At 42.8% G+C, this 144,179-nt stretch overlaps 1 protein-coding gene across 1 annotated transcript; it reads left to right on the top strand.

Annotated features, from left to right (window-relative positions):
- The first annotated feature begins 52,162 nt into the window (after nt 1-52,162).
- ASRGL1 (asparaginase and isoaspartyl peptidase 1) lies at nt 52,163-116,298 on the top strand. Its single transcript, XM_075202601.1, has 8 exons — nt 52,163-52,272; nt 87,041-87,120; nt 88,460-88,651; nt 97,014-97,156; nt 101,959-102,113; nt 103,571-103,689; nt 114,086-114,196; nt 115,911-116,298. Exons 3-8 carry the CDS (start codon nt 88,462-88,464, stop codon nt 116,123-116,125), a joined length of 933 nt encoding a protein of 310 aa, XP_075058702.1. The 5' UTR covers nt 52,163-52,272; nt 87,041-87,120; nt 88,460-88,461; the 3' UTR covers nt 116,126-116,298.
- The last annotated feature ends 27,881 nt before the right edge of the window (nt 116,299-144,179 follow it).

Below are 144,179 nucleotides of genomic sequence, written 5' to 3'. Positions count from 1 at the left end.
GGCCAGGTTTTAAGGGGGCTAGGGTCCATGTCAGATCATCTGATTTTGTACGCTAGGCAGAACTTCAACCCGGGGAGCCTGTTCTGATACTTTCTCTGGATGGATTTGGATGAAGCTTTCACATCCTGCTAACATTGGATCCCAGAAGACAAACGGGGTGATTGAGGTTCTGGTTGGACCTCCCATAAGTGTATGCTGGACAAATTTTGACATTGGGAGTCTGTTCTGCGCCTTCCACTGGATGGATTTGGTTTGTGTGTCTGTCTGGTTATGTATTCAGAAACTCCTGCACTGACTGGGATGAAACTGATGTGAAGTGGTCCAGTTGGATCCTGGACAGATTTTAGGGGGGTTAGGGTCTTGGTCAGACCGCCCATTGGTGTACACTGGGCAGAACTTTACTCGGGGAGACTGTTCTGCTTTCCACTGGATGGATTTGGATGAAAACTTCATAGACTGGTAACATTGGATCCCAGAAGACCTACTAGGGGGTTAAGGTCTCTGTGAGACATCCCATAGGTGTTTGCTGGCCAGAACTTTGACCCAGGGAGCCTGCTCTGGGCCTTCCACTGGATGGATTTGAATAACATTTAATTTAAGAACAATACTGGTAACAATACGATACTGGGCAGCAACCTAATGGGTGTGTTGAAAGAGCTTCTAAGATGCTAATTATTTTTAAAATGTTGACAGGTACATCCAACTCATTGTTAACTTAATAATTTGAAGATTTAACATGGGCAACAAATGAGTATATTCATAGCAAGCTTCTAAACAGTTTACATGTAGTGGATGCTGTAGCATCATTTGCTGTGAATAACTAATATTTTACTAATTATGTGGTGTTGAAAAACCAATCAGAGGGTATAGGTGCAAATCAGGTTGATGTCACATGCAAATAACCTGTCAAGCCATGAGGAGGGGAAGTTCCAGAGGCACCAGTACATGCTTCACGGTACAGGGGGAATAGAGTAGGAATGGGAAGGAGGGAAGAGTTGGACCACCAACAAAACACAAGCAAGAGTAAGGAGTGGCTGGGAATGCACAGACTCAGATTTTGAGGAGAATCAATTGAAACAAGGGTATGCGGGGGAGCAGAAGTGCCTTAAAATCTAAAATGAATTTCAAACTATCAAATTCCATTCACTTCTATTTTCCATAGTGCCACTTCTAAACTTCCACTTCGACCACTGTATTGCATTTTTATTACTAATATTATTATTATTATTATTAATATTATAATTTGATATTAAATAAGTATTCATTTTATGATGGAATTGGTCTGGCTTTCTGTTTCATATTTTCCACCTACTTGTAACTCTCTCGTGAATGATGACACTATGCTCTTCATTTTAGAATCTAGGGCCCCCTTGACTTAAATGCTCTGGGCCCCCCCAAAGCTTTAATGCAGCTCTGCCCATGTTAAGGTGCCTGAGAGACTGGCGCCATATCTGACTGGTGAAGCTCAGCGAGCTTATATAGATCTAGATGAGGAACGGGCCTCTGATTATCTGTGTCTAAAGTCTGAGATATTGGCTCGCATTGGAGTTTCCGGGTCAGGGCAAGCCCAGCACTATCACCAATAGCGCTATGATAAAGAAAAACCGGTCAGAGTGCAAGTGGCTGAGCTTTCTAAAATTTTAAAGAAATGGCTGCAGCCTGAGGAGAATTCGCCTTCTCGGATTATTGAAATTCTGGCGATAGATCACTGCATCCGGGGGCTGAACCGCGATTTGCAAAGGTGGGTTCTGCAATCAGACCCACAAACTTATAAAGAGCTTGCCACCGTGGTAGAAAGGTTTTGTGCGCTACAGCAAATGACTAAAGAACCTACATTTGTGCCAAAGCCGCTGCCACGCCAAAAGCCAGGTTTGACAATCCTTGCCACAGGGCCCAATGGAAAAATTGCTACGGACAGAGGGCCAGGTGAAAAGCTGTCTAATCTGAAGTGTTTTGAATGTGGTGAGCCAGGCCACTTTAAGGCAGAGTGTCCTAAACTACAGGAACCCATGGACTGTTCTGTAGCACATATTGGACCTGCATTTCCAAGCTGTTTTACTATGAGTCCCACATCAGGAAGTCCTTGTTTGTTCCGGGTGACTGTGCTAATCAACCAAAACCTTGTTCTGGCCTTGGTTGACTCGGGGAGTGAACTCTCATTGGTTTCCAGCTCTGCTTTACCCGAAACCATAACTTCTCGGTTGCCCAAAGTGAAAGTTCTTTGCGTACATGGCACAACAGAGGAGTATGAAAGAACAATACTACCAGTCACACTCAAAGACAAAACTGTTATGGTGGTAGCTGCCATAGCACCTAAACTCCCATATCCACTCATTTTGGTGCGAGACTTCCCACTGTTTAATGATGTCCTCGGTGAGCGGATCCGGCCGGACATGCCGGCAACTGATGCAACGGTTCGGAAGCCCGGTCTTAAGGGAACCACCTAAGAATTCACAACATCAGGACATCGATCTTTGGGAACTGCCAAACCGGAATGCCATCCTGGGAGTCACAGCAGGAGTTCCACAAAAGCATCCAATTGTGGGAAAACATGGACAGTCCAAACTAGCATTGGTCGGTGATGTCGCAGATGAGCCCACCCCGCCTGTCAGTGAGGATACGGACTGGTCCGCAATACCAATTTTGTTTCCTTTGCAGGACTTTGCTGGAGAACAACTTAATGATGCCACTTTGGAACATGCCTTTAAAAGTGTGACTGAGGTAAATGGGGTAGCGAAAGCCGCCCAGCCTGCAGAAGGTATACCATATTTTATTGTTAAAAATAATTTCCTGTATAGAGTTGCTAATGTACAAGGGGAAAAATTAGAACAATTAATGGTTCCTCAGGTCCATGTAACCCTAGTGTTAAAAGCAGCACATACACATGTCTGTGGGGGACACCTAGGGGAGGATAAAACACGGGAACGAGTTCTGCTTAGGTTTTACTGGCCCGGTGTACACATGGCAGTGAAAAAGTATTGCCTGTCCTGTCCCATTTGTCAGAGAACCTGTCCCAAACCCATGTACAGGGCACCTCTCATTCCAATACCAATAGTACAAGTTCCCTTTGAACGGATAGCTATGGACCTTGTGGGGCCCCTGGAAAAATCCGCACGTGGGCACCAATATATACTAGTGGTGCTTGACTATGCAACCAGGTATCCAGAGGCAATTCCCCTACGAAACATAAAGTCCAGCACCATAGCTAAAGAACTTGTGTTGATGTTTACACGCTTGGGAATACCCAAAGAAATTCTCACAGACCAGGGTACTCCATTCATGTCTAAACTGATGAACGACATGTGCCAGTTGCTAGGGGTTACGGGGCTTCACACCTCTGTATACCATCCACAAACAGATGGCTTGGTGGAACGCTTTAACCGCACATTAAAGCACATGCTCAGGAAAGCAGTGGCTCAAGAGGAAAAAGATTGGGACACTCTTATTCCCTATTTGATGTTTGCCATCCGTGAGGTACCTCAAGCTTCAACAGGGTTTAGTCTCTTTGAGTTATTGTTTGGGAGACAGCCCAGGGGTATCTTGGATATGTTAAAAGAAGGGTGGGAGCAGCAAGGTCCCAGGGAGCCAAATCTGGTACAATTTGTGTCTCAAATGTATGAGAGGCTAGGAAAGATAGGGCCCATTGTGCAGCAACATGTAAAAGAGGCTCAGGAACGACAGAGAAAAAGTTATGATAAAAGTGCTGTTGTTCGATCTTTCAAGCCTGGGGACAAGGTCCTAGTCGTGGTTCCTACCCAGGAAAGCAAACTTTTCGCCCATTGGCAGGGTCTATATGAAGTTCTAGAGGCTGTCGGTCCTGTCAATTACAGAGTCCACCAGTTAGGTAGGAGAAGGGAGGAGCAAATATATCATGTGAACCTCCTTTAACCCTGGCATGATGAGGAAACCTCTCCTCAGGTAGTGAGTACTGCCATTGAAAAGTCTTAAGTGCCAATAGAGCCAGCCTTGTCCATTCAGCAGAGACAACAGACTGAAGAAATGATTCACCGGAACAGGGATGTCTTCTCTTCCATTCCTGGGCACACTACCTTAATCGAACATGACATTGTCACTGCGCCAGGAGTCATTGTCAAGCAGAAGCCATATCATATTCCAGAAGCCAGATGGGTGGACGTGAGAAAGGAGGTCGAGAAGATGCTCCAGTTAGATGTAATTGAAGAGTCTACTAGTGAATGGAATAGTCCCATTGTGCTTGTCCCGAAACCCAATGGGACAATTAGGTTCTGCAATGACTTTAGGCGCCTTAACAGTATGTCGCAGTTTGATGCCTATCCGATGCCACGTGTGGATGAACTAGTGGAAAATCTTGCTGGTAGCAATTATTTAACAACCCTTGATCTAACAAAGGGTTATTGGCAAGTTCCCCTGACTTCCACGGCCAAGCCAAAGACTGCATTTTCCACCCCTGATGGTCTCTATCAATATAAAGTCCTACCCTTTGGGTTGCATGGGGCACCTGCCACCTTCCAAAGGGCTATGAATAAATTGCTACGACCTCACACAGCTTATGCAGCTGCTTACTTGGATGATATAGTGATTTATACCCCAGACTGGGGATCACGTTTAGCCAAAGTTGAGGCGGTCTTAGCTTTATTACGGTCCGCAGGGTTAACAGCTAACCCAGAGAAATGTGCCATAGCCATGCGAGAAGCCAAATATTTGGGGTACATTGTTGGTCGAGGGCATGTAAAACCCCAGCTAGACAAAGTGGAGGCAGTCAAAAATTGGACAAGACCAGAGAAAAAGTCACAGTTAAGAACCTTTTTAGGCTTAGTAGGTTACTACAGGCGGTTTGTAAGCCACTTCGCCACTAGAGCTGCTCCACTTACGGACATTTAAAAAAAAAGTTGTCCAGATAGATTAACCTGGTCCGACTCTGCAGAAACCGCCTGGTCTGATCTTCGGTTAGCTCTTTGTTCCTCTCCAGTTCTACAAGCACCGGATTTTACCCGGAGGTTCTTCCTCCAAACTGATGCTTCTGGTGTTGGCTTAGGTGCAGTCTTTTCACAGGAGAAGAATGGAGGAGAAAATCCTGTCCTGTACCTAAGTCGTAAGTTGCTTCCAAGGGAACAAAAATATGCCACTGTGGAGAAAGAATGTCTCGCCATAAAATGGGCTACAGAAGCTCTGCGCTATTATCTCCTAGGCAGAGAGTTCACCCTAATAACAGACCATGCACCATTAAGATGGATGCAGAACAACCGGGAGGTAAATGCCAAGGTAACCCGCTGGTTCTTGGCACTACAACCTTTCAAGTTCTCAGTAGAACATAGGCCTGGGATTCTACACAAAAATGCAGATGCGTTGTCACGAAAATATGCGCTCCTCGCGATGTCCGCGTCCCCCTACTTGGAGACGCTAGGGGGAGGGATATGTAACAAAAGGAGGCATTTAGCTGGCAATATGCAGAGGAAGCAGGGAAGTAGAGTAAAACATTGGCACAGTTATGTACCTAGGTGGAGATTAAACCAGGTAAAAACATATGTGTAGTTTAAAATTGGTTTACTTACATGATTTAAAAGCTGCTTCCTCTCAGCAAACAGACAGGGTGGGTCTGATAGTCTAAACAGAGCCAGGGATGGGCGTTTCCTTTTAAAGAGAAGGTGGGTGTGTCACCTGTCCATCAAGCTAGGCCTGTGGGAGGAGTGTCAGGTATAAAACCCTGCTTGTTTCATTGTTCAGGGAGATCAACGCTGGGCTAGCTGGCTGATCTGGACAGAGAACTGGACTATGTATAGTAAGCGTTAAGGGTTTCCATATTTGCTGTGCAAGTATACGGTGTCAAAACATTATTACCATCCTGACAATAAAGAACCATAAAAAGGAAGAAGTTGTACCGTGTGCTTCTGCAGTAGCGGGCTCTTGCCACAGGTGTTACAGCATCACCTTGCTGCAGGGTATTTCTACCAGTCTCCATCTCCTGCACATCGGTGCTTCTGTACTCTATCTACCTGCAAACCATTGCACTTCTTCGTGATCCTGATCCTAGGGGCCTCCAAGTTCACAGGACCACTGTGCCTCAACTACCTGCAGATTATACTCCTCATTATTACTCCTACCAGCAACCGTCTTACTCCTGTGACTTGGTTCTCCTTTCAGTCTTGTTTGTGACCCTCCTTGAGAACCGCGACCTGCGGTTAGGGAGGAAGTCCAAACTCCTTTGCGAGGGTCCCGAGTGAATACTTCCCTCTCCATTAGACTCTTTGCCTCTTGGAGGGTAGCATCAACTCAAGCAGACCATACTTTTTTTCCAGACCCTAAGTCACGGGCACTAGGAGTTGCTACCCGAGTTTCACCAGATGGAACTCTGCTAGAGAGGCAGGGATATGGCACGCATCTCAAAGCAGGCAGGTGAATGATTGGAGCGACACAACAGCAGGAGAGTAGAGATAGTCTGAGGAAGTCAACGACTTGGAGATGTAAACTGGAGACTGAAGATAATGTAGACACGAGGAGTTGACGTGGATAGGTGATGGTAAGTAGAGGAGGAGTCAGTGGTCTGCATACAGCAAGTTGTACCACTGTTGTGATGGGAAGAATAGTATTGGTGCAGGTAGGTAGCAGGGTAGTCGGTGGTCTGCGTGCAGCAAGTTGTACCACCGCTATGGTGAGAAGTCGGGTCCAGGTGTAGGTAGGTAATAGGAGAGTCAGTGGTCTGCGTATAGCAAGTTGTACCACCGCTGTCATAGGAGGACTTGTCCAGGTGCGGGTAGGTAGCAGGGAAGTCAGTGGTCTGCATGCAGCAAGTTGTACTACTGCTGTGTGAAGGAGTGAGGACTTGTCCAGGTGCAGGAGAGTGAAGTTGAAAGGCAAACTGTGGCTGTATGGGAACAGCGCGAGTAGAGCAATGTCTTGAGAGGCAGGGATGGAAGGCACAATGAATAGTCTGTATAGAGTAGATGCCTTGCAGTGAGGAGAGGCTGGTCACAGCAGATATGCACAATAACGGCAAGTAGTAGCGTGAGGAGATATCTTAGCTTGAGTGAAAGCTTGTCCTAAATGAAGCAATGCAGTAACACAGTCTATATGGGTACCTGTACCCTGTGCAGCAAACAACAATGGATGCAACTGGTATGTGAGCAAATAGGCCATAGTCAATAGTCAGTAGAGCATACCCAGTTGTGTAGATCCGGAATTAGCTGAGAAGTGAAGCGTTGTAGCGGTATGGGAACCGCTGCTGAGTTGAGCAGGGGAGCAGCGTGGAAGCTGTAACACGATCAGCAGATTGATAGCATTGGAGCGGTATGGGAACCGCTGCTGAGTGGAGCAGGGAGCAGCGTGGAAGCTGTGACACGATCAGCAGGGTGATAGCGTTGTAGCGGTATGGGAACCGCCGCTGAGTTGAGCAGGGAACAGCGTGGAAGTTGTGATATGAGTAAAGCTGGAAACAGTTTGGAAACTGTACATACGAGTAAAGCTGGAAGCAGTTTGGAAACTGCACACACCTATAGAAGTTCACGGGGAATGAGACTTCAAGATCAGGCTCCTACCTAGGGTTGCAGGTGCCTTAAATAGGGTGAGGTGATTGATCTGTCAATCACCTCAATGGACAGGTAAAGTTAATAGCGGGTTCTGTGCATGCGCAGATGGCAGGATAGCGGGCGGCCACGATTCCACACAGGTGTAGGTAGAAAAGATGGAGGACCTCGCACCAGTGTAGAAGCACTCACGGACCGGTGAGTGACAGTACCCCCCCTTTTAAAGGTGGGCACAGAACACTTGGAACCGGGTTTGCCCGGAAATTTTAGATAGAATTTTTTAAGCAGGGCTGGAACGTTGAGGTCATCAGCGAATCCAGGAGCGTTCCTCTGGACCAAAGCCCTTCCATTGAACGAGGAATCGGAGAGTTCCTCGCGAAATTTTAGCATCCAGGATCTGAGAGATCTCGAACTCCTCTTCTTGATGAATCTGTACTGGTTTAGGTACAGAAGGAGGAGCAGAAAAGCGATTGATAACAAGAGGTTTGAGCAGAGAGACATGGAAGGCATTGGAGATCCGGAGGTTTTTGGTAATAGTATCTTGAAGCATACTGGATTTATGACTTGAGTGATCTTGTATGGCCCGATGAAGCGTGGCGCAAACTTCATGGACGGAACCTTCGAGCGGATATTTTTAGTAGAAAGCCATACACGATTTCCAAGCTTGAGTGGTGGAATGGCTCGCCTCTTTTTATCTGCGAAGAATTTGTATCTGGCTGATGCTTTCCTCAGGGATGATCTAACCTGAGTCCAGATGGTTTTAAAGTTTTGACAGAGTCTCTCCACCGCAGGGACTTGGGTGGGAGGGAGGATAGGAAACTCTGGGAGAGACGGATGGTGACCGTAAACCACGAAAAAAGGAGTTTTTGTTGAAGACTCATGGTACATGTTATTGTGGGCAAACTCAGCCCACGGGAGTAATTCTACCCAATTATCTTGATTGGCTGAGGAAAAGATTCTTATGAAGGTCTCGAGATCTTGATTGACCCTTTCGGTCTGGCCGTTTGATTGGGGATGGTAAGACGATGATAGAGACAGTCGGATACCCAAGGTCTTGCAAAGGGCTCGCCAGAATCTGGAGACGAACTGCACCCCTCTATCGGACACAATCTCGGACGGACAGCCGTGAATCCGAAAGATTTCTTTAATAAAATGGTCAGCCAAGGTAGAAGAAGACGGTAATCCGGTTAGAGGGACGAAGTGAACCATCTTGGAGAATCTATCCACCACTACCCAGATGGTATTACATCTCTTGCTAAGAGGAAGTTCGGTGACAAAGTCCATGCTTATATGGGTCCAAGGTTTAGTAGGAATAGGTAGTGGTTGGAGCAATCCCGCTGGTGTTCTGCGGGAAGACTTAAATTGAGAGCAGATCTCGCAAGCGGCCACGAACTCTCTAACATCCTTTCTGATAGAAGGCCACCAATAACTCCGGGAAAGGATCTCAAAAGTCTTTCGTTCACCAGAATGTCCAGAGAAACGTGAAGAATGGTACCATGACAATATTCTCTTGCGTTGAGATGGCGGAACAAGAGTTCTCCCAAACGGTAGCACACTGGTGGATGAAGTGGCCAAAGTCACACATTTGGGATCCAGTATAGGGTGATCGGAAGAATCCAAGATGTCAGAAGGAGGAGCAAATGCCCGGGATAAAACATCTGCTTTCCTGTTCTTTGCAGCAGGTTTGAACGTTATAATGAGTTCGAAGCGAGAAAAGAAAAGTGACCACCTCGCCTGTCGAGGGTTTAGACATTGGGCTGTTTGTAAATAGAGGAGATTTTTGTGGTCGGTGAAGATGGTTACAGGATAATGAGCCCCCTCCAGTAGATATCTCCACTCCTCCAATGCGACTTTTATTGCCAACAGTTCTTTGTCACCGATGGTGTAGTTCTTCTCCGCGAGTAGAAGGCCCCGGGAGTAGAAGGCACAAGGATGGAACTTCTGTTGCTCAGATCTTTGGGAGAGAATAGCTCCTAGTCCGACATTGGAGGCGTCCACCTCGAGAAAGAAGGGAAGGTTTACGTCAGGCTGCCGAAGAACAGGAGCGGTAGAAAATGCTTTTTTAAGGCTTTGGAAATCTTGAATGGCCTCGGAGGACCAGTGTCTAGTATTGGCGCCCTTCTTGGTCAGGGCCACAATAGGAGAAGCAATAGATGAGAAATTCAAGATAAAACGTCTATAATAATTGGCAAAGCCTAGGAAGCGTTGTATAGCCCTGAGAGTTGTTGGCTGAGGCCAAAGTAGAACGGCATTAACTTTATCCGGATCCATCTCCAGACCTACTCCGGACACGATGTATCCCAAGAATGGAATTTGGGATAAGTCGAAGGAGCATTTCTCTAATTTGCAGAATAGTAGGTTCCTCCGTAGCCTGGAGAGAACCTCTGCCACATGTTGATGGTGGGAGGACAGATCTTGAGAGAAGATTAAAATGTCGTCCAGATAGACTACAACGCATACATATAATAGGTCCCGGAAGATCTCGTTCACGAATCCTTGAAAGACAGCAGGGGCATTACACAGTCCAAAAGGCATCACCAGATATTCGTAATGGCCATCCCTGGTATTAAACGCTGTCTTCCATTCGTCACCTGATTTGATCTGGATTAGGTTGTAAGCGCCACGGAGATCAAGTTTGATGAATATCCGGGCACCCTTGATACGGTCGAAGAGTTCGGTAATAAGTGGAATCGCGTACCGTTTTTTGACGGTAATGGCATTGAGCCCCCGATAGTCAATGCAAGGTCTTAAGGTCCCATCTTTCTTTTTAACGAAAAAAAAACCCGCTCCAGCGGGAGAGCTGGAAGGTCGGATGAATCCGCGATGTAGATTGTCCCTGATGTATTCAGACATAGCCTGAGTCTCTGGTAATGAGAGAGGATATACACGACCCCTAGGAGGGTTTTTGCCAGGTAGCAGGTCTATGGGACAATCCCATGCCCGATGAGGTGGCAGGCGTTCAGACCGAGCCTTATCGAACACGTCAGTGAACGGGGCGTACTGTGGAGGAAGGCCCGGAGGACCAGGTGTTAAGGAAGATTTATTGAACTTAAGTGGAACCACTCGGGTTAGACATCTGTGATGACAATCCGGGCCCCAGGATGTGACTTGGGGAGTATTCCAATCAATTTGTGGTGAGTGAAGCTGAAGCCATGGGAGACCAAGGACGATGGGACTGGTAGTAACCGGAAGGACCAGAAAAGAGATTTTCTCTTGGTGTAGAACTCCGACTTGGAGGATCAAAGGAGACGTACAGTGAGTGATAAGTCCACTGACAATATGAGAGCCGTCTAAAGCGGTGACAGCTATGGCGGTTTTTAATGGGGCCACTGGTAGGGACCACTGGTTCACTAGAGCACTGGAGATGAAGTTGCCGGCAGCGCCGGAGTCCAGAAGTGCTTGGGAACTAAAGGATTTGGAGGGAAAAAAAAATAGTCACATCAAACGCACACACTTTGAAATCCATAGAAGATGGAGAGGAGTCCAGGGACCCTAACCTTACCTCTCCAGAACAGGTTAGGGCCTGGCATTTCCCGACTTCTTGGGACATGAGTTCAAGCTGTGAGAAGGGTCAGCACAATAGATGCAGAGTCTATTTTTAATTCGTCGATCCCTCTCTTGAGATGTTAATTTTGAGCGGCCTACCTCCATGGGTTCCACTGGAGGAAGATGACGAACTTGAGGTGATGGAGTAGTGAACCCTTTAGAGGTGCTGGTTCTTTCAGACTCCCTCTCACGGAATCTCATGTCTACCCTATGACATAAGGAAATTAGGTCATCCACGGAGGATGGTAACTCTTGTGTGGTCAGTGCGTCTTTGATCTTGTCTGCTAGACCCTGCCAGAAGGCAGCTATCAGGGCCTCGGTGTTCCACTGCAGTTCAGAGGCAAGTATCCGAAACTGAATGACGTACTGGGCCACAGAGCGTGATCCTTGGCGAAGTCAGAGGATGCTAGAAGCCGCAGAAACAACGCGGCCAGGTTCGTCGAATCTTTTTCGAGAAATGGAGATGAACAGTGCACTATCCTCCAATAGGGGGTCATTTCTCTCCCACAGAGGGGAGGCCCACGCCAGAGCCTGTCCGGAAAACAGGGAAATGAGGTAGGTTATTTTGGCACGATGAGTGGCAAAATGGTGAGGTTGAAGCTCGAAATGGAGAGAGCATTGATTAAGGAAACCTCTACAAGTTTTTGGGTCTCTGTCATATTTTGAGGGAGTAGGCAGGTGTAGCGTGGAAGCAGTAGACACCAGGGATGGCACTGGGGAAGGAGAAGGCGCTGGAGGTTCAACAGTCGCTGAAACATTTTGTGGAGGAACTGCTCGGGTGGCCAGAGACTGGAAACACTGGAACAGATGTTGCTGCCGAACATCCTGTTGTTCTACCCGAGTGATCAGATGCTGCAGCATCTCCTTAGCTGTTGGTTCCAATCCTGGGTCTGTCATGGCCTGATCTTACTGTCACGGGCACTAGGAGTTGCTACCCGAGTTTCACCAGATGGAACTCTGCTAGAGAGGCGGGGATATGGCACGCACCTCAAAGCAGGCAGGTGAATGATTGGAGCGACACAACAGCAGGAGAGTAGAGATAGTCTGAGGAAGTCAACGACTTGGAGCTGTAAACTGGAGACTGAAGATAATGTAGACACGAGGAGTGGACGTGGATAGGTGATGGTAAGTAGAGGAGGAGTCAGTGGTCTGCGTACAGCAAGTTGTACCACTGTTGTGATGGGAAGAATAGTATTGGTGCAGGTAGGTAGCAGGGTAGTCGGTGGTCTGCATGCAGCAAGTTGTACCACTGCTATGGTGAGAAATCGGGTCCAGGTGTAGGTAGGTAATAGGAGAGTCAGTGGTCAGCGTATAGCAAGTTGTACCACCGATGTGATAGGAAGACTTGTCCAGGTGCGGGTAGGTAGCAGGGAAGTCAGTGGTCTGCGTGCAGCAAGTTGTACCACTGCTGTGTGAAGGAGTGAGGACTTGTCCAGGTGCAGGAGAGTGAGGTTGAAAGGCAAACTGTGGCTGTATGGGAACAGCGCGAGTAGAGCAATGTCTTGAGAGGCAGGAATGGAAGGCACAATGAATAGTCTGTATAGAGTAGATGCCTTGCAGTGAGGAGAGGCTGGTCACAGCAGATATGCACAATAACGCCAAGTAGTAGCGTGAGGAGATATTGTAGCTTGAGTGAAAGCTTGTCCTAAATGAAGCAATGCAGTAACACAGTCTATATGGGTACCTGTACCCTGTGCAGCAAACAACAATGGATACAACTGGTATGCGAGCAATAGTCAATAGTCAGTAGAGCATACCCAGTTGTGTAGATCCGGAATCAGCTGAGAAGTGAAGCGTTGTAGCGGTATGGGAACCGCCGCTGAGTTGAGCACAGGAGCAGCGTGGAAGCTGTAACACGATCAACAGAGTGATAGCGTTGGAGCGGTATGAGAACCACTGCTGAGTGGAGCAGGGAGCAGCGTGGAAGCTGTGATATGAGTAAAGCTGGAAACAGTTTGGAAACTGTACACACGAGTAAAGCTGGAAGCAGTTTGGAAACTGCACACACCTATAGAAGTTCACGGGGAATGAGACTTCAAGATCAGGCCCCTACCTAGGGTTGCAGGTGCCTTAAATAGGGTGAGGTGATTGATCTGTCAATCCCCTCAATGGACAGGTGAAGTTAATAGCGGGTCCTGCGCATGCGCAGATGGCAGGATAGCGGGCGGCCACGATTCCACACAGGTGTAGGTAGAAAAGATGGAGGACCTCGCACCAGTGTAGAAGCACTCACGGTCCGGTGAGTGACACCCTAGAGCGTGACACAGGGATTGGACTGCTGAGGACTGGAGTAAAGCCATTTTCTCTGGTGAATCCACTTTGAGATTGTTTGTGGAATCTGGAAAAATGCTTGTCCGTAGAAAGAAAGGTGAGAGCTACCATCAGTCCTGAGTCATGCCAACAGTAAAGCATCCTGAGACCATTCATGTTTGGGGTGGCTTCTCAGTCAAAGGAGTGGGCTCACTCACAATTATGCCAAAGAACACAGCCATGAATAAAGAATGGTACTAAAACATCCTCCAAAAGCAACTTCTCCCAATGTTCCAAGAACAGTTTGGTGATGAACAATGCATGATGGAGCACCTTGCCATAAGGAAAAAATTATAACTAAGTGGCTTGGGGATAAAAACATTGAAATTGGGTCCATGGCCAGGAAACTCCTCAGACCTTAATCCTATTGAGAATTTGTGGTCGATTGTCAAGAGGCAGGTGGACAAACAAAAGTCCACAAATTCTGACAAACTCCAAGCATTGATTAGGCAAGGCAATGGGCGGCCATCAGTCAGTATGTGGCCCAGAAGATGATTGACAGCATGCCAGGGTGAATTGCGGAGGTCTTCAAAGAAAAGGGTCAACACTGCAAATATTGACTCTTTGCATAATTTTAATGTAATTGTCAATAAAAGCCTTTGACACTTATGAAATGCTTGTAATTTTACTTCAGTATACCATAAGAACATTTGACAAAAAGATCTAAAATCACTGAAGCAGTAAAGTTTGTGAAAACCAATATTTGTGTCATTCTCAAAACTTTTGGCCATAACTGTATATAAAGGTGCAAGGCTGAAGGCCTTATTACTTATAATACATTAAATTTTGTAATGAACACTGAAGTAATGGATTAATTGAAGATATTAAATTAAAACAACAAAAACTTGTGATTTACACAGGTATTATTTTCAGGAGTATTAGCATCACTTGTTTATTATATTATAGCTTATTTGCATAACACCTAAACACTTTTTTGTTTTGTGATTTACAATCAAAATCAATCAAATCAACTAGAAACTTTCACTGTCCTTGTATTTATATAATTTCCTTACCATTTATCTCACCATTCTCCCCCCACACAGCCTCTCCTCCCACGCCACTGTCACTTTGTCATGTCAACCTGTTTTTCTCCACCTGCTAGTCGATGATTCACTCATTATATCATAAATTAGGCAGCGATTTGTTTATTTTTAATTTTCACAGATTTTGGAAGGGAGAAGCAGGAAGCCTTCTACTCCCACAGTATTTCACAGTGAAGCCTCAGACTAATATAACTGCATTGAAAAACTATTCATTCAAAAATGCAGCTATGAACAAGTGTACACTATCCAAAATACACCTGAAAAGGGAAAAAAAATCCTTGCCTATAGAAATAATACAATACTGTGTCTTGTTGGGTTACAAACAGATAATAAATATACTCCCCTGATATCTCATGTCACGCTGCACCTCCACCTGAGTCTTCTTACTCAGCTTGTGGGCCATAGAAGGAATTCCCACTTTAGAGGCTCCTTGAACCCCACACTAAGCTATGCTATAGCACTACTCTCTGACAAAGAGTTAAGTCATTGCAAAGATCTACATATTTATTGAACCCCAAAAAAAATTGAGAATTATACTCACCGTTAATTTCCTTTCCTTGAAATACTCCATGGCAGCCCTTACAATGGGTTAATACCCTGATCAGCTTAGTGTAGACAGGAAAAATTCACCCTACCTGAACTGCATATAAGACAGCTCCACCTCTGTGTCTTTTGTAACTTCCCAAGCCATCCTTAGAACATAACCATTAGCAGGGCCGGACTGGGACTAAAAATCAGCCCTGGCATTTAAAGTACACAGGCCCACCTCAGTTCCAGCAGGAAAGAAACTATGTGCCGAAAATGGTGTGACCATATTGTGTTGTGGGTGTGGCCAACATGGGGCACTGATACATACATTATAATAAAACATTACATTTATTACACCCTCCCAGCCACATCACGACATTATGACACCCCCAGCCTACTGTACTTATCTATGCTTCTGGTGCTGCTGATATCCATAAGGGTGGGAACTTTCTGCAGAGTGAGCAGGGAAGCTCTTAGTCTCACAAGACTATTAAAGTAATTTTATCGTTTTAAAATAAGCATTGCCCAATCAATTAAATGTGTGTCCAAAGCACAAAGTGATTTATTTTTTAACAGATGTAAATAGTCAACAATTCAATACATTATTATATCATGATAAAGTACAGTACAGCACAGCCAATACCAAAAGATAAGTACATACCAAATGAAATCGCTTGCGCACGCTGCGCACCCACCGGACCCGATGGACAATATTCTGTATAGAATATTGTGTCAGAATTGACTGAGGCCCCAGTGAGATGCAGCTAATATATATACAGTCAGTGTTTCATTGTGACCAAAAGAGATGACGTAGATTGTTTCTATAGGTCCAGACGTTGGGTGGGTCCAGGCCAGACAGGTAATAGGTTGATTCAATCTAAGGAATCCAAAGGTGGGGGTCTTCTCTCCAGGGGGTCTGCTCCTTTTCATAGCCAGTATCATACAAAGGTTTTACTCTCTAATATCAATAGCTAAAGTATGCAATGTGCGATCTCTTCGCCGACTGCACCGGACAGCTGCTGATGAATAGGGCTTCAATATGATATCAGGCATGACACCTTTCCTATTACCTAAACCTTTAATAACACTACAATGTACATATAATCAACATATATATATCTATCTATATATATATATATATATATATATATATATATATATAGACTAATAATAAACCGAATACTATCTGCTCCTGAATTACAGTGTAACAGAACCAATTTGAAATTATATAAATAACTAACTGTTGTAATGCGTGGCGTACGCTTCGCAATACGCACGGCAAACCAATATTAAACCAATATACTTTCGTTCATCCAATTATACGACTTTGACAAGACTAATAAATCTCTTGTGACTTAGAGCTCCTCAGCTTGCTCTGCAGGCTGTGTCCTGTCTTGGACTGGGAGCAACTATCAGATTCCTCTTGCTGACCAGAACTGGATTAAGGCTCGGGGGGCCCAGGGCACTTAAGACAGGGGGGCTCCTATGATGTAGTATGGCTATTAGACACATTTTCGACAAATACACTGGCAATACTGTGAGCACTACTGTTAGGTGCACGCAGTTCTGCCTTCACAAGCAGTACAGTGTGAAGCAGGACATATCTCCCAACTGTCTTTGAAGTCAGACCAAATCCTGACTAAGTGGTAGGAGAGACTGTCCTGGTCTCTCCTACCTGTCTTGTCACTTTCACCACTTTTGGCTGCTGGTGTCTTTAGATCAGTTGCTGCTTGTCCTGGAATGTTGGGGGCCCCATTTGGAAAAAAAATGAGTACATGAAATTTAGAAAACTCCAACCAGCCCTGGCGTTAAATCAATATAGCACCCACGTTTCAAAATTAGGCCTCCCTCCTGCCCCAACATTAAAATAATAGTATTCACATTTGATAAATACATCTATTTCCCTCCAGCTAGCCCTGACATTAAATTAATAGTATTCACATTTGATAAATACATCTATTTCCGTCCCTTCAAACAACCCCAGCAATAAATTAACACATACTATAGTCATAAACTGGCCCCCACACACATACTATAGTCATACACTGGCCCCCACCCACATACTATAGTCATACAATGTCCCCCACCCACATACTATAGTCATAAACTGTCCCACACACATACTATAGTTGTACACTGTCCCACATATACACACAATTGTCATATACTGGCCCACACACACATACTATATTTACACTGTCACACACACACACTATATTCATACACTGTCACACACACACAAACTATAGTTACACTGTCACACACACACACTATATTCATACACTGTCACACAAACTACTCCCCACCTCTCCCTCCTTAACTTGTTCAATCCAAGGCACGCTCTGCAGACTTTCTTCACACATGGGATGGCACCTATCACATGTTGCACGTCCCATGTGACTCTGATCGCCGGAGACCCATTCATAGGGGACAGAGGGGGGACAATAAAAAAGGTACTAAGTAACCTATTCTAAAGTACACAAAACACCCACTCTAAGTGCTTACCTTGGGGTGTCCTTCAGCTTTTTTGGGGCGGGCTCCTAGTCCACAGTGCACTGTATCCAGATAGCTGCTAGGTCCTGCAACATACATCCACCTCTAGCCAACAATGAGCCTCATATAATGGGCATCAGTTGCTTAAAAAGGTGTCTGCCCTAACATCATCAAAGTGTGTCCATTGCAGGGTAACGATTTCCACCTGTCTTCCTCCTGACAGGTGGTTTGGTAAACGGGGAAGCCAGCCCTTGTCTCCCCATCCCTCACCGGTTGTTCCGCTATTCAACTCTCCGGAATTTCCTCCCGGACTGCATCATAGCTCATTCCAGCCATGATACTCGCGGGGAGTCATTTACCTCAATCATTTATCCACCTCCGCAACTTTTCCTCAGTTTTCTGAAATTCAATCGCAGATCCACATTTCCTCAAAGCACTTTTATCAGTTTTTGCAACTTCGCCATTTCCACAGTATTACTAAAGATCGCCTGCTAGTCCGACCTCTTTCCAGCTTTGAAGCCCTCTGTCTACGCCAATCTTCAACTAAAGGTCTAATATAAACGCTTTAGAGCCCCCCATGAACTAACCTGGGAACGGGACCTTGGTGAAGAGCTACTGGAAGAGGAATGGTCTGAAATTTACGAGAACGCCGCCTCTTGTTCCATCTGTGTAAGAATTAAAGAGAACGTATATAAGGTGCTATATCGATGGTACTATGTGGCGTCGCGTCTTCGCAAAATCCTTCCTGATTCATCTGATCAGTGCTGGCAAGGGTGCTCCCATGAAGGCACATTTCTCCACACATGGTGGTCATGCCCAAAATTGACAGGCTTCTGGATCCAGATAAGAGGTCTGATTAATTCAATTCTCCAGGTGGATATTCCCCTGGAGCCCAAATTTTTTCTTCTTCCTATGGGGGCTCCCACGGCAACCCGACACCAGAATAAATTGATCAGGCATATTGTTTCGGCAGCTACCTGCCAAATAGCGGCAGACTGGCGCTCACAATCCCCTCCTTTCATGCAGTCCATAATCAACAGAATTTGGCAGATTGAACAGATGGAATACATGACCAGTATTATCCGGAATTCCTCTAGAGCCTTCTCCAAGGTTTGGGATCCATGGTTATCCTTCTTCCAGGCGTGCCCACCCTTTACTTAGCTCAGCTTTAAAACCTCATATCCCTCTTGGTTTTTTTCCCAACTAACAATGGATCTAATCACTTCTTCCCTTCTCTCCTCTTCTCTCTCATTTCTCTCTCCTTTCCTCCTCTATGTATTCTCTTTCTTTCTTCCACTTTCTATAAAAACCTTAGGTCATCTGTTACTACTAAAATTGTTTGATGGATTGACTTAGTGACTTCACATGTTTTATGCTGGTTGTTGATATTGTTACTTCCTGACTACTTTTGTTATCAGTATGCACTTTGTCATACGTTCTCTGTTGTTATCATGACCTTGCAAAATAAAACTTTTTTAAAAAAAAACAAAAAACAGGGAAGCCAGCGCTGCATAGTAATCTGTCCAGCGTACTGCGCATGTGCCCTCTACATGCGCGCACCCGTACTGCATCACTGTGCATACGCCCGCTCTGGGCACCATCGCCAATACTGCTGAAGACTCCCAAACAGCCAACGCTGAAGGGAACGGTCCGGTCAGGCACAGGCCCAGCTGAACCGCCACACAGCCAACCTCATGAGGAAAGCCATAACCTCCAGTAAGCCCTCTAGCACACAAAAAAAAAATGCTACTCTGCACTACCCTGTCCTACACACGCTGAGACAGGAAAGGAGGAGCTGTCTTATACACGGTTCAGGTGGAGCGAATTTTTCCTGTCTACACTAAGCTGATCAGGTTATTAACCCATTCTAAGGGCTGCCATGGAGTAGGGAAAGGAAAATAGTTACTGTAGCAAGTAAAGGGTAGTGTGAGTTACACTAAAGATAAAAGTATAGTGAATTTCATGAATTGAGCTAACTAATGTCAAACAATAACTAGAATACCAACTGACAATAGTAAACACTCAATGAATATATATGTCATAATAACACCAATAACTACATAGTAATTGAATAGGTGATAAACAATAACAAATACTATGATACTAAATACGCCTAAAATGCAATAAAAAAGATTTTGTTAATAAGTTAAGAATAACTAAGTAAAGAAATAATACAACAATTGATAGCCTCTAATTAGTCTATTAAAGTGCACTGGTTGATAGGCCAATATTGTGACTCAGGATACTAATGGGCTCTTATTGTACATTGGAGGCCCCACAGTGATATTGGAATGTATTCATTTTGAGCCTCAAAAAAGTATCCAAGCTTGCAATCGATTAAAGTAACTGTATCCCACTGAACTAAGAGGACCCTTCTGCTTTAAAACTGTGCTAGCCCTATATCTAGAGCTCCGAGACTCCAGTGCAGAAAAGCTGTCCAAACTGTTTCACCTTATTCTCCCGGTCTTTGTTTTCTATGCTTCAGTCTTTCATTCCTTGGGGGTTTGAAATTCTCCAGTACCTACTAATGACAGTTACATATAGCTCATTAACTTTGTCAGCTGTCACTTTTGTTGCTAATTTGACCCCTGTTAACATCAGTCACTGAGCCAGGGGCTACAACAAGCACAATGTAGCTGTATGAAAGTCCAAGACATAAGAGTATATTTACTAAACCGCGGTTTTGTAAAAGTGGAGATGTTGCCTATAATAACCAACCAGATTCTAGTTATTATTTATTTAATACATTCTACAAAATGACAGCTAGAATCTGATTGGTTGCTATAGGCAATATCTCCACTTTTTCAAACCCACAGTTTAGTAAGTATACCCCATAGCCTGTCTGTGGATCACTAGATAAACCCCATACACACAAACATGTAGGTCTATAGACACCATCTTGGCATGCTAGACAGGTAAGATTTTTTGAATAGTATCATCAAGTTGTAGAGATGGCAGTCATCATCAAATTGATCTCTACAAGATGATGATACTCTTTAAAAGTATCTAAATGCTGTACACATTAAACATAGTATGCTGAGTTCACATACCTTTAAATACGTGCAGCTCTGCATACACAAGTAAATGCATCTTTCTTTTGAATGCATCAGCATTTTTTACGTAAATTAGGTGTCAAGTACTAAATGGACTACAGAACAGAAATATGATTTCCTTTTGTGGAGTGATATTATTGAATTGAGTTAGTGGGGTGGAGAGGGTGCCTTTATAGGGGTGTTCCACGCTCCATGCTCCACCCTCTAACTAAAGCTTTGAAAACAGGAATCATCATTTAATGATGATTCCTATTTTCATAGGTTTGGCTTGTAATGGCAAAATCGAACCCATAGGTCCCTGGATGCAAGGGCATGTTGCCACTTGTAGTTCTACAAGTAGCAGTATGATCTGTAAACCATAGGTATGCTGGTACTTGCAGTTCTAAAGGGTTGAAATTAGTATACTGCAGAAACTTGCTGGCAAAACACTGCTACAACACTAAAAGAAGGCTGTTTTTCTGAAATGCTGGTAACTGAAAATGGCATATATAGATTAGCTCTGTGTAGCAAGATATTGTGATGAAATCTCTGCATCTCACTATTATTGAAACAAATTGATTCATAAGGCAACTTATAGTCCTGTGACCATAATGAGACTGTTAGGGTAATTTTACCTCTCCTTTGTCAAGTCCCTTCAGATATCAGTGAGATAAGATGCTGGTTAACCAGGAGATCAGTAATGAAGACACAAACATGCAATGTCAAGATAGAACTGAGCTGTGCTCATTTATTAGTGGGATACATATATACATGAAAAAGCCTTTGATCTGGTTATAGAAACACATGATATTTTCCTGAGTAAATATAAATCTTCTGACAAAGCTAGTTAGTTCTCTTCATGTCACTTTTATGGGTTCTTATCAACTTTCACTGGAGCCAGTACTCCCAATGTCATCATCCATTATCCCCTGTCCTAGGGGTCTTTGAGATAGTTCAAGGCTGGAGCTGGTGATTACGCTGAATGTATTTTTAAGGCAAATGCCAAGATTTTTAACTCCTTCACATATCATTACCATTATCGCTGAGGACCTAGAAATGCTTTCACAAGACATAATGCCACTGTAAAATAAAAGCACTGTCCGACTCTTGTATGGATTGTTTCTACTTTCTTACAGTGGTATTGGCACTGATTACATCAAATAAAACATATGACCATGCACTTTCCTTATTGAGAGACGTTATACTCATATACATAGTATGTCTGTCAGAAGCCCCCATTCCTTTGGTGGTACCACCAGAAGTTTGACTCCAACAAGTTAGGTGAAAAATTCCTCCTAGCATTCAGAGATATAGGATTTATCTGCCGATTTGAGCGTATCATACGCAAAATGTCTTGTCATGAACTGGACCATACACCAGTAAACTCAGACCTGTCATACACAAAGGACACTTACTACAGCCTATGTTATTGGGAGAAAACAGGGTGGGGAAGGGGCGTGCCAAACTCAAGCACACTCAGTCATGTCTGAATCAAGCTCTGCATCGCAAAGTTACTTGTTTTTCTGCCATATCTCTTGCTCTAGCTACAAGGCTAGCCTAAGTCCTGGTCATTAGTGATAAAAGTCTATTGTGCATACTATAACATGTTTTTGCCATTAGGAGAAAATGTAAAAATGTATTTCATGTTCAGTATACATTAAGAACATCCTAATAAATGTATTTCATGTAATAATAACACTTTTTTCACTGTTTTATAATTAATGCCTATGTTATTAACAGGTGACATTAATTCAATATTTTTCTTGAGTGCATCTTTTTGCAAATTTATAATCTACATAATTTTTGGATGTATCCTGCAGTGTCCTGTATAGTAGAGCACAGCAGACCTACACCCAAATTCAGCAACGCACATATCTTCAGATCCATTCTTTGTTGGAACCAGGAGTGTGCAGACCCGATTTGCGTGCATTTTAGAACAAGCACACGTTGAACTCACTATGCATGCCTTGATGAATCAAGCCCATAATGAGCCACCTAGACTCTGGAAGAGTCATCTTTCCAGGGGAGGTCTGGATTGTGAGAGTGGCAACAGCAACTCCACCTCTGTAGACACAATGTAAATATAGACTATATCAGTACAATTCCAATCAAGTGTTCAACAGTAAAGCCTGACTAGTGCAGATGTGACAGAGGCAAATTGATAAGATTACTATTGGCTCTATCCCACATGCAGCCAGAGTCGCTCCTTCATCTGTCACCTATCAGCATTGGCAGCCAGGGCAGGTCTTCCATTGAGTGGCACTCAACCCAAGCCCCAAGCACATGCAGCTACAGGAATCACAGAGCCATAGGGGCCGGGTGATGTCCACTTCAAAAATGGCAAGAACTGTATGCTGAACTAACTGCTTATTAAATAGGTCTGGTGTGGGACATTAGTTATAGAGAAGTGGGCAATATCAAGCCGCTTGTTCTCTGCTTATCCCATTGATGTTACGCCATTGCCATGACCAGGTGGCGTAAAGCCACTGAAAACGAGTGGATGGCAGCAGATTGTAACTGGGCAGTGTGAGCTCTGCTAAAACACCTCCAGATGTTCTTGTGAATCTAATTTTTAAGGACATTTTTACTCTGTAATAGCTTATTTATACAATTTATTTTTCTACCTAACTTGAACAACATTGTGCCATATGGCTGAAGTACTTTGGACTCTTAGGTGTTTATACATTAAAGCATAAAAATGTGAAATCCTCCAATTTTGGATTGGCCAACTCCAGCAGTTAAGAATGTGGTACCAATATATGTAATCACAGACCTCACACATAAAGATAAGAGGTTTCATTGTGCTGAACAGTCCTAAGATCCATTTGACAAAATTTCCCTATTTTGATCAATACAGATACAAAATACTACAATATCTCTGGATTGCTAAAATACTTTGCTCGCTGGACAATATTCTTTACCAAATTTAATTCTATATAATTTAGTGTCCTAAGAACGGTTAAGGTGACACACTTTCTAGCATGTTCTATCCGGAAAGAGTTTCCGGCGCCAATATCTACTCTGTATATATCTAGTATTGAACTTGCTAAAAGTTATTTATGTTCATGCTCCTTCATTCCTGCTGCAAATTTCCAGGAGTAGAAACCTTAAGAGACACAACTGGATTTTAATAATCAACGTTAAGATCTTTCTCCTGAAGAAGCATTGTTGGATATCTTTAAATCTATGAGTGGGCATGCATAACCTGCACTCGAAGTTGCCTGAAGAACCTTCCATAAGATGTCTCAGGACAGCAATAACTATGTCATATCTTGTGAAGTCCTATGCCCACTGTCAAAGAAAATCTCACCTTTTAAAACCTCAATTAATCCCTGCACAAAAGAAGAGCATCACCATTTTATGAACCTTGCTTAATTGTTTAATATCCTTTAATACCACTGTGTGAGCAGATGAAGGAGGAGAAAGAATGGGAGTAAGACTTAAATAAAGTCCCTTGGTTTGTGGCCTCAGTGAGGAGGGGCAAAGTCAGGACCTGAATGTCCCAATATTGAAGACTAATGAATATTAAATGGCTTTAGATCCTGTATGTCATGTTGGACTTAATTAGTGTCTGCAAAATATAATGAAATAAGACAGGTATGCATACGGGCTGAAATATGTTTTTTTCTGTGTTCTTTTTTTAGAGTAATTTACTTCGATTTGACGAACAATTCTGCATGAGCCCCAAAGTGTGTGAGTGATATATGCATAACATTATTTGCAATATATTAATAAATATATGGTGTAGTAATATTCAGTGCTTGAGTCTAACTAATGTAGTATAATATAATATTGATATGTCTGGAATGGTATATCATATATTTATTGATGACTCACAAACATATACAGGGATTCCTTGAATTAAATAAGTATTAAAATTCACGAAAGATATATATATAATATTCATAAAAAATAAGACATAAACAGATAAGCATAAAATAGCAACAAAAGAAAGTCATTGGTGCCAATGATCATTGGTAGCCTCTAAAATCAAGGAGATCCACTCCTATCATGTAAAAGTCTCTACATCAGTGGAAAAAATGTTAAGCTTGTGAAGATGCTTGATAACAGTGTGAAGCATATGCCGAAATACTTGCAATTTGTCCTTTTCTTAAGATATGATGTACAGTGGATTGTCCCGATGATCATGTATCAAACGTTGCACAGCTGCTGTGTTTGGTAGAACTTGTGTGTTGCAGTCCGGCATGCGTTCCACCGTGGAACGCACGCAGCTACTTCCGGTGGTGGGCAGGGTGCCCGACGCGTTTCGTCACAAACATGTAACTTTTTGAAGGCTTGTATAAGGAATAAAGGGAGTGGACTCTCCCGTTTTCTAGCAGCTGAGTTCTAACACAATTACACTTATCCTAGCTGTGCGCACCCAATTTTCTATCTCTCTCTATTAATAAATATAGTTATACAGACATAAAATAGGTATATTATCATAGATCTATGTTGGAAGCCTGACGGAACAGGCGAATATCTTTATAGACACTCACCTAAGAAAACATGCAACTGCTTTACCCTCGTATACTGAGGATACAAGACATTCTCAAGATGTTAGATGGAATCACTTTTGATAATGACATGTGGATGATAACATGTGACGTTGTATCCCTTTATACGAGCATAGGACATGTAATAGAAATTGAGTCTGTCGAATTCTTTTTACAAACAGAGATAAAGTGTTCAATTCCTTTTTGGTGGAATTATTAGAATTTATTTTGAATAAGATTTTTGCACACAAATTCTACTTGCAAATTCGGGGAACAGCTATGGGGGCAACTTGTGTCCTGACTTTTGCAAACCTCTATTTGGGTAAGTGGGAAAGAGAGACAGTTTTTAGGGAGAACTTACAAATATATACTGACCAAGTTTTAACTTGGATCAGATATATTGAAGATACACTAATTCTCTGGAAGGGAGATGAGAATGGTTTCAGGCAATTTGTGGATATTTTATATGACAATGAGAACAATCTTAAATTGACATATACAGTGAGTCAAGAACAAAACTTCCATTTCCCACCAGTTATAAAAACATCTGGAAAGGGGAATTTTTAAGAACAAAATGGAACTGTCCGAATAACCAGGAATTTGAGATTGGGGTTAAAAAACAGCCACAGATTAATTGAGAGAGGCTCCTACCCTCCCCTTAGATTGTACGCTCCTTTGAGCAGGGCCTCCTCTCCTCCTGTTCTCCACCACCTTAACTCTGCTCTCCGGCTCCTTGTCTCTTCCATGAGGCCCTTCTACCCCCTCTCTCTACCCCCGGGGCCTCACCTTTTATCCTGCTGTACTTTGAGCTTCCGAGTTACTGTGCTTTTTGTTAACTGTTCCGTGCTGTCTCATCCTGTACCGTGTTTCTGTCTGTCCGTGTACGGCGCTACGGATACCTAGTGGCGCCCTATAAATAAATACTAATAATACAGTAGGAGAGCCATTAAATGGCTTTTAAAGAAGTACAGCAAAAGGATCAAATTGACCTGATTTATTCCAAGAAAAGGAGAGACGACACCAATATGATAAGATTTGTAGGGAACTTTTGTAATGAATTGAGGGAAGTTTAATTAATTTTACAGGAAAACTGGCCAGTCCTATTATTAGACGAGGTATTGAAGAAAAATCCAGATGAATGGGTAAATCTGAGTTGGAGACAAGCAAGAAATTTGAAAGATAGATTGGTGAGAGCCTATTATATTCAAAGGAAAACTGAGGATATAGCTAAAGGCTCCCACAAGTGTGGAAGCTGTAAGGCCTGTTATTATATTAAAAAAATGGTGGAATACCCAAATAAATATGAAGTTATACATCATATTGCCAATTCTGTGCGTATCTGATAGATCCAAAATTGTTCTAAAACTCGTTGTTTAAGGGCTTTACTATTGTTGCCAACATAAATTTTGTTGCAAGGACATTTCAGAGCGTATCACAGTTGATATTCAACTGTGATACGCTCTGAAATGTCCTTGCAACAAAATTTATGTTGGCAACAATAGTAAAGCCCTTAAACAACGAGTTTTAGAACAATTTTGGATCTATCAGATACGCACAGAAGGAAAAGGATTGTTTTAAACAACTGACATCTGTGGTGAGACATTTTCTGATGAAGCATAGAGGTGACCCCTGAAATTTGGAAGCTTTTGGTATAGAAAGGGTAAAACTTGGAATTAGAGGAGGTGACATGGATAGGGCACTCCTTCAAAAAGAAAGCAAATGGATTTTTTTACTGGACTCTCTCCATCCCTCATGTCTTAAATAAGATAACAACTATGCTAATTTCTTGATCTAATAACAAGAGATAAATGTTGTGAAAGTAACAACATAAGTAATATAGAGCTCAATTAATACAAGTGCAACCTCTTTAACTTATTGGTCTAAGCACTAAAGGAAGTTACATATGTAACCCTTATATTTTTTGTTTTGCTCATGTTTCATCCTCATTTGATCTGATGAGAATTGTAGAATTGGATACTTACCTTCAACCCAACTTTTTACTATGCTATGTCCCTACTACACTCACAATGTAACTTTTGACATCATGGAGTAAATGTATCAACATGCAATTTTGCAAATCCAGCGATTTTCTCGGGAGAGTTGAAACTTGCTGATGTATGAACCTGAGATATCATGTAGAATCGCCAGAGTTGTGTTTCTGTCAAAATTGCTATTTCCAAAATCGATAGAGATCAAAGTCTCGATTGTATGCCACTCGAGCTATACAAGACTCAAATGTATAAAGCTGCAATTAAGCAAACTGTCCCGAGTTTGCTTTAAAAATCGCCAGATACAACACGCTGCATCGTAGCAGCGTGATTAGTAAACACATCACTGTTACACTGTATGACTATACAGCCGGAGGTGCGGCAGCTGTCAAATGTTTAAAAATAAAATAAAAGTTAAGAAAAAAAACGTGGGGTCCCCCCGTCCGGCCACTATTACCCTAGTGCTACCAGCCTACTGCTGGTTACGTGAAAATCGGGGAAAAAATTGGCTATTTCCAAAATCGATAGAGATCAAAGTCTCAACTGTTTGCCACTCTAGCTATACAATAAGGTTATTCAGAGGTGTAACCATAACATTTTGTGGGTTAAGTGTGCCAAAAGTAAACACTTAGGGGTATAGCTACTAAACTGCAGGTTTGAAAAATGAAGATGTTGTCAATAGCAACCAATCAGAATCTTGCTGTCATTTTGTAGAACTTACTAAATAAATAACATGAATCTTATTGGTTGCTATAGGAAACATCTCTACTTTCTTAAATCCGCAGTTTAATAAATATACCACTTAGAGTAGGGTACAAATAGAATATAATACAAGAGTAATATTAAAATAGAATAACAATTAAAAACAAATGACAGTAAAGGGACAACGGCATATGATAGTAAAACAATAACAAAACACATGCACAGACAATAATGCAATGATAACAATACAAATACAATATAATGGTAGCAACATGTCTGATTTGGGCAGTACGGTGGCTAAGTGGTTAGCACTTCTGCCTCATAGCACTGGGGTCATGAGTTCAATTCCCGACCATGGCCTTATCTGTGTGGAGTTTGTATGTTCTCCCTGTGTTTGCGTGGGTTTCCTCCGGGTGCTCTGGTTTCCTCCCACACTCCAAAAATATACTAGTAGGTTAATTGGCTGCTATTAAATTGACTCTAGTCTCTCTCTCCATGTCTGTCTGTGTGTGTGTTAGGAAATGTAGACTGTAAGCTCCAAAGGGGCAGGGACTGATGTGAGTTCTCTGTACAGCGCTGAGGAATTAGTGGCGCTATATAAATAAATGGTGATGGTGGTGATGATGATATGAGGATAGCTCCTGTAACAGAAGGCAGAATGTTCAATGTGTGGAGTAATGAGTGGTTCAACACACCAGAAGAATACAGTGTTCCTCTCCAGATGGGGTAGATGTAGTGAAAAGGGGCGGAGTCGTCCCTTAAACAATAGCCACTACTAAATGTATGTCACGTTAGGAGAGGGCATTGTAATCCCAGCAGTGTAGCGCACTGTAACTCTTTCTGAGAATGGCTGTTACAAATAGTTCTGGGTGTGGTGCAGTGCTACCATCAGAAACTTTGGGGCCCTGTACTAATTAATATGGCAGGGCACCTCCCCATACATATCCCATCCCATAACAATGAATGTTCCGTTCCCCCCTCACCATTCCATCACAGTAAATACTCTGCCCCTCACCGTCCTATCAGGGCCGCCGAGAAGGTGGGGGGTAACTAATTACCCTGGCCTGGGTCTGCCAGTGGGCCCGGCCCGGGCCGTCACTACTGACTTTTTTTTGTTTGTTTAACTTAAAATGTTTTTTCTTCTTCTGTTCTTTATTATTTGTTGGCGGGTGGGCTCCGCCCCCTTCATTGGTGGGGGGAGCAGGCTATTTAAAAAGAAGACAAAAAAATCATACATTACATGATCTCGGTGGTGGCGTCCCTCTTCCGTTCACACTGAATGTCGAGCGCGACGTCATCAAGTCACACCCGACATTCAGTGAGGCAGTGAGGAGCGGTGCAGAGAGGACCCAGCACGCAAGAAATAAGAAAGACAGAAGATGAAAGAAGCCAATACAAAGGTAAGTAAAGAAAGTGAGGAAAGCAGAAAGGCACCAGATGATAAAAAAAGGGGGGGGGGGAGAGAAAAAAAAGGCACAGAGTGATGGAAGGAGGAAAGGAGGGAGGGGAGCTGCACGGCACAGTGATAGAAGGAAAGGTGGGGGGGCAGCATGGCACAATGATGGAAGGAGAGGTGTAGAGGGGCAGCATGGCATAGTGAGGGAAGGAGAGGTGGGGGGAGTTGCATGGCACAGTGACGGAAGGAGAGGTGGGGGGAGCAGTAAGGCACAATAATGGAAGGAGAGGTGGTGGGCAGCATGGCACAGTGATGGAAGGAGAGATAGGGGGAGCAGCATGGCACAGTAATGGAAAAAGAGGTGAAGGGGAGCAGCATGGCACAGTGATGGAAGGAGAGATGGGGGAGTAGCATGCCACAGTGATGGAAGGAGAGGGGGGAGCAGCATGGCACAGTGATGGAAGAAGGGGGGGGCAGCAAGGCACAGTGATGAAGGAGAGGAAGAGAGCAGCATGGCACAGTGATGAGGGAGAGGGGGAGCAGCATGGCACAGTGAGGAAGGAGAGGGGGAGCAGCATGGCACAGTGATTGAAGGAGAGGGGGGAGCAGCATGGCACAGTGAGGAAGGAGAGGGGGGAGCAGCATGGCACAGTGATTAAGGAGAGGGGGGAGCAGCATGGCACATTGATTGAAGGAGAAGGGGAAGCAGCATGGCACAGTGATGAAGGAGAAGGTGGGGCAGCATGGCACAGTGATGGAAGGAGAGGTGGGGGGTGAGCAGCATGGCATAGTGATGGAAGGAGAGGTGGGGGGGCAGCATGGCATAGTGAGGGAAGGAGAGGTGGGGGGAGTTGCATGGCACAGTGATGGAAGGAGAGGTGGGGGGAGCAGTATGGCACAATAATGGAAGGAGAAGCGGTGGGCAGCATGGCACAGTGATGGAAGGAGAGGTGGGAGGAGCAGCATGGCACAGTGATGGAAGGAGAGTTGGGGGGAGCAGCATGGCACAGTGATGGAAGAAGAGGTGGGGGAGAGCAGCATGGCACAGTAATGGAAGGAGAGATGGAGGGAGTAGCATGCCACAGTGATGGAAGGAGAGGGGGGAGCAGCTTGGCACAGTGATGGAAGGAGGGGGGGGCAGCATGGCACAGTGATGGAAGGAGGGGGGGGGCAGCATGGCACAGTGATGAAGGAGAGGGGGGGAGAAGCATGGCACAGTGATGGAAGGAGAGGGGGGAGCAGCATGGCATAGTTAGGGAAGGAGAGGTGGGGGGAGCAGCATGGCACAGTGATGGAAGGAGAGGTGAGGGGGAGCAGCATGGCACAGTGATGGAAGGAGAGATGGGGGGAGTAGCATGCCACAGTGATGGAAGGAGAGGGGGGACCAGCATGGCACAGTGATGGAAGGAGGGGGGGCAGCATGGCACAGTGATGAAGGAGAGGGGGGGAGCAGCATGGCACAGTGATGGAAGGAGAGGGGGAGCAGCATGGCACAGTGATGGAGAGGGGGGAGCAGCATGGCACAGTGATTGAAGGAGAGGGGGGGAGCAGCATGGCACAGTGAGGAAGGAGAGGGGGAGAAGCATGGCACAGTGATGAAGGAGAGGGGGGAGCAGCATGGCACATTGATTGAAGGAGAAGGGGAAGCAGCATGGCACAGTGATGAAGGAGAAGGTGGGGCAGCATGGCACAGTGATGGAAGGAGAGGTGGGGGGTGAACAGCATGGCATAGTGATGGAAGGAGAGGTGGGGGAGAGCACCATGGCACATTGATGGAAGGAGAGGTGGGGGGAGCAAGCATGTCACACTGATGATAGCAGAGGTGGGGGAAAGGGGGGAGCAGCATGGCACAGTGTTGAAGGAGAGGGGGAGCAGCATGGCACAATAATGAAGGAGAGGGGGGTAGCATGGCACAGAGTGTTGAAGGGGGGGCAGCATGGAACAGAGTGATGAAGGGCGGCCAAGTGAAGGGGGAAAAGCAGCATGGAGGGCGCAGTTTGATCATAAGGAGGCACAGCGTGGTTGTGATGAAGGGGTACAGTGTGGTCATAACGAGGCACAGCATGGTGATGATGAAGGAGCACAGTAATGTGTGTGTGATGGCACAGGGGGCTTGTGGTAGTGTGTGTGAGTGTGTGATGGCACAGGGGGCTTGTGGAGGGTGTGTGTGATGGCACAGAGGGCTTGTGGTAGTTTGTGTTGTGTGATGGCACAGATGACTTGTGGTAGTGTGTGTGTGATGGCACAGGGGGCTTGTGGTAGTGTGTGTGTGTATGATGGCACAGGGGGCTTGTGGCAATATAGTGTGTGTGAAGTAGGTGGTGTCTAATTAATGGGTACTATTTTGTTTGTGGGGTGACGGTGGGGCAATTTAATACTGGGGACTATAAATTTAAGATGGGGTGGTTTGGCGGCTATTGAATGTGGGGATGAGTTTGGGGAGAATGAGGTCTCTTTATTAAATGTGACTATGAATTATTTAATGCCAGTGATTGCAGGAAATAGGTATATTTATGAAGTGTAAATACAATTAATTTACTGCTGGGGCTGTTTGGAGGGAGGGAAATAGGTTTATTTATTAAATGGGAATACTATTATTTTAATGTTGGGGCTAGAGGAAGGCCTAATTATTACTTGTGGGTGCTAATAATTTAACGTCAGAACTGGTTTGAATTTTCTAAATGTACCCATTTTTTTTCCAAATAGAGCCCCCAACATTGCAGGATCCAGAGAAGCCGCAACTAAAGAAACCAACAGCCACAGGTGGTGAAAGTGAGAAGAACAGGTAGGAGAGAGCAGGAGAGTCTGTGAAATGTTGTGATTCTAGTGGGACAATCCCAATTTTTGGTTTTGTACAATGTAAGGGGCAGGCCAAGACTGTGAACTCTTTATGTACACACTGCATTGTTTATATACTACACTATGGTACTTGATGTCCTGAAAAGACTGCTGGGACATATGTCATGCTCCGGCAAACGGGCACTGCACCCTTGTGCCAATGGTGTACACAACCATGCAGGTTTTGTTTCTGTAGGAGGGTGGCCTAGTGCTTTTAACCTGCTAGCCACACCCCCAATTGTATGATCACTCCTACTTTTGCCCATAAAAATTTGACATGCTGAACTATGAGGGGGCCCTTGGCAACCCTGCATCCCATCGCAGTAAATACTCCAGCTCTCATCATCCCTTCACAGTAAATGCCCCTCCACCTCACCATCCCATAATAATGAATGTTCTGCTTACCCCCCCCTCCCCTTCTATAATAAGAAATGCCTAATTAACTTACCTGGCTATAGAAGAAATGCTTTCCCTATTACCCTGGGTTGATATCTTGCTTTCTCTCTCTCCTCCTGAATAGGACCTGGATTCTAGTTGCTTCTTCTACAGTATCCCTGGCAGGCTATTCTTTGACCATTGCAAACTCCTCTATAGTATTTGCATCCCCCTCTGATTGTCTTGCAATCAGCTTCAATAGTCTTGCAGTTTTGTCTGACAGACTGACATCTTTCTTCATATTCTTGTAACCTTGTTAGTGTTGAAACTTGGTCTGTTGCTATGGGAGCTTACACTAGAGGCTAGCTACAGTGTGTGGTGTCCTTCTCATTTCCAACTGTCTCTTATGGGTAAATATATCAAGCTGCACGTTTCGGCAGGTTTTAAAAGTGGAGATGTTGCCTATAGCAACCAATCAGATTCTAGCTATCATTTGTTTAGTACATTTTACAAATGATAGCTAGAATCTGGTTGCTATAGGCAACATCACCCCCATTTCAAACCCCCCAGGAACGCACAGCTGCATACATTTATCCCCAAGTCTCTTTTCCCTCCCTCCTGACTCTCACATTTACAGTAATCACGCAGGGTCTAATGCTGAGTTGGATGTAACTCCGTAGAGTAAAATTCACATATTACTACTCAGCATAGCCTCAAAACAAGCCACATGCATATGCTCATAGGCTGGTTGGCTCGCATTTGGCTTGCGTCTACTTGCAACTGGAGAGGAGGGAAGGGGCAGCCTATAATACAGTAAAGGCATGTGCATGTAATTGCAGACCCTCATGGACACATATATGCTTGTTAGTAGCTGTATAATTGCGGGTGCCTGAAGGCTGGTACAATGCAGATGAAGTTTGCCAGCACGAGCTACCTGCTTATGATTGGTTGATTGCAAATTCACCTCAAAAGCTACTTTCTTCATTAAACATGCATATATCATATGATTTTGTGCATATATTTCAAAAGTATTTTTTTTTTTTGCTACTTATCCAAGAAGAAATATTATATCTGCTGTATTATAAAACGTTTATCGCCTAAATGGAATTAAGGCAGTTTATTTAAACCCTTCCATCAAAATACTATTTAAAAATGACTTCCAGTACTATTCACATTTTAAATTGCCCTAGAGAACACGGTTTGCAGGTCTCTTATGTTTCCATTAGCTTGGGCATATTTGTCTCCAATTCTATTGGAAAGTGGAGGACTGTCCCTGTTTGTTGGCTTCTGTCCTGTAATGAAAGAGGACACGAGCTTTAATGAGGTATTTAAACTTGAAATCAGGAGCAACTGGCAGGGATTTCATATTTGGACTGGAGGGTGGGACGCTTGTTGCTAGGTGGCCATCTCTCCCTTGAACAAATGAGGTTTGCATATCATAGCTTTCTACAAATCCTGTTTTGTTCTACAGCAGGCTTGCCACCAAGCAACAATTGGTGGGAGAATAGTGCTCACCTGGTTGTTGCCATTAAAAATTCTAGGTATGTAGGCCTCAAAAAGTTCTGGAGAAAGCACCCTGAGGCTGAGTTTATGGTAACTGTTCCTTGCATTGAGATCGGTTGTATCTTTGATCAGGTCAAAGTTGACTAGTACTGTGTCCATGCTACCAGTGTTATTTCTGCCTCTCAGAATGATGCAATTTGCATCCAGGATCAGCGATATGTATGAATGCGAGATGTGAATCTCTGGCTACTAATGCCAATATGCAGGTTAGCTCTCTAATATTATCAACAGAGGATCTATATGACAAGTGTGTATCAAGTTACAAGATTACAATCATGAAATACTAGCACAAAGAAAGAATGATACACTCACAAACTATGTATAAGAAAAAGATTTAATAATTAATATGACAATCAAAATACTTAGCTTCAATAGGTTGTTAGACACACACGTAATTCCCCGGAATTACAGCATGGAGACCCCACATTCAACAAGCAGGTTGAATCATGCATCCTAGAATACTTTGATGGAGGAGATCTGGCACAGTCTTCCTGACTCACCAGCGAGGTCTAAATAAGGTCTGAACTATGCCATCCTATATAATCCTTTTCCTTACACTAAAGTAAATGCTGATGCAATATGGGCAGTTGATGACAGTATTATTCTGAGTAAAACAGCTAAGTTTGCAAACTGAGCATATTGCTTAACAACAAACATTACAACATATACTTAAGAATACACAAATACTCTGTCTGTTGTAAAACAAAAAAAAAAAATAACCATTGTCTGAGCTGGATTGAAGGACATAGTCCACTGTAATAGGTTTAGGGAAATCATGGCCATAAAACACAAGTAAATAATGTGCTGAAACATCAAAGAGACACATAGAAATCAATGATAGACTCCATCTTGTTTCATAATAAAAGTAAATACCATACTGCTACATTCCACCCCATGGCTCTTTAAGACAGATACTAATATATTTAAGCATAATTGGATACTGAATAGCATACTGGATGTGTGATATCACCAGGGCTGCCAAGAGGAATTCAGGGCCCGGGTACAACAAATTCATGGGGCCCCCCTCATAGCCGAGTAAGCCGCAATTTTTTTTTTGCTGTGTAGTAATACATTCAGGGGCGTGGCAATGCGCCGTTGGGGCGTAGCTAGCCTAACAGCGGTGCAAAAATTTTCGGAGGTGTGGTCATGCATTTGGGGGCGTGGCAAATGCGCCATTGGGGCGTGGCTAGCATCAAAATCGCTAGACTCTCGATTTGCCGGAGCGTCACATATGTTCAAGCACTCCTGACTTTCAGGACATCTACCACCACAGTGTAGTATACAAAGAATGCAGTGTGTACACAAACAGTTCAGTCTTGGCCTACACCTTACATTGGGCACAACATTCACCAAAAATTGCCATTGTCCCTACTAGAATCACAACATTTCACACACTGTGCTGCTCTCTCTTACCTGTTCTTCTCACTTTCTCCACCTGTGGCTTCTGGTTTCTTTAGTTGTGGCTTGTCCGGATCCAGGAATGTTGAAGGACCTATTTTGAAAAAAAAATGGCTACATTTAGAAAATTACAGCCAGCCCCAACGTTAAATCAATAGCACTCACGATTAATAATTAGGCCTTCCTCCAGCCCCAACATTAAAATAATACTATTCACATTTAACAAATAAACCTATTTCCCTTCCTGCAAACAGCCCCAGCAGTACCTATTTCTTGCAACCATCACTGCCATTAAATAATTCATAGTCACATTTAATAAATAGACCTCATTCTCCCTAAACTCACCCCAACATTCAATAGCCCCCAAACCTTTTTTCCTCCTCTGTTCCTCTTTCCCACTTTTTTTCCTCCTCTGTTCCTCTTTTCCACTTTTTTTCCTCCTCTGTTCCTCTTTCCCACTATTTTTTCCTCCACTGTTCCTCTTTCCCACTTTTTTTTCTCCTCTGTTCCTCTCTCCCACTTTTTTTTTCCTCCACTGTTCCTCTTTCCCACCTTTTTTTCTCCTCTGTTCCTCTCTCCTTTTTTTTCTCCTCTGTTCCTCTTTCCCACTTTTTTTTTTATTTATCTGTGGCTCTCTGCTTTTTTCCTCCTCTGTTTCTCTCTCCCCTTTCTTTATAGTACTGTCCCTCTCTGTTTTCCTCCCCTTGCCTCTCCGTTTCTTTACTTACCTTTTGTCAACTTCTTTCCTTTCGTTCCTTTCTTTTCTTCTCTTTTGTCTCCTCTTCTTCTGTCTTCTTTCTTCATGCTGGCTGCGGCGCTCCTCACTGACTGACGGACGTGACTTGATGACGTCACGCCCGGCAGTCAGTGTGAATGGAGAAGAGGAGAGGAGGGACACGACGCCGCGCGATCACGTGAGTATCGGGTTTTTTTCTGTTTTTTTTTCTTCCAGCTCCCCCCACCAACGAATACCGCGGGGAAAAAAAAAAATCGCAAACAATTTTTAAAAAATAAGATAAATTTTTTTTTAAATTAACGGAGAGAGCCCGGCCCGGGCCCCCTGGCATGGCCGGGCCCGGGTAAAATGTACCCGCTCCCCCCCCCCCTCTCGGCGGCCTTGAATATCACAATGGGGGGGTTAATTAAACACAATATTTTACTATATCATCTTCATCATCCTGTTATTGCTAATCAAAATAATTCTACACTTCTATAGTAGGTATGTCACCTATACCCATTACCAGGGCCGGACTGGGACTAAAAATGTAGCCCTGGCATTTAAAGCACACAGGCCCACGTGTTGTGAGCTCCATGCACTATATTGTTGCACACTGATGCTGGCGCAGTGTGCGTTGCTGGTGCAGTACAACATGATGTAGTATGAGTGTATGTGTGGGGGGTATTTATTTCTCCTAATGACCCTCAACATTACATTGTTAGCACCCACATTACATCAATAAATACCATGACAATACATTATTGGTACCCAAATTACAGTAATAAATAACCCCCCACACACACTCCTGCTACATCGATACCCACCCACATTACAGCAACCAGCATTCCCCCCGCCACACACACATTAAAGCAACCAGCATCACCCCCCACATTACAGCAACCGGCATCACCCCCCACATTACAGCAATACCCTCTCCTACTTATTAGCAATACTAAGCACCAAACACACTAGAACATTGCCACCAGCTAGCCTCCCCATACTACAGCAATACCACCAATTATACAGGCGCCACTGTAGGAAACCAATGTTTTGCTTTTTTCAAATCTCCCAGAAAATAGCAACAAAAGGGTACTTACACACATATAGGTAACAGGTACCCTGTTCCCTCAATTAAATAGTAATGACAGAATTTTCATGAATCACTCCACATGAAATAAAACTCTAACAAATTTATCAGAAAAAAACATAACTATTGAATTATCATTTGAACCCACGCGGCCGCATTAAAAGTATTTCCATCTACAGAAAAATGTCAGAGAAAAATATTTTTTTATACTACAGTAACTGGTTATGCGTCTTTTCTATTCATTTTAAATAACACAGTATATAAATTAAGGGGGATAGAGGAGGTGGGTGAGAGATAATTGGATGTGATCCATCAGTTTGATTAGATAGGAAACATTTAGATTATTTACCTGGAGACATCTACCCCCTTGACTCACAGGCAGGGCTGACAAGAGGAATTTTGGGACCCAGTACGGCAACTTCTTTGGGCCCCCGTCATATTCAACAATGAGAGACTTGCCTTTGGCAGAAGTTCATATTATGCCACACCGTAGTGCCCCCAGTTCATATTATGCCACACTGTAGTGCCCCCAGGTCATATTATGCCACATAATATCACCCTCAATTCATATTTGGCCATGCAGTAGTGCCCACAAATCATATACCATACAGTATTATGCCACAATAGTTCCCCCAAATAACATTATGCCATACAGTAGTGCCCCCAAATAACATTATGCCATACAGTAGTGCCCAGACAAAAAACTCATTCACAAATAAAAATTGGTACAGCATATCAGATACTAGAGTGTGAGTCCCAGGAGCAGCTTAATACACCATTTACAATGCAAACAAAAATAGATATATTGACACAATCACAGATAAAATTTATGACAAGCAGTGTTTTTTCCTCTTAATTAAAAGTCTCTGTACAGATAAATATGCAAGAAAATTACAGCGCAATAATGAGCAATGCATAGTGTTTTAAACATCATTGGATACACAGTAGTGTCCCCAGTTCAACAAAGGATGGTTAAAAACACATTGCACATGAGAAAATATATGAACTTACCTGATTATGGCATCCTGTGTTCTGTTCTCCTACTGGGCGCGCTGGGCAATGAGGGATCTGCAGCTGTCAGCTCACACAGCCAGTCAGGAGCAGAGATCGGGGGCAGTGGTCAAAGTGGAAATTTAGAAGTGGGGGTATGGAAAATATAAGTGAATGGAGTATGAAGGCTTGATTTTTTTTATTTTCTTTTAACACTTGTCCCCTCTGTGTATTCCCATTCTTCATTACTACTTGTGTTTTATGATGGCTGCTCGCCTGACATTTCCATTCTTAAGATGTCTCTCCCTTTACACTTTCTTTTACCTATGCCCCTGCACCATCTTCTCCTTTGTCCCTCTCACTTTACTCCCTGCACTCCCTTTCCCCCTGGCTCTCACCCCTCTTCCTGCACCCCCTTCCCCCCTGGCTCTCTCACCCCTATTACTGTACCCCCTTCCCTCCTGGCTCTCTCACCCCTCTTCCAGCACCACCTCTCCCCTGGCTCTTTCTCACCCCTCTTCCAGCACCCACTGCCCCCCTGCCTCTCTCTCACCCCTCTTCCAGCACCCACTGCCCCCCTGGCTCTCTCACCCCTCTTCCAGCACCCCCTGGCTCTCTCACCCCTCTTCCAACACTCCCTTCCCGCTGGCTCTCTCACCCCTATTCCAGCATCCCCTTCAGCCCTGGCTCTCACTCTCTTCCAGCACCCCCTTCCTCCCTGGTTCTCACTCTCTTCCAGCACCCCCTTCTCCCTGGTTCTCACCCTCTTCCAGCGCCCCCTTCCTCCATGGTTCTCATCCTCTTCCAGCACCCCCTTCCTCCCTGGTTCTCACCCTCTTCCAGTACCCCCTTCCTCCATGGTTCTCATCCTCTTCCAGCACCCCCTTCTTTCATGGTTCTCACCCTCTTCCAGCACCCCCTTCCTTCATGGTTCTAACCCTCTTCCAGCACCCCCTTCCTTCATGGTTCTCACCCTCTTCCAGCACCCCCTTCCTTCATGGTTCTCACCCTCTTCAAGCACCCCCTTCCTACATGGTTCTCACCCTCTTCCAGCACCCCCTTCCTCCATGGTTCTCACCCTCTTCCAGCACCCCCTTCCTCCATGGTTCTCACCCTCTTCCAGCACCCCCTTCCTCCATGGTTCTCACCCTCTTCCAGCACCCCCTTCCTCCATGGTTCTCACCCTCTTCCAGCCCCCCCTTCCTCCCTGGTTCTCACCCTCTTCCAGCACCCCCTTCCTTCATGGTTCTCACCCTCTTCCAGCACCCCCTTCCACCATGGTTCTCACCCTCTTCCAGCACCCCCTTCCTCCATGGTTCTCACCCTCTTCCAGCACCCCCTTCCTCCATGGTTCTCACCCTCTTCCAGCACCCCCTTCCTCCATGGTTCTCACCCTCTTCCAGCACCCCCTTCCTCCATGGTTCTCACCCTCTTCCAGCACCCCCTTCCTCCATGGTTCTCACCCTCCTCCAGCACCCCCTTCCTCCATGGTTCTCACCCTCTTCCAGCACCCGCTCCCCCCCTGGCTCTCCCACACTGGTGAAAACCCTGCCCCCCCCCCCCCGCGCGCGAGAATCGTGGTGACCCCCGTGCAAAAATCAGCACACCCCTCAAAAAAATCACGACATTACGCGACTCCCGCGCGAATATCCGCGCACTCCCCCCTCCCCAAAAAAATTGCGGCCTCCCCCTCACTGCGATCCCCTCCCTAGTCAGAAAAAAAAATAAAAACTGTAGAAACTGTGTCCACATTGCAGGGCACACTGCAAGATAAGGAGGAGGGAGCAGAGGAGTCCTCGTCCGTCGCGCAGCAGAGGTGCAGGAATCCAAGAAGTGTCGGCCGGCCCATCTAGCCATCAGCCCTTCTGGCATTTGCCAGAAGTGCCAGATGGCCAGTCTGGCCCTGCCCATTACCATGCATTTATGTGCCTTGTGTTTTAGCTGTTGGAAGTAAATCTGAGAAAAAGGTCAGCTATCAACACTTTATTCCACCCCTTGAGTGTGTGTGGGTAAGTTTAACAAACATTCATTCAATCAAACTGGCAGTTTGTGGGTAGTAATAAAAATGTAAGACCCAGTGCACTCCATTTTCATGTGCTCGATTCACTTTCTGTCCTTTAAAATGGATGCCATTATCTGTTTGAATGTTATAGGCATCCCTTTATGTAAAACAATTACTAGTTATTTCAGGGTAGTCTCTTGACTTGCATTAAACTGATTGAGACAGCATAGTTTCTGAGTAAGTATGCACTGCAGTCACACAATAGAAAACTCTTCTTCCACCGATGAAGTCACATTGCTTGCTGGAATATAGCTTCAGCTCCTCTGTGGCCTGTGGTCTGATGTCTCTTGTACACAGCATCCTAGCACTATCAGTGCTTCCTCATCTGGTGTAACTTGCACACTGTGTTCTATAGTCCGTTCATTTACTTACTCATTATGTGCATTAACTTGTCTCACACATATCTTCTTCCACTTACTAGTTCTCTGTAAGTGGGTTTATTATTAATTGTCCTGTAGTCATATTTCCAGGAGAACATTCAAACAGTCAGTCCTTTATACAAAGCCTAGCTTTCAATGTTAAGAATTAGAGGGCCTGCAATCTCTTTAGTGACTTAAACAACAGCCATAAAGTCAGCAAACTGGCTGGATTCTCCCTCCTCTTGTCTGATGTATGATGGTCTGGGACGTTGGTTGCATAGCTGTAGCAGAACACACTTGTCCTTTAGCTGTTAGTGTGTCAGAACCATCAGTAAGCCAACACTGCTTTCTTCCATACGACGATAAGTCCTCCCACAATGGTGCTTCACTCACAAGGGACTAAGCAGCACTACTATCTCAGGTAACATGGATTTAAATTTAACACGTCCTGAAAGTAGCTGTGACACTGTGTGGGGGTTTTGTCCTTCCACGTGTCCCTTTCTTGTTAGCACCACTTCTCTTCCTGTAAAGTCTCTTTTTGTGCCATTCTGGCACGTGCAGCTAGAAATTCCTGTCTGGTCCACTCAGCAGTTGACAGGTCAGTTCTTACATTCACTGGTTGCACTTTGGTTGTGTCCTCCATTTGCTTTTTGATCACTGGCTGAGATGGCGGAGGGATATACACTGGGGTCCATATTTCATTACCACCCACAACAGGCTTTTTTGCTGAAACAAAGACAGTTTTTCATCAAAGAGTAAAGTTTCCTGATCTGAATGTATCTTTTGCTCTCTGTTATCAGATAGCTCACTAACTGATATGTCTGCAGTGAATACGTGTCCCTTTCCATTGCCATTTGTGCTAGTACCTTGCATGCCAGTGTGTTATGTTCCCCCAACCCTTCTACTTGTATAGTTGGTAAACAGTGAGTATTGTTTGCAATAGACATATTGCCATGAAAAATACTTTTGTCAGTTTCAGTATCTAATACAGTAGTGACATGCTGAGGGCGGGTTTGTCCATGCCAAATAGAAAAAACAATATCATGGGGGCGTGGGTCTCCAGCTATAAAGGCATGGACTATGGCTGGAGACCTGCCTGTTTCCCATGCAATAGGTTCTGGTACCTCCCATGTCTTACCATATGAATTGGGTTGGATCATGGGAGGAATAGAAGGTGTTATCACTTCCTCAGCAACACTTAGTACCACCTTCTTTGGTAGGGTTGCTTGTCCCTTCTGTTTCTGCCTCATTTGTTTCCACATCTCAATAGTTGGTGACCCATCTAATTTTTCTTTGGAAGTATCACCTTTTGACAATTGAAAATACACTCCTTTTGGTGTCATTTGTATCTTTAGTTTATCAACATGATTGCAAAATGTCCCATTTTGCTCATAATGTTCCAATTCAATTATTTGGTTGAACAATGTTAAAACCTCATGTATTTGTGCTGTAGGACACAGATCATTGAGCATAGTAAACAAAGGTGCTTTGTAATGAGGTGGTGCATATTTCTGCAATTTACTTTTTGTAGTGGAATCAAATGGCATCATATCAGGACCTTTCCAGTTTAACAGATTGTGTTCATTATTTGCATCTGTTAAGTCCTTTAGCCTCAATGCTGCCACAACCCCATATTCTCTCACACTTTGTATACTATCACCCACTCCATGGAGTTATGTCCATGAGTTCAGTGGGATTGGAGTAAACTTTAGCAATACACAGTCGCACTATGTCCAGCAAAGTACAATTCCTTTGTATTTTGCTCATTTTTGTTACGTGTAAACATACCCTAGGATCTGTGGTAATGTTTTCTAAACCAATTGCTTCTTGTGCTGACAACACAACTTTATCACCTCCTAAATCCCAGATATGTAATAACCATGCCAACAAATTTTCTCGTTTGTGTTTGAATTTTGTCAACAGGTTGCTCAACTCTCCTGATTTGTAATTTTGTTTCTTTTATCATTTGATGTGACAGTGATTGTGCATGTCTAGTGCTCTTTGAATTGGCATCACAACCTGATAATTAGGGGTGTGCACCGGCCACTTTTCCTGTTTTGGGTTTTGGGTTCTGATTTTTTTTTTAAAAAGCATAAAAAGTGCTAAAATTCAGATTTCTGGATTTGTTTCACACCTACGCTATTATTAACCTCAATAACATTCATTTCCACTAATTTCCAGTCTATTCTGAACACCTCACGCCTCACAATATTGTTTTTAGGCCAAAAGGTTGCACAGCTGGATGACTAAGCTAAGTGACACAAGTGGGTGGCACAAACACGTGGCCCATCTAGGAGTGGCACTGCAGTGGCAGACAGGATGGCAGTTTGAAAAACTAGGCCCCAAAGAGCACATAATGCCAAAAAAAGAGGTGCAAGATGGAATTGTCCTTGGGCCCTCCCACCTACCCTTGTGTTGGTGGAATAGGACATGCGCACTTTAACAAACCAATCATTTCAGCAACAGGGCCTACAAAACTGTGGCTGAAATGATTGGTTCGTTTGGACCCCCACAAAACGAGCTGGCAAAGAAAAAAAAGAGGTGCACGATGGAATTCTCCTTGGGCCCTCCCACACACCCTTATGTTGCGGAAAAAGGACATGCACACTTTAACAAACCAATCATTTCAGCAACAGGGCATACCAAACTACTGTGGCTGAAATGATTGGTTTGTTTGGGACCCCACACAAAAAAAGCAATTCATCTCTCCCTGTACAGACTAAACGGGCTCTACTGAGGCAAGATGTCGTCCTCATCCTCATCCTCTGATTCCTCGCCCCCTTCAGTGTGTACTTCCTCATCCTCACACATTATCAATTCGTCCCCGCTGGACTCCACAATCACAGGTCACTCTGTAGTCTCTGGAGGCCATTGCTGGTCTTGATTGAAGAATTGATAATTAATTTTTATGAACATCATCTTCTCAACATTTTGCGGAAGCAACCTCCTTCGCCGCTCACTGACCAGGTTCCCCGCTGAACTAAAAACTCTTTCGGAGTACCCACTGGAGGGGGGACAACTCAGGTAAAATAGAGCCAGTTTGTACAGGGGCTTCCAAACTGCCTTTTTTTCCTGCCAATAAAAATAAGGACTGTCTGACATGTCTACTTGGATGGTGTCAGCAAAGTAATCCTCCACCATTTTTTCAATGGTGACAGCATCCAATGCAGCGACAGTAGACATGTCTGCAAAGGTTGACAGGTCCTTCAGTCCGGACCAGATGTTCTCAGCATCCCCGCCAGCGGGTTGTTTATGAAATCTCAGCTATTTCCTCGCAGCCACAGGTGTGGAAGAAAATGAAGGAGGAGCTGTTGGCATGTCACGGTCCTCTTCAGAGGACAATCTACTGACCAGCAGGTCTTTGCACCGCTGTAGACTTGTGTCCGCCGGAAACAGAGACACAACATACGCTTTAAACCGAGGATCGAGCACGGTGGCCAGAATGTATTCCTCTGACTTTAAAAGAGTGACCACCCTCGGATCCTGGCAAAGCGTACGAAGGGCTTCATCCACAAGAGCTACATACTTTGTGGAATCACAATGGTTTACCAGCTCCTCCCTCATTTTCTCCAGCTGCTTCTGCAACAGCCTGATCAGGGGAATCACCTGACTCAAGCTGGCAGTGTCGGAACTGACTTCAGTCTACACTGCGCTTGACTCAGGCGCATCCCCACTCCTTTGCCTATGTCGTAGGTGGCTGTGTAGGCTTGAATGGCCTTTTGCTGCTCCTCCAACCTCTGCAGCATATAGAGGGTGGAGTTCCAGCGCGTCACAACCTCTTGTTTGAGGTGATGGCAGGGCAGGTTCAGGCTTTTCTCATGTTGCTCGAGTCTGCGGTAGGCAGTGGCAGAATGCCGAAAGTGTCCAGCAATTTTGCGGGCCACTGCAAGCATATCCTGCACACCCCTGTCACTTTTCAGGTAATGCTGCACCACCAAATTTATTGTGTGGGCAAAACATGGCACGTGCTGGAAATTGCCCATATGTAATGCCCGCACAATGTTACTGGCGTTGTCCGACACCACAAATCCCCAGGAGAGTGTAAGTGGAGTTAGCCACTGCGAGATAATTTCCCTCAGTTTCTCTAAGAGGTTGTCAGCGTTGTGCCTCTTACTGAAACCGGTGATACACAACGATGCCTGCCTTGGAACGAGCAGGCGTTTCGGAGATGCTGCTAATGATGATGCTGCTGCTGCTGTGGAAGGAGATGCATCTACCCAGTTATATATTGCAGTAGAAATTCCTTTATACTGCAGGAACAGTGAACGTCGTTATATATTGCAGTAGAAATTCCTTTATACTGCAGGAACAGTGAACGTAGTTATATATTGCAGTAGAAATTCCTTTATACTGCAGGAACAGTGAACGTAGTTATATATTGCAGTAGAAATTCTTTTATGCTGCAGGAACAGTGAACGTAGTTATATATTGCAGTAGAAATTCCTTTATACTGCAGGAACAGTGAACATAGTTATATATTGCAGTACTAATTCTTTTATACTGCAGGAACAGTGAACGTAGTTATATATTGCAGTAGAAATTCCTTTATACTGCAGGAACAGTGAACGTAGTTATATATTGCAGTACTAATTCTTTTAAACTGCAGGAACAGTGAACGTTTATATATAGCAGTACCAATGGACTTAGCAGGACAGAGCATAGGACACAGCACCACTGTACTCAGCAGGACAGAGCACAGGACACAGCACCACTGGACTCAGCAGGACAGAGCACAGGACAAAGCACCACTGGACACAACAGGACAGAGCACAGGACAAAGCACCACTGGACTCAGCAGCACAGAGCACAGGAATGACCGGGACAGAGGACACCACTAACAAAACACAACCTCCCGCTTCCATGATCAATGCCCGAGTGAAGATGGCGGTGGCAAGCGGGAAATTTAAAGAATCCGAGTATCGCAAGATCCGACGGCGGGATTATGAGTCATAGCCTCGTTTTGAGTTTTGCTAATCGCCGGGAATACCTGAACAGTGCTCGGATCCGCACTGTTCGGGGCCGTTCTGAATCATGCATCCTAGAATACTTTCATGGAGGAGATCTGGCACAGCCTTCCTGACTCACCAGCGAGGTAAGGGAAAAAGATTGGTTGATAAATACTACCAACCGACCAAAGTAGTATATGAGGCACTCCTGTCCACAAAGAAATTATTGAGCAAATCAGCTTTATGACAATTTCTTGAATAACGATAAAATCAACTTTTATTGATAATTATTTAAAATGACGACAAATATCCAGAATATCATCAGAATAGGCGAATTTAAAAATATAGAGGTGCAAAAGGTGGAAATGAAGTGTTAAAGAAATAAAATAGAAAATGACCTATAGGTGGAGCCGGTCACAATTGCTGGTTAATCTCCTTTTGAGGAATATAAAATTCTTATGGTGGGTGCAATCACCGTTCTATTGATCAAAGGAGAATATTAGTTCCCCACATTACTATGTATTGCGTTACCATTTACAGTGTATGCATGAGTATCACATAGGAAACCATAAATGCCTCCTTCATTATATTGGGAAACGAAACAGGAGAATCAAACTGTCTTTCCTGTTATTCAACATAGAGGTTTGGATAGAACACGGTCTCATCCCCCAGTTATTCCAATGTAATTCGGGATATAAGTGTATATATTTTGAGAGTTTCGGAATAAAGAGAAGAATATTTTGATGGTAAATGTTTCTTTATTGTTTGTATATATCTCTTGTCACAGGAGTGGTATTTGAACAGTATGCAGTTTCAAATTATTACATCCACCGATCTTAGCAGCGGAGTGAATGATCACCCAAAATGTTATTTTCTATGGTACGAGGGAAATACTCCTGTTAAATGATTACAATAAAGAGATTTATTGCCCTAGTGTCTCATTGGGGTCAAAATATCACTATATAAAAGGTCCAAAGTAGTGCAATGACCCATTAGGTCCCTAACATATGATGCGGTCCTATTTCCTCTATAGATTGCCCACCGTGGTGTATAGCCACTATTGTACTATACAGAACTACTCGTGGGATTAACTTAATTGACCGATATAAACCTATAACCCTGATTCCAAACCCTATAACAGATATAACATGGTAATGTGAAACTACTAAATAATGCTTTTATGGTAACAGCAAAGGACTCGATCTCGGAGCACAATGATAAGGAGTCCCACTGACCGGCTCCCTAGTTCCGGGTCTGTGACGTCATGCGTCAGCGAGGTCTCAAGAAGGCTTGAACTATGCCATCTTAGATAATGTGCAAACATCACAGACTTAGTATCTGTTCATAAAGAGACACATAGAAATCAATGATAGACTCCATCTTGTTTCATAATAAAAGGAAAATGCCATACTGCTACACAAGTGACTGCATACCTTGGCTTTATAGTGCTAAATGGTTTGAGTGTAGCACAAGGAACAGTGTTGCTCCATAGCAACTTAATTTCCTGACCTTGTAAGGAGGAAAAACTCCTAAATGAACTTTTACTAAGAATATTACTAGATAAATTGGTGATGCACTTCTTCTCCCTCTATGAATGTTCCTTCCACCTCTTATGTTTTTGGTTCTCCCTCCTTACTCATAAAGCAATATAAAATATTTTTAAAGGATGTCACAACTACACACACACAAATATGCAGTAACATTGGAATTTATTTTGATATATATGTCACAATTTGTCAGCTTAAAAAAAAAAAAAAGTAAAGCACCCCCCACACGTATTTTGAAGATGGTATATTTTCTTTTTTTACCATAGATGTAGAAGGGTACCAGAAATGTATATTCTGAAAAGCTTTTAAAAGGATAGATCAGTACAATGTAATGTGTCAGTGATGGCAAAACACACCTAGGTATATATTTATTAAACTGCAGGTTTGAAAAAAATGGTTATGTTGCCTGTTGTGAACATAGAAAGCTTGCAGTTGTTTATAAGGGATAAATCATAACTGCAGTGTAAATAGGTTATATCAAATGAATCCATTGATAAGTTTAAAGTGTAAAATGTGAAGTCAGAGAGTCTGATGTAAATATATTTGATGGCTTTGGACATCCCAGTGTGAGAAGATAGAAGTGTCACCTGGGGGCAACTTCAAAGAGCTCCCGGGGTGACATATAGCCTAGTTTTGGACACTTGAATAGACTGTGTGGGGCCGATCACAGCTGGAGAGCCTTGTAGGCAGCATGTGAAAGCCTATACAGGTATATGGAAATATGACCATCAAAGGAAAATGTTGTCATAGTTTATATTTTGGGAAATCTGGGTGTCACTCCATACCAAGGAGCAAAAAATAACCCCAGGGTTGTGAATGACAGGTACGGGTGGTATCCGTGAACAGCTAAAATCACATATTTTTGGAAAAAGTATGTCACATTGTCATAATTCCATCATGTTTGGTATTTAAATTTGCGGGACATTATGACCGGTTTATTGAAGGGGGAGTTATTTCTCTGGGATATACCTGTGAAGAATTGCCCACAGGTCAAGACTTTGGGAATATTTGTGAGCAAAGTATAGTGACACTCAGGAGACATCCCTGCCCCCTATTAGCATTAAACACTGCCCCTGTGAAGACCATCCCATTTGATTTTGTTAAAAACCTGTGTTTTGAAAGGACAAAGGGTCAGCTTCTTGGGGAATCAATCTAATTGAAGGACTGTCCATATTTTCTGCCTGCCCCAGACATACAGATTATAAGTAAGTTATGCTCTGTACGTTTATATCTTTTATTTTAAACTGTTTTGCTTGTTATGTCAATTAATTGTTTATTCCTTATTTTTCCTTATATCTGCATGCCCTGTATTTTTGTATATTAAATCTATAATTTAATAAGTTGCGTCCTTGATACTCTAACGAATCCATTAGCCTATTAGAAGAGATTGCTCGACCAAGTTAACCATTGGAATGCCAGTGTGTGATTTGTTGATACATTTGATTAACAAGCTGTGTGTGCTTGCATTTACATTTGTGGAACAGTCTGGAGGTGTGAGGAATTATCCCTTTGTGTGCTGGTGCGGGTCTTGCAAGTCTGTGAATAGCTAGAAGCCTGCGTGCCAGTGTGGGACAGTGGATTGGGGTCCTATTGCCCGTATTCAATAGGTGGTGGCAAGCCTGAAGTGTCTGGGGGTGTGAGAGCGCTGTGTTTGGGGGGCCATTCCATAGGTCTATAACCTGTGTGACCTCATACAGCGAACACCCCAAGGTCACGGCAGCTGGAAGAGTGTTCGTGACATTGCCTATAGCAACCAGATTCTAGCTATCATTTTATAGAATGTACTAAATTAAATGATAGCTAGAATCTGGTTGCTATAGGCAACATCCAGGCGCGGGCTGGCATATATCAGCCTGGGGGCGCACAGGCGGGCGCATCACATGACATGCGACACGGCTGCATCGCGTGTCATGTGATGCGGCCGCCTGTGCGCTGACGCGGCCAAATCCTGTTGCATGAGATGCCGGCCGGCACAGCGTTGCAACAGCGGGGCCTGGAGGACCGATGCCCCCCTGCCACCCGGGCCAGCCCGCCCCTGGCAACATTTCCACTTTTTCAAACCCACAGTTTAGTAAATATACCCCCTAGTCAAAAGGAGCATTTCTACAACAATATAGGATACAGATTAATGTGCAGAAAATAAAAGTTAATAATGGGAGAGTTCTAACAACTCAAAATAACAAGTATTATATAAAAGATTTTGAACATAAACATACATTTGTTTAATATGCACTGTAATTACATATTACTTTTATAAAATATACTTATGCCTCATTCCAAATAAACCAAAGCATTTGTGCAACTGCAGTAATCTCCATGCAGGTTAGAGACTCACATATATGGCATTCCTATGCAATGCAGACAACTAGACAGGTATGTTTTAAGTGACATTTTATATGCTTGTGATAATTACATTAAATAATTATAGTAAGACATCTTTCTTCTTTGTTTGCAATTGTTGCATTTTCCATAATTACTATAAAACAATATATTTAATCTAATATACCAATAAAAACAAAAACACATACCATAAGAAATGTGCTTGGGTACAGTAAAACAAGATTACTAGCAAAACCATTGCAGCACAGCTCAAGAACACTACACATCAACACCTGTTTTAAACACCAACTTTAGCTTTTAACAGTGATTAACAGTTGTTTTAAACAAGTAGGTGTATGTATTACTATAGAGGTCAACAAATGTTGTGATAGTCAGACTAATATGCCACCTTCTACAGCACTTAATGCCCTTCCCAGTTTCAAACTTCTCCTGTCAAGTACTGTTAAAAGCAGCAGGCACTTCCAGAAAGGGTTGGTTCAGAATCCCTTTAAGTACAGCAATTTAAACATGATTGGGATATACCCAAGGATAGCTTTACAAAGAACGAATAGAATCAAATAGGGCAGACTAGATGAGCCAAGGGGTTCTTAGCTGCCACCAAATGCTATATTTCTATGTTTACCATAAAAAAGGGTTAAGCAGAGCAGTACTTTCTAATTGTCATTCAATAAGCTTATGTTTCACTTTGCTAGAGTAGACAATTGCCTTATAGGTTCTATTTAACAACATGAATAAAAAATATAAAAAAATCTTACATGCAAACCGTAAACAAACAACACAAAAAAACTTTAAACTGGGGCGATCCTATTTAAGAAGGCATAAAAAGAACTGGACGATTGTAGTCATCGGGCCCTTCACAATTACGATAGGCAATGCCAACACCATTCTTAAAGCAGGGTCAATGATCCATTTAGAACAGAAACCCCAATATTTATAGAATTGTGAAAGACATTATCACATTTACATACTAACAGAGGTATATCATTTACAGATGATGCATCATAAAAGCCTAGTAAATTGGCATCAAAGTCCAGCTGCATTTTTAGTGTATTGATGGAACATGCTCCCAGTAAAAGGGTGGTATTTGATAGATATGAAAGACAATTTCCTTCACACTTTAAATAGAATTGTGAGATGCTATTACTGACTCCTACACTCCAGTTAGTGGATTTGGAGACATCAAATAGGCAGTAGACCTTGCTAGAAAATGTGTTTTTGGTAATGGAGCAAATAAGTATAGAAAGATTACAATTACAGTTCATTGTGTTGTACATTTGATAGCTATAGCCAGTATTCAGTTGTTTGACAGTTACTGTTTTGAAACAGCTTGAAACCACCATGTTGTAGTTACAATGTTTGTATGAAGGTTGGTCAAATTTTACAACAATTTTCTTCGGTTCCTTGATGTTGGCATCAAAAACAGGCAGATTTGGATTTTTTCTAGTTTCCCTTTTTCCTCCTGACCATATAAGCTGCCGAGTCTGTGCAGAGAGAATACTTTGCACTTGTTTCAGAATACGGCTTAGATTGGCTATATAACCAGCAGTTTCATCTTCTATATTTTTGGTCATTTTCGGATCAGCATTCAAGTCTAGAACCTGCAGTGTGTTGATTTGTAGGTTTTGTTGTTTGGCCTTAGTATGTGCTCTAAGGTAATCCTTAACAAAAAGCAGGTCATCCGCTTGTTTATGTAGAGTGTTTAATTCTTCTAGAATTTGTATAACATTTCCTTTGGTATCCTCCATCTGCTTTGCTACAGCAGTCATTTGTGATGCAGTCTGCTCTTGATTTATAATGACTGTTTTTATAATCTCATCAAATAGGGTTCTTACTGTTGAAATTATTTTATCTGATTGATCTTTTAGGGATTTAGAAAGTTTAGCTGTATTGTTCTTTACCTTTTTTAAGCCACTGTATAGACTCTCTATGTCACCGCAAATAGTAGACACACTATTCGCCAGTCTTTCAGTTGTTTGAGACAAAGTAGGCATTTTCTTCTCATGAGCTTGCTTTAATGTCATGATACTGTGACCTTTGTGAGAGCCAGCAATATAACAAGTCACGCAGATGCAACCATCATCCTTTTCACAATAGTACTCCAGGAGTTTGTCGTGTTCGGGGCATTTTCTTTCCTCAATAGACTCAGTAGGTTCCACTAGTATGTGGTTTTTCTTGTTGTGTCTATCAAGGTGCTGCTGGCACAGGGAAACTTCACAATTCAGACATGTTTTCACTGCCTTGTTGGGAACACCCAAGCAATAGCTACATTGAATGCCACAGTCCTCAGAGCTCTTTTCCTGAATAGAGTTATAGTTTGCTACAATGTTGCAGAGCTGCAGATTCTTTAGCAGACTGGGGAAGTCCTGATACTGTCCCATACACATGGGGCACGTGTAAACCCCCAAGTGCTGCTTCTGGTAGCTGAGCGTCTCGGTGATGCACTGTCTGCAGAAGCAGTGTCCGCAGCCCAGGGAGACAGGGTCCCGGTAGGTGCCTAGGCACACAGGACATGTTAACTCCGCACTCAGCATACTCTCAGCCTTGTCTCCTCTGAGCATTTTGCTGCGTAAAGAAGCTCTTACACGGCGGGACTTTATGGAACCGACAGACACTGGAAAACCAAGACACGTATGAAGTGACTCAGGTCAATAAGTTTCGTTTTATATGTGTCCCAGTCCCTCCCTGGTATAGGTTTCGTTTTCTCTGTGTCCCTCCCTGGTATAGCAGTCATTTCCTTAATGCCAGTCACATAAGCCTGGTCTCTCTGCAAATGGCCACCGCCTTGGAAGTAGTGGCGCTCTATTTGGAGACAGATTACCTTATTAATATGGTAAGAGAGAGACGCTGTCGTAGCCTAAGCCTACCTCCACCGTCCTCACTTTACCCTCCAACCAGGCGTGGCTGCCGCTGGCTGGAGGGAGGGACAAGCTGCAGCGGTCACATGACACTGGAAGCTGAGACAAAAGCAGGTGTTCATAGGAAAGACTGCCCAGGGCTCCGGTGCAACCTGCGCACAGTAAGTCATTGGTTGTGTGTGTTAGAACCGAGGGGATGTGTAACCGCTACTTGTAGGTGGGAGATTAGTTTCCATGTTTGTTATTATCTTTTATGATGCTAATATTTTTCTCATTTGTGCGATACTGGTTCATGCTCATGCTAGTTTATGAAAGAAGTGAAACAGATGGGATGCGCTAAACGGATGATGACAAAAAAAGGATCATCAGGATGATTGGGGTATGGGTGAAAACGGGAACTGACAGAATACTGGAGAATAGATTTGGGGGGAAAAAAAATATTTCGTAGTTAAAATACAAAATCAAAAATAAAGTTCTGCCATCTTGTGGCATAAAGGTAAATAAAGACAATCATCTGTGATTAGGTAAAAGCCGGAACTGCCGGAATGAGTCACCTTCCTACAGCACCCTTTGCTGCTTGGTTTCTACTGTAAAGCTTGCTGTATTTTACCTTCATATATATTGCATTCTGTTCTGCTACACAGATATGTTCACTATAATGTGTGTAGTGCTTATAGGTATAGATCACTGGTTCCCAACTTCAGTCCTCAAGTACCCCTAACAGTGCATGTTTTCTATGTCTCTTTGCTGGAGTACAGGTGTATTTATTTCTAACTGACACATTTTGAAACATCCACAGGTGGTACTAAATTATTTCACTTGTGACCTGGAAAATCTGCACTGTTAGGGGACCCGAGGACTGGAGTTGGGAAACACTGGTAAAGATATATAACTCCTAAGTGTGGCACAACTGTTCCACATATTATAGATATAGGTGTGTGTGTGTGAGGGAATTTAGAATGTAAGCTCCAATGGGGCAGGGACTGATGTGAGTGAGTTCTCTGTACAGTGCTGTGGAATTAGTGGCGCTAATATAAATGATGATGAGATATAGATGGATAGATATGGGTGTGTGTCACGAACGCCCATCCTGTCTCAGATACAGTAATCTGAACAGCTGGCTGTGACTGGCGTTACTTTAGTCACTTCGCAATGAATACACCTTTTCTGCCACCATGAAGGATTTATTATGGTGTCCTTACGTTCTCCAGAACCACTTATTAATGTTTTACACTTAAATCATATGCACCTGTAGCATGAACCTCCTTGGGCTTTGTAAATTCATAAAGAATCACAGAGAATACTCTAGATTAAATTTATTCAATCTGAAAAATGGTTCCAAGGCTTAGTTACAAAAATTAATAACAAGACATACAATATATTTGCAGAAATGAGTTTCAGAAAATAAAATTGGAAATAAAATCAGAGTCACTATTTACTAGTTAAGACTTGGGGCTAGATTTACTAAGCTACGGGTTTGAAAAAGTGGGGATGTTGCCTATAGCAACCAATCAGATTCTAGCTGTCATTTTGTAGAAAGTACTAAATGAAAGCTAGAATCTGATTGGTTGCTATAGGCAACATCCCCACTTTTTCAAACCCGCAGCTTAGTAAATATACCCCTTGGTGTGTGTGAGGGAACACAATTGAGGAATATGGGCCATTTCAATCTTGATAGACCCCCTCATGAAAATGCACATGTTGTTGTCTAAGAACATTTTAAACGTTTTCTCCACATAACTCTCACCCCCCGCCTTTGGAGTTTAGCTGTCATTAAGGACAGATTGATCTCCCAAATGTCACAGGGCTTTCGAAAGTGAGATAGGGATGTCCTGAGCTCTGGAATGTTCACAGGACTCGATTTCCCACCTTTGCTCATTCTGCTTGGCTAGATGGTTTACAACTTTAGGGCTTAATGACACTTGCATAAGTTCAAACTCATGTCATCTAGCAAAGCACACGTTGAGATTACATTACAAGATTACATACAATATACATTGTCATACATGAATTCATCAGAAAATAACAGTCATTAGATATAGTACATAATCGTCACAATATATATAATCGTAGCTATATGACGTTATTATCCATTCTGGCTATAGGAAGGAATTTCTGAGTACCTTATCCATCCATCCCGGGTGCAGGCATGGGGGGGTTCTGTGCTACTTAACCAAACGTTTCTTGCAGAGGAATGGATCTGTGAGTTTCTTAGCCATCCATTCCGGTTGCCGGAATGGGGCTCTGAGGACCTTACCCTTCCATTCTGGGTGCTGGAATGGATATCTGAGTACCCTAACCATCCATTCCGACACCTGGAATGGGGTTCAGAGTACCCTAACCATAATGGATGTCCGAGTACCTTAACCATGCATTCTGGGTGCTGGAATGGTGTGACTACATTAAGCATCTATTCCGGCTTTCGGAATAGAGGTCTGAGTACCTTAGATATCCTTTCTAGGTGCCAGAATGGTGGTCTGTGTACATTAAGTATTAATCCCAGCTTCTGGAATAGAGGTCTGAGTAATTTACACATCCTTTATGGATGCCGAAATGGAGGTCTGAGCTACTTAACCATCCTTTACATGGGCCGGAACGGGGCCCGACTGCCTTCAATTCTGGAAGCTGCAATGGGAGTCGGAGTACCTTAATCTTTTATTCTGCGTGCAGGAATAGGGTTTTGTGTATATTAACCATCCATTAAATATGACATTTGACAAAGTAATTTCAATTAGACTGCTGGGGGAATATACTTTTCTAACAAATGACCAATATCAGAAATATATCATTTTTACTTAGTACTAGCTGGAGGGATAAGGATATTACAGGGTTAACACAATATAAACACAGAAATAAAGTGCAAAGATCATTACATAGATACGTGCAATGACTAAATGCTTAGCAGACAAAGAGACTATGCGTTTTTTGAAGATTAAACGGACCATGCACACTTGTACACAAAAAAGCGTATCTTGTGCTTTAAAAAAATGTACGCAACCTTGACATACATTCATCCTGATTCATTTTCAGAGATCCATCCTGCTCTATATAGTACACCAATTGCCTATGTTTTCCTAAAATGCGATTAAAGTGTATTTTACTTAACTGGCGTAGCATGTGCTTTTAGTGTATCCTACGCAACGGCCCATAAGACCGTTAAAGAAAGATCGTCCCCCTCCAGAAAGCATAAACAGTCCGAATGCTGTTTAGGGTGGCGCTGGCAAAATCTGTGGGTGTAAACCCCCCCCTGAAATTACTAGACCCAGCACTATGCTTTACCAGCCTCAGCTGGTGGCACTTTATCAGGGCTCTCCACACCATAATGCCAACCAGCCCTAAGCCGATCAGCAAGGGTTGGATTACCTGGGGTAATAAGTTTAATCAAGTAGTAAAAAAAACTTTTTGCATGTGGTGCACTACAGGTCCAGCATGCCCAGGCTTTTTTAAGTGATATAGCATGCTGGCTTATAGCTAAGAGTTAAGGCCACAGAAAATCCACCAATTATAAACGGACTGGCAGAGACGCTGTGCCTTCAGCAGTGACGGGTCTCTGTATGGAGATGTTTGCGTAGTCTGTGCATGCAGGGTTGTTGTTTTTTTTTTTTGTTTTTTTTTTTACCTGCATGTGAATTATAGGTTAAACAAGAAGGTCCTCTTGGATCTATGGGTTTAGAGTGAAGATGCCAGTATGTAGGGCTGTCATCAGAAACATGTGCCCCTTATCCCTCATCACAGTAAAGGTTCCCCTTCCCCCCCCCAATCACAGTAAATGCCCCCCCAATCACAGTAAATGGGCCCCTCCCCCCCTAATCACAGTAAATGGCCCACTCCCCCCCCAATCACAGTTAATGTCCCCCTCTCCCCACCCCAGGCACAGTTAATGTCCCCTCTTCTATCCACCTCAATGAATACCTAATAAACTTACCTTCTCCTCCGCGATGCTGCAGCTCCCGGTCACTGATACACTGGGAGCGCGGCACACAGAGATGACGTCACCGCGCCACTCTCCCAGCCTATCAGAGCCTGGAAGGCGGTGCTGCAGCGTCACGGAAACAAGGGGCAGCACAGTCAGTTAGACTGAGGGGCCCGAGCAGTCCAGGGAGCCCGGACAGACGGAGAGGTCTATCCGGGCCCTTAACAGCAATACTGGCCGTACCCCCTTGATGGCGGCCCTGCCAGGATGGATCTAGGTGAGTAATAAAGAAGGGTAAGAAGGGTTTTGTACAGGTGTTTATTTAAAATGAAAAAAATTTTCTCTTGTGCTTTATTATTTACACTTTTCTTTGGTGAACTACAAGTCGCAGAGGGGCTCTGAGTACCTTAGCATTCATTCTTTAAAGCCTAAGGGGTATATTTACTAAACTATGGGTTTGAAAAAGTGGAGATGTTGCCTATAGCAACCAATCAGATTCTAGTTGTCATTTTGTAGAATGTACTAAATAAATGATAGCTAGAATCTGATTGGTTGCTATAGGCAACATCTCCACTTTTTCAAACCCATAGTTTAGAAAATATACCCCTTAGCCTTTTTGCATTCAGCGCTACATGACACCTGTCGCGAACACGCTCCCAGCTGCCGTGACTTTAGGGTGTTCGCTATATGAGGTCACACACGATTTCAGCCTGCAGTTTCTCTCTACATATCACACGGGTTTATAGACCTACGGAATCGCCACCAAACACAGCGCTCTCACACCCCCAGACACTTCAGGCTTGCCACCACCTATTGAATACGGGCAATAGGACCCCAATATACTGTCCCACACTGGCACACAGGCTTCTAGCTATCCACAGACTAGCAAGACCCACACCAGTAAGCACAGGGTTAACTCTTCACACCTCCCGACTGTTACTCGAATGTAAATGCAAGCACACACAGCTTGTTAATCAAATGTATCAACAAATCACACACTGGCATTCCAAGGGTTAACTTGGTCGAGCTTTCTCTTCTAACAGGCTAATAGATTTGTTAGAGTATCAAGGACGCAACATATTTAATATACAAAAATACATGGCATACAGATAAAAAATTAATAACAATTAATAGATTGACATAACAAGCAAAACAGTTTAAAACAAAAGGGGTTACATTCAGAATAGCACTTACTTGAGTTGCATAATCTGTGCCATGGGGAATTGGTTAGGAAGATGGACAGCTTATCAATGTGGCTTGATTTCCCCAAAAAGTATGACCCTTTTCTGTGTCGACTCAGCATTTTAAAGACCTGTCCCTGCCCCCAGGGGTTGTGGCCTGCGACACCTTTTCCAAACACCATTTGCATGTTGCCTGATTTACTAACCAATTCTACTAAGTGATCTAACTTTCCTGTAAAGCGTCATTCTGTCCATCTTTTGATACCAAACATTATGAGAATGGGACATACCTTTTCCAAAGATATGTGATTTTAGCTGTTCCCGGATACCCCCCCCCCTGTCCCGTCCCTGTCAATCACAGCCCTTATGTGATTTCTGCTCCTCAGTATAAGTGGCACCCAGATTTCCCAAAATATGAACTATTAAACATTTTCCTTTGAAGCTCATATTTCCATATACCTGCATAGGCTTTCACAAGCTGCCTACAAGGATCTCCAGCTGTGATCGGCCCCACCAAGTCTATTCAATTGTCCAATACTAACAGCAAGAGATCTTTCAAGATGCTACAGGTGACATGGTTATCTTCTCACACTGGGATGTGCAAAGCCAGCAAATTCATTTACATCAGACTCTCTGTCTTTACACTTTACACTTTAACAGCTCAATTGATCCTTGGATTCATTTGAGACAACCTATTTACACTGCAGTTATGATTTATCCCTTATAAATACTTGCAAGCTCTCTATCTTCACGACATCCACCTTAATTTATAAAAACTGCAGTCTTTTGGTCTGCTAAGCATTATATTGTTGCACATATCTATGTAATGATTTTTGTATTTGATTTCTGTGTTTATGTTTTGGTAACCCTGTAATATCTGCATGCCAGCTAGTACTAGGTAAAAGTGATGTATTTCTGATATTGGTTATTAAGTAGTAGACCCAGCCAATCAGAGCCTGGCTCTGATAATCCTCAGCCCCCTACCTATTAATAAGCCCGCAGGTGAATTATGTTGAGTGCATGCACCCGGCTTCTCACCGTCGGGACGCAGCGCTGAAGCGTCCATCCGTTGCCCCGGATGAATAGCCGGGTCATGGGCGGAAGTGACGTCCCGGTCGCCATAGCGACGTCCGGGACGCAGGTAGGAGGGTCGCGGCGGCTGGGCACCGCCGCGGCTCGTAACAGTACCCCCCCTTGAGGAGGGGTCGAGGGACCCCGACATCCAGGTTTCTTTGGAAATTTTTTGAAGAAATCCTTCAACTGTTTAGGCGCACATAGTCGTCTTCGCGGAACCCAGGATCGTTCCTCTAATCCACGTTTTTTCCATTGTACTAAGAAGTGTACCTGCCCCTGCACTCTTCTGGAGTCAAGAACTTTCTGGACCACAAATTTTTGTGGTGTGGTCCTATTTCCCACAGAAAGCCCTATCGGCTGGGATTGACTTTGGTATAGTACTGGTTTAAGTAATGAACAATGAAACGTGTTCGGAATCTTTAGTGAGCCAGGAATCTTCAACCTAAAAGCTACCGGATTAATCTGCTTGGTGATCATGAACGGACCAATAAATTTAGGCCCTAGTTTTTTACAAGGCTGTCTGAGCCTAACATTCCGAGTTGAAAGCCACACTTTCTGGCCCACTTTAAATGAACAGGTGGTACGATGGCGGTCTGAATTTTTTTTAGCAGACAATGAGGATTTTCTCAAGGAGGACTGAACTTTCCTCCAAATTACTCTCAGATCAGCAGTTGTGGAACGAATCTCCGGGATACCAGCAGATTTGAGAGAATATAGTGAGTTAGACCTGGGATGGAAACCGAAGTTACAGAAGAACGGGGAAGTTTGAGTAGATGAGTGAGATGAGTTATTGTATGCAAACTCTGCCCAGGGCAGCAAAGAGGACCAGTTGTCATGGAACTCTGAAGTGTAACATCGGAGGAACTGTTCCAGTGACTGGTTAACCCTTTCAGTCTGCCCATTTGATAAACTGATCTTGATTCCAAGGAGAGTACAAAAGGATTTCCAGAATTGGGCTATGAACTAAGAACCCCGATCGGAGACGATGTCAGTAGGAAGTCCATGGAGCCGGAAAATATGTTGAACGAATAAGACGGCCAAATCCCGAGCAGTAGGCAGTTTGGTTAGTGGAACGAAATGTGACATCTTGCTGAACCGGTCTACCACGACCCAAATGGTAGTGTATCCTGCAGAAGGTGGTAGATCAACTATAAAGTCCATGGACAAGTGCGTCCATGGTTTTGCAGGAATGGCCAAAGGAACTAACTGACCTACTGGACGGGTCCTGGAGACTTTGTTTCTGGCACAAACCTCACATGACAGAACGTGACTCTTAACGTCAGCAGATAAAGATGGCCACCATACAGTACGGGAAAGGATTTCTATTGTCTTAAAGACTCCCGGATGTCCGGCAGTTTGACTATCGTGTGCTTCAGCAAGAACTGCCCTCCTCAGATGAACTGGGACAAACAAACATCCTGCTGGAGTATTATCAGGGGCTAATCTCTGAAACCTCTGTAAGGTACAGCTCAGGTCTTGGGTTAACCCAGCATGAATCATAGACACAGGGACAATAGGTTCTGGGCTAGTGACCGGAGCATGATGTGCCAGGAAACTTCTGGACAGAGCGTCCGCTTGAATATTTTTAGAACCAGGACGATAGGTGATAATAAAGTTGAACCGGGTGAAGAACAGCGACCAACGAGCCTGTCGGGGGTTCAGAAGTTTGGCTGACTGTATAGATTGCAGATTCTTAGGATCCGTTATAACGGAGATCTGGTGTGCAGCGCCTTCCAACCAGTGTCGCCATTCTTCAAAGGCCCATTTAATTGCCAGCAATTCTCGGTTTCCCACGTCATAGTTGGTTTCTGCTGAGGAAAACTGACGGGAAAAAAAGGCACATGGATGTAACGGTGGGTCTGAGGATCTTTTTGTGACAAGATGGCCCCAGCACCGACGTCAGAGGCATCTACCTCAAGAATAAACGGTACCTTAGGATCTGGATGTCTGAGGACCTGAGCAGACACAAAAGCTTTCTTCAGGGTTTCGAATGCAGTTCTCGCCTGTTGTGACCAAACAGCTGGATCACCTCCTTTACGGGTCAAGGTAACGATGGGAGCCACGATATCCGCAAAACCGCCAATAAACCTCTTGTAGTAATTGGCGAATCCCAGGAATCTCTGGACCGCTTTGAGGTTGTTCGGTTGTACCCAGTCTAGGATTGCTTGGACCTTGGTTGGGTCCATAGAGAATACTTCCGAGGAGATAATATAACCAAGAAAGGATACCTTCAGAACCTCAAACTCACATTTTTCGAGTTTAGCATAGAGGTGATGTTTTCTCAACTTTTGTAACACTTGTCTGACATGACCCTGGTGTACTGACGAGTCCGAATATATGAGGATGTCGTCCAAGTAAACCACAACGAAATGTCCCAGGAACTCACGTAGTACTTCGTTAATTAGATCCTGAAACACTGCAGGGGCGTTACTCAGACCATACGGCATGACCAAATATTCATAATGGCCGGAGAGCGTATTGAATGCCGTCTTCCACTCATCACCTGCTCTAATACGTATGAGGTTATATGCACCCCGGAGATCAATTTTGGTGAAGACTGTTGCACCTCTTAGTTGATCGAACAATACAGAGATGAGAGGAAGTGGATAGGTGTTTTTAACTGTGATGAGGTTCAATCCTCTGTAGTCAATACAGGGTCTTAGCCCTCCGTCTTTTTTAGATGCAAAAAAACAACCAGCTACTACTGGAGATTTGGACGGCCTGATGAAGCCCTTTTCCAAATTCTCCTCAATATACTCCTGCATGGACTTGGTCTCGGGAGCTGAGAGGGAATACAGGCGTCCCTTAGGCAACTTGGAACCAGGTATGAGCTCGATAGCGCAGTCGAAGTCACGGTGAGGAGGTAAGGTATCCGCCACTCTTTTAGAAAACACGTCCCAGAAGTCGTGGTATTGTGAGGGAAGTTGCTCCGGAATAGACTGGACCAACCGCAGCGGTAGTGACAAACAGGACTGTTCACAATAAGAACTCCAGTGGATAATTTCTCCTTTTATCCAATCCACTACAGGGTTATGCCGGGAAAGCCATGGGTGACCCAGGATCAAGGGCACCGATGAGCAATCAATAATCAATAAGGAAAAAGGTTATTGATTCTGAATGGAGGGCTCCGATATTCAACTGTAGTGGCGGGATCTCCCAGGAAATCTTGCCACCAGGTAATGGAGCTCCATCTAAACCACAAACCGTAACAGCAGACTTGAGTCTTACCATTGGAATTTCAGCAGCGCGGGCGAACCCGATGTCAAGGAAGTTGCCCGCAGCTCCACTGTCAATGTAGGCTGCCAGGTCCATGGAACGGGTATTGAACGTGAGCTGTGCAGGGATCAATACGGCATTTTTCGGGGAGACAATTTGTAGACCTAGGTGAACTTTCCCCTTGTTCCCTAGGCATGCTCGTTTCCTGGCTTATTTGGGCAGGAACGGGAGAAATGGCCTCTTGTGCCACAATATAAACATAGGCCTTGTGATCGTCTCCTGTCTCTTTCCTCAGGGGAAAGGCGATATGCTCCTAATTGCATCGGTTCCTCACCAACCGTGGAAACAGGAACAAAGACGGTTGGAGGTGATGATGTCTCCTTTTCAGTTCTCCGCTCTTTATACCTCCTGTCAATTTTAATGGAGAGGTGCATCAGATCCTCCAGAGAGATAGGAGATGGGTATTGCACCAGCGAATCTTTGATCTGCTCCGGTAGGCCGAGACGGAACTGACTACGTAAGGCGGGATCGTTCCATCCACTATCAGATGACCATCTACGGAATTCAGCGCAGTATTCTTCTGCCGACCGCCGGCCTTGTTTCAAGACCCGTAGATGAGCTTCCGCGGAGGCAACTCTATCCGGGTCATCATATAGTAGACCCAATGCCTCAAAGAAAGAGTCTACGGACTGCATGGCAGGACTGGTCTGTGGCAAAGAGAAGGCCCAGGACTGGGGGTCACCTTGTAGGAGGGAAATGATGATCCCGACTCTTTGCTGCTCTGAACCGGAGGAACGGGGTCTCAACCGGAAATAGAGTTTGCAACTTTCCCTGAAATTCCGGAACAGAGATCTATTTCCAGAAAAGCGATCCGGCAAATTCATCTTCGGTTCACAGGAGGAACTGGGAGTGGGTGGAGAAGTTTTTGCGGCTTCTTCTTGAACAGACAGACGCTCAGCCAATCCCTGGATCATCTGATACAAGGACTCAACATGGGCTGCTAAGGCCTGTGCTGGAGACGGTGTGGATCCGCTTCCATCCATCGCAACCTCGTCTTAGTATGGCCGGTTATAATGTTAGGAACCCCTCCAGCCGGCACAACACAATCCGGAATCTACTCTGCCAGTCAGGTGTTCACTGGAGCCCCTGATGGTGGGGACAGACTGGGCTGCAGACTGACAGAGGGTCGTGAAGTGTGTACCGGCTGGGGAGAACCCAGGCAAGCGGAGTGAGGTCCACGCAGAGGTCAAGGGCCGGCAGCATACAACAGTATCGGTAAACAAGCTGAGGTCAGGGGTCACAGGCAGATAGCAGAAACGGTAAACAAGCCGAAGATCAGGGTCACAGGAAACACAAGCGAAGTCCAATTCAAAGCCAGGGGTCATACACGGGAAATCAGGAAATCAGTATCAGGATACAGGAACAATCAGGTAAGCAGACTGGAGCACAGAAGCTATAACCGGCAATGAGGTAGCAGACCTCATTGCCTTAAGTAGTAGACCCAGCCAATCAGAGCCTGGCTCTGATAATCCTCAGCCCCCTACCTATTAATTAGCCCACAGGTGAATTATGTTGAGCGCATGCGCCCGGCTTCTCACTGCCGGGACGCAGCGCTGAAGCGTACATCCGTTGCCCTGGCAACGGCCGGGTCATGGGCGGAAGTGACGTCCCGGTCGCCATAGCGACGGCCGGGACGCAGGTAGGAGGGTCGCGGCGGCTGGGCACCGCCGCAGCTCGTAACACCTCCCAGCACTAATTGAAATGACTTTGCTTCATATGTCAGACAGAATGGATGGTTAATATACATAAAACCCTATTCCAGCACCTGGAATGGATGGCTAAGATACACGGACATCCAATCCGGCATCCGGAATGAATGGCTAAGGTGCTCGGAGCCCCATTCTGGCACCCGGAATGGATGGTTAAGGTACTCTGAACCCCATTTCAGCAGCCAGAATGGATGGTTAGGGTTTTCTGAACCCCCATTTCGGCTGCCAGAATGGATGAATAATGTTCTCGGAGCCTCATTCCGGAACTTGAAATAATTGTCTAAAATACTTCAAGCCCAATTCTGGCAGCCATAATGGATGGCTAAGTTATAAAGCTATGATATAATAAAGTGGTTATTTTACACCGCACCAGGTAGACCATTAATACTCCTATATAATATATAGTGGATAAATTTCATATCACCTATGTTGGAGGGTGCACTCACACACTGTATTGGAATCAATGTTAAGGTCAAAGTAAGAAGGAAGAGGTGTGTCTGTACATAGAGGCACTCAAATGGTCACAATTTAAAACTTAATTTTATTGATATATATTAAAAATTCTCATTTTATTAAGTCCAGAAAGGACCTATAGCGAAAATGTTAAAAATAGGAAAATAGGTTTATTGACTGAAGAAATTACAGTTAAAAGGGTAGTAACGAAAATACTACCTGGCCGCGTCGCTGCTAAGATAACTCATTATATATCCTTATTGTTTATAAGTGTATGTGGAAATATCGCTGATATTAACATATCTGACCATATATAAAAGAGTCAATAATATGAGTCATGCAAAAGTCCCCCAATATATACAAGGAGAAAAAATCCCTTTATAGTTTTAGGGATTTTATATTTGCTATATAGTCCTTTTTATTTCCCCAACTTCGTCTTAATTAAGTTATCGTGTATCAAAGGGAATATGCTGACTCGTAATTTACATAGTCATATACACATAGGACTTGTAACATCATAACACGATCATATTTTGAAGGTCACACAATAAAACTCTAAACGAGACCATAATTCAATTGGCTCATTAAGTTTGCTACTGATGTGTATATTAAGCCAATATAATAAGGCTGAGGTTTTCCTAAATAGCAGGACCTTAGATCGAGTCAGAGATAGATTAGCTTATACCCTGTGTTTAATAATATAGAAACTGAAATAGTATACAAGAGCTAAAGTTAATATGAGAGATTCCCTGCTACGTGCAGTGTTTTTGAACAGGAAGGAGTTGTATCACTGAGTTTCACTCTGTTCTAGGTATAAGTATAGACCTCAAAGTCTGAGACCTTATCTGGTATAAAGCGAATAATTCAATCATGGAATCTAGCCATAAATAGAGTACTGTGCTATCTGCCTATGTGTGTATGGATAAATATTAATCAATTTAATTAAACTGGTCAGAGAAGCAGCGAGCGCGGCGTCCGCCGACGTGCGTTTCGCTATTAGGCTTTTTCAAGGCACAATGTGTGCATAGTGTTTTTCATAGCACAATAAGCTATGAAAAACACTATGCACATAGTAGCTTTGACAGCACCAAGGACCTGTATATATCAAGATGGCTAATTAGGTGTGGCAGTAAATAATGTTCATAGGAAGTTGTCCTGGAGAAGTAAAAAGCTTTCAGAGTACAGCTTCACGGGTTAGTAGGAGTGCAAAGAGTAATTTCAGGGCCCCTACGGTCTAAAGACTTGATGTAGCCAGTATATATTTTTCTCACCATTCTAGTGCATTTGTCTTGCTAGAAGTGTTCTTTTTTTTTTCCACTAAGGACTATAGCCACTAACGGGTCTCTGCTTTGTAAATGGCAAATGCTAAATAGGAACTAACTTGACGCAGTTCGTGCCTAGGTCAACACATTCTTGAAAAGGACAGCCATTAAAAAGTCTCAATAGTTAAATAAATATAGTCCAGTCGTCACAGTGTATTCATTAAATATTTGATGTGTAATAGCATATGGCTTATTAATTAAATTATAGGTTTCTACTTTAAAATAAATTTCATTATAGACGTTAGCTAATGTGTATGATATATCATTTATGCTCATGGATCTCTCTCTTGTTAAAAAGTGGAGCAGTATAAAAAACGTGCACTATTTTAGACAACATATTTGTTCAGCTTGAATACTTAATTAACTTTAAATCCCTAATAAGACGTATATAAAAAAAAAAATTATATATTTTTTTTGTGATAGTCACAGGATTAGTGTTGAGTAGCAGAAGTATTTGTCCCAGGCTTTCTACCTTGTGTACATTGTACATTAATAAAACACCAGGGAGATTCTTTGTGTCTGGGAAAAGCTTCCCAAAGTGTGTCTCCCAGCTGTAGCAAATATATGGTAAAGGTCCCTGGTGTTATGGACGGAGAGAGAGGGTGGGCTCCATCCATTAGCCTATAGACCGGGTCTTCCAGGTTGCCAGTGATCCTGCTGGCAATTGGGACTTACACCTGAGTGGTGCCTGTAAAAGGCTACAGCTCTGCTCAGTCACTCTCTCAGACCTGGGTAGGAGGTTGGTTGCCTCCTGAGAGAGACTCTGCTCATGGTGAGCAAAAATCTTTGTTTGGTATGTGTCTGGGACACAAGGTCTCACGCTTGAGAAAGGGTGTTGCTGAATGTATAATGTCGAACAGGCAAGGCTTTTATTTATGTTTTGAATATGCTTAATAAAACTGGCTGAGGTCAGTTGTACCGAAAACCCCGGACTTATGTGACTTTATTGCTGTTGTTCGCTGCCATCTACCCCAGGACATGGCCACTATTCCCCTCAGGCGGTCACAAATATACACATACACACACACACACACACACACACACACAAAATCTCTCCAAATACTCAGAAAACCGTATCATATATAAATTTAATTTAGCAAAGATGACATGTGATATATAAAACAGGAGACATTACATTCACTATTGCTGATCAAATATATTTTACCATACTGTCACCTGAGTAGTAAAAGTTCTTAAATGAGCAATTACTAGAAAATAACAACCTTCCTTTTAAACATAAATCAGAGCAATATGACCAGAGATAATTGGTGCTAAATGGAATAGGAGGATAATACCATAGTAAAAAGCATTTGTAAAGGGTCAAACTGGATGACTGCAAGCTTGTAAAGTTGAAACCTAATACAACTAGTAAACCAGATTGTAAGCGATATGTTTCTTTGTTCGGATTAACCATTGTCACACACCACCACAGTAGTCTTGGCTCAAACACCAGGCAGATATCGTCATGTAAGGTTTGCCCAAGTATGTTTCGCCTACATCCTGGCACGGCTTGCAGACTGGGACACATGAAGACTGGCGACACGGGTTGTCTGATCTGGCCAAGTAGGGGGTGGCTGGGGTCAAGAATTTTTGAAAAACCTTCAATACTTCAGTGTCCCCAATATATACTTTATACTTTTCCAAAATAAAGCAAATATTTATAGAACTATACCTCCAAGAGAATATAAACAGTTTGAAAAGACAATTAAATATAATGTTCTAAGTATACTAGTAAATATTTAAGTTAACATTTATACCAATAAGTAACAAAGTGTCAGACATGTATTTATTCAAATTAAATTTAATCTAATTATTTAATCCTAAAATTAAAAATATGTTTGTGTATTGCAGTATTATGATATATCTGAAATGTTAGAAAATAGCAAGTGATCATAAAAGTACTACCAGTATTGTTAAAACACTTGGTAAGTGGTAGTGTCTTAAGATTTTATTTTACATATAATTTATTTTTTTCCCTATAATATGCTTTTTCCAAACAAAAACAAAAAAAAATCAATAATGGTGTAGTCGAATGTAATCTATTGGCCAAAGTTTAGTTCAGTTATTACATTACATATTACAAGGCCCCCAGGCTGCTGAGTACTAAGAGCATGAATCCAATATGATTGTTTTGTGCAAACTCTACATAATCCATTCAAGTCCTGCCTATTGTATATCCAATTGGATGGAACACTACGATTAATATTTTTATTTAATACATTTAGTCAGTGCTATACAAGGTGCATTTTGCTGGTTGCGTGTGGTGAACCTGATTTATTGATGACCACAGGTGCATTGTGGCATGCAAATTACAAATCTTGTACTACAATTAATAAATTGATTTGCATTTTTTTGTTTAGTAATATAAGGTTCAAAGTGTGTCTTCATATTTTTTGTTAAAAGAGCAGGTGATACATTGTTATGCATCACATTTTATAGCAGCCCAGTATCTGGGTTTGGATACGGTATCACGATACTGGAAACGCCAACAGATAATACACTGACCAAAAAATACCAATCATTACATGTCCTACAATAAGTAAATCTCGACTGACCTAAAAAATGACAAGTAATGCAGCCGACAGTGTTGTGGGACATTCCGAAAGGGAAGGAATCACGATACGCCATTTACACGTCACTTCAAATGGCGACTGTCCTATTAGCGCTTTTAAAGCGGCAATGCCTTGTGTAGCCTTACCGTAATCCTGACCCTAACATGTAGTTTAATTTAGATAAGAAGCGGGACTCGACATGTCCTTTTAGAAGCGCTAATAGAACAGTCGCCATTTGAAGTGACATGTAAATGGCGTGTTGTGATTTCTTGCCTTCGGTAGGTCCCACAACACTGTCGGCTACGTTACTTGTCATTTTTAAGGTCAGTCGGGATTTATTTATTGTCGGCCATATAATGATCGGTATTTTTTTGATCGGTGTACTAACTGTCGACATGTCCAGTATCGGTAAAATGACTAACACCGTAATATCTGTGGTGGTAACCAAGAAGTTTTAAGTACATTTCTCTTATTTGTATTAGAACTCTTTATTTATTTATTTATTTATTTATTACAAAAAAAACTAGTGGCCAAATAGTTTTGTAGGCTTCTTGCTTTCTTAAATCTAATCGAAGGATGAGATATTAAACTAAATTTGAGTAAGAATGTGATCATTTTGATTAACTGTTTTTGATTTGATGAGATGAACTGTTGTATCCCGAAATTAATGACATAGATTTTCCTATACTTAATTTCTTAGTCATTGTTGAGGCTAGACCAAAAAGTTCTATCTGCTTCAATTGAGTCTGCTAGTGCTTTATGAAGAACTTTCTCAGGGTATTCCTTTGATTTAAAGACCTTTTAAAAAAACTGTTGATTGTTCTTTGAATTTTGTCATTATCAGACCAATTTCTCTGGATCTTTCTTAACTGCCATTAGGTATATTCTTTAACAAACTCTTATAATTATGGCTTTTATAATGCAGGAAGTTGCTTGTATTTCTTTACAATATGTGGAAGTTGCTTGTATTTCTTTACAATATGTGGAACTGTATATTATATTATCCACCACTTTGAGGGTGATGTCCAGGAAATTAATACAAAAGCAGTGAAAAGTGGTTGTGAAGGTAATATTTAAAGGAATTCTGATTTAAACAAATAATAAAGTTAGTGATAGAGTGTGGGTCCCTATTACAAATTAAAAAATAGATTATCTATGTAGCATCCATAGAGGACCAAGTATGCTGTTCCAACTCACCATTCAGAATAAGTTGGTTTTCAACTAGACCCATGTATAGGTTGGTGATACTTCATCTGAATGCGTACCCCCAACTGTAAAGTTTGGTGAAGGAAGAATAAGTGTCTGGGGCTTGTTTTTCATGGTTGGGTGGACTTCTTCATTCCAGTGAAGGGAAATCTTAAAAAAATGGTTTCCTGAGTTTGGTATTGAAGAACTTGACTGGCCTGCATAGAGCCTATTAAAGTAGTTTTATCATTTTTCCAATAAGCCTTGTCTAAGCGATTTGTGTTTCCAAAGCACAAATTGATTTATTTAGCAGATGCAAAATTTAGCAGTTTAAAACATAAATAAAATACAGTACAGCCAATACCAAAGATAGATACATACCGCGCTCGCTGCGCTCCACTGGTACCAGCTGCAGTACTTTACTCCAGAATACTGTGGTCAGAGAATGACTGAAGCCAGTGCCAACAATGCTATATTATATACACTCAGTGTTACAGAGAAAACAATAGAAAAGATGTGGCTTGCTTCTATTGGTCCAGGTTTCAGGAAGGTCCAGTGTGCTGCAGGTCATAGACCAGTTCAAACCAAAATATCCAAAGGTGGGGGTCATCTCTCCAGTGGATGTGCTCCGACTTTCCCGCCAAGAATCCAGTTTCAACTAGTCTATTAGCATTTTACAGTCTGTATAACTTTAAACATTTATTCCCTAATATCGCTAACTAGAGTATGCATTGTGCGATCTCTTTGGGGAATGAACCAAACAACTGCTAATGATTAGGGGATTAAAATGATACTAAACATAACATAGTTCCTGCAACCTGATCCTCAAATATCACTAAAGTATACATATAATTATAAAATATATATATAACTATAACCTAAATACTATCTGCTCATAAATTGCTGTGGAAAGGAACCAATATAACTATGAAATATATAAATAACTAAATGTGAGTGTGTGCGTGCGTATTTTACCGTGTGATCACGCCATGCCATGTGTTACGTGGCATACTGATCGCAATCGCACGGCAAAACAATATTAACTAATATACTGTCGTTCATCCAATGATACGACTTAGACAGTTCCACCCTTTGATAGTATAATTAATAAACTATCACCTTAAAGATTTTATATGCAGGATCTCAGTATCACGTTTGATTGCTTTGTAATGTAAGTCTACGCTGTCTGTAGATCCCAGACAGGTTACCATAAGAGAGAGAGTCTTAATCCTAGAAACATTTTTTTTTCTTTTACTATAGACCGTATACCTCTGGAGCTTGGAGATAAACTTTTGTATGCCCTTCAAGGGTGCAATAAGACATGTAAGGCATTATATGGAACGGTACAGGATACGATAGTACATGTATCAACAATATAGAATATTCTACTACAGTTCATGTCTAACAGGTTCATCCGTCCAATGCATGTCTTTAAGCTCAGACAACATTTAAATAGTACATGTTCATCAATAACCTCCTCCTATGTCTATCAACAATGTCATATATGATCTCCTTAATATATGCTCTAATAATGTCATCCGTTCTTTTCATCAACACTTGTGGGGCGGGCTATTGTCTGTTAATTTTTCCCAGTCTCCCAATACTGAAGTTTCTTTGTACGTGAAACAGTGATCGGCTTGCCAAATATTGGGAGACTCCAGACTAAGGGACCTAGCTGTCGTACATTTCCCCTAGTGACCTCCCACCCATAATTTGGGTACCTCAGGAATATTTAGTGGAAAGAGAAGTAGTCCTGCTCAATATAGTTTCTGAGGCATGTGAGAGCACATCCAGCACTTAGTTTGGTCTAAAACCCTACCCACTAAAGAATGATAATCATTTTCAAGGATGCCTTCTCAAATCCGAATATTACTGGATTGGCATCGCTGGATGTACCGCTCTTCAACTATGGCGTCAACACACTTACAGACGTAATACTACTCTGACAATAGCCCCTCGGACTTTCTCTAAGCTCCAAATTTTCCTTTACCCCTGAATTGAATAGAGTAATTGGCTGGAACAATTGTGCTACCAACTTCTCCTTCATCCCCAATTTCTCAATATCACTACCTGAACCAGCCTCTGTCAACTGTTTACCATTAAAAGAATTGACTGTCCTGAAAAAGGATGAGATGAGAGAAACACAGAACAGGAAAAACTACCACTTCATGCTGGACAACTGTCTTAGTCTTTGGCTCAGGTGTTGCTAACTGCATTCGGGGCCTCTCAGAACAGATTCATGAGTGTAGTTGGAACCTTCTCTGGGTGTTGGCTCCTCTGCAGTGGGTGGAATGGATACCAGTGTGTCTCTGCTACCCTTGAGGTCGTGATGCTGGTAGCCTACACTTGGTACCTGTCTGTCAAATAACCTAGGAAATTACTGTTCCACAACTTACTCTCCCGGTCCAACATCCTGACAGTGTAACACCTCAGGAGACAGTGTTTTGAACGTTCTTGGTTGCTGTCTCACTTTTTACCTTTCCTCTCAAGGTCTAGACTAGTCTCTCAGTTACAAACACATCACAAGAAAAGTCAAAAACATTTCAAAAGACAACAGGTTAGGAGGCAGCTTTAGGAGTGATCTTGATAGTGGGGTGGACTAGTGGCCAAAGCTACCAGCCACTTCATTCAATTTTCAACACTCATTCCATTCAATTAGTTTTAGCTAGTACCGTTACTTTATTTTCACACTGGTTTGTGGCTAATAAAAAAAGTATGTAATTTGTTATCACTGCTTATACATTTATTATCAATAACCTGAATACCCCTATCACCTTTTATAACTCTAGGGCTATCACATTAAATAACAAAAGCTTTGAGTATGACACAGTAATATATTAGAAAAATTTCAATACACCTTTACCCAGATATATTTCGTCGGTACACCCGTGTATACTTGAGGATCCTGCAAGGTGGTAATTGGATGACGTGGATTTGTTTCACCTGGAGAAATTCTTCAGGTAACACAAATAATCATACATTAACTAATATGTGTGTGTGTACACAGTTTAAAACAATACAACGAAAAACAAAATGAAACAGATTTGTCAGCTGTCACATAAAACCCTGCTGTCTATTTGACAGCTATGTTCGCCCTGGTGGGACAGCCATGTACAGTCGTGTGTGTAAGTGTGGACTTTACTAGCAGCTACTTTAGTTGGTAACTGTGTCACTATATCAAATCCTCTATGTAATGTAATACTGATGTGCTGGCATTGTTATAACAGTTTTTTAGTCACCTAAACTTCGCCCTCTAGACTAGTAAAAATGCTGAAGACCAATGTATACCAATCGATTTTCCCCTCTGCCAACTCACATGCCATCTTCAATCCCACACGTTCAGCTACTTGGGTAAGGGAGAAGGGCAAAGGGGTCTATCTTTATAACACCTTCTTCAAATATAACAGTATCCAGTGCATGTCTGTCTAACAGTGAAAAAAAACTATAAAACATGAACATTTTACATTTTCTAGGGTTTCACATTATGTCATGTCTTGTGGCAAAAATCCTACTCCAATGTTCTACACAGAGATGCATATATGTATGTCTAACCTCCAGCAATCTCCTGTCTCTACCTGTTGTGCATATATATAAAGACACACTTTGCACAGGAGACAAAAAAGGCAGATATGCAATCTATAAAACATGAATCATATTCCCACAGCAAAACCTTTCTGCTTAAAATCAGCAGTTTCTATACACATAAAACAAACCCCTAGCTGCTTCTGTGACTTGTGTCAATCTAGTGTGTGTATCCCTGAGTCCGTCTGATGTCACAAACATTTAGCTCCATGAATGAGATGGTGTCTACGTCTTTTTGTATCTCTATACAAGAGAAGAGATATAGTAACAGGGATGAAAAGACTGAAGAATAGGAGAGCAACGAATAATAAGACCTACAAGGTTTTGAATACACGGATTTGAAAACAAACAAAAAGGCAGAAAGGGAGATTTTACAGTAAACATGACAGTTGGTTTGGACACTATGGGAAAATGGCTGTATTTATTCCACTAATCCCCTTAGCTATTCGCTAAACTATGACCCCCTCCCCATACTTAACTAGGGGGTCTTACGTCAACCGTGCAATCCAATGTCGTCCATCATTAGCTCATATGGAACTCTGTATCACCATAACTATATACCTTTGTGACAAACTTCCTAGCTTATAATAGAGAAGTGAAAAGTTAACTCTTGGTGACTCATACTTAGTATCTCATGTGTGTTTCTATCTGAAATACATAAAACGACATTTAGAGCAAAGTATGTACCGTATTTTTCGCTCCATAAGACGCACCTGACTATAAGACGCACCTAGTTTTTAGAGGAGGAAAACAGGAAAAAAAGTATTCTGAACCAAATAGTGTAATAAAATATTTAATAAACTGTAACAGAATAACATTTGAACCATGTAAAGTGAACAGCAGTCAACAGTGGCATTAAGAACCATTATCACTGTCATTAACAAATGGAGAGATTTAAAGGTTTAAGTACTATAGTTTTATGGAAACCCCAAGAACTCATCATCGCTAGAGTCAGAATTTAGGAAGCTCATTTGCTCACAATCACTGACATCACTTTCTTCGCTGTCTTCATATAAGATACCGTCTTCGCTTCCATCTAAGGCATTGCTAATGCCACATTTTTTGAATGACTGTACAATGATCTCCTCCTTCACTGAGTCCCATGATGTTTTCACCCATTCACAAACTTGAGTGATGGTGGGCCTCTTCATTCGTCCAGTAGATGTCAGATCATGATTACCAGCAGCCATCCATTTGTTCCACTCTTCTCTCATTAAGACCTTAAATGGCTTGTTGATGGAAACATCAAGAGGTTGCAACTGGCTGGTAAGACCTCCGGGAATTACAGCTAGATGAGTCTTCACTTCTTTGAAGCACTTTTTCGTTGGTTCGCTAATATGTGCTCTAAACTGGTCAAGCACTAATAAGGCAGGTTTTTTCAGAAGTCCTCCAGGACGTTTGGACCACACCTTTTCAACCCATATTCTCATTCTCTTTTCATCCATTCATCCTTTCTCATGTACATGTACAACAACTCCTCGCGGAATCACTTCTTTTGGAAATGTTTTCCTTTTGAAAATCAACATGGCTGGCAATTTGGTTCTATCGGCACAGCAGGACAACACACATGTGTAATGGGTCTTCTCATGCCCTGAAGTTTTCACAGTGATGGTTTTGGCACCCCTCAGATCTACAGTCCTATTAGATGGCACATCAAAGGTTAGTGGGACTTCATCCATATTCCCAATCTGGCCAATTTCAAAGCCATTTTTCTTTCTAGCATCAATAACAAATTTATGAAAGGACAGAATTTTAGATTCATATTCTTTTGGCATTTTTTGCGCAATTCTAGTTTTGGTCCGCATAGCAAGACCATATCGCTTCATAAATCTGTAGCACCATGATGGTGATCCTGTAAAATCCTGAATGCCTTTCTCTATAGAAATGCGTTTCGCTTCAAATATGATAATTTTTGTCGAGACGCAGAAGCCATTATTCCGGTGACGTATGATCCATTCTTTCAGGTCCACCTCCAACTGTGGCCACTTTGCAGCATGCCCACGGAAAGTGTGCTTACTTTTATCTACTTTTTGCAGCTGATCTTCCTGTTTCCTCCACTCTCTAATCATTTTTTCAGTTGGAGGAGGCCCAAAATGTCTCTCCGCTGCTCTGTTTCCATGCTCCTTAGCATATTTTACTACCTCTAGTTTAAAAGGAATTTTATATGCTAGCCTTTTCTGCTTTATCATCCTTGCACTGGTAGAATGAAGTACTGTAGTATTTTTCTGCAAGACATGAAGGAACTGTCAGCATCATTTCTACAATGTTTACCATTGAGCACTAACCATTTGCGTTGTCACTTTCCGCTGGCCTGCGCATTATCGCTGACCAATAACCTGCACTAACCTGCACTGAGCATTGTCTTACGGTAAATCAATGACAACAACAATCAGCCATATTAAAATTATCATTTTAGACAAATACACAGGCAATACTGTGTGCATACAAAAGTGGAAGCTGCTCAAATCAATTTATAGGCCATAACAGGTGCTTGAAAGGGTGGGGTTATCCTGCAAGTAACATACACACAACATTTTTTCCCCCAGCACACTGCTATAGCCAGCAACAGATCTGCCATTTCTACTGTAGATAAAAATGCAAAAGTGTTTGTTGCACACATTTGCAAATGTATGTTTAAGCCATCCGCCACGCCAAGGTGCTTCTGCATTACTGTTAGGTGCACACAGTTCTGCCTTCACAAGCAGTACACAGTGAAGCGGGACATACCTCCCAACTGTCCTGAGCTAAACAGTCACCTAAATTCAGGACTGTTCCACCAGATTCAGGACAGTTGGCAGACTGTCCTGCTTTCTCCTACCTGTTCTTGTCAGTGTCAACACTTGTGTCTGCTGGTTTCTTTTGCTCATTTGCCGCCTTTAGCAACCACACTGTAGCCTCCAGGACTCCCAGCCTCCTATAACTTACCTTATTCCTTCCGCGCGATGTCTTCAGCACTTCTCACATGGGACGGCACCTGTCATGTGGTGCATGTCCCATGTGATAGCTGGGCTCCCACTGATGGGCGGGGGGACAGATGGATCAGGAGGATCCTCAGAACAACCACTGGCACTTTCTCTCCGGACATCTGCATCAGCCCGCTACACACGCTGGACCCGCTCCACACACTGGACCCGCTAGACCCGCTCCACACGCTGGACCCGCTCCACACGCTGGACCCGCTACACCTGCTACACCCGCTGGACCCGCTACACCTGCTACTCCCGCTGGACCTGCTACTTCCGCTGGACCCGCTACAGCCGCTGGACCCGCTACACCTGCTACACCCGCTGGACCCGCTACACCTGTTACACCAAACTGTAAGTTTGCCTGCTCTCCTTTGCTCCATAAGACGCACACACTTTTTCCCCCACTTTTTTTGGGGGAAAAAGTGCGTCTTATGGAGCGAATAATACGGTATATACATTTTTGAATAATAACTCTCAGCCAAACAAATTATCATGAGCCACTGCAGCCTAAAACAAAGTGTTCCAATTATCCATTGTTAATTAGTCTTTCAAGAGAATTTTTTTTTTCACTTCTCCATCCCACCCTATAATCACTAAGTCTATATTTCTTTTGTTTACCCTTAGCTGTGAGAAAGAAAAGACAAGATAGTTATTTTTAAACAACGAAGGAAACAAATATTTTCATTCCTTACCATCGGCCAGCAATCAGGAAAACAAACACAAGGCAGCATAAAACAAACAAGCACTAACAACAAAATATACTCTTAAATCAGTTTCTTTCTAAACCTGCACACTGATACTTACCATAGTTTAACATTTACCCTGCCTGGTTGTAGGACTACAGGTATGACCTGACTTCTTGAGTTGGCTATAGTTCTCCCTCAAAGTATTTGTTGCTATGAGGTGTGCAGGCAACGGTTGTGAAACCTCTGAGACTTGTGTATGCCTTCTTTGTGGGTGTCTATGTGATCCCCTCTTAGGTGGCCCAAGTCTCTTTGCTTCCACTCTTGTCATTTTACAGTCCCTTGCTTGGTGTCCTGTTTTATTGCATCTAAAACACTTCCTCAACTCATGTTGTTTCTGTTCCTTAAACCAAGTGTTGTTATACTGTGGTCGTGTGTGCCGTCCCTCTAGTGCTTGGATACTCGCCATCATTACCCTATCACTTAGTGTCTCTTTTTTATTTATTTATTTTCCTATCGTGTCCTATAGCTGACTCCCTGAGAACATTTACAGTGATTCCTTTCCAGTGTGGTAATGAAGTTTGCACCCTGCTTTTCAAATTTTCCCTGAGGCCATCCATTAAGACTGAAACAGCAACCTCTCTGTAGTGTACATTATATTTTATGTCTGATACCCCAGTGTATTTGGCCATCGCTATCAGAGCCCTGGAAAAATAGTCTACTGCATTTTCACTATCCTGTTGTTTGATAGTGAAATTTTTACTCCAGTCCACTACCACAGGAAAGTATAAGGCCAACTGAGAAATTATGCGGTTAATAATTTCATGGTTATCGCCCTCTATTGAGGATCTATCCTCCTCCAACATACAATCCTTAATAAACTTTTGTATATCAGTATTGAGATGAAGACATGCCTTCAACAATACTCGCCAATCGTTATTAGTTGGCTCGTACACATTACCATAATATCTAATAAACTTCTGACACTTGGCCAAATCTTTTCTAGGATCAGGGAAATCAGACATGATTGAAAACATTTCAGACCTAGTCCATGGATCATGCTTTGCTACATGTTTTAAAGGAACTTCACTATCTTTGTCCGCCTTCCCATTGGGAACTGCTGTTGTGCGAACAGGATGTAAGCCTACCAAATCACTATATTCTGAACTAGTTGCTGGAATTCCTGTTGCAGTATAATGGATGTCTCCCCCTTTGTTAACCTTTACATTATTCTCGCCACTTTCAGCCACTGCCCCTGCTGGTGGGACCGTTTTTTTTCCCTGTCCGTGTGGTGCCGCTTTCACATTACCAGCATGGGCAATGGCTGAACTGACGGTGAGTACATTTCCTTGTTCTGAAAATTACTCTTAACATGACTTACAAGTTACTGGTTACAGTTTTTACATTTTTGGAATCGGCTGTACTTACCGCCCTGACCGCATTTGTCGGAGGCGCGCTTGCGCTCAGTTATCCACGCTTTGCAAAGCACACTTCCGGAAAGCTTATTTCCGGTACGCATACTTCCGGTACGCATGTACCCTGCCACGTGTTGTTACCTTCCTGTTTCCACAGTTTTAAACAGTCCCTAGATTCAATTCTTGATTTTGTTAATTCAATCAACCGTACTTTATCACTAACATTATTCACCACCTCTGAATCGAAATTACCTATTGTTGGGAAAGGTCTAACACAATCCTTGGTCATCTTGACCCATGTGTCGCAATACGCCGTTGCGTATGCACCATATTTCTTACACATAAGAAATCTTGCTGAACCAATAGTCCCTTCCATAGGCAGTACATCGACCATCTCTAACGTATGCTTAGAACCCATGTCGAACAATATCAAGCCCCAGGAATACCGCAATATCCTATCTATCCAGCCACTACTTTCAACACTCTGCCACCCACAATCTACCACTAGAGATCTTTAACGGGTGTGGACGTATTTGCTCAAGCCGCGTCCACTCGCTTCCTCTCGTACTAAACGGGGACTTCCTAACACAGAAATATCACCGTGAACCACAGGAATACCGCAATACCCTGTCTCTTTCACACATCTGTTGAGTTTATTATCACTGGTAGCACTCAATTGAATTTATCAACAAGCCTTGCCAATATAAGTCCTCCCCGCTGCTCTCCCAAGTCACAATCACGGCCTTACCATGCGGTTCGATCGCACCGCTTAAAGATATTAGTTATCAGTAAACACTGCGATTACTATTGGGCGTGCGTGCGAAAATCTCCCTTGTTTTTGCTCTTGGAATACCTGCCCCGTATACCGTCCTTCAGTTGGGCAACCTGCCTCGTCAGACAGCAACTGAGACCATTCAACAATAAAACAGTGTATTTACGTCACAACATCACATAACATACACCTTTTCTGCGCAGAAAACTTCTCAACAATAGTAATATCGTTTCAGAGGCTTTAACAAGTCATTATACTATACATATACCAAACTATACAAACGACTGTTTAAACACGTGGCAACATCACCGGAAGTACACATACTCAATGCAGGAAGTACATATATGTTATGCAATGCAATACCTTTTAAAATGACAATAAAAAGAAACAGTTTTCTTTCTTGTCCCTAGATTCAAGTTTAAAACATAAATAAAATACAGTACAGCCAATAGCAAAGTTATATACATACCGCGCTCGCTGCGCTCCACTGGTACCAGCTACAGTACTTCACTCCAGAATACTGTGGTCAGAGAATGACTGAAGCCAGTGCCAGCAAAGCTATATTATATACACTCAGTGTTACAGAGAAAACAATAGAAAAGATGTGGCTTGCTTCTATTGGTCCAGGTTTCAGGAAGGTCCAGTGTGCTGCAGGTCATAGACCAGTTCAAACCAAAATATCCAAAGGTAGGGGTCATCTCTCCAGTGGATGTGCTCCGACTTTCCCGCCAAGAATCCAGTTTCAACTAGTCTATTAGCATTTTACAGTCTGTATCCCTTTAAACATTTATTCCCTAACATCGCTAACTAGAGTATGCATTGTGCGATCTCTTTGGGGAATGAACCAAACAACTGCTGATGAATAGGGGATTAAAATGATACTAAACATGACATAGTTCCTGCAACCTGGACCTCAAATATTACTAAAGTATACATATAATCATATAAAATAAATATATATATATATATATATAACCTAAATACCATCTGCTCATAAATCGCTGTGGAAAGGAACCAATATAAATATGAAATATATAAATAACTAAATGTGAGAGTGCGAGTGTGTGCGTGCGTATTTCACTGTGTGATCACACCATGCCACGTGTTACGTGGCATACTGATCGCAATCGCACGGTAAAACAATATTAACTAATATACTTTCGTTCATCCAATTATACGACTTCGTCAAGCCCTCAACCTCATAGAACACCTTTTGTTATGAATTGGAATAATGACTGCGGTCCAGGCCTTATTGCTCAATATCCGTGCCCAACCTCCCTAATACTGTTGTGGTGTAATGGAGGCGAATCTTCGCAGCCATGTTTCAAAATCTAGTGGAAAGCCTTCCCAGAAGAGTGAAGGCTGTGTTCAAGCAAAGGGGAACCAACTCCATGTTAATGCCCATGGTTTTGGAATTAGATGTTTAACAAGCACATATGGATGTGATGTTCTGGTGTCCATACTTTTGGCCATGTGGTATATTTGAAAAAAATGTAAACATTGCATCAACTGTTGTTTTACTTGCAACCTTTTTGCTTGTTTTTTTTTAACTCTTTATTTGTTACAAGAGGAAACCTCATGGGAAATAGCAAACAACAAATAAAAACAGACTGGTTTAAGACAACAAGATGTCTACTCCTATTTTACATTTTTATAGTAGAAGGGATGGATATGAAAGAAACAGGGAACGGGGTGGGTTAAGGAGGGAACGGGGGGGGGGAGTGGTTGGGAAGTTCTGGCATGTATATCGCCATACCGATCTACAAAGGAGATTATAAGCAACATATCTAGAGATTAACGACCTATGAAATGAATAAAAAATAAAAATGTAGGCGATAAGATATTTGGATCTCTTACCCATGGCGCACGACGACCAACATGGAGGATCCGGAGATGGCCCAGAGTCTAAGTAACATTAGATGGTGAGAGAACCAAAGGGAGTAAACAGCTACGGCTTTCATGAAAATACCACAAGGCCTAAACCTTGTCCAAGTTGTTAGATTTATGGTGAATGTAGCTTGTTATACTCTCCATGCTTGCAATATGCCAGATGTAGTTCCATAAGGCCTGCATAGAGGGAGGGTTAGGATCTTTCAAGTGTTTAGCTATTAGAGATTTGGCAGCAGCCAGTATGTGGGAGATCAGCTTGTTGGAAGGGGCGCTCTCATCAGGGAATGGGCGAGAGAGAGGGTACAACCAGGGATCCTTAGAGATCTGTTGTTCAGATATGGAGTTAATAAGTGCAAGGACCATGTTCCAATAAGGGATTATACGGGGACAGGTCCACCATATATGTAGCATCTTGCCTCTCTGGTCACATTCCCACCAGCTCGGACTAGCAGTGGGAAACATTATAGACAACCTATCAGGGGTATAATACCACCATAGTACAGTGTGTATGCAGTTTCTTTAATAAGTGTGGATATTGAGCTCTAGGCAATCCCCTCTCTGACCTCCTCCCAACAAGACTCATGCAGAGGGGGTCCCAGATCTCCCATTCCCGTTTGTGGAACCATGGAGCTTCAAAGGTTATATCTATTAGCCAATTATAAATCCTCGACCCCATCCCTTTGATGAGTGGGAAATGCAAACACATGTACTCAAAGGGAGTGAGGGGCCTAAGAGTGTCAGAGGCGGGCAAGGACATAGCGAAATGCCAGACTTGGAAGTACTGAAAGAAAAGCAGGCAAAACAATTCAAACTTATAATGAAGATCCGAGATAGAGGCCCAAGTTCCATTAACAACCAGGTCCGAGACCACACATCTCTGCACATTTCCAGAGTTTAAATTGCTGTGACTGGCCACCTGGGGCGAAATGCGGGTTGCATTAGAGGGGAGTTAGAGGGGAACTAAGGGAGGATAATTTGTGCTTGAGCTGGCACGAGTCCCATGAGGACAAACAGAATTTGAGCAATTGGAGTAAAGAGACCCCCTGTGGCCTGCCCAGTCTGTAGAGGCCCCATAGGGATGACAAGGAAGGGACTCCCATAAAGTGGGATTTCAAGTCTGGTATGGGACATAAGTAAAAACACCCTGGGTCAGATGGGCTGCCAAGTAATAGTGTTTAACATCTGGAAAGCCTCTTTCTCCCCGAACCCTAGGCTGTTTAAGTACTGCTACTGAGATTCTAGGGGGCTTGCCATGCCAGACAAATTTGAAGAAAGAAAATATAAGTCCCGAAACACAAGATCCGGGACCTTCACCGGTAGAGTCTGGAAGAGGTAGAGAAGTTTAGGAATTGGGTTCATATTATCAGCAATGATCCTCCCCAGCCACGATATAATATAGCTCCTCCATACTTCTAGGTCTTTTTTGATTTAAAATAAAAGGGGAGGAAAATTCTCTTGATATAATCGGTCATAGGAAGAGGTGATATAAACCCCAAGATACTTGATCTTGTTTGCCTGCCAGCGTAAAGCAAACTTAGCCTGTAGGGTGGCACGGAGGGGAGGGGGAGCGTGCAGGAGCATGGCCTTAGATTTAGCAAAATTAATTTTATAGCCTGAGAGAAGACCATACTCATCAATGAGCCTGTATAGGGCGGATAAAGAGTCTCGGGGGTTTGTGAGAGAAAGAAGTATATCGTCTGCAAAAAGGGAGACTTTGAATTCCTGGGGTTCCACCTCCACACCCGTTATCAAAGCTGATTGCCTAATCATTGCTGCCAAGGGCTTTATAACCAATGCAAAAATTAAAGGAGATAGGGGGCATCCTTGTCTCGTCCCATTGGAAAGGGAGATAGGATCAGAAAGTGAGCCATTACCCAATACCCTAATTGTGGGAGAGTTATAAAGAGCAGATAGTCCCGTCAGGAATTCAGCCGAGAAGCCATACGTTTTCACAGCATGAAAAATGAAGTCCCACGAAATCCGATCAAATGCCTTCTCGGCATCCAAAGAGAGCAACAAGGCTGGGATTCGCCTCTGGTTAATTGTTTGAATTATATCTATTGCGCGACGGGTATTATCTCTGGCTTGGCGACCTGGGATAAATCCCACCTGATCATAATGGATCAGACCCGGAAGGACTATTCAAACAGGTGACTAATAATTTTGCATAGATCTTAACATCTACATTAAGGAGGGAGATAGGGCGGTAGATTGCACAGTCACTAGAGTCCTTCCCCTCTTTATGTATAATGTATAATATATAATTATATTTATGTATAATTTATGTATAATATGATGTACGTGCTTCCAACATCGATTTAGGGAATGCAGCTCCTTGCAAGATAGCATTGAACAGCGTGCAGGGCTGGGGGACTGGGCTCTGTGAGAATTTTTTAGAATAGGCTGCGGTGAAGCCATCTGGGCCCGGGGCCTTATATGCCTTTTGTGCTTTAATAACGGCCAGTATTTCCTCTGACAAGATTTCTTCATTTCATTGTTGGGCCGAATAGTAGGAGAGAGTGGGGAGGTTCACTTGTTTTAGAAAAGTCTTTATGGTTTCAGCTGGAGAGGTACTTCCAGGGTTCGAGCTATCTAAATTATATATGGCAAAATAAAACTTCTGAAACTCTGGTCCTATTTGATCAGGGCTGTGTATGGGGGAGCCTGAAGCTGATTTCAGGGTCATAACATTATTTTGGGAAGTTTAAGCCCTGAAACGGGTGGCCAAGATCCTGTCTGCTTTGTCTCTCTTCTTGTAAAACGTTTGCTTCATCTGTTTCAGGGCCGCAGCTGTGGATTCTGAGAGGAGGATATTCAAATCAGAGTGTACTTTTAGAAGTTAGAAGTTTGTTCAAAGTAGCTTCATCTGGGGAGAGTTTATGTTGTCGCTCCAGGGTCTGAAGTTGGATAGCTAATGACGTGCTCTTAAAAATTGTTAATTTCCTATGGCGTGAAGCCATGCTAATCAAATGACCCTGTATTACCGCCTTATGGGCTTCCCAGAGGGTCGCGGGGAGCATGTCTGGAAGTGTCCGCAAATCAAGGGTGAGTTGTGGGTCATGCAGGATGGTGTTGTTGAGGTGCCACGTAGCGGGGCGGGGGCAGAAGACTATATCAGCGAGGTCAGCAGATATGAGGGAGTGGTCAGACCAGACCATTGGGTGTATGCGAGCTGGCCGACGTTTTAGGGACAGATTGTGGCTAAAGAGGATCATATCTATTCGCAAATAAGATCCGTGAACCGAAGAATAGAACGTATAGTCTCGGGAGGAGGGTTCTCTAATTCTCCAGGAGTCAAAGAGAAGATGGTGAGAGAGGAGGGATGCCAAGGCTTTGGATTTACGGGACTCCGAGCTGCCGGCAGGGGCAGTCACGATAGAAGATCTATCAACAGTGTTATCTATTACAGCATTAAAGTCCCCAACCATAATTACTTCTCCCTGGCGGACCTGGGAGAGCAGGGAGTCTAAGGAAGCAAAAAAATTAGCATTTGTTTTGGTTCGGGGCGTACAAATTAACTAAAGTACACAAGGTATTGTTGAGTTTTCCCACTAGGGTCAGAAAGCGGTCGTCCGGATTGGAGTGGGACGTCAACATCTCAAATGTTACATGAGAAGCAAAAAGAGTTGCTATGCCGTTTTTTCTGTCTAGGATCGCAAGCATGGAAAGTAAAGGAATATAGTCTGGACCTCAATTCTGGGTGGGAGTGACGAATAAAGTGTGTTTCCTGAAGAAAAACTTCTGCCTTGTGTTGTTTAAGTGTGAGGTAGAGTGTTGTGCGTTTTTGTGGGCTGTTCAAACCTTTTGACGTTCAGGGAGAAAATCCTAAAAGTCATCACTTAGGAAAAGAATGGGCCACCTCACGTCCCCAGCGAGAGTCAGACGAGCTAGGAAAGAACAAACCAGATACATTGCAGTAGTAAGTACAAATAAAAAAAAAATGCCTGAGGGTAGGAAAAAAGGAAAGGGAGGGACAAGGAAAAAAAGGGGTGGTAGGGAAGTGGACTGGACCAGTGTGTGTGAGCACATCTGGACCATGATGCCAGCCAGGAAAAATAGGGGGATGTGTGTGCCAGGGAAAGGCCGGGCAAGGGCAGTTACCCTATTACGGGGATGTGGTCAGGGATACAGATAAAAGTCCTGTGGTCCCAACTGGAAGAGGTGGACGGCCACACTATCCCCACGCCAGGGTCAGAGAAGCTAAAAAAAAAGAGGTATGTGGAGGGGGAATGTTGTGAGGGGTAAGAAATAACTGTTATTTTGGTCTGGAAATCCAGTAAAACAGCAAAGAATAGGGCAGAACTTCAAATTCTAGAACAGTAAAAAAAAACAACAACAAATAACAGCAAAAATACAGAGAATCGGTGAGAAACAAAATAAAACCAACAATCTGTTTTTAGGGTACAGCACTCCTTCAAATCTACATGAGAAGGACTGAAAACCCATGGTCCGTCGTGTAGAGAGAAGGGACAGTGAACAAGATGACTTCTAGTGAGAAAAACACAATAAGGACGTATCAAGGCGGTGGAACAGAGGCCGGAGGCTTGGCGGTTCTTGTCACTATCGTCCACTCAGTAGTTGGGAGCTTCCTTGGTGGGGAGGGTGAGACCAGGGAGTCAGGATCTGAGCCTTGTGTCGCAGGGTTAGTGAGGGAGGATAGCGCAGGAAGTCCTAATGTCTCAAGAAGATGGACAGCGTCCGCCATTGTCCGGACCGAGTGGAGCTTGTTATTGTGCCAGAGGAGGATACGAAACGGAAATGCCCATCGGTATTGGGTGTTATCTCTGAGGATCGCTGTCACTGGTTTTAATGCACGCCTCTTGAGGAGGGTGATCAGGACAATGTCCTGATAGATTTGCAGGGAAGCATTATCGAATGAGATTGCGTCAGATTTCCGAGATTCCCGCAAGATCACCTCCTTAGTAGTGTAATAATGACATCTAAGGATGACATCCCGAGGCTGAGAAAGTTCCTGAGGGCGTAGAGCTCTATGTGCTCTGTCCAGGAGAAGATGGTCTTCTGGGGTAGCAGGAGTTATATGCGCAAAGAGTCTTTTCAGGTATTTTGGCCAAGGAGAGGTTGGTCTACTTTCTCAGGGATGCCTCTGATGCACAAATTATTGCGCCAAGCCCTGTTTTCCTCGTCTTCTTGCTGTTCCTGCAGGCGAGCCATATCCTGTTGGAGGCGGTGAACATCTGCCGCTGTGTCTCGATGGGAGGTGACGACTTTGTCCATTTTGGTTTCTAGGTGATCCATCCTATCCCCGATGTCATGCATCTCAGCTTTAAGAGAGCCTATCGCTTTTTGGACTTCAGCTTAGGACCCTGGCCCGCGGGCCATGCAGGACATCACAGTTTAGTCCATATTGCGGGTCACGTCAGATCAGAACTGCGCTTCGCTCCATAGAAATCCGGAATAAAAGCAGTAGAGAGGATGCTGTCAAATATATGGATTATATGGCTGTAGCAGTGATCAGAAGGTGTCATATCACAAATCGGCCACTAGATGGCAGCAGAGCCACAGTTAGAAATTCAGTCGGCTATCAGATAGGTACAAGCATACTTGCCAACTCTCGGGTCAGTCTCCCGGGCGAGCTGGCATTTCTCCCGCATCCTGGATTTCACCGAGAATCGCGTAATTTGACGCGATTCTCTGTGATTCACGCCATTTTGGAGGGAGGGGGCGAGGCGAGGCCAATCGCCTCATTTTGGCCCCTCCCCCCACAACGTGAATTACGGTTTTGCAGGGGGCGGGACCAAAATGAAGCGATTGGCCCCGCCCTGCCCCCTCCCACCCTCCAGTCGTGCCCCCTCTCCCGGGAGTTGGCATGTATGGGTACAAGTGTGTTCATCATCATCATCATCATCATCATCATCATCATCATTATCATCACCATTTATTTATATATACACACAAATATATATACCATTTGTATTCAGTCTGGGTTATCACAAGAAGCACTCACGTCAGCGAGATGTCGATGAACACAGGTAAGCCAGAGGAGATTTCTTAGTGAAGCTCAACCCCTCAGGTTACGCAGGAATCTACAGCCTCTCCCCCGCAGATGAACAGAGGCAGGAGAAGGGGGTCCCCTTCAAGGGCTGCAATCTACTACCTTTTTACTTGTTTGTAACTTTTTTAATAAAGAAAGTTTGCTTAAAAAATGAAATAGTTTTCAATAGAAGATTATATAATGATGAGTTTTTGGCGGTTCCCTGCACTTCCTCACATACCACTTTAGGTTTTTGCTCTCTCTTCCTATGTTTGTGCTATTTGTGTTTCTCAGTATAACATCAATGTGCACTTCTTCTTTACATGAAATAAAACATTTGGATTGAATGACAGAATTGTAAACTTTTATAATCTTTCTGGGCTCTGGTATAGTGCTTACTAAGAATGCAGTTTTACCTTATGATCTGAAGGCAATGCATGTTTTAATACAGGTAAGTAGAATAGCTCAGTGCATATATACAAGGGCATTTATGAAACAGAGTGGTGGTTCCTTAGTGCAAAGCCTCTTTTGACCCTCAATTTGCACAAGACTGCCTACATTTTCATGGTGGAGCATATGTCTGAAAAGCTAGATGACTGCATTTGCTCAGTCAGAGTACATTGCTAAGTACAGAGTAGGCACATTGGTGCACCTAATTATATGGAGCAATTCAGAAGCGAGACTTTTTTTTTGCAGAGAGTTTTTTTAAGTGGGGGGGGGGGGGGGGAATGGAGAGAGCACGCTTTTAACAGTGTTCCATTTCTATTTCATAACATGACTTGCATTTTGCACCAGATTAGAGCAGATGGTCTTCGTGTTTAATCTTGTATTTTATATGGGACCCCTTTTTTGCCTCTACAATGCATTCTCTAGGTACACTCAGAGCAATGTATTACATAGCTTCACACATACAAAAGTAGGATGATACCCAAATTTTCTATATTTTCTTTTCTATCCTCTACAGATCTCTCGCCATCTGTGTTGGTCCTCCTTACTAAGACTATTTCTGCCCTTTCATCTTGGATGTCCTCTCGCCAACTCAAGGTCAGTCTTTCAAAAATAGTGCTGGTGGTATTCCCAGTCAACAAAAGTTACCTACCTGACATTTCTATTTCTGTTGACATGACAATAAATCCTACCCCACAAACTTGCTGCCAAGTTGTGATACTTCATTCAAAACTATCCTTTGTTCCCCACATTCAAAATATATATAAATCCTGCTACATCCATCAAAAAAATATTTCCAGAATACGCACTTATCTCACTCAAGACACTGCAAACATGTCCCGCATTGACTATTGCAATACTATTGTTACTGGTCTTCCCCTGAATCAGACGCTCACCTCTACAATCTCTTTTTTTCTTTCAAATCATTTTTCCTCTTCTAATCTGATTTTGATATTTAAAATAACTATAATGGCACATCCTCTCTTGTTTTTTGTTGTTTTTTTTAATAAATCTTCCTAGAGGAGGAAAAGCAGCTGTTGTGAAGGAAGTGGCATGAGAAATGGGGCAGATCTAGAAAATTGCTATACCCCGGGCGATTTAGGGGGGGGGGGGGTTAGGCCCCGCCCCCGCCCCCTTTTTGCCATCAAAGGCTGCCGGCGGCTGCACAGTATGTGCAGGGCCGCTCGGCAGTGACAGTGTGCTGCCTGGCTGCTATGATTGTATGATTGTGTTTAAAACACAATCTTAGCAGCCGGTCAGCACACTGTCACTGCCAAACGGACCTGCACATACTGTGCAGCCGTTGGCAGCAAGTCCCTGCTAGGGGGGGCCCCCCTGGATCCGCCACTGCATGAGAACAAGACAGCCCAGCAGATTTATCGGTGCTGGTACACAAGATACTTCGTATGTTATTAATGTTGATAATTGTATATGAAGCGCTTAATATGTTGCGCATTAATAGATTAGTTACACAGATTTCAATCAATAGACATTTGCCTAAGTTTTTTTCAGTTTTTGCCTAAGGGAGCATTGATCCCTATGGAATCCGCTCGTTGTTGTTAGTTCACAAATAAGCCGGCAATGTAAAATAGTCTGTGCCATGTTAACACCGTACAGGGGAAACGCTCCTCCTCTAGCTCGTGAGAGCCAATCAGCTCAGAAGAGGATGATACAAGTCATTGCATTAGGAGGTGTTTTTCCTTCACTGTAATGGCAGGGAATCAGCACTTATGAATGCTGTGAAAGCAAAGTATTCAAGTGTTGGCATGACCCATCCAAGGATTAATAAGATGACATACCCTGCACCACTGGTGAATTATTATTAAATCAGCCATTTTGCCTATGACTACACTTTCCTGTCCTACATAAGTGTTAAGGTGATAGTAACTTAAACTGTACAGTGATTCTAAATATATATTCTACATTGTGCCTCTAGTAATGATGAAACCAGTTATTGTTGTCCATGGTGGTGCTGGAGTGATTCGGAAGGAAAAAGAAAGCGGCTATCTCTCTGGAGTTAAAAGAGCTGCTTTACGAGGTTATGATATCCTGAAACAAGGAGGCAATGCAGTGACTGCTGTAGAAGAAGCTGTGGTTGTGTTCGAAAATGATCCACATTTCAATGCAGGTGAATGTTTGCTCCTAAATTAATGATTAATGGAAGAAAATTTGATTCTTTATTTTGGTTAATAAATGAAGGGTCATATCTCTAATAACTGGGGCATAACTCTAGTACATGTAAGTAGATCCTGTCCCATTAATACAGGGAGCTGTAAATAAAATGCAGAAGTCCAGAAACTCCCACTTGTGTGAGAACATGTTCATGAAAAGTCTTTTAGCTATACGTGAAATGATATTTGTTTACCTTGCACAGTAGCTTATCTCAAACTGTCATATCAATTTTTCACTTTATTTTTTAGTATCATTCTCCATAGCCTAGTCAATGTTTATTCTAATACAACCCTCTCACCCCTCGTTAACCTACATTAACTTTCATGTTAGTTATCTATAGCTGTTGGTTGTCATGTCTCGAATCTAAAGCAGTTGAGGCGTGCGAGCAGATTGAAATTTCCAGGGGTGAGGTTCTAGACCCGACAAACTCGTTATACGAGTCTTGCGAGTAAATGTATCAAGATGAGATTTTTCCGGCGGGTTTGAAAAGTGGAGATGTTGCCTATAGCAACCAATCAGATTCTAGCTATCATTTTGTAGAATGTACTAAATAAATGATAGCTAGAATCTGATTGGTTTTTCAAACCTGCTGGAATGCTCTCAGCTTGATAAATTTGCCCATTGGAGTGGTATGATAACAGGCAAAACATGTGGCTGCTATTTGTCCTCTGCAGAATTTCATCAGAACATGAATTTCATCAGCCTTTCATTATTGCTGTCATCACTTTCGAATGTACTTAATCTGCAACAATATTGAGGTAGGTGATATGTGTCAAATTAAAATCCACATGAATGCGAGGAGCCAAGATTTTTCTTACCATGCCTGTCACTGTGTGCGGTACATAGGTGGGTTAATGCACCTCCTCACTTTCATATTACGCTGCCCTGTCTAGCTCTTTGGTATGGGCATTAGTGGGCATTAGTCTCTGCATGCAGGTTTCACAACAATGTCTGTGGGGACACAGGTGGTGTTGCTTGATGGTGTGGTGCAATAGTTGTTACAGTAAGTTTGGATGCCAGACATGGACGGGCTGGCCCAGGGGGCAGAGGGGCATCGGTCCCCCGGGCGGGCCGCTCAGTTTCAGAGCTGTTAGGGCCAGCGGGAAGGCCGGCTGCCCGCCCCTGGGATGCAAAATCACCTGATTTTGACCTGTGGCCGCATCTCATGACATGGGATGCGGCCGCGTCAGCGCACAGGCGACCGCATCGCGTGTCATGTGATGCGGACGCCTGTGCGCCCCCCGGGCTGAAATATGCCAGCCCCCGCCTGATGCCAGATCATCTCTTCAAAACTAACTCCTCATTTACAGTCCTTCACTCCAGAACATTTGTAATCAGTTGCAATAATAAAGTAAATATGTTCAGCTCCAGCCTCCTCCAGCACAGTACTTAAACAGTTAACATCGATATATTACTAAAACAGTCACATTTAAAATGGTGCCTAAATACACATACATTCTTTGTCAGCAGTGTCTCAGGGGTGACTATTCACATGTTTTGGCTCTGACACTTACTTGTTAGTTGTCAGGCGCCGCTCGGCGGCCGCCCGCCCGTCCGCATAGCGCATTTGGTTGCCTAGCAACCAGACGCGTCACTTCTCCTTCCGCCCGGTCGGCCAGCTACAGACCTGAAAGCGTTCCTGTTGCTATTACCAATACTGTGAAGGATGCTCCGCCCACAAGACGATCTTTTGTGGAACCACAATTACGACTCAAGGTATTGCGTTGGGCCCATTCGTCCTGTATCGCGGGTCACGCTGGCATAAAGAAGACCACATTCCTTCTCTGTCGTCGTTTCTGGTGGCCTACCATACGTGCTGATATACGGGACTTTATTGCAGCATGTACCTGTCACGAGCCGCGGCGGTACTCACAGCCGCCGCGGCTCGCTTCCTGTCGGTCCCAACGTCCCGGCCGTCACCATGACGACCGGGACGTCATTTCCTTCCAACTCCCGACCGTTGCCAAGGCAACGGTCGGACGCTTCCTCAGTGCCGTGTCCTGGCAGCCAGGCGCGCATGCGCTCTAGGGACAATCAGGCAGATTTAGCCTGTGGCTGAATTAGCAGGCATTAGCCTGCAGGTGTGGATTTCAGGGCTAAGCCCTGATTGGTCTTGCTAGGTGCTGGCAATTAGCCTACAAGTGTGGCCTTGTCTAGGGGCAGGTTCTGATTGGTTGTGGGTTGTATTTAAGGCAATGAGGTCTGCTGCCTCATTGCCGGTTATAGCTTCTGTGCTCCAGTCTGCTGACCTGCTTGTTCCAGTTCCTGTTCCTGTATCTACGTTTTGACTTCCCGTGTATGACCCTTGGCTTCGTATTTGACTTCGCTTGTGTTTCCTGTGACCCTGATCCTTGGCTCGTTTACCCGTTCTGCTACTTTGCCGGTGACCTCTGACCTCAGCTTGTTCATTGTTACTGTTACCTGCTGCCGACCTTTTGACCTCTGCGTGGACCTGACTCTTCTTGCCTGGGTTCTCCCCAGCCGGTACACACTTCACGACCCTCTGTCAGTCTGCAGCCCAGTCTGTCCCCACCATCAGGGGCTCCAGTGAACACCTGACTGGCAGAGTAGACTCCGGGTTGTGTTGTGCCGGCTGGAGGGGTTCCTAACAGTACCATTTGTGCCCAACACAAAACTTCCAGGAAGGTCCCTGCTGGGTTGCTCCAACCCCTGCCTACACCTGATGCTCCCTGGGAGAGTATAGCCATGGATTTTATTACTGACCTTCCCTGCAGTTCTGGATTTAATACCATCTGGGTTGTCATTGACCGATTTTCTAAAATGGTGCACTTCATTCCTCTTTCAGGTCTACCTTCGGCCAGTCACTTAGCCGACACATTTATCAAGGAGATCTTCAGACTTCATGGTTGCCCTAAGGAAATTATCTCTGACAGGGGAGTGCAATTCATCTCCCGGTTCTGGAGGGCCTTCTGTAAAAAACTGGGTACGGAGTTAAAATTCTCATCGGGATATCACCCCCAGACCAATGGCCAGACCGAGCGGATCAACCAGGATTTAGAGACTTTTCTTCGTTGCTTTACCTCTGATAATCAAAGCAGATGGTCACAATTCCTTCCCTGGGCAGAATTCTCACACAATCACCATGTCCATGAATCTACCTGGTTTTCTCCATTCTTTATTGTGACCGGGATGCATCCTATTATCCCAGATCCGTTTCCAAATTCTTCCTCCTCAGTTCCGGCGGTGGACTCACTCTATCGAGAATTCTCTCTCATTTGGGCCACAACCAAAGCAGCTCTGAAAAAAGCATCACAGCACCATAAGACCTTTGCAGATCGCCACCGAAGAGCTACTCCTCTATTGAAGGTAGGGGATCAAGTATGGCTTTCCACTAAAGATTTAAAACTCAAAGTACCATCTATGAAAATGGCTCCACGTTTTATTGGTCCTTACATCATCTCACAAGTTATTAATCCTGTGTGTGTAAAGCTACCTGCTTCTTTACGATGTCATAATACTTTTCATGTGTCCCTACTCCGGCCATTGGTGCTTAACAGGTTCTTTGTACCTCCATCTCGACCTCCTCCAGTTCAAACCTCCTCTGGAACAGAGTTTGAGATCAGCCGGATTCTGGATGTCCGCATTCGCTATGGGCGACAACAGTTCCTTGTGCACTGGAAGGGATTTGGTCCGGAAGAAAGATCGTGGGTGGATAAACCGGACCTTCATGCTCCTCAGTTACTCAAGAGATTCCTCCAAACAAGGGGAGAAGGAGGAGGGCATACTGTCAGGCGCCGCTCGGCGGCCGCCCGCCCGTCCGCATAGCGCATCTGGTTGCTAGGCGTCACTTCCCCTTCCGCCCCGCCGGCCAGCTACAGATCTGAAAGCGTTCCCGTTGCTAGACAACGGGACGCTGCATGAAGATAGCGCTACGGCGCTAAAGGATGACAAGCGCTACGGCGCTGGAGCTATGACAGCACTATTAGTGCTGAGGGCATTGGCTAGCAGCACTATTTAAGCCTCTCTGACCCCACCTCCTGTGCCAGAGTTTCAGGTCCTTTCCTGTCCTCCAGCGTTCCAGTGTTCCTGTGATTATCTGTTTCCTGACCTTTTCCTTCCTCCAGTTTATTGCCTTTTGCCTGTGACCTTTGTGACCCGGATTGCCTTAACTACCCTTTTGGATCTCCCTTTTGTACCTCGCTGTCAGAACGTTATCGACCCGGCTTGACTCACTACCCCTTCGGATTCTCCTTGTGTACCTGCATTGCCCGCACCGTTGCCGAACCGGCCTGTCTGACATTCCTCTCGTACTTCGCTATCTGACTCGTGGAAGGACCGCGACCTGCGTGTTTCCTGCAGCTAAGTCCATACCTCCTTGCGGAAGTCCCTGGTGAACACCAGGGGCACGTTAGACTCCGCACCTTTCTCCGAGTAGTGCCAACGATAGCAGGTATGCTATACTAGTCGTGACATTAGTGTTCTCAGCCCTGCTCATCCCTTCTCTGGGGCAACACATTGGGCTATAACACATTGGGCCTGATTCATTTAGGAAAGTAAGGCAAAAAAAGCAGTAAATTTGCTCCTAGACAGACCATGTTACAATGTAAGGGGTGCAAATTAGTTTATTATTTTGCATACAAGTTAAATACTGTCTGTTTTTTCATGTAGCACATAAATAATAACTTTGTTTTTTACACTGAAATTTAAAGTTGATCTAGGACATACCTTTCCCCATCTATAGATCGGTCCCCAAATTTTAAACTTACCTCCCCCATTCAATGCAACATTGTTTTGCCAAGTTGCAAAGTTACCTCCCCCCTCCTTTTTTTGTTTACTTTCCTTAATGAATAGGGCCAATTGTCTCTGCCCCTCCTGGAATTCTCACACTTACTCAAATTTGCGCAGGCACTGACAGCCTCTCTGTCCAGTGCACCCTCAGACTTGATTGGTGACACTCTCACTAGTGTCCTCTTGCAGCCTTTTCACTCACTGCTTGTGCTATAATACCCTCTCTGGTGTCCTCTCTGCCGCTCTCTGGGTCACATTAAATATTGGTTTACTTTATCTAGCAGCAACCCTCTCCATAGGGTATGTTTAAATACTCTACCCTCTCTAGAAACGGGGTGGACTTATTCATGTCCGAATGCAGCTTGCAGATAAAAGAAAGAGCACAAAACTCCAACATTTTTCCACCTGTGTTCAAGTTTAAGCGAATCTCAAAATTCTTTTCGATTTGAATTTGGGGCTCTGCGTAAACGTTACGTGCTGAATGTTAACAGTATATGCACAAGCATATGTGCAATATAAGGTTACATCAGAACACATAAACTGATATTATAAAATAAAAGAACAAATCTTAACAGTATAATCATTATAAAAAATATAGTTGGTATAAAAAAAGGACACCCCCCCCCCCATGAAATGCATTAATCAAGATGTTCCCTATGCGTAAAGCATTTTTATGGTCTATCTTAATTGCATACACATGTTCTGTGCTACCTAGTGTACTTTTCCAAATTAAAGACTATGCTGTGACAGTTAATCACTATCAGTTGGCACTTACACCTGCCTTGTAGATGGTGCAAATGATATGGTTGTCCGCCCTTTCCCTTCCCCTTAAAGTTGTAGGCAGCTGTGTCATTTGCGTTCAGATATGAATTGCATGCAATGGCGTGTAAGGTCAGTTTCAGCGCATGCGCAGAGCTATTTCATACAAGATATGGCGAGCAAACGTTCTTATATTCGAACGTGAAACAGGCTTGGGGACTCTGACAGATCCTCAATGCTGCCACTATTGTTTGGCTCCTCACTGGTTTAGCAGCTAACCTTCTTTTTATTTGGGGGTAAATGTATCAAGCTGCAAGTTTCTGGCAGGTTTGAAAAGTGGAGAGGTTGCTTATAGCAACCAATAAGATTCCAGCTATCCTTTTATTTAGTACATTATTCAAAATGATAGCTATAATCTAGTAGTGGTAGGCAACATTTCCGTTTTTCAGACCCATCGGAAACTCGCCGCTTCATATATTTACCCCTGGGTATCATCATCCTCCACCTCCTCCCTCTTCTCCCTTCTTGTGACTCTGAATTTCTGGACTCCTTCCCTAGTTTATATCTTGTTTATATGCAGCCAACGTTTAAGGTAATTTCTCAAATCTGTTCCATTTCACTCCTATATTCTGTCACAATAGATCTCGTGGCAGCAGGCCTTGGTCCCACTCCCATATTTTCCTAGGGATCCTCCTCCCCGCTGTCCTGGGTCCCTGGCTGTCACTATCTCGCCACACACTGTGTTGGTCTTCTTGAACAAATGAAACAAACAAGCTTTTATACATGATGCTCCTCCCCCAGCCTTAGCTTGATGGACAGGTGACACACCCACCTTCTCTTTAAAAGAAAACACCCATCACTGGCTCTGTTTGCACAACCAGACACGTCCTGTCTGTTTGCTGAGAGGAAAGATTTCAGACCATGTAAGTTTAACCAAATTTAAACTATTGCTTTTCATACATAAGTATGTGTGCACAAATGTTTTACTCTACTTCCCTGCTTTCTCTGCATATTTGCATATTGCCAGCTAAATGCTTCCTTTTGATACTATATATATATATATATATATGTATGTATGTATGTATGTATGTGTATATGTATGTTCTTTAATAGACACGTTATGCTGTCCTGTTTCTGACAAGCTGAAATTGATAGTGCATCCATTGGGTGGCCTGTGTACTGTGATGTTTTGTACAGTACATTGCTGTCAATCTTTGGTCCCTGAAAGTCTCTGCCACCAAGCCTGTGTGTGTCATGCCTTGAAACATTATTACATTGGGGTGGTGGCACTGCATTATAATAAAATAAATACTGTAAAACCATGCAGCATGCTCCATCCTCAAACCTTTATCCATCACCAGTGATAGATAGTTTGGTCTTCCTCTGCTTAAGTGAACACAATTCTTGGGCTGGTCATCGCAAGGCTGGTGCCCCTATGGACAGAGAACTGCTCCTACTCATGCATGAGAAGCACTGGGATTCTTCACTCCTCCCTTTATGTTGAACGGAGTTTCAAGCTTCCATTATAGCAGCCAAGGACTTCCAAAAGCTGTAGGTAATCGCTCTATATAGGGTTTTATATTTATGACTGCTGTTTATATTCTAACAGTGCCAGATGATTATCTAGTTATATTACTAATGTGCAGTGCCAGTATATGGTTTGCTGTTTCTTTTGGATGTTAAATCATTATTTTGTTAATTGTTTTTATTTTATATTTTTTTTATTTACATCACATTTGTTTCTAACAAAAAGGAATAAAAAGGGAAACCGAATAAGCGCTGCTCCTCTTTTAAATCTTTTTTTTTTTCTCACTTGTTAGAAGGTTTAGCACACCTTTTATGAGCAGCGGCTACTCAGTGTTTTCAGTTATCTGATTCGGTTTTATAAGCACCTAAATACATTCTTCTGCATTATGTTATAAGCTGTACTGAGCTCACAACACAGAAAGGACACCTGGACAGTGCATTTTTATATGAGCACCACCTGCCATTTAAAATCCATATCACATGCCTAATGCAGAATGCTCACTCATGATACCTTTTCTTGATATATTTTTTTTTTTTTCTGATGTGGTGGTGGGGATTACATTCTATACCACAGAATCACAGTTTGTCAGGCTGAACGTATACAAAAGAGAACACGTCTATATGCGGGAAAAAGTGTGAAATGTAAAAGTGCATATCTTCCATGATTTTCCTACATTTTATAATTATAGCAATCCCAAATATAAATTGTATGTTCTCAAGGTCTGAGACAGTTGTAGGGTGCATTAGAAAAGTTATATATTAATTTCAGAAGGTTTTTTTTTTTTTTTTTATTCCACTGATACTGTTCCACGACTGCACAACAGTACAAAACACTTGCACAAGCCCTCATACAGGATGTTACTGTTCCAGTATATGTCTGTGTATTGTGCAGGATATTCACATGTTTCAGTGTGGTGCAGAATGGTGGTTTTATTTTTTAATTTTTTTCCAGTAAAGAATTACATATTATGAAACTGCAATAAGCATTTATAGGACAACGGCTTTCAAAACAAATACTTGTAGTAAAACGAAGCTCATTAACCCCAGATTACTATTTATGTGTTTTATTGTTTGTTTAGTTTTAGGTTTGTGGGTTTTTTTTGTTTTTTTTAACATTTACGTAATTCCTTTTATGTGTACCTATGAAATTTGATGTCAAACATGTTTTGTTTATACCGTGCTCTAGATTTTTAGATTAGTGATAATGGATATGATTTTCTTTCACTAAAACATATTCCAGAATTCAGGCTTTTGTGTACTATCCTTACAATTTGTTTCCCTAGGCTATGGCTCTGTTTTGAATGAAGATGGAGAAGTTGAGATGGATGCTATTATCATGGATGGCAGGGATTTAACCTCAGGAGCTGTCTCTGCAGTCAAATGTATTGCTAACCCAATAAAACTAGCCCGTCTTGTAATGGAAAAGGTATTTCAATTACAATATATAAGGGATGTATTATTATATCTTTCAGCCTTTTAGAAATTGTTGATGTTTACTGAAATATAACATTATAGTGCAGAACTTGTATTAATATATGTATAAACTCCTGTAAACAATATCTGTGTAAATAGTGACTGCTGATGTCGTTGCTTATAATTGGTGATTTCTGATGTCATCACATTAGTTGTCCTTAGGAAAAGTTTTGGGTATTATAAGGAATAATGCACCTCCTACTGTAAATTATTTAGGACAAGTTGCCTCTGATTTCTGTGACCTGTATAAAAGTACTCGTCCTACAGCCCTGTGTTTATTATGGTCACAAAACTCCTCAATGACTTCTAATATCAATATAATTTACAGTAGGAAGTGTACGATTCCTCATATATTCTTGTAATTTATGTATTTGTGATACATAGTTATTTTATAAATGTTTGGCTACGTGGTTAGCACTTCTGCCTTACAGCACTGGGGTCATGAGTTCAATTCCCGACCATGGCCTTATATGTAAGGAGTTTGTATGTTCTCCCCGTGTTTGCGTGGGTTTCCTCCGGGTGCTCCGGTTTCCTCCCACACTCTTAAAATCATACTGGTAGGTTAATTGGCTGCTCACAAATTGACACTAGTCTGTGTGTCTGTCTGACTCTTTGTGTACGTGTTTTAGGGAATTTAGACTCTAAGCCACAATGGGGCAGGGACTGATGTGAGTGAGTTCTCTGTACATCGCTGCGGAATTAGTGGCGCTATATAAATAAATGGTAATAATAGTAATAATATCTCTGCTTCAGTTTTCATTCAAAAGCCATTATTTTAGGTATGTCAAGCATTCTACTGTCTTGGTGATGATTTGGTTAATAGTGTGATTTTATTTTTCGGAACACCTTGTCTCAACAGAGGAAGAAAAACCAAGGTATTAATGACATCTAACAGTTTAACAAATGTCTTTGAAATTACATTTTATATTCAGTAAGAGAGTGCTTTGGGAAATTAATTTGCAGAAATATTGTTTGAAGCCAGATTGGCCCTCAGCAGGTTGTGACTTTAGGACTAATCAGTGGTTGAGTTATATGGACTGTGACCATCTCAGAATTCGATGAAGATCTCCACAGTTATCAAGGTTGGAAGACCGTTATCAGGAGCACTTACACAAGCCATTTTATTGACTGATATTGGTGGAAGGGTGACATTGATCTCCTTTCCTTTGTTCCCTCCCATATGTGCATAACATAACATGAAACTTTTATGTCTCCTAAGGTTAAGTCCTGTAAGTTCTGATTTCACTTGTGTTACCTTCACCAACAGACATCTTTTTGAAAGGGCTTTTTTAACAAATGTTTGTCTATGAGGGTCAGTACAGTCCAATATTTAACTCCTTTGCGAATATGAGAACAAAACATGTTTAAGAACCTTCACAAACTGGTCTATAGAAGGCAGAAATTAAAGAGGAATGGGAAAGGTCAACCAAAGTTTGGGCTTTAATCTTTCATTTATTTAAGTGTTAGTTATGTAGTAAACATTTTATTTGATATATAAGTAAATCTGTGGCACCTTTTTTTGCCAGTCTGTTCACCAGCTACCTTAGAGATAAATTTATATTTTCTCATTCCTTATTCTCAAAAATTGCTACCTGTGCATGATGTTTTATCAATAGATTTTGTTGATGATGCTAACCAGTTTTAACCCTAAATCCAATGCAGATGGCACTTTATTGTAGAAACAGACAGAAACTTTCTTCTTAGATATGAAAGTTATATTCTCCAAAATTTATTGAATCATTACCAATTTTACCAATACCACAGTGTCACAGTGCTGGCTGCTCCCAGGAGAGAACCACTTGTTTGGGGTAGTTATCAGAGACACACTACGTTCGGCCAAGTTGCTTAGTCCTGAGAGAAGTGGTAGTTAGGTACAAGCTGAAGTCAAAGGATTGTAAAAAGTAGAACTGTGATGGACAAAGTCGAGTTAGAAGAATTTTAGAAGGTAGAACCATGATGTACAGTCCAACAAAACAAGTCTTCTTCAAAGCACCAGCACAGAAATCCAAAGCAAAACTTTGCTCCTGTAAAAGTTTGGTAGAACTGAGGGACTTATAAAAGCTACAAACAGGTGAGGTAAATTCTTCTGATTGAATTGACCTTTTCACTGAAGGGCTGATTGCAGAGTAGGAAAAGCTGTGCAGCTGTCCTCTGGAGCTAGTGTTGTGAATCCTCACATGTTCTACTTGGAGAAAATCTGAAGAATGTTGAAGATTGAAGTAATGAAGAGTGATGATATCCTTCTCATGTTTTATCTGGTGCCCTAGTAAAAACACAAAGATGATACTGGTCCAACTTTTGATTCTGATTTTATTGTTTAATCTCTGACTTAAAAAGGCTGTTTGCAAATTTTGGTCTACTATTAAATCTGATAAATTATTTGGTGCCCATACAAAAGGCAAACCTATCTGCATGCTCACAAATGGATTTAATAAACATTAAAAATTGATACAGGCTGATCATGTAGCAAAATATCACACTCAACCTTTTAATTTTTCCTCTAAGACAGGCTGTTACAAATGTTTTAATTGCATATCTTGTAACAGAATTGATCAACATTTTTTAGGAAACAAATTTTTATGCAATAATATTTGATGTGCAGTTCAGATTTTTGTGTTTTTCCTTAAGTGCCCCATGCTGAACTTTGTTAGTGAGACTACAAGGCATTTTAGTGACTATAAATCAGGCATTTCTTTGCACCCCTAACTTAATGGAGGGTTAAAAGAAAAATTAGAGATGATCTGAGTCCTGTTGCTTTGCACTATTTAGATGAAGGTCATCCTGCTAATCTGCAAAGAGGTGAGGTAATTGAACATATTCTGTAATCACCCCAAGGAGAAGATAGATTTAAACGTCTTGTACAGGGGTTCTTGAAATATTACTTTGCAAACTATACATTTCTCCCTTAAACGTTTTCTAGATAAACGATAAAACTATTTCTTTTAATCAATAATAGATTTTGTTCCTTAAATGATTTCTAGATGAAATCAATTTATACTGAGTCTATGAATATTCATACAATTTACCATTAACTGTTTAGCATGCTATGATTGGTGTCTGAAATGGGGGGGGGGGGGGGAATACAAGTAGTGAACAAATGTAAAGCTAATATAAAGTCACTTTAGCCACATGCTGCCAGTATACCTGGTATGCTTCATTGCAGCGAGTCTACCAGTCTCTGGAATTGGGTAGGAGGAATGCAGAACCACTTCTACAAGAACATCACTCAACTGAGGCACTATCTTGTGTAGTTTGAAAATATGACAAAATATGCTCAACATGGAGTGAAGCTAATCATTTTGTATCATTAAGTAGCTGTTGGCTGCTATGGGGATGACTGTACCAAAACCATGCAAGGAAAATGCACCCCACAACATTACAGAACCACCATTACCTTTCATTGTTGAAAATAAGCTTTGGTGTTGTAGAGGTTCTTTTTTAGGTTGGTGCAAAATGTGCCCTTGCCCATTTTTCGAGAAGGATGATTAATCGGACCACTGCTCTGTAGTCTATTGCTTGTGCTTTTTGCTCCACAGAACTAGCAGACTTGCATTGGCAGGTGTTTTCATCAACCATTTTTAGTTAAATTGGTTACTTTTTGAAACTAGCAGTCATTTTTTTCCCTTGGAGCTCCATGCTGAATGGCCCTAGACACTCATAATTGTAAAACAATAGCAAGTTGAGCTGTCTCGGTCACTATAGCTCCTACCAATCATCCTCATCCTCATATTTTTTTTTATTATTATTTCTTTTACAAAATATCTGTTTTTGTTTATGAATTATGAATTAATTATAATTAAATTATTAAAACATTTTTGTATACTATGTAGCATGTCTTAATATCTAGGTGGTGCAATGGCATCTCATAATGACACACTTCCAGAGCATGCCATTAATTTGATTGGATCATGAGCCAAGGGGCTGAATCGTGGGATTAGTATGTACTTTCTATTATGTTTTGTCTTTTAATTTGTTGGTCTGATCTTGTTATATTCTGGTCCTGATAAAGCTGTGGTCACCACCGTAAAGCAACATTAAGGGGGGGAATTCAATTGGCAAAAAGTAACGCGGCCTGCGCACTATTACTGTTATTACGGTAGTTTAGATGCGGCGATAATAGGTCAACGGTAATAGGTTTTACGTGGCGGTATTTTGGGGCAAATTGAATTCCCTCCTGTGTGTGTGTAAAAAGAAGACTGGTGTGTGGACTGAATATCTAACATTGTTTATTTATATGAGCAACCTGTTTTCTCACTTCAGGTGTCAATATAATGCATACACCTATAGTGCATCTAGATTACTATTTCAGTATTCTCTCTCTCTCTCATATTCACAGCAACAGGCCCTTCTGCAATGCTATACATGCATTTGGTGACATCTAGTGGACATTTTCTATGTCTTGTGTATAGGGCTATCAGTTTCACAACAATATTTTCTAGAATTCAGATGTCAGAAATAATGGTGATGGATATAGTATGATCTTTCTGTAGTATTTGCCACATGTGACGGGTGTATCTATTTTCCAGTTAAAAAATATGAAGTCTTATTATGTTTGCCCATTTTTTATGAATCTGTCTACAAAATCAACCTATGATTACATTATGTGCAATCATATGTTGTATCTAAGAATTGTGTTCTATTTAACTGTGCTTCAGCATCGTTCCCTATAACTGGGTGATGTTACTGATATCAGGGGACATATTGTAACCACATTTGTGCCCTTTGGTTTACTTTGCCTCTAATTTATTTATCCAGACAGATCACATACTTTTAACGTGTAAAGGAGCCTCTTTATTTGCAAAGGCACAAGGCATTCCAGAAGTTCCTGGTGAACAACTTATCACCGAGTTCTCCAGAGAAAGATGGAAGAAAAATCTGAAGTCTGCTTCAAATCCAGTTGCATGTCAATTGTAAGATTGTTTTGTTTTATGTTTCAAATAAACCAAATCCATGATGATCATAATAGCGGTGTTTAATCAGGAAGTCAGATAGAAGTGTCTTACTGAACATGGCTACATTTCATTTAAAGTCACTGCAACATCCCAAATTACTGACTAGGATCAATAACTAAATTGTCCTTTAACTAGCAGTGCATGCTGTGGCAGACATTTTATTTATTTAACTATTTCATCGCCAACAAAAATGGGTGACGAGTAAATTATTCCCATTAAAGTAGAAATGTATTTGCTCTTTGTATAGATAGCGTTAGGTCAGTGACTTCTCACAATTGCAGACATCAATTATTATGTATTACCATTTAAGATACAGCTAGCTAACTTTTACATGGGATGCTTTTATTTTTTTTTTAAATGTTTAATTACAATATGTATTTTTTTTTTCTTTTAGTGAGCATTTGTATGTGAATGTCATGTGGCTTGTCAAATAACTTGGGTACCTCCTTCATGCATAATAATCTAAATAGTTATTTTAGTACAGTCCTTATGCCTCTCACAAGATATAGATGAGCAATTACATCATGGTGGTGTGATATTATTCTAGACACAACTAAGTGGTGAAAAGTATAAAGCTGGAATACTTTATGTATGACTATCTGTACCTTTTTCTATGTCTACTATTAAAATCTTTTGAGTATTTTTTTGCACCCATTTTTGTGAATATGGGATTCCAGCTTGGAGTAGCATCCCAACAGATTATTTTTGGATACATGCATGCAGCTCTAATAAATAAATATAGTGCGTGTGTAAGTATGTATGTGTGTATGTGTATATATATATATATATATATATATATATATATATTATGTATACATACACACACGCACGCACGCATACATACACTCTTTTTGGCACATTTATCAAGAATGTTACCATTTCATCAAATTTTCCATCCTGAATGAGAGTAGGAAATCTAGTATTTGATAACTATTATATTTTATATGCATACTGTGCAATATAAGTGAAATACAAGAAAAATATTTTTGTATGTGAATGTTCTAAAGTGCCAGGTCACATTTGATCAGTGTTTTGTTCTTGTTTTTTGTAACCCTTAAATCATCCATTCTGTGGTTGCATACTGTGTGGATGATTTTGAGTTGACCCCAAATCCAAGACCAGGGTGCAAAATGTGTGCCTGGGGGAAAAACATGAGCTGTGTAGTGTAACAATTGAGGTGGCCCTGTATACATAAAAATACACTCTTGCAAAAAAACACACCCTTTGCAAATGTTTTTTGTTTTGCAAATCTTCCTAGATGTGTGAGTTGCCCACTCCAGCTGGCTGCTTGCACATATAGATTTTTACGCAATATAATTTTACCAGTTTTCTATTGTCTGACGTTAGGAGGCACATGTAAAAAAAATGTAAATATTAAAAAAAATTAAAAACCTGAATTTTTTCTTTATTTGCAGTGGTTTGGGAACAGTTGGGGCTGTTGCTGTTGACACTCAAGGAAATGTGGCTTCAGCAACATCTACCGGTGGAATCATTAATAAAATGGCTGGACGTGTTGGCGATACAGCGTGTATAGGTGAGCGCAAACTTTCAAGCTAACAGTGTGCATTTCTTGAAAGAATGGACAGAATAGAAAGAACAAAGGGAACAAAAGGCTATTCAAGCCAAAATAATATATTACATGGTAAGGGGAAGGGGGGGGATATTACCATAAACGTTTTGTGGAATCCTCATCCTGTCATCCAGAAAGCAGCATGCAAGTTAGAAAAAAATGGAAATGTTTGTATCTATTGTGGCAAGAGCCCGCTACTGCTGAAGCACACACGAACAACTTCTTCCTCTTTATGTAGTTTTATTGTCAGGATGGTAAATGTTTTGACACCGTACAGATTTCATAGCAATTCTGGAGACCCTAAATGCTAGCTAAACATAGACCAGCTCTCTCAAGACCAGCCAGCTTCCCCAGCGTTGGTCTCCCTGAACAAACGACAAAAGCAAGCTTTTATACATGATACTCCTCCCCCAGCCTTAGCTTGATGGGCAGGTGACACACCCACCAAACTCCCATCAGTGGTTCTGTTTACACTAACAGACACACCCTGTCTGTTTGCTGAGAGGAGGAACATTTCAAACCATGTAAGTTAACCAAACTTTAAACTATTGTTTGTCTTTATCATCAATCTAGCTGCATTACTGCACAAATGTTTTACTCTACTTCCATGCTTTCTCTGCATATTGCCAGCTAAATGCCTCCCTTTGTTACATATCCCAGAGTCCAAGTAGGGGGACGCGGACTTCGCGAGGAGCGCATATTTTCGTGACAACGCATCTGCATTTTTATGTAGAATCCCAGGTCTATGTTCTACTGAGAACTTGAAAGGTTGTAGTGTCAAGAACCAGCGGGTTACCTTGGCATTTACCTCCCGGTTGTTTTGCATCCATCTCAATGGTGCATGATCTGTTATTAAGGTGAACTCTGCCTAGGAGATAATAACGCAGAGCTTCTGTAGCCCATTTTATGGCAAGACATTCTTTCTCCACAGTGGCATATTTTTGTTCCCTTGGAAGCAACTTACGACTTAAGTACAGGACAGGATTTTGTACTCCATTCTTCTCCTGTGACAAGACGGCACCTAAGCTAACACCAGAAGCATCAGTTTGGAGGAAGAACCTCCAGGTAAAATCCGGTGCTTGTAGAACTGGAGAGGAACAAAGAGCTAACCGAAGATCAGACCAGGCGGTGTCACGACTTGCATTCTGCAGCTACTGTCTGAAGTGACTTTATTGGATTTGTTATGTATTCTACTTGTAGTACCACTGCCCACCAAAGGGGCCACTGTGCTACTTTGATTATTTTCCTTGATCACTGGGAGTTGTATCACCTGCATGAGGCCTATACAAACCTGCCTGCTTCAAACAGTCTGGGCTAGATCATCAGGTCACTCCTGTGAGCATTTCCATGTGCTTTGTTCCTGTGAGCATTTCCATGTGGTTTGTTCCTGTCTGTATTACCAAGTTGTCAGCTCCTGTCTGTATTACCAAGTTGTCAGCTCCACTCTGCATTACCAAGTTGTCAGCTCCTGTCTGCATTACCAAGTTGTCAGCTCCTGTCTGTATTACCAAGTTGTCAGCTCCTGTCTGCATTACCAAAATGTCAACTCCTGTCTGCATTACCAAGTTGTCAGCTCCTGTCAGCATTACCAAGTTGTCAGCTCCAGTCTGCATTACCAAGTTGTCAGCTCCTGTCAGCATTACCAAGTTGTCAGCTCCAGTCTGCATTACCAAGTTGTCAGCTCCAGTCTGCATTACCAAGTTGTCAGCTCCTGTCTGCATTACCAAGTTGTCAGCTCCTGTCTGCATTACCAGGTTGTCAGCTCCTGTCTGCATTACCAGGTTGTCAGCTCCTGTCTGCATTACCAGGTTGTCATCTCCTGTCTGCATTACCAGGTTGTCAGCTCCTGTCTGCATTACCAGGTTGTCAGGTCCTGTCCGCATTACCAGGTTGTCAGCTCCTGTCTGCATTACCAGGTTGTCAGCTCCGGTCTGCATTACCAAGTTGTCAGCTCCTGTCTGCATTACCAAGTTGTCAGCTCCTGTCTGCATTACCAAGTTCTGTGAGTTCAGGTCTCTCATCAGGACTGGACTCCCTTTGTGAGACTTACCCGTGGTTGCAGTGCACCGCTATTCCAAGATCTGCTATTGTTGCTCTCTCTAAACCTGCTGCGCTGAATACCATCTAACGGATCTGTTAAGTCTTCTATATTGTTGTTCCCATTGAACTGTTGCTCTGTCTTTTCATTTCTGTATATCTGTGCCACAATCCGTGGTGGACTGTTATTTGTGTTTCTTAATAAAGTCACTTTAACCACTTCCGCTCTCTCCGTGGTCATACCTGAGAAATCGTGTCAGGCGGTTTCTGCAGATTCAGACCAGGTTAACCTATCTGGACAACTTTTTTTTAACATGTCCGTTAGTGGAGAAGCTCTAGTGGCGAAGTGGCTTACAAACCGCCTGTAGTAACCTACTAAGCCTAGAAAGGTTCTTAACTGCAATTTTTTTTTTCTGGTCTTGCCCAATTTTTGACTGCCTCCTCTTTGTCTAGCTGGGGTTTTACATGCCCTTGACCAACAATGTACCCCAAATATTTGGCTTCTCTCATGGCTATGGCACATTTCTCTGGGTTAGCTGTTAATCCTGCTGATCTTAATAAAGCTAAGACCGCCTCAACTTTGGCTAAATGTGATCCCCAGTCTGGGGTATAAATCCCTATATCGTGCAAGTTAGCGGCTGCATAAGCTGTGTGAGGTCGTAGCAATTTATTCATGGTCCTTTGGAAGGTGGCAGGTGCCCCATGCAACCCAAAGGGTAGGACTTTATATTGATAGAGACCAGCAGGGGTGGAAAATGCAGTCTTTGGCTTGGCCGTGGAAGTCAGGGGAACTTGCCAAAAACCCTTTGATAGATCAAGGGTTGTCAAATAGTTGCTACCAGCAATATTTTCTACCAGTTCATCCACACGTGGCATCGGATAGGCATCAAACTGCGACATACTGTTTAGGCGCCTAAAGTCATTACAGAACCTAACTGTCCCATTGGGTTTCGGGACGAGCACAATGGGACTATTCCACTCACTAGTGGGCTCTTCAATCACGTCTAACTGGAGCATCTTCTCAATCTCCTTTCTCACGTCCACCCGTCTGGCTTCTGGAATATGATACAGCTTCTGCTTTACAATGACTCCTGGCGCAGTGACAGTGTCGTGTTCGATTAAGGTCGTGCGCCCAGGGATGGAACAGAAGACATTCCTGTTCCGGCGAATCATTTCTTCAGTCTGTTGTCTCTGCTTAATGGACAAAGTTGGCTCTATGGGCACTTCAGACTTTTCAATGGCAGTACTCACTACCTGAGGAGAGGTTTCCTCATCATGCCAAGGTTTAAGGAGGTTGACATGATATATTTGCTCCTCCCTTCTCCTACCTAACTGGCAGACTCTGTAATTGACAGGACCGACAGCCTCTAGAACTTCATATGGACCCTGACAATGGGTGAAAAGCTTGCTTTCCTGGGTAGGAACCAGGACTAGGATCTTGTCCCCAGGCTTGAAAGATCAAACAACAGCACTTTTGTCATAACTTTTCTTCTGTCATTCCCGAGCCTCTTTTACATGTTGCTGCACAATGGGCCCTATCTTTCCTAGCCTCTCATACATTTGGGACACAAATTGTACCAGATTTGGCTCCCTGGGACCTTGCTGCTCCCACCCTTCTTTTAACATATCCAAAATAGCCCTAGGCTGTCTCCCAAACAATAACTCAAAGGGACTAAACCCTGTTGAAGCTTGAGGTACCTCACGGATGGCAAACATCAAATAGGGAATAAGAGTGTCTCAATCTTTTTTCTCTTGAGCCACTGCTTTCCTGAGCATGTGCTTTAATGTGCGGTTAAAGTGTTCCACCAAGCCGTCTATTTGTGGATGGTACACGGAGGTGTGAAGCGTCGTACCCCCTAGCAACTGACACATGTCCTTCATCAGTTTGGACATGAATGGAGTACCCTGGTCTGTGAGAATTTCTTTGGGTATTCCCAAGCGTGTAAACATCAATACAAGTTCTCTAGCTATGGTGCTGGACTTTATGTTTCATAGGGGAATTGCTTCTGGATACCTGGTTGCATAGTCAAGCACCACTAGTATATATTGGTGCCCCCGTGCCGATTTTTACAGTGGCCCCACAAGGTCCATGACTATCCGTTCAAAGGGAACTTGTAGTATTGGAATGAGAGGTGCCCTGTACATGGGTTTGGGACAGGTTCTCTGACAAATGGGACAGGACCGGCAATACTTTTTCACTGCCATGTGAACACCGGGCCAGTAAAACCTAAGCAGAACTCGTTCCTGTGTTTTATCCTCCCCTAGGTGTCCCCCACAGACATGTGTATGTGCTGCTTTTAATACTAGGGGTACATGGACCTGAGGAACCATTAATTGTTCTACTTTTTCACCCTGTACAATAGCAACTCTATACAGAAAATTATTTTTGACAATAAAATACGGTATACCTTCTGTAGGCTGGGCGGCTCTCGCTACCCCATTTACCTCAGTCACACTTTTAAAGGCATGTTCCAAAGTGGCATCATTAAGTTGGTCCTGATCAAAGTCCTGCAGAGGAAACAAAATTGGTATTGCGGACCAGTCTGTATCCTCACTGACAGGAAGGGTGGGCTCATCTGCGACATCACCGACCAATGCTAGTTTGGACTGTCCATGTTTCCCCGCAGGTGGATGCTTTTGTGGAACTCCTGCTGTGACTCCCAGGATGGCATTCCGGTTTGGCGGTTCCCAAAGATCGATGTCCAGATGTTGTGGATTCTTAGGCGGTTCCTTGAAAACCGGGGTTCCGACCGTTGCATCAGTTGCCGGCATGTCCTGCCGGATCTGCTCACCGAAGACCTCATTAAACAGTGGGAAGTCTCGCCCCAAAATGAGTGGATATGGGAGTTTAGGTGCTATGGCAGCTACCACCATAACAGTTTTGTCTTTGAGTGTGACTGGTAGTATTGTTCTTTCATACTCCTCTTTCCTGCCATGTACGCAAAGAACCTTCACCTTGAGCAACCGAGAAGTTATGGTTTCGGGTAAGGCAGAGCTGGAAACCAATGAAAGTTCACTCCCCGAGTCAACCAAGGCCAGAACAAGGTTTTGATTGATTAGCACAGTCACCCGGAACAAACAAGGACTTCCTGATGTGGGACTTATTGTAAAACAGCTTGGAAAAGCAGGCCCAATATGTGCCACGGTACAGTCCATGGGTTCCTGTAGTTTAGGACACTCTGCCTTAAAGTGGCTTGGCTCACCACATTCGAAAAACTTCAGATTAGACACCTTTGCACCTGGCCCTCTGTCCGTAGCAGTTTTGCCATTGGGCCCTGTAGCAAGGATTGTCAAACCTGGCTTTTGGCGTGGCAGAGGCTTTGGCACGAATGCAGGTTCTTTAGCCATTTGCTGTAGCGCACAAAACCTTTCTACCACGGTGGCAATCTCTTCATAAGTTTGTGGGTCTGATTGCAGCACCCACCTTTGCAAAATGCGGTTCAGCCCCCGGATGCAGTGATCTATCGCCAGAACTTCAATAATCCGAGAAGGCGAATTCTCCTCAGGCTGCAGCCATTTCTTTAAAATTTTAAAAAGTTCAGCCACTTGCACTCTGACCGGTTTTTCTTTATCATAGCGCTATTGGTGATATCGCTGGGCGCGGCCTGGCCCGGAAACTCCAATGCGAGCCAATATCTCACACTTTAAGCACAAATAATCAGAGGACCGGTCCTCATCTAGACCCATATAAGCTCGCTGAGCTTCACAAGTCGGAAATGGCGCCAACCTCTCAGCCCAATCTTTAGGAGGCCATTTTGCCCTTTTTGCAAGTCTATCAAAGGACACCAGATATGCTTCTATGTCATCACCTGGCGACATTTTCTGGAGAAATGGACCAGGTGGTTCATTTCTGTCATGCCTCACCTGGCTTAACTCTTCCCTTAAGAGCCTTGTGTTTTCCACCTGTGCCTCGCGACTCGTAGCATCTGAGCTTGCTGCGCAGCGGCCACATTCACAAGGATTCTCAGTACTTCCTCCATGTTGACGTCTGCGCGGGTTGGGTAGCGGAAACTTGCTTCCCAGAGTATCCCACTCCTGACACCACTTGTGGCAAGAGCCCGCTACTGCTGAAGCACACACGAACAACTTCTTCCTCTTTATGTAGTTTTATTGTCAGTATGGTAAATATTTTGACACCGTACAGATTTCATAGCAATTCTGGAGACCCTAAACGCTAGCTAAACATAGACCAGCTCTCTCAAGACCAGCCAGCTTCCACAGCGTTGGTCTCCCTGAACAAATGACACAAGCAAGCTTTTATACATGATACTCCACCCCCAGCCTTAGCTTGATGGGCAGATGACACACCCACCTTCCCTTTAAGAGGAAACTCCGATCAGAGGTCTGTTTGCACCCTGTCTGTTTGCTGAGAGGAGGAACATTTCAAACCATGTACGTTAACCAAACTTTAAACTATTCTTTGTCATACATAAGTCTTTATAATCAATCTAGGTGCATTACTGCACAAATGTTTTACTCTACTTCCATGCTTTCTCTGCATATTGCCAGCTAAATGCCTCCCTTTGTTACACTATATAATTTTATGATTATATGTGTTTGTGTGTGTATACTGATGTTTTTGGGTTTTTTTTGTGTAAAATCTTATTAAAGTTATTACATGAAATTATAAATAATTAAACAATATTTTTTAAGTGGCTTTGAGTGTAATATATTCAGTTCCTTTTTTCTTTTCATTATTTGTAGATGATTAAAGGGTGTTTTTGAGGATTTGATAAAGATATTCAGTTTTCTAATATATTCAATTCACTTTTAGCCAAGTTTAGTGAAAAAAAAAAAGCAAGTTCTCTCCCCTACATCATATAGCATGAGACTGGTAAAAATTGTGTGTGCCTGAGAAGCAGCTCAGATTTGCATATCAAATGCTGGGAGACACTTCCTGTGTATGGTTGGCTCCACCCCAAAGAGAGGATTGATATTATGTAATGTAAGACTTAGGAGATTTCTTTGCCGTCAGTTCCCACTCTAAGAAGACACACAGCTCTCAGCTGATGGAAACTGTAAGCTGAATGGAATGAAGGTTTGTGCATGTGAGAGGTGGCCTGGCAGGCCATTTATATTAGGGATTAGCTAGTATGTGAAAATGGATTATAGTGTATTTGAATGGAAGGTGATATAAATGTGTAACTGCATGTCTTGTAATAGAGCTGCAAAATTTATGAATTGAGTTTGTAAGACAATGTGATGTTCCCGAATGAGAATTGTAGTTTTTAATAATGGAGATTGCATGATTAATATGTGACCTTGTTTCATAAATAGGAATTGTATGTTTTTGAGATAGCATTATAATTGACCAGTATAGCTATAGTGTTAAGATGGCTGACCATGTGCCATTTTGTTGTCAGCTCCTGCAGTGCCAGGGGAGGGGGTGGGGGGAGCCATGCATTGATATAGAAATTGTGTAAAAATGCATTGTCGAAGTTGTAGGATGCTTAGACCCTGATAACGTTTCAAAGTACAAACAACTGCCTCTTTCAAGGAGAACCATAACTGATTGGTAGCATGAATTAGCCTTCAACATAACAGAACAACTTCATGCAATGCTCAAAAAGGAAAATCTATATCTATATCTAATCGCTTTGAATGAATCAACTGATACTACTGACTTGGTGCAGGTTTTATACCTCATAACAGAAGATTTTCTTTGCTACGAAGAGTTTCTCGCTTTCTGCTCTCTTGTGAGCAGAACACAGGGAATAGATATCTTCAACAACTTTCAAGATAGGTGTCGGGAAGTAGGACTGAATTTGGTAAATTTAGTGAGTCTATGTACAGATGGCGCACCTTGCATATGACCGTAAAACATGAAGGGTTTATTGCTGTTGCAATGCATGATGTTTACACTACACATTTTGGACTTTGACTAAGATAAGTGAAATTAAATAATATGAGAATAAATGTTAGAAGTTTCTATTTGAGATATTTGGCATTTATAGTGTGAGAATATATGATTATGGGTCATGCATAACAAATGTATTAACCGTTCCAGATGCTCTGATTTCTTTTCATTGTATCTTGCATCAGTAAAATCTCTGTGCTAAAGATACTATTTTAAGTGACACTTTGCAACAAGTTATAAGTATTGTTAACTATATTCGTGCAAATACAACATGACATTGTCTGTTTTGTAACATGCTAAAGTTGGACGATGAAGTGTTCAGTGTGGATTTGTGAAAGTGCGTTGGCTATCGCAGGGACAGGTGCTAGCCAAAATGTTATCTCTGTGATAATTTTCAATCTTTCAATTGAATTACAATTCACATTGCTGTGCGATATCATGTAAAATAAAAAAGACTTGAATATTTCTTTGCAAGGTAAAACTAAGTCTATGGGTTAAATTTATCAAGCTGCGGGTTTGAAAAAGTGGAGATGTTGCCTATAGCAGCCAATCAGATTCTAGCTGTCATTTTGTAGAATGTACTAAATAAAAGATAACTAGAATCTGGTTGCTGTAGGCAACATCCCCACTTCTTCAAATCTGCAGCTCGCTAAATTTATATGTGGCAATAATATCCAAGCATTTCGAAAAAAGCTATCTTTTTTCAAAACACTTCTTCAAAAGGTAATTTAGGATGAACAGTTTCCCCAGCTAACAAAGGTCATTGATGAGCAGGATGATCATTTGCAGAATACGCAGCTGTTAAAAAACGTATTAATTGGAGATTTGGTTCACTGACTTTGAGAATTGTGACATCACGCTCAAATTAGCATCACCTATTTGATGTCAGCAAGGCACCTAAAGAACTACAGATGGAATTGATTGAGCTCTTAGTAAATGACATTCTAAAGTCATTATTTCATGCTAAGAAAGATCCAGCTGAAATATGGAAAAATGCAGTAGAATACCCACACCTTCGGCAATAGACCCAAAAAATACTTCTTGCCTTTCAACCACTTATTGCTGTGAATCTACATTCTCCTACCTAACCGAAATCAAGAAGCACTTAAGGTCACAAATGATGAATACCCATCTAGAGGATCAGCTGAAACAGCGGACCTCCATCCTGTGCCCAAATATTAAAATGCTTTCCAACAAAAAGCAGACGCAACAAAGTCATTTAAAGATTAGTTAAAGTTAACTTTAGAATTAACAATTTGTTTTCATTTTTTTAAGTAAGTACATAGTAATTAGATTTTTACAAAATAATGTACATTTGACCCTCTGTATACTATTTTATAATATATGAGTTTTACAATTAATGTTAATTAAGAATACAAAACATTACAATGTTTAGATAAGAGCTCTGTTTTCAGACAGCGGTCTGTATAAGCTTCAAAGCGGCCATCGCATGCTGGACTGCATCTCAGCCCAGGATGCTTCCTTCTAGCCAATCCTGACTGTTTAGGTGAGGAATTTGTTCTGAACAAGTTTAATGACTTAAAGTGTTTACAAAAATGAAAAAGCACCCCTACCCCCCAATCAACAGTGTTTGTGATTGACTGTCATCTTAGCCCTGAGGCAGGTTTTCATATTTGTGATGTCTCCTGTATAACCTAGGACAGCATAGAAATATGAGAAGTTTCTGAGGACCAGATGTATCACCCAGTAAATCAGAAACATGTTTACCTGACTTAAAAATAAAAAGCACGGCCATTTTAGTTAAAAACAAAGTTTATTTTCAAACGTGACCACTAGGTCATTAATTACATTGCATGCCTGAAATGCAGTCTGCTGGAAAGTTACTGACTTATTAAGTACCTGTAATTTAAAATTACATTTGTATAGATTTTAGAGCAACTATTAAGCATATTTAACATTTTATTGAATATGATCGTCAACAATTATCCTGTTCATACCTGTATATTTGCCGTATTAACCATCAGAAAAAGCTAGAGATCTTTGGATGAGGCCAAATAAACTTAGTGTTTAATGAAAAATTATATAATATATATGTATATATATGTGATAATGTGTATGGTATCTCTGCTCCAGAAACCTGTTCCACAACCCAGAATGGAAAAAAATAAATTACTGTTGCTGTTTGGTCATCAAGGGCCTGATTCATTATGGGGGGTTAAGTAAAAAAAATTGAGTAAGTAGTCTCCTGGACAAAACCATGTTACAATACAAGGGGTGCAAATTAGTTTTCTGTTTTACACATAAGTTAAATACTTTCAGTTTTTTCTTGTAGCACACAAATATCAACTTTAAATTTCAATGTACAAATAAGCTATCAAGTATTTGTGTGCTACATGAAAAAACTATTTTTTTTACTTAACTTCCATTAATGAATACAAAATGGAGAATAAGATATGATTTGCTCCGTTTTATTACGATACTTAAACTTGTGCCTTTCTTGTGCAGGTTGTGGCGGTTATGCTGATAACAATATAGGTGCAATCTCGACCACAGGACATGGAGAAAGCATTATGAAAGTGACACTAGCTAGACTTATCCTGCATTACATGGAGAAAGGTAAATCATAAGTGATATTTTTGTCCCATTGTAAACCATAGTGATGCCCAAAAAAGGGGAACTTGTATAATTTTGTAATTTATTGCAGCTATATATTACATTTTATTCTGGCAGATTCATCTGCCAGATTAAGGCTTTAACAACCCTCACCCAGTTGGTGACCCATGTTTTATTGTGGGTGTTATAGGTCAGTAGGCTGATATACACCACAATCCATAAAATAAGAAAGACACTTATGTTTGGCATGTGTGACAGAATAGCCATGACTACTACTTGACATAACTGCACAAAACAATAATTAACAAAGTGGCTTTAGTTATGCAGCTAGTGAGGCCATCTTCCCAAATCAATGTAAGTATCTTGCCAGAGATATTAAATCCAACGTTTCTTACTCAATACAGATTTTTAGTTCTGTTCATTAAGAACCTAAAGAAGTTGAATATATGTGTTATATATACCAAGTATATATGTTTTGAGTTTGTTTTTTGTAACAACATATGGACACAAAGCATACTGCAGAGAGATTTACTCTCACTTTTATTTGTTAATGGCTGGTTGCTGCTGTAGGAAGTGAATTTTTTTTAAAAAAATGATCCATCTACCTCTGTATACCAGGGGTTATATCTTCAAGAGAGCAAAAATAAATTCCTTCCACTATTGTTAGACAGCCGCTGCGGCCGCGGGCTCCGCCGCGACTCACTGTATCTCCTACTGGCGTCCTGGCCGTCGCTATGACGACCGGGATGTCGCTTACGGGATTCGGGCTGACCGTTGCCAGGGCAACGGCCGGACGCCGAAAATAATACCTATGTGCTCCGGCAAGCTGAATAGCCAGGCGCATGCGCAGTACATTCCACAGCTGTGGGTTGATTTAATAGTTCTCTTAATTGTATTAGCCTGCACCTGAATGGGGGCTGGTGACAGGTTCCCATTGGCTGCTCTAAGTATTTAAGCTAGGTTATAGCTTTGCTGTCCCAGTCTTGCTGACCTGCTCCTGTTTCCTTGTTCCTGTCCTGTGGATACTTTGTTGGATCTCCCGTGTATTACCCCTGCTTGGATTTTGACTCTGACTGTTTTCTCGTGACCATGACCCTTCTGGCCTGTACCTCGGACCCTGCTACCTTACCCGTGACCCCGACCTCTGACGTGTTAACTGACTACCCTGCTTGCCTGTGACTCTTGACCTTGGCTATCGTTTTGACTACCCGCTGCTTTCTACCAGTCTCCTGGCCTGCCGCTGTGGTCCTGCATTACCAACCTACACTACATCTGGAGCCAAGTCCTGGGGGCATCTGAGTACCGGTGAGCGCATCAAGCTCTAAGGGAAAGGCAGCTGCTAAAGGTGAAACCTCCGTCATCTAGTTCTGTGGGTTGGTGATCAGGCCAGCAGCCTAACAACTATACCATTTGATAAATGTGCAATATTTAATCGAAACAAATTTAATGTCATTACTGAATTTCATCTTCTGTTGTTTCAAAACGATCAGTATATACAAAACCAACCACAATTTAAAAAAAATGTTTTGTTCTTTGTTCATCAATAAAGCAATAATAATACTGAAACAATACTTATTTAAAAAACATTATGGGTAACATATCTGAAAATAGCTGAAGGTAACTGCACAAAAAGCAGTAGCTCATAGCTGCCCCACTTTTCTGTAGCCCAAGTGTGAAATCTGAAATAAGACCTAAAGTAACCCATGTTTTGTTCCAGGAATGTCTACAGAAGAGGCTGCAGATGCAGGCCTAAACTACATGAAAACCCGGGTAGATGGCTATGGCGGTGTTATATTTGTTAACAACAGCGGTGAATGGACAGCCAAGTTCTCCACTGAGCAGATGTCATGGGCTGCAGTTAAAGATGGTCAACTACAATGTGGCATTTCTACTGGAGAAAACAAAACTGAGCCTGTTGATACATCTCTTTGAAAATAACTTACTGCCATGCCGTATATTTCTATGTAATCCCATAATATGATGACAAAATGTGATTCTAATTATAAGTACATATGTAGTCTAAAATCATTGACTAGATGCAAATAGATTTAAAATTTTGTCAGCTTACATGATTTGTCTGTAGAAAATGAAAAATAAAATCTTGATATTTTTTTTTTTTTTTGCTTGTTATCATTTGAAAGCTTGGCTAAATTGATCCCCAAAAATGTTTTTGACTGCAAGCTTCATTCATGTAATGTCGTCTTCTCTAAGGGCTCATTCATACATTGTGGTTTTACCTATAAGCAGTTATGTGTTAACCCAGCCATGACCATGTAATTCACATTAAAAATGTATGTGAAAAAATCTCAATAAAAATGTTTTTTTCATCTTTGAATGCATACAAGTGCAGAGAACAGACTTTTACAATAGTTGTCGTTGAACATTTGTTTGATTAAATTTGGCTTTCAGCCCACATTTCTCAAATGGATCAAAATGTTGTGGTGATGGTACTGGTAGATGGCTGTCACAATGCGCACAGAAATGGTAGGATTCTCACAATCTTACCCATTTAGCTTCACCCACCACAGAGGCTTATCGTCTAATGTAGCAAAAGTCTTTGCCAGGAATCCCCGCAAGGAGGTTTGGTCTTTGCTGCTAGCACCACTCAGGTTGCGGTTCTCTTTTTGGGTACCAGGAGAAATTGACAGGTGTGATGGCTGTTCACCTGCAAAAGGAGTTATCGGGGGAGCAGAGCAGGTCAGAATATGGGAAGCAAGGAACTGAAGAGTAGTTTAGGATACAGAATACTGGATACCAGAATAGCTGAAAGGCTTAGGATACTGGACACCAGGAATAGCCAAGAAGCATAGGAGACCACAAGGGAATCACAGGGAAACAGGAGCCAAACAAACCAACAGTAGCAGGCTAACAGGACATGAAGATCTGGCATCATATTGCCAGAACAGGTGCTTTAAATAAAAACCAGGATATGGGAGTGGAAACCAATAAACCAAAGCAGGGGAATAGGAGACAGACAGGAGTGAACATGCGCACTCCTGCAGTTCAAGATGGCGGCAGTCATGAGAAGACTGAGGCCCTGTCACTGCCAGTGAGAGGCCTGGCGGAGGAGGCCTGCCTTGCGCACCAGACCCCAGTAATTTAGATGGAGGGTCCGGTACTTGACAATAGCTATGCTTTGTCTTACTAAACAGGGGTTCCCGCTATCTCCAGCAATTTTTGTTTAGCAGCAATTAGTAATTAGCATTAGAAGCAATAAGAACATAAATGGCACCATCCTATTCTTAAATGAGCCCAGTGAATCACTAGATCATCAATTATTTATATAGCACCACTAATTCCGCAGCGCTCTAAAGAGAAGTCACTCACAACAGTCCCTGCCCCATTGAAGTTTACTGTCTAAATTCCCCAACATACACTAGGGTTAATTTAATAGCAGCCAATTAACCTACTAGTATGTCTTTTGGAGTGCGGGAGGAAACCGGAGCACCCAGAGGAAAAGCACGCAAACACAGGGAGAACATACAAATTCCACACAGATGAAGGCCATGGCCAGGAATCGAACTCATGACCCCAGCGCTGTTAGGCAGAAGTGCTAGGCACTGAGCCACAGTTGGAACACACGTTTAAAAATCAAATGGAATATTTAATTTATTTTCCTGATACATGTGTTTTCTCCTAGACTAGTGTCCATAGAATATCCACTGATTTGGTCCTACTCCCTTAAATACCTTGGAATAATAATATTATACCATTAATACACAAAATGAAATCTAAGATTGCATCTGGTGACCATTAATTTTGATTCCTACTTGTAGAATAGCCATCATTAAAATTATATTTCTCCCTCAGATCTTTTATCCAATACAACATGCTTCATGATCTATCCATTTAAATGGGTTGGTAAACATCACAGTATCTCCTTCACAACACTGGAGAGACCTAAAAAAAAAAAAAAAAAAAGCAAAGCAGGATTAATGGCAGTGCCTAACTTATGTAGAAGAACCAAACATGGGGTATATAAAGATAAACAAAGAAGTCGCAAAAAGCGGACAATCCAGTAGAAAACACAGTACATGAAATGGTAAACCAGAAATATGTTGAAAGACGGGATACCACATTTTCATTTTTGCAGGTTGGGGCGGGAAGAGAAGGGGGAAGTTGGTCGTCACGGATAGAGTGCAAGACCACAAATAGAGGTGTGTGCAGTGAAGCGCTCAATCTAGAGAATGGGTTGGAGGGAATCCGAATATAGGGCAGAGGGAGATGCAGTATAGAAAGGTGGGGGGGAAGGTCGAGTCAGGGTGCTCATATCTGTTAAAAATTTGTCTTTGTCATGGAGGTAATCTTTTCCATATGGGCTATGAACCAAAGTGTGATTGGTGGGTATCTCATAGTTGTTTCCTGGTCTTGGCAGTTAAGCAGTGGACAGCAGCAAGAGGTCTAATTTGATCCTGTGATATCTACCATTCCACAAGAACCTCGATAGGCATTTCTGGATGGAAGCAAGTTTGGATAGAGGGAGCTTGGGGAGAAAGTTTTGGAAGTGGTAAAGGGGTTTGGTAAGGATATCCATCTTTAGGGCAATGATCCTGCCCAGCCACAAAATGATGAGGGAGCGCCAATAGAACAGCTCTTATTTAATTCTGGCAAAGAGACTGAGATAGTTCTCCTGGTATAAGGATCCATAGGATATGGTGATATAAACACCAAGGTATTTAAACTTATTTTTGTTGTACAATTGAATTGGGAGGTGAGAAACTGATAGGTAGATTAAACTAGCATAACTGTCAGGAACCGCTCCAGCCAGTACAACAAAACCTGGAATCTGCTCCGAAAGTCTGGTGTTCACTGGAGCCCCTAGTGGTGGGGACAGACTTGGCTGCAGACAGACAGAGGGTCGTGAGATGTGTACTGACTGGGGAGAACCCAGGGATATTGAGAAATAGCATACAGCGGTGGTGAAGTCCAGGCAAAAAGGTCAGGGCTGGCGGCAAACAACAAATCCAGGAAACAGGCAGAGATCGAGGTCACAGGCAATACAGCAGAGTCCAGTACACAGTCCAAGGTCATACACAGCAAGATCAATCCAAAGGCAGAGAAGGGGAACTGAGCAGGGAGCAGGTAAGTATGCACAGAGCAGGAACTATAACCAGCAGTGAAGCCCAGTCCTCACTGCCTTAAATACTATGATGGACAAATCAGAAAGGAGGAGGACAGGGCTGACAATGAGCCTCAGGAGGCTGCTAATTAATTACTAGCTGGGAACTAGCATAGGTAATAAGATAACCAAAGAAGCATGTATAAAAATAAAAGTGAACCAGTTTAAATCATATAGGAGCTCCCCCTGGTGTTGGAGGATGTCACTACACCCTCCTGCATCTATGCAACAAGGATAATCCCAAAGAATAAAACCAGAGCATAGAAATAAAGCACGCGCCCGGCTGCTAGATCACGCCAGGATGTGGCGTACCACCGCGGCTCATGACAGTACCCCCCCCCTTGAGGAGGGGTTAAGGAACCCCTTAATCTAGGCTTATCTGGAAACTATTGATGAAAAGCTCTTCTTAACTCATTGGCATGCACGTTCCTGGCAGGTATCCATGATCTTTCCTCAGGGCCATAGCCCTTCCAGTGAACCAGATAGTGGAGTTGGCGTTGTACCCATTTGGAATCAAGAATCTTTTCGATCACAAATTCTGTGTGACCATCCACTATCACTGGGGCAGGTTTGCTTGGCTGTTTCCTGGGAAACCTCCGGGAAGTAAGAGCTGGCTTCAATAAGGATGCATGGAACGTACGGGGTATCCTTAAAGAGTTGGGCAGATCCAACTGAAAAGCCACAGGGTAAATCTTCCTGATTATCTTAAATGGACCAATGTATCTTGGTCCGAACTTAAGGAAGGCTGGCGGAGCTTGATGTTGTTAGTGGAGAGCCATACTCTGTCCCCCTCCTTGAACTTACAAGGACGTCTGAAGCGATCCTTAAATAACTTGGCTCGAGACGCAGCTTGCTTCAAAGATAAGTTTATCTTTTTCCAAATTCTCTTCAGAGAATGAGCAATGTGTCCGATCTCAGGGTGGGTGGGTGGGATGATGTCAGAAAATGAAACAGACTTGGGATGTCTCCCATAAATGCAGAAAAATGGGGCATAACCAGAGGAAGAGTGTGGTGAATTATTGTAGGCAAATTCCACCCATGGCAGGTATTCTACCCAGTTGTCATGTAATTCAGAAATGTAGCATCTTAAATACTGTTCCAAAGACTGGTTTACCCTTTCCGTCTGTCCATTAGTTTGTGGGTGATAGCCTGATGAAAAACTTAGTTGAATGTCAAGCAAGGCACAAAATGATTTCCAGAACTGGGCCACAAATTGAGTACCTCTATCTGATACAATATTAGTGGGTATTCCATGTAGTCTGAAAACATTTTGAATAAACAGAGGAGCCAAAGACTTAGCAGATGGTAGCTTAGGTAAAGGAACAAAATGAGCCATCTTACTAAAGCGATCGACTATCACCCAAATGCAATTACACCCTGTAGACAAAGGCAAATCTGTAATAAAATCCATGGAGATGTGGGTCCATGGAACACTGGGCACGGGTAAAGGCATCATCTGTCCCATGGGCAAATCTCTGGGTGTTTTCACCCTGGAACAAATCTCGCAGGACTGTACAAAGTCTCTAATGTCTATCTTCGTAGAAGGCCACCAAACAGAACGAGAGAGTAATTTCATAGTCTTGGTGATACCTGGGTGTCCAGATAGTTTGCTGTCATGGACCTCAGACAAGACAGACTGTCTCAGACCAGCTGGCACAAACAACAAATTGGGAGGCATGGTAGCTGGTGCCCTGTCCTGAACTGCCTGTAACTGGGTTGCCAAACCCTGAGTTAGCCCTGAAACAATGGTTTGAGAAGGTATGATAGGAGTGTTATAAAGGGGATCCTCATGTTTCTGTAAAAAACTTCTGGATAAGGCATCCGCCTTTAAATTCTTAGAACCAGGGCGATATGTGATCACAAAATTAAATCGAGAGAAGAAAAGAGCCCAGCGTGCCTGTCTGGGATTCAACCTCTAAGCAGTCTCAATGTATTGGAGATTCTTGTGATCCGTGTACACCGTGATGTTATGCTTAGCACCCTCCAGCCAATGTCTCCATTCTTCGAATGCCCATTTAATGGCCAGTAACTCCCGATTTCCCACATCATAATTTATCTCTGCTGCTGAGAATTTCTTAGAAAAGAATGCGCATGGGTGTAACTTTTCATCAGAACTGGACACTTGTGACAGAACTGCCCCCACCCCAACCTCAGAAGCATCCACTTCAAAAAATGAAAGGTAGCTCTGTATCAGGATGTTTGAGGATAGGAGCAGAAACAAAGGCCTTTTTTAGGGTATCAAATGCTTTGACAGCTTCTGGCGGACATACTGCTGGATCAGCTCCTTTCTTAGTTAATTGAGTGATAGGTGCCACAATTACCGAGAAATTACGAATGAATCTTCTGTAGTAATTAGCAAACCCAAGAAACCTTTGGATGGCTTTTAGGTTACTGGGAAGGCTCCAATCAGTGATGGCTCGGACTTTGGCTGGATCCATCGTAAATCCGTTGGCAGAAATGAAATACCCCAAGAATGCCACAGTGGAGAATTCAAACTCGCATTTCCCTAATTTGGCAAATAGATGATTGTCTCTAAGTTTCTGCAGTACCAAATGGACTTGTTCCCGGGGTTGGGGCAAGGACGAGGAATAGATCAAGATGTCATCCAGATACACAATGACAAATTTACCCAGATAATCCCGTAGTACATCATTGATCAAATCCTGGAACACAGCTGGCGCATTAGAAAGACCAAACCGCATAACACAATACTCGTAATGTCCAGAATGAGTGTTAAAAGCGGTCTTCCATTCATCGCCCTTCCGTATGCGTATCAAATTGTACGCTCCACGTAAATCAATTTTAGAAAATACCGAAGCACCTCTTAACTGGTCAAACAACTGAGAAATCAGTGGCAGAGGATATTTGTTTTTAATGGTGATCTGATTCAGACCTCTGTAATCAATGCATGGTCGTAAATCTCCGTCTTTCTTTTTTACAAAGAAAAATCCGGCACCCTGGGGTGAACGAGAAGGTCTGATTTCAGGTCCTCAGAAATATAGTTCTCCATGGCTTTGGTCTCTTCCACGGAAAGAGAATATAAACGAGTCTTAGGAAATTTACTCCCAGGCTGAATATCATTAGTGCAATCATACGGGCGATGTGGTGGTAATGTATCTGCAGCTTGCTTGGAGAAAACATCAGCAAAATCTTGATATTGCAGCGGGAGTGTGAGACCTGGTTCGACTGAAGCAGTAGCAACCTTAACGGGTGTTGCTAGGCATGTCCCCTGGCAGTTTTTCCCCCATGCCACCAGTTCTCCTGTGGACCAATCAAGGACTGGGTTGTGCTTGCTAAGCCAAGGGTACCCCAGAACCACAGGGTATGTGGGCGAATGGATAAGGTAGAATGACAGCATTTCCTTATGGAGTGCTCCCACTGTCAGGGTAAGAGAGCTGGTACTCTCTAGCACGCTTCCGCCCTTAATTAGGTGGCCATCCAAACCACAAATAGATACTGGGACTTTTAATGGTTGGGTAGGAACTGCAAACCGCCGAGCCAGAGAAATATCCAGAAAATTTCCAGCTGCTCCGCTGTCCACGAAAGCTAGGACATCAACACTGCCAGAGACCAGGGAAATCTGGGTAGGTAACTGGAGGGAATTTTTATTCTGTACAAGGTAAACGCCTAAATGAACTTTTCTAGTATCCCCGGTATTAACTGAGTTGGAGATAGGGAAAAAGTTCTGCGGATGAAATTCCTTTTCCAGTCTTCTTTCATTTATTCGCCGATCAATGCGAATTGCCAAACACATAAAGGACTCCAGAGAATCAGGAGCTGGATATTGCACCAATATGTCCTTTATTAGTTCTGTAAGGCCCAACCGAAACTGACTGCAGAGAGCTGGATTATTCCATTCGCAATCTGAGGCCCACCTGCGAAATTCAGTACAATATTCTTCAGCAGAACGACGCCCCTGTTTCAAAGATCTAAGTCTAGACTCAGCAGTAGCGACTTTGTCAGGATCGTCATACAGGAGACCCAAGGCTTGGAAAAAGGAATCTACAGATAACAATTCCGGACTGTCAGGGCACAATCCAAATGCCCAGGTTTGTGGATCTCCTTGCAACAGTGATATAACAATACCCACTCGCTGCTGTTCCGAACCAGAAGACAGTGGACGTAGCTTGAAATATAATTTGCAACTTTCCCTGAAGTTGTGGAAATCCCTTCGGTTGCCAGAAAATCTGTCTGGCAGATGAAGCTTGGGTTCTTGAACTTTAACCTCCTGAGAAGAGATAATCCTGGAGGCTTGTTCCTGTACGGACAATCTGGTAGAAATGTCTTGAACAATCTGAAATTGAGCCTGCAGTTGATTAGCCAGCACTTGAGCAAGGGAAGGAGGAGTAGGATCCATGGGAGTAAATCCCAAGTATGTCGGCTGGTTATAATGTCAGGAACACCTCCAGCCAGTACAACAAAACCCGGAATCTGCTCCGAAAGTCTGGTGTTCACTGGAGCCCCTAGAGGTGGGGACAGACTTGGCTGCAGACAGACAGAGGGTCGTGAGATGTGTACTGACTGGGGAGAACCCAGGGATATTGTGAAATAGAATACAGCGGTGGTGAAGTCCAGGCAAAAAGGTCAGGGCTGGCGGCAAACAACAAATCCAGGAAACAGGCAGAGATCGAGGTCACAGGCAATACAGCAGAGTCCAGTACACGGTCCAAGGTCATACACAGCAAGATCAATCCAAAGGCAGAGAAGGGGAACTGAGCAGGGAGCAGGTAAGTATGCACAGAGCAGGAACTATAACCAGCAGTGAGGCCCAGTCCTCACTGCCTTAAATACTATGATGGACAAATCAGAAAGGAGGAGGACAGGGCTGACAATGAGCCTCAGGAGGCTGCTAATTAATTACTAGCTGGGAACTAGCATAGGTAATAAGATAACCAGGAAGCATGTATAAAAATAAAAGTGAACCAGTTTAAATCATATAGGGGCTCCCCCTGGTGTTGGAGGATGTCACTACACCCTCCTGCATCTATGCAACAAGGATAATCCCAAAGAATAAAACCAGAGCATAGAAATAGAGCACGCGCCCGGCTGCTAGATCACGCCAGGATGTGGCGTACCACCGCGGCTCATGACAATAACTTTGGATTTTGAAATATTAATTTTGTAGCCAGAGAAACTGCTATAAAGAGCCAGAATCTGGAACAGGCTGGGGAGAAAATTTCTACACTGCTGGAGGGTCAAAAGGATCATCATCATCGCAAAAAGAGATAATTTGTTCTTAAGGTACCCTCTCTGCACACCCTTTATGTCAGGGTACGACGGATAGTCGCTGCCAGGGGCTCTATGAATAGTGCAAAGATCAGGGGGCAGAGGGGGCAGCCCTAGCATGTGCTATTATTGATGTAAATGGTATCTGAGTGATATCAGACGGCTCTACACGTGTTATCCCTTGCCTGACGGCCCTGGACAAGTCCTACCTAATCATAATGGACTAAGGAGAGAAGTACTAGATTAGGTCGGCGGTTCCCAAAGTGTGCGCCATGGCTCCCAGGGGTGCTGCGGCGCTGTCACTGGGGTGCCATTGGCCAGCCATAGAAAAAACAAAGAACACAAAAAATTACCATTCCGTGCGGCGGCGGGACCCAGCATCCTCCTCTCTTACGCAGCTTGTCACTGACATTCAGTGACAAGCTGTGTAAGAGAGGAGGATGCTGGCTCCCGGCGCCCCCGGATTGGTAAGTTTTTGTGTTCTTTGCTTTTTCTATGGCTGGCGCGTGGCAGAGGGGGCAGAGTGAGAGGGAGTGTAAGAGAGGGCAGAGGAGAAGGACAGCGTGGCAGAGGAGGGGGACAGCATGAGAGAGGAGGGGGACAGCGTGACAGAGGAGGGGGAAAGCGTGAGAGAGGACAGAGGAGGGGGACAGCTTGAGAGAGGAGGGGGACAGCGTGACAGAGGAGGGGGACAGCGTGACAGAGGAGGGTGAGAGAGGGCAGAGGAGGGGGACAGTGAGAGGAGGGGGACAGTGTGGCAGAGGAGGGGGACAGCATGAGAGAGGGCAGAGGAGGGGGACAGCGTGAGAGAGGAGGGGGAACAGCATGACAGGAGGGGGACAGCGTGAGAGAGGGCAGAGGAGGGGGACAGAGTGAGAGAGGAGGGGGACAGCGTGAGAGAGGGCAGAGGAGGGGGACAGAGTGAGAGAGGAGGGGGACAGCATGACAGAGGAGGGGGACAGCGTGAGAGAGGAGGGGGACAGCATGACAGAGGAGGGGGACAGCGTGAGAGAGGGCAGAGGAGGGGGACAGCGTGAGATAGGGCAGAGGAGGGGGACAGAATGAGAGAGGAGGGGGACAGCGTGAGATAGGGCAGAGGAGGGGGACAGAGTGAGAGAGGAGGGGGACAGCATGAGAGAGGGCAGAGGAGGGGGACAGCGTGAGAGAGGAGGGGGACAGCGTGAGAGAGGAGAGGGACAGAGTTAGAGAGAAGGGGGACAGCATGACAGAGGAGGGGGACAGCGTGAGAGAGGGCAGAGGAGGGGGACAGCATGAGATAGGGCAGAGGAGGGGGACAGAGTGAGAGAGGAGGGGGACAGCGTGAGATAGGGCAGAGGAGGGGGACAGAGTGAGAGAGGAGGGGGACAGTGTGAGAGGAGGGGGACAGAGTGAGAGAGGAGGGGACAGCGTGAGAGGGCAGAGGAGGGAGACAGAGTGAGAGAGGAGGGGGACAGCATGACAGAGGAGGGGGACAGCGTGAGAGAGGAGGGGGACAGCATGACAGAGGAGGGGGACAGTGTGAGAGAGGACAGAGGAGAGGGACAGCGTGAGAAAAGGCAGAGGAGGGGGACAGAGTGAGAGAGGAGGGGGACAGCATGAGAGAGGACAGAGGAGAGGGACAGCGTGAGATAGGGCAGAGGAGGGGGACAGAGTGAGAGAGGAGGGGGACAGCGTGAGATAGGGCAGAGGAGGGGGACAGAGTGAGAGAGGAGGGGGACAGTGTGAGAGAGGGCAGAGGAGGGGGACAGCGTGAGAGAGGAGGGGGACAGCATGACAGGAGGGGGACAGAGTGAGAGAGAAGGGGGACAGCATGACAGAGGAGGGGGACAGCGTGAGAGAGGGCAGAGGAGGGGGACAGCGTGAGATAGGGCAGAGGAGGGGGACAGAGTGAGAGAGGAGGGGGACAGCGTGAGATAGGGCAGAGGAGGGGGACAGAGTGAGAGAGGAGGGGGACAGTGTGAGAGGAGGGGGACAGAGTGAGAGAGGAGGGGACAGCGTGAGAGGGCAGAGGAGGGGGACAGAGTGAGAGAGGAGGGGGACAGCATGACAAAGGAGGGGGACAGCATGAGAGAGGAGGGGGACAGCATGACAGAGGAGGGGGACAGCGTGAGAGAGGACAGAGGAGAGGGACAGCGTGAGATAGGGCAGAGGAGGGGGACAGAGTGAGAGAGGAGGGGGACAGCATGAGAGAGGGCAGAGGAGGGGGACAGCGTGAGATAGGGCAGAGGAGGGGGACAGAGTGAGAGAGGAGGGGGACAGCATGAGAGAGGGCAGAGGAGGGGGACAGCGTGAGAGAGGGCAGAGGAGGGGGACAGCATGAGAGGGCAGAGGGGACAGCATGAGAGGGGGCAGCGTGATAGGTGGCAATGTGTCTGGATGCAGAGGGGGCAGTTTGTCTGGATGCAGAGGGGGCAGTGTGTCTGGATGCAGAGGGGGCAGAGTGCCTGGGGGCAGAGTGTCTAGATGCAGAGGGGGCAGAGTGTCTGGGCATTTTTGCATACAACTAAATAAGAATTTCTGTCCAGACCTAAATACTTATTACAGTTTTTTGACCCAACTACTTCTAAAACAGGACTGCTCAGTAATTATTTTGGAGGGGTGCCTTGAAAAAATTATGGAGACTCTAAGGGTGCCGCCAACTGCAAAAGTTTGGGAACCACTGGATTAGGTCAATCTGCACGAATTTTGGCATACAATTTCACATTGTTATTAAGGAGCGAGAGAGGGCAGTAGCTAGCACAATTATAGATGTTCTTGCCTTCCTTGTGGGTAACCGAGTCTCCTTGATTATGGAATTGAAGAGGGTGTGCGGATGGGGAGGCAAGGCAGCAGTAAATGTTTTATAATAAACAGCCGTAAAGCCATCCAGTCCAGGGGCTTTATCTGACTTCTTGGAGTTCATGACTTGCTCAATTTCTTTGGAAGAAATTTCAGCACCGAGTTTAGATAATTTGGGGAGCTTAGTACCAGCAAGCAAATCCTCAATAAACTTGGCTTGCTGTCGCTTGGCTGAGGCACCGGAAGGTTAAGTGAGGTTGCAAAGATTAGTGTAGTAAGCTTGGAATTCATTGCGGATCCATTGGGGAGCATACTACAGAACCACATTGAAGTCTCTGATAGCCAGGAGATTCTGGGCAGCTACTTTAGCGCAAAGATTGGTGGCCAAAAGTCTAATGCATTATCACCTTTCTCATGGTAACATTGATTCAACCACTTCAGCTTTTGTAGCTGCTGGGTGGGAGAGAAGATTAAGTTCACCTTTGATAGAGCTGACCTGTTGGAGAATAGTGTGATCAGGGGTAGATTTATGCTGCAACTCTAAGACCTATAGTGAGTCTGTCAGCCATTTGGTTTGGTCCAGGCTATACTTTTTTTATTTAGTAGCTAGGTTGATGATGACCTTGGAGAACTGCCTTACGAGCATCCGAGGGTCATTGGAGAAATAGAGAGATTTTAAATGGGAGACTGTCTCCTTGTCATGTAGTAGAAACTCATTGATTCTCCAAGTTGCTTTGGGGGTTCTGAGGGCCAAGAAAGAGAGGGATGTTGAGATTGGAGCATGATCCAGCCAGGCTGTAGGGTAGAGACGGGAGCAGATGAGTTTAAGGGCGAGATCATTGCTAAACAGGATCATGTCAATTCTGGAATATGTGGAGTGGACAAGGGAGAAGGTGTAATCCCTAACCAAAGCCTTAAGAGATTTTCCACAAATCATATAGGTTATGGAGTTTTAGGAGTGCATGCAATGCTCTAGAACTTTGGGAGCCTCTTCAGACGGACTAGGCAGCATCAGGGAAAGCAGATCAAGACTGGGGAAAAGGGAGCCAAAAAAAAATCAGTTCACCTTACCAAACATGTGCTAACAAGGAGCCTAATTTTTGGAAAACTTTAGGCTGAGCTAAATTTAGGGTTTACAGGTTGACAAAGGTGCAGGGAAGGTTATTTTAGGTAATAAAAATTCTGTCCTCTTTGTCTACACAGGTGTCTAGGTGGTTAGAGATGAGGTGGCATGCAAAGAGAATAGCAACACCATGCTTTTTCTTTCTGAGGTCACAGGCAAGATCAATCAAGAGGTATATTTTGGATCTGTGTTCACGGTGAAGATGTTTAACGAGGTGAGTCTCCTGGAGGAAGACTCAGTCAACCTTCAGAGCTTGGAGAGAGAGTGCAATTTGGCTCTCTTTTGGTGGGAGTTGAGGCCCTTAACATTATAGAAGACAACATTTAAGGTCATGAGTAGGTCAATAGGTAATGTAGAGCAGACCAAATTGTCAGAAAGATGAGGAAAAGAGTACTGAAAGTGATGACCAGGGGGGCAAAGGAAAGGGATGGCAGGGAGAGATAGAAGGTGACCAAGCAGAATGGTCATCTGTATATAACGTTGGTAGTGGTTGGTGGATAATGAACGACCAGCATAGAGCCTAGGGCTCTTTGGGGGCTCGTGACTGGCGAAAGCCAGGCAACAACCTACAGAAAGATCAGAGGGGGAAAGAATGGTGGGAGAAGGCTCCCAAGTGGCCTCAAGATTACAATAGACCCAGGGGGGAGGGGAGGAAAGGGCAAGGCAGGGAAGTCCAACACACAGTAAACAATATGGTCTTCCCAAAAACAGACTCAAACTCCTACAATCTATTTTGCACGCTGCGGCAAAATTTTTCCTTGCAAATCGTTATTCCTCTGTTGAATCACTGTGTATGTCTCTACACTGGCTGCCTGTTTTCTACTGAATCCAATATAAAATACTTTTACTAACTTACAAGGCCATCAACAAAGCTGCACCAACATACATCTCCTTTCTTGTCTCAAAATATCTCCCAACTCGACAACTCCATTCTGCACATGATCTGTGTCTCTCATCCACCCTCATTACATCCTCCCATTCCCGGTTACAGGACTATTTTCAGGCTGCACCCACTCTATGGAATTCTCTCCCTCGCACAATAAGACTCTCCTCTGGTCTACAAACTTTCAAGCGTTCTCTGAAAACCTGGAAAACCAGTAAACCAGGAGCGAGGCTGAGGCAAGGGACGAAGCTGTATTTGTCCTGTTCCTGGCAGAAGTAGTCCCAGACCCAGTAGGAGCCTCTAGTCAAGTCATTGTGGATGATGTACCCTTCCAGCAATAAGCTGCTATATATTGGCAATGCATGCTGGAACTTGCAGTTTCACAACACCTGGAATGTCACAAGTTAGCCAACACTGGCCTTGGTCATATCAGACCACACTGGCGTGGTCCTGTAACCTATGTGGCCCCAGAGTCATGGGGCAGTGTAGGATAAGGGTTAGGAGGACGTGGTTTAGAGAGTTTTGGGATCGTAGACCAGTCGTTCTTTGGAGGCCTCTGCGCCTGTGACGTGGATGTGTCAGGGGCAGTACTGGTCCATCGATCAGAGGCAGGGGAAAACAGAGAAGTGATAATCACCTTGTAGAGGAGGTTACGTGCTTTGTCCAGAGACTTAGTCACAAGTTGCTAGTTTTGGTGCCAGAGAAATAAACGGATGGATGACCAAAGTTCATTCATTCCCTGGATCAAGGAAATTAATGAAAGTCTTTTTGATGACAGGAACTGACTCATCATCATCAAAATCCACGGCAGACTGAGGATAGTCCGGCGGGTCCAATCTGTTGGGGTAGTACTGGAGAATACCCTTCGTGTGAGATTTGTTTTTCGGCATGGGTGGAAGTGACAGAGGCGGGAACAGGAGAAATTCTGAGTAGGAAGGTCTGTGCGTCACAGTGTCATAGGCAGTAAAATATGACAGTAGAGTTCACTTGGAGAGGTCCATTCAGAGAAAAAACAGTAGCAGTCCCACTCCAGGTTAATGCTTAAGAATTTGCTGATTTGAGATCAGAATAAGGGGCAAAGTTGGTAGTGCTGGCAGTCCCGTAAGCAGTGCCAGAGATGGTGGGGTCTCAGGTGACCAAGAGAGCAGTAGGGAGCGCTTCCACGGCGGATCCAGGTGACTTGCTACTCTACAAGGCAGTGCATGTCTCAGCGGAAGTATACGATCCACATGCGGGTTGGTGAATTGGGTGCAGGAATCTCCTTCCCAATTCCTGTATGACTCCAACCCCTAAATAGATTATGTCAGCTTTTTGCTGAAAGCCACCATATTTGATAACTTGCTGGATAGATTATATTAGGTATAAACACTTATTTGATTTTGGATTTACTATTTAGCTCAGTAATACAAATACTGTAGTAAATACAGTATAGTTCTTTGTTGCCAATGGTCACATTGTGTGCACATATATTAGTCACAAAGGTTTCACAATAATGTAGTATGTTTTATATAGTTTAAACAGACCATGCTCATTTATCTTGATTGAATGTCATTAACACCAGTTTACAGCAATATAATTAAATAACACAGTAATATGTTTAGAACAAATAAGGTCTTGCTCCTGGAAACATTTCTTCAGTCATAGCTTTTATTACCCCAAGCAATTTTTGATTCAATAAAAAATATGAAGTTTGCAAGACTTTCACGTATATATGAGGTACAGATAGAGCAGATTGTATGTCTGAGTTTTTTAAATTGCTGTGTAAAATGAAACATGACATGATTTTTTTAAGAAGCAAATATGCATAAATACAATTTTCTGTGCTTTCTTATATAAATAAAACAGTAAATAATAAAACTTTTGACAATAAAAAAAAAAAAAATACCGTAAACTATAATTCTCAGCCTTACATATAATTACTAAGCTCCATCTAAATAGAAGGGAGCCCTACCCTAAAAAAACACCCCCCTCAAGGTGTACATCACTTTTTTTTCAGCCTTTGGGAATTGGATGTAGAGGCTGAAATAGTTCACAAACTTGTGCGACATTCACGTTCCGACCTTTGAGAAAAGTATGTGGTTGCCAGCAGTTGTTTTTTAGACCTTATTCCAAAAAATGACTTATAAGTACAGGAGACCTTTTCTGGACTAAATAAAGTTCAAAATAAGAAAATTTAAGATTTTTTCCTGCTTAAATAATAACTTTTCTGCAATCATCAGCTTAATATCACATTTCTATTCAAGGTTCCTTGAAATAGAAAATCATCATTTCCAAATGACTTATTTTGTCTTCATACTGTACAGCTTTTTTTCACCTCATATTTTCTCCACAATTATTATTATGCTAACTAAATAATTAGAGAAACTATTTTTTTATTATTCAATTTCTTTATTCTTCTTTGCATTTTTATCTGCTTTTTATTTGTTTAATATGAATTCTAATCCTTGATTTTTAGTATGTATAAGAAGCAATGATTTGTTTAGTTGTAAAAATATATTTCTATTTGAATCATCAAGTGAATAGTAATATTAGTATAACAAAAACATTTTTAGTTAAAATCTAACAAAGATTTTCTGAAAAAAATATTAATTTCCAATTATTTTGGAGATGAACATATATAATAAGTTAAATAATATATAATTCAAACTTCAAAAAAAGAGAAATTGTAAATGTAGAAAAATAAAAATATATAGAACTATATGAACGCAAGATGAATCTTATTTGTTTTTTTTAAATCAAGTAAATTTTACATAATGCTCAAAAGAAAGACTGCGCTGTGGAAAGTGATTCAAACTAATAATATCATGATTGGAATTGTCATGGCTCTGAAAGATTTTAGTAGATCCCTTGCCTCTACTATAGGGAACTTTGCCCAGGAGTGCGGAGTCTAACGGATAGGAGGTTATCACCAGGGATCCCCGCAAGGGAATATGGTCTCTGCTGCTCCTATTCCGCAGGTCGCGGTCTCCCAGACTAGTATTAGTAGAGGATGGTGGAGGTAGAACACAATGATATTCACAGGTTTAAAAGTTCACGACTCATAAGCATCACTGATAATAATAACACAGGAGATGATAGTAGTGCTGCAAAGTAGTGTATTGACTGATGGTACAACAGGAATGAGATAATATATATATATATCGGCAGAGATGAACACACGGCAGTTGGTCAGATTGCAGAGACAAATCACATATGCTACTTCATAGTTGGTAACCCTTGGCAACAGCATGAGATGAATAATACAACAGTTCAACGCAGAGGTGATGAATAAGAACACTTGGATCCAATAGAGAAACACACAGCAGATGAATGTGAATCACTGGTACAGCTAGAGTCCAAACAGAGTAGTATATAGAACTTGGCTGATCCGATAATAGGGATGATTAAACATAGCAGGTGGTTACTGGAATCTCTGTGATTCTTATCTAGCAGAGTAGTAAGCGTTAAACAACATCCAAGGACTTGAATGAACACAGACACATGCAGCAGAATGTTGCCTAGAAGTAGCAGCGAAGTGAGGAGTATCTGAACCGTGCGTGGAACTACAGATAACAGGTATTCCAGTCTCGGGTGCACAGGTAAGTTCACTGTAGTATGAGGCAGCTGAACAGAGGCAAGCAACTTGAGCTGAAGTAATAGCCACAGACACAGCAAGCAGTTCACAATAACAGTCCAGCAAACAGGTTAACAGCAGAGTGAGGATAAACCGTGCCAGACGTGGAACTACAGGTGACAGGTAACTTGATAGTAGCTCTATCAGCGATATGTAGCGATATAGCCAGCCAGATAGAGGTAAACTTGAGCCAACAGATTAGGCACAGGTGTAGCAAACAACTCACAATAGTAGTCAGCGTGCAGATGAACAATTGAGAGTAGTTTCAGCTTGCAGATGAACAGCGGAGAGGAGTTTTAGCTGAGCAGACCAGGAATCAAAGATGACAGGTAATTTCGGCAGCAAGTATAGCCCAGCGAGCAGGTAATTGACAAACGGAAGGTCAAGGTATACAGCCAGATCCCAATGCAGCGTAAGTAACACGAAGAACAGGCAATGAGTCCATAATCATGGGAGGTTAAAATAGTGCTCTAGGACCAATGAGATTCGGGAGGAGGTCCAGATCAAGGTAGCAAGGAACACCTGTGTGAAAGTAATGTCTCTGAAGCAGAAGCAAGCACAATCATGGTTCTTAAAGGGAAAGTCACAGCGCCAGCACCTAGCTATGGGACCGGCGTGTGACAGGAATGACGCTCATGTAGATATTGCAAAAGATGGTTGCAAATAGTAAACCACACATTTAATAACAAATATTAAAAATAAACAGATAATGCATAAAACTTAATTGATCAATATGCTGCTTAATCGGAATGGTATCCTTCTATATTAGTCCAGCTCCATAAAAAAACGATGACCAATCGTATACTAAATGCCACTTAGCTGCACTAATCGGAAGATCGTTCCAAATGATTAAATTCATGAAATGTGGCCAAACAATGCAAAGTTCCGTTATATGCTAGGCTCAAGTGGTAAATCTAGACAGTTTGGTAGCAGGCTCCAAATTCGAATAGTTAAGGCTCCATATTGATAACAAGTAGTGGACTTTGTTCAATTGCTGCTCCCAGATGAAATAAGGAGTATAAATCTTAACGGTACCAGTAAGGAGTTTTTAAACCCTCCGGAGGGGATAAAGCCACTGCAGTTAGCCTCTGGCAACGGACCCGAACATACCACAAGCTTTGAGAAAGTGCTGTGATCAGCACGAAACGTGTCAGCGGTCAGTCACGGAATTAAGCAAAGAGACGCTTTCGATCTGATGTTTCATCTGAATGCTCCTAAAGGGACCAATTGAGTAGGAACATCTGTTACAACCAACTTTGTTTCCGACTAGACAACCTTTGAAGGCTCACGCCTCCTGCGATTGCAGGGTAATTCATTCTTGTGGTATGGTATGTTGCTTAAAAATAGCACTTAGTTTATTCAGTTCCGGTAACATAGTATTGTGCCAAATCGTAGTGTCTGGATCCAGGCCCTCTCCTCCTCATTAACCTGTGTGCCATATTCCATACCTTAATTGCCTGAGACACAATGGGAGGGTCAGACCTAATGGATTTACCTACCAGAAGCACCTGGAGTGGGGAAAGTAAAGGCCCTGCTCGCTCATCAAGAAAACCAACTAAAGTGCTATCCTCTGTGGCATATAGCCAGTCTTGTAAATGTGGTAATTGAGCTGCCATATAGTAAAATTAAGATTGGGTAACGCCAGGCCACACTCCCCTTTAGATTTACAAAGAGTATTCAATTTAATTCTATGCCGCTTATCACTCCAGATGAATGAGGAGAGTAAAGAATTAATGAATTGAAATATACGATTTGGGATATATATTGGTGAGTGTTGTAAAGCATATTTGGGTTCCATAATCATTTTAAATAGATTGATTTATCCTGTCACAGTCAACGGGAGACACTTCCAAGTGTGAGACCTGTGCTTAAAGTGATTCATGATGGGATCAATATTTAATTTAATATAATCTTTTGAGTTAGGGGTAATTGAATACCAAGGTACTTGAAACGCATCGTCCATTCAAGAAAGATCCCAGGTGGAAGCACAGATGGGAGGACACCATGAACTGGGAACATGCAGGACTTATACCAATTTACTTTTAAACCAGAATACTGGCCAAAGTTATCTACAACTGTTAATAAATTATCCAGATATTCACTTGTATAAAGCAATGATATCCGTGACTTGACCAATTGGAAGGCTATGTATATCAGGATGAGCTGGATCCAAGCAGGCCAGAGGTTCAATTGCTATTGCGAATAATGCAGGAGAGGGTGGGCACCCTTGATGGGGTCCCCTTTCAAGACTAAACAGGGTTGAAGTATATCCACCTACGCACACTTGCGCCATTGGATTGAGATACAACATTCAGATCCATAAATGTAGGTCCAAAAAAACCTCAGAACCTCCCATAGATAAATCCATTCTACCGAGTCAAAAGCCTTGACAGCATCCAGGGCAGTACGGTGGCTAAGTGGTTAGCAATTCTGCCTCACAGCGCTGGGATTAAGAGTTCAATTCCCGACCATGGCCTTATCTGTGTGGAGTTTGTATGGTCTCCCTGTGTTTGCGTGGGTTTCCTCCGGGTGCTCCGGTTTCCTCCCACACTCCAAAAACATACTAGTAGATTAATTGGCTGCTATAAAAATTTACCCTAGTCTGTGTGGGTATGTTAGGGAATTTAAACCGTAAGCCCCAATGTACAGTGCTGCGGAATTAGAGGCGCTATATAAATAAATGATGATCTAGTGATTCACTGGGCTCATTTAAGAATAGGATGATGCCATTTATGTTCTTATTAGTGCCACTATATAAATGATGATGATGATGATCCAGAGATACCACCGCAGCCCCCGTCTCGGAGACATGAGCCACATTCAAATGCATATACAAACGACACAGGTTAGTGGCAGCGGATCAGCCCGGCATGAAACCCATCTGGTCTAGATGAATGATCTGACTTATCACAGTATTAAGCCGGATGGCCAGAATTTTAGCGAGTATCTTAACATCCGACCCCAACAATGAGAAAGGGCGTAGAATCAGGATATAGAAGATCGTTGCCAGGTTTCGGTCAACTACAATTAATGCTTCAGATATTTCCAGAAGAGGAATGGTATTAGATTTCAGTAATCTATTATATAGAGTTAGAGGTTGAGGGACAAAATAGCTTTTACATTTTTTTATACAGTTCAATCAGAATGCCATCCACTCCCGGGGCCTTGTGATTGGGAAAGGAGGTGATTGCTAACTCCACCTCTTCTGCTGTGAGGGGGGCATCCAGAAGGGCAACAGCCGCATTAGGCTGCCTGGGAAGGTGGATGAAGTACAGATATGTATTAAGTTGCACCTCTGTATAAGATACCTCGGATTCATAAAGCACACTATAGTAATTTAGAAAGGTGTTAGCAATACCCGTTCCCATAAAATGTTTTACATGGTTGTAATCAAAGATAGTCATGACTGCCTTATATACGCCCTCTTCCCGAGCCAGGCAAGCCATATAACTATTACCCATGTCTGCTCCATTGGGTATTGGGAATGTCTAGAAAATACTAGTCGCCTCTTAGCCTTGTCGAATAAAAAATCCGACCACTCACTTTGTGCACTCAACTATCCAACCTTATCCTCAATTGTACGGGAAAGCAAGTATTTAGATTCAAGATACTTGCTCTGTTATTCCAGTTGTAACTCCCTATGTCTATTAGAATTGTTAGTGTCTGCTATTTTTTTTTATAAGCATACCCTGCATAAATGCCTTGAAGGCATCCCATATAAGTGTTGGATTGCCAATATAATTGTCCCCAAAATATCCCTCCCACAAGAATATAAGATCTGAACCAGTTGCCATTGGCTCCAACCAAGCCAGATGTAGCTTCCAGAAACGTATACCCTTTTCTGTGGCAATGTCAACTTGAGCTATTACAGGAGAATGGTCAGAAATGCCTCTTGACAAATATTCTATTGAGGACAACAATCTAGAGGAAAAAAGGATAAAATCTATTTGAGAGAGAGAACTATAAGAAGTTGATTGACAGGAAAATTGCTGTTTATCTGGGTAACGCAATCTCCAAGCATCTAAAAGTCCCATCTCATTAAGGAGCCTAGAAAAAGCCATAGGTTTTGATGGTAATCGCTCAGAAGCCTCTCTCCACCTGTCGAGGGTAGGATCGAAGACATTATTAAAGTCGCCCATACATGCAACTGGTGTATCAGGAGATTGAGCCATGAAGGACACTGCTTTTCCAAGCACCTCGGCATTATATGGGGGTGGTATGTAGACAGCAAGTATTATAATTGGGGAGGACACGATCACAGTCCGCAAAAATACAAATCTAAAATAAGGGTCTAACTGTAAGTAATCTAATGTGAAGCGTAAGTGTTTTTTAATAAGAAGAGAAACTCCTCTTGAATTAGGAGAGTGTAGGGAGTGATAGGCCCATCCCACCCATGGTTTCTTCATTGCCATAATTTTGCTACCATGTAGATGATTTTCCACCAAACAAATAATATCTGAAGAATATTTCTGGAGATGGGACAGTACCAGGGAGCGTTTGACCTTATCATCCAGATCCCTGACATTCCAGGTGAGTAAGTGGAGCCCACCCATAACAGGATTGCTTACTGCCATAACGATTCAGGAGCAAATTGTTGACATTAGGATGAGACAGTGTTTGAGAAAAACTTATTTAAGGATAGTATTCCTTAAAACCATTCCATTGTTGACTAAAAGAAAAATACAACATTAGTATTATGAGAACAAAAATAACCCACATGCAATTTACTAATATGCATCTAGTGGATTCCTCATTATAAATGTATCTGAAAAACCCAAAGTTTAACATTGAAGCAATCCTGTTCTGTTGAATTCTCCAATACATCAGATTATAATGTAGAACAAAAAGCTGTACGGCCAAAAATTGTACATAAATATGAAAAACAATAAACCTTCCCAACCCACCCGACCAACCCATTAAATTAACTAACTAGAGTATGTTTGGATCCCTACAACAACAAGAAAAATTACCCCTAGACTATAATAACTAATAACTAATAGGGCAGGGAGGGTCGCTAGGCTTTTACTAGCTAGAACTCTCCGAAGTATATCTACCTAACCAACTTTGCCCTTAACATTTTGAGTTAATATTAATATTGATATCAACATTAACACTAAGGGACACAAAAAGTAACTTGTGTATTAATAAACAACAGTTAACAAAAGGATCTGGAGATCATGTAATGAGATCTGAATAAGAAATTTAAGCATATCTCCTTCAAGGATTCAAAACTTTTGCAGGTACTCTCTTGTCAAGCCAATCCACAACATTGCTAGGTGAAATGTAGAAATGTTGTTTTCCATCCGCCGACACCCGCACTCTGGCTGGATATAACATGGAACAAGGCAGTTGCAGCTCATGCAATCTCTTTTCAACCTGGGTGAACGAAGTTCTACTTTTTTGGACTTCCAAAGCAAAGTCAGGAAAAACAGTGATAACATTATTATTGTATGTAAGGGAGCCTTGTTAACGTACCAGCCTTAAAACCGTATCTCTGTCTTTGTAGTGGAGAATTTTAGCGATTAAGGTGTGTGAAGGGGCGCCAGGAGGTGCCCGTGGTGTGAGATTGTGTGCCCTTTCAACTGTGAAGTGAGGAGAGAATGCCTCTCTCCCAAATTCCTGGATTAACCAGCTTTCCAGGAACGCCTCCGGATTAAGTCCCTCCGATTTCTCAGGCAGACCAACAAATCTTAAATTGTTGCGCCAGAGCCGTCTCTCAAAATCTGCCATTTTTTGTTTACATTGTGTAATCTGAGCAATCAATTCGGTAAACTGATCCTGAACAGGAGCCGTAGAGTTTTATAGGGGGCGTGGCATGGGGTAGCATGGAGTAGGATGTGTACTTCCTATTCTCCCGCAAAATTTATGTAATTATCCTTGTATACCCATTCCAACCAATACTGAGATTAAAAATATAGGGGCACAAACTGTCTGCCTTTTGCTTGACCAGTTTTGGGTACCTTTAATATGTGGACTGTCAAGCATTATATCGCCGATATAAAGGGACTGAACTTGTCTGAAAACACCAATTCCCATCTTTATCCTGGAAACCTGGTGGCTGTCACTTTAGGTGGATTAGCGGCTGCTCTGAATATTTGCAATATGGTGAGTGAGGAATTGATTCATCCGTCCCAGAGCAGATCTGGAATTTCTCTGCCCTAACTATACAGTGATCTGTATATACTTTATGTTAGAGGCAATGTGACAGGGGAGTAAACAAAAACGTGACACATCGGAGTGTCCTCTCACCCCTTAATCTCAGCTTATTTTATCACACTTCAGGGCAATTTATGCTTTATCTGCTCGAGAGGAAAGAGAGGTGATTCCAATTTTCGTGTCACTACAACTGCCATTTTGAGCTGTGGATCATCTTGAGCTCTAGGTGAATAAATCAATAAGATCCTGTGTGAAATTTATCCAGCGGAAATCTGCATAATAAACAAGCTTGAGCCCTTGTTAAATTTGGAATCAGCCTGATATTTCATCTAAGAAAGTCTCTTTACCATATAGAGCTTTACCTCTGGATTGTTATGCTGGACTGTTAAATGTTGAGATATGAGTGAGTATGTACATTTCAGTGCGGAACTAATCACTACCCTGCAGTATTACTAGCTATAGCTACTAGTGAAAAGAAGGTTACTGACAGAATTGGTGAGATGCAGGCCGCCCTCTCCCTTATTCATCATGATCTCCAAAAAATGCGTGAGTGGATGAACGAGACTGAGCACAGGATCTCCTCCTTATTTGTGATGCAAAATTTTCCCATGGAAGCCAAATGTGATAAATATTTTTAGATACCTTGATTAATGCCTCATAATGCTGGGATCGCAAGTTCAATTTCCGACCAGGGCCTTATCTATGTGGAGTTTGTATGTTCTCCCTGTGTTTGTATGGGTCTCCTAGGCTTCTCTGGTTTCCTCCGACACTAGTAGGGAAATTGACAGCTGACAAAATTAACCCTAGTCTGTGTGTGTTAGTGTCTAGTTAGAGTCTGTTAGGGAATTTAAACTGTAAGCTCCAATGGGGCAGGAACTAATGTGAATAACAAATATTCTCTGTACAGCTCTGTGGAATTGATGATGCTATATACATAAATGATGATTATAAATTATAATATTATGTTCTGTTAAATAATTATTTTGTATTTTAGATGTAATTTTTTTTTTAGGAGACCAATGGTGTGTGCCAGGATGTGGCAATTGTGAGTCCTGTGGCCATACATATTATAATAGAACATCTAAGTAAACACATAGGGGCATATTCAATTCCGTTCCGATCCGCGGTAATGCGCGTTACAGCGGAAAATGCGCAGTATTGCCGGTAATACAGTACCGCAATAACGCAGATTTTCGTACGCAGCCCTATGGGCTGCGAACGAACATCCACGTTATTGCGGTACCGCGGATTAGGTTCGCGGTCGTTCCGGCGCGATCCCGCGGATCGGGATCGGAATTGAATATGCCCCATTATCTTCAATTAATTTAAAAGTTGATAAAGTTCCTCCAAAAGTTTGTAAATAAAGTTGTACTTTCCTTCAGTTTCTTTAATCGGTATATCCTATGACATTGCATCCCGGATGATCTTCTGTACTTTCTGTAATATGCTTTCTCCCAACCTAAATATTAATTTAGTGATTCCGACCATAATAAATAATCAAGAGAGTGTGTGTGTCTTAAGGGGTATTATCTGGGTTTGAAGCTCTGGTCCCTGCTGTCTGTGCACTTGCAATATCATACTTCAACCAGGGGTGCTGCTGTATCTTGGATTTCTGCTGTTGAAGCAGTTAAACAATCCTGCTCCATTCCCCAGCAGTGCCAGAGACCAGCTACCCGGGGAAGACCTGTCCAGAACACTTAAACAATGCAATACACGTTTAGTCACGTTCCATAAGGGAGTGATAGGTAGGGGGGGCTCCTTATATTCAAGCCAAGAAAACTACATCACTGTGAAGTCAGTGAAACACTTTTGGCCAGACATGGCAAAGTCATCCATAGCCATATAGAGGTTGATCCTTCTAAACCATTGCTTCAAATTCCGTCGGAACAGTAGACCACCAATGTGTTGAAATTACTGCCGTCACTACATTGTTTAAGTGTCTGAGCAATGATTCTTTTGAACAGGGAGATTGAAACTTTGGAGAGGTTTAATAACCAGAAGTCTGGGCCTTCTGGTACTGAACAACCCAAAATCTCAATAGTATGTTGTTAAACCTGTCTCCAAAAGGGGACCAGGACTGGACAGCTCTACCAATACTGTAGGACGGTCCCAGGTTCCGATACACACCTGCAGAAGGACTCCAAGACCCCTGGATACATTTTATTAAGTTGGGACGGCACCTGTACCATCTTGAGAGGACCTTGAATGGTGTTTCCACCACTAAAAGACTAGGAGAGCTAGCCATAATAAATTAGATTTTTTCCCCCTTATCTGATCAGGACTAGCTCTGCATAGATCTCGTCCCCAAGATCCAGTATAGTCCAGTAAGGAATCAAATAGGTTATTGACTAGCAAATTCTAGATATTTAAAATGGTGTGCTCAGGCATGTGGAAGATGCAGCACAGCTCCTCTAAGCTATTCAGGCTCCTTCCCGCTCCTGTCAGGTTGGCCTTGTCCTGTAAATAATGTCTAATTTGCAGGTACAACTAAAATGGATAGGGAGAAAGGCCCAATTTTTCCTGCAAAACCAGGAAGGCACATAAATGACCATTTACCATCAGCTGACCACTCCTAATAGCTACCCCATTCAGACCATGACCTAAAAGCCCCTAGGGAGAGCCCTGAAGAGAATTCTGGGTTGAAGGATAATGGAGTAAGTCAAACAGAAATTGTCAAGATCAGAAGAGTCTTTGAGCAGGTCTTGTCTGCCATTACACGTAGCATGCAGGCTAAAAGGAAAACCTTAGCGATATTTAATGTCGAGTTTGCGGAGTTTGTCAGTGGTCAAAGTACTCTTCTCTGCTATAATGTGTGAGAGAAAAGGTCCTACTATTTCTGAATCCGATGCCCAACAAAATCGATTCCATCAAGACCCGTTCGAATGATAGTGGAGTCTGCAAATAATATCGCGGGGCTTGTCTGAGTTGAGGGCCTTGTGGTGTAGGACTCTATGGGCTCTGTCAAAAACTATCTGGGACTTGGGGTCCTGCTCCAAGACTTCATTGCAGATCTTGGTGAGCATGTCCACTATTCTGTGTGGAGGAATCTATTCAAGTATGTCCCTAATGTGGAGATTGTTGTGATGACCCCTATTTTCAAGATCGTCTACTCTTGCCTGGAGATCTTTCACTTCAGAATCATGACGGCGGACAGATACCTAGAGTTTCGTAACATATTCTTTCGAAGGGTCTCTGTCATCTTCCAAAGTTGTAAGTCTGTTCGCAAGATGGCAGATGTCAGCATTAATGGTACATATAGCCATAGATACAGTCTCCTGCAGTTTTTGCTCCAGGTATAACATATCCTGTTTGGTTGACAGAAATTTAATTTGTTTGAGAATCTCCTGCAGGCCACCACCACTTTCCAGTGGAGTTAGAAGTGTCCATATGTTCTAGAGTAGAGGTGTCGCCCACCTGAGATTGTGAAAGAGGACTGCTGGTAGGCAGATTCATGTCAGTGGAGACCGTAGAAACCTTAAGATAGTATTACATATCAGGTTGAGGGGATGGATCTCTGCCACGACCGGTTTCTTTTCTAAATGAGGGCTTCTTGACTTTGCTCATGAGTAACACCGGAAGCCTTGTACATAAGGCTACTTTGGGTATTTGGAACACTAGTTACACAGATGCATGTGTGGAAAAATTGCCGGTCACATTCCCCAGAGTTGGGGTAGTGACTACATTACAACTTGAAAGTAGGCAGGATTTGTCGGGCTCATACCGTTCATAGAGAAGGCAGTCAGAGACACTGTGTTATGACACATTAGAGATGATTGTGTGACATGGGAGTACTGAAGTGTCATGGCAGAGTTGAAGGCGTAATGTCAACAGTGACCACCAGAGGGCATCTACCTGAGGAAAAATGATCCACTGATAAAGTGCAATTAATCAAGACGGTGTCTTAATACTCGAGGCAACCAGGTGGCAGTGTGCTCTCACAGTTCAGGTAATATGAGCAGAGGCAAACAGGGCACAATGTAGGGCAATAGGAGAGGGGTATTGCAGGTATAGTTAGCAGTGTATCACTCTCTGCAGTCCAGGTACATATACCGGATAATATTCACAAAGAAAAGGTAGAGAGTAGAAAAAGTGTATATTAGGGGCACTCTATGATTGTTTATTTATATAAAACATACATTTTAATGGTTCATTTAAAACGATAGTAAAGTCCCAAAATAGTACCTTAGTACCACTAGTAGCGAAATAAAACCAAAATAATAATCAAAATAAATTTGTTAAAAAGGCAGAACCAACTGCCTAGCCTCGCTGTGTGATATGTTTTGCAATTCCCTTAATTATATTATATCTGGGTAATATCGATCGTCATGCTGTCCAGGTGTCTGGCATAATAAGCAGTTTAACCAAATCAGTATAGGCACTATTAAAAGTGCAAGAGAGATAAGCTATATCATTACAAACAAATCCTATTTGCATATATAGTGTTATAAATCTAGTTCAAATGAATTATTTCCTTTCAATACTTTATTGATGGAGGGAGAAACAATTTAATAAAGTTGAATATATAACATTTGGGACAGAATCAAAACCATTATGTTTTCTTTTATAAAGTAAATAGGTCTAGATATCCCAATATAGTAAGAATTGGTAGCACGATTGTATTATATCCCGTTTTACACCACTGTGATCTTCTTTATCACAGAGAACACCAAATTAGCTACCTTCCAGTATCACTCCCTAATGAGATTGATATGGTGTCCCTCTTTGAACTACAAACACTTCCTGACAGATTGACTGTAATCACGCTCCCCTCTATACAAAGTTGTGGGGTAAGGTGATCATATAGTGCAGACCACCTCTGTTATGTTGCAGCCCCTGACTGTTTTTTCATGTAGCACACAAATACTTGATAGCTTATTTGTACACTGAAATTTAAAGTTGATATGTGTGTTACGTGAAAAAACAGGCAGTATTTAACTTATGTGCAAAACAGAACACTCATTTGCACCCCTTGCAATGTAACATGGTTTTGTCCAGAAGACTGAAATAAGAATCCTCTTCATTTAAGATCCTTAATGAATCAGGCCCATAGTTTGGATGAGACATCTCATACCTTGATATGGGTACTGA

This window comes from Mixophyes fleayi, chromosome 3 (genome assembly GCF_038048845.1).
Source record: "Mixophyes fleayi isolate aMixFle1 chromosome 3, aMixFle1.hap1, whole genome shotgun sequence".
In the NCBI taxonomy this organism is placed as follows: Eukaryota; Metazoa; Chordata; class Amphibia; order Anura; family Limnodynastidae; genus Mixophyes; species Mixophyes fleayi.
Note: the sequence above shows the minus strand (reverse complement) of the source record. Positions and strands in the feature narration are given on the sequence as shown.

What these genes read in the sequence shown, in the direction of transcription:
- ASRGL1 (XM_075202601.1), top strand. Translation starts at nt 88,462, where the DNA reads ATGATGAAACCAGTTATTGTTGTCCATGGTGGTGCTGGAGTGATTCGG. An exon ending in CCCGTCTTGTAATGGAAAAG is followed by an intron (nt 97,157 to 101,958) that starts GTATTTCAATTA and finishes TTATTTATCCAG; the next exon opens with ACAGATCACATACTTTTAAC. An exon ending in CCTGCATTACATGGAGAAAG is followed by an intron (nt 114,197 to 115,910) that starts GTAAATCATAAG and finishes GTTTTGTTCCAG; the next exon opens with GAATGTCTACAGAAGAGGCT.